Source organism: Salvia hispanica, chromosome 4, assembly GCF_029641045.1.
Source record: "Salvia hispanica isolate PSC_SH4W2 chromosome 4, Shi_PSC_v1, whole genome shotgun sequence".
In the NCBI taxonomy this organism is placed as follows: Eukaryota; Viridiplantae; Streptophyta; class Magnoliopsida; order Lamiales; family Lamiaceae; genus Salvia; species Salvia hispanica.
Genome location: NC_142695.1, coordinates 43413766 through 43556185, shown reverse-complemented (window position 1 = coordinate 43556185; position 142420 = coordinate 43413766). Strand labels below are relative to the sequence as shown.

Below are 142420 nucleotides of genomic sequence, written 5' to 3'. Positions count from 1 at the left end.
TCCCTCGGGTCCCCCACGAATATGTGGAGGGATGTGTGGGAGCCCCTCTCAGATGACCCCGGTCCTGGGTTGACCGGGGTGCCTTCGCGGTAGGGCTGCCCCATGAAGTCGTACACGTCAGCATTTCCACGGACCATCTCCGTGTACATGACCGTGAGGTTGTTGGTGACTAACTGCATGGGGTCTTTGCTCCCCGTCCGGCCGAGGTCCACGACCGCCTTGAGGTTGTCAGGGTTGCGCTTGGCGTCGTAGATGGCTGCCTTGGGGTCCAGGAAAATGGGCGGGATAGTCATGCCTTTAGGGTTGTCCCAGTTCCAAAAGGGGAGGGCAAAGGTGGGATCGTCGATGAGCTTCCCGAGGATTCTCTCGTAGAAGTAGAGGTACCTGTTGGCAATTGAAACAAAAATAAATAAATATTCAACGTTAAAGAGAGAAGCAGTATGTACGTACCATCTGTGGAAGGGGAAGAAGAGCCATGAGTTGTGGACTTGGATGTCAAGGTCGCCCTGGCCGGGTTGGTTGTAGGCGCCGTTGCAGTAAGCGCAGTGGATGAAGGCCTGCTGCATGAAGCTGCGGGGGTCGTCTTCGGGGAGTTCCTTCATGCGCTGGATGGCGAGGTTGTACTTGAAGACGTCGGTGGGGTTGAGGCGGTGGGCGGATTGGCGGGTGCGGAGTTTGTAGAAGGTCGGGAGCTTGTAGTCGATGATGTCGCCCGTGACGGGGGGGCAGCAGTTGACGTCGAGGATCTGCTGGTTGTTGAGATTGGTAGCGGCGCCACATTTGTCCAGCTCGGGGGCTTGGACAGGGTTGGCGGAGGCCGAGCCAGGGGAGATCAGGTTGGTGGCACCGTAGAGGCCGCCCAGGCCAAGGAGGACGTTGCGGCGGTCAAGCCTGCCTTTGGAAGAGTCGGAGTCGCTTTGGGAGGAGGCGCGGAGGGGGTGGCGGTGGCTACGCCTTGCATGGGAGATGAAAGGGGAGGGCTTGGAGAGGAGGGGTTGAGGGGAGGGGCGGAGTTTGGAAGAGGGAGGGGCGGTGCAATGAAGGTAGAGGGAAGCCATTGCTTGGGATGGTTTTTCTACGCACAAGATTGTAGCTTATTTATAAGTGGAGAAATGGAGAGTAGAGCATATTGCGTATTAAAGTCGTGGTAGCGGGTAGGTGTATGAATTGATGATTTTGATTTCTCTCCATACACACTGTCTGACACTATGCATATTTTGAAATGTGTTTTTATCTTCAATTTGACCTAGCTAGCTAGCTAGTAATTGGATATACGGATCAATGGTCTCTAACTCGTAACTTACTTGGTATATTTCTGATAAATATATCTAACTGCAGTATAGAAAATTATTATTTAAAAACCCTGAAACAAGATTTAATAAATTTTAATGTTTCTTAATACTACGTAACAGTCGATCAACATAATAAAAAAATGTTGCGTAATGTTAAGAGTATAGAAGTACCGAATTGAAGTAAGACATGTCGCAACACAGCTGGCTGCTAATATTAGTATGTTGATAGACGCAAGTACTGGTGGTTCAGAGAGCTAGGGTATAGAGAAATAATTTTAGGGTTTTATATCCCGGGCCCTGGGGCAATAATCAAAGGCAAGACTCTATTTGCACTCATAGTTTCATATCTAATTATCTGTACAGTTTGACTCTGTTGATAAGATTTGGAATAGAATTTTAAAAACTCAAAACACATAAACATAAAAAATAAAAAAATAAAAAAAAACAGACTCGATACACATTAGTACATAATTAGAACTTGGAGTGGGTTCCTCGTGCGGGTGTAGCAAGCCTGATGGTGTGCTGCCTATGTCATATCATGTAGAACTCAAATTATATTTTAATAAAATTGTAGTATTTTTAATTTAGCTGATGATATAAAAAGTTTGATTACGTTTTCTTTTTTAAACCACAACTTGTATCATACTGAGGCATGTTGATGATGTTGGTTGGTATACATTAAAGTTTCTGATGGTGATAACTGAAAACTCCCACGTTTTATATACAGGAACCCAATAATATTTTAATATAAAAAAACATACGAGAAAAATTGTAGGAATCGGGCCCAAACAACGCAATTTGACATGTACAATAATTTTGTGAAATTAGTAGAGCATTTCTTTTTCAATACGAGATTTTATTTAGTGTTGTTTTGTGAGTTCAAGTCACGCCTCTGGCGCGCCATGTAGGATAAGTAATTGTGTCAGAAATTTATCGGGTCGGATCAGATGAGAAATTTACACAGTCCGATAAAGTTCATGACTTTTCATGCAACATTTAAAATTCACGAAAAAAACCAAACTATTTCAAAAATTAATGACTTTACATGCAATTTGTCCTTAAAAAAAATCATGATTATAGTATAAAATCTGAAATAATTAAAATTTTAACAAGTGAACAATTATCATTTACCACGAGTTCATCACTTTAGCCAAATGGATTTATGATTCGAGATTAGAATCTTATAGGCTACATAATATTCAATTTTCTAATATAACAGAACTTATTTTATACTTACCCACTTAATCCACTTCTTATATTTACAGTGTATACTTGGACTTAGTTGATCCACTTTTAATATATATATATACACACATATAATCAGCAATGGACAATGAGTAATCATAATGAAAGTTCCAGTTAAAATATTTGCTAGTTTCTGTTCGGCGCGCTTAGTGGTCGTTGAATAGTGAAATCAAATATATCACCTAGGATTTTTAATTCATTATTTTCGCATGCTAAAGAAATGTGAAGTGTTTGCGAATAAAGTAAGTGTTTTGACTCCGTGTAATACAAAAAAGTTGCAGAGATTTTAATTGATATTCAAGCAAATATTATAAGATGCAATATAATTGTAGGCACTCAAAGGGGAAGTCGGGGTTTGATATGAATATTTCAAACAATAAAATGAGGAGATTTGGTAGGTGCTTCTTTCATTATCATAATTTATACCGATCTATATAAACTTGGCGAACTACCATATTTGCTGGTGACAAAGAATCGAATCGCTGGATATTAGTAGCAATAAATTATAATTAGGGTTTATTTTATTATAATATGCATATCCAATAAAGGGAGTATATTCATTAAAAATCATATTTGCTCCGTCCAAGTTCAAGAGATTGACTAGTATTCAGCACGTGTTTTGCGAATAAAGTAAATGAAAGTATAACGTAGTGGAAGTCATCTTCACATTATTCCCACTCTTACTTTAATTTTTAACCATTTTAATAATTTATTATTATTTTTCAAAACAATGGCTAAAAAAAAAGTCAATCATATGAGCAGTGAGTATTAGTAATAAATTTACAGATGAAACACAATTAATAATGGGACATAGTATCTAATCCGAAATCTTGTGGAGCATGGATAGCCACACTACGAACATTAAACGTTACTAGCTAAATAAATGCAGATAATGATATGCCGGTATGTTTATATTAATTTTTAATTGTGAACAATTTTGTTTACGGTGTGTTACTGAATAGTGAATACTGACTTGTACATCAATTGTGTCCCCTCATTCATGATTGTCAAGACACAGAAAAATTCTAGTACAATAGTTTAGTCTTACATGTAACGAGGACCGTTGGAACCTCAATTTATTTCACCAACTTAATTTTATTTATGTGAAAGCGCAATATGATAATCCCTCCATATTCAAAAAAATATAAATATTTGAAATGCCACGAGTTTTAATGCACAATTAGTAAAGTAAGTAAAAAGAATTGGTAAAGTAAGAAAAAGGGAAAAAAAATGAGTAAAGTGAGAAAAATGAAAAAAAAAATAGTAAAAGTAGAGTTAATGGATTTTTGGGGTCCATGTCCTGTTAGTATAAGGGAAATTTGTCTCTAAAACTATGAACTTTGCCTAAAATTTGGTATTTCCCATGAACTTTGAAATTGGTATATAATATCACGAACTTTGCATTTTGTTTGGTATTTTCCGAACTCACTCAAATAAGATATTTTCATCAAAATCTTATTTAACATAGGCAACCGTGATATGTTTTATAATATTTGAAACCACTTTTTAACGAAGAACAATTAAAAACTAAACAGATCTACGGCTACTAGACGGAGTAAATTGCAAAAAGAGCGAAAGAGTCTGAAATCCATGCACAACTTGAATCCCCTGTTCAGATCCAACCTCGGATGCTAAATCCACTCCGGATCCAAGCATCCGACACAAACCCGACCAAAAACATACTCATAACTACAAAATCGCCAAACAACCTCCGATCAACAACAACAACACAGATCCACAGCCGAATTCCCCAGATCAAGCACAGAATTGACCAAAACAGAGATTGACATGCAACTGCCGAAATAAAACTTCAAACAAAACAGAATCAACGTAGATCAACACAAGATAAACACCATCATGACAGAAACTGAATGCATAGATAAATCGGTAAGTAGCCACAACCAAATCGACTTCCAAAACGTGAAGTTCGAACGAAATAAAGTGCAAAAAAAACAGAATGTAAGTAGATTGTTTCTTCGCCCTTCGCAAGGACGGTGTTACGACTGACTTTCTCGGAAGATGAACCCCTTAGAACCCTAAACTACCCCAGAACTCCCATTTCCCAAGTGTGTGTTTTAGTGTGTGAGCTAAGAGCGAAAATCGTATATGGCGTGTGATGCATGCTCCTTTATGTATAGGCGTTGAAGTGGGCCCAGCGAGGTATAGATAGTCTTTGTTGCCCTCAGCTATTGACTCCCTTCTTCTAGCCATTCTTTTCCCTACAGTTCTGCTCACTTTCCTTCATTTCCTTCGCTAGTCCGTTTCCTCCGACTTTTCATAGATCTAGTGATTCCGTCACACACCTGGCTTAAAAACTGTTTTAGACCCAATATATTTTTCACTACATAACTGATGCATGAAATTAGCCTTATCAAACTGCTCACACTTAAACCATACTTGTCCTCAAGTATAAAGATAAGAAAAAAGAATAAGGCGAATTTCAAAGCAAGGTTATCCCTCGACCGACTCTTTAGACTCTAACTTAACACTGACTCCTAGACCTAGACATAACTGACGCACAAATATAGACACTTAAAACAAATGAAAACACATAAACACATATGCAAGAGCTAGCTTCAACCTTTAGGCAACCGTCCCCACAAGATTAAAGTCAATCCAACAGGCTGCACTCCTCCAAATAGGCTCTTTCCCTTCCTCTACCTAGCCAATCTGTCAGTTCGTCAAGATAGCCTTTTACTTACCCAATTGTTGGATTCACTCGACCACTCATTCCTCACCAGGGATGTTAGGATCGATTCTCTCTTAAGTCATTGCCATACCACTGAAGCGTCGGGTTATGAGAGTTTCCTCCTCTTTTTCCTGGGTCAGGTTATTATTGTTCCTGCCCTTAGACACCTCTCCTCTGGACTTCGTCCAGCTTATACCTCTTTTTTTTTAATTTCCATTCATTTCCCCCTTTTTTTTTCTCTCTGGAATTTGTCCAGCTTATTCCTCCATTTCCCTCTTCTCTCCTCTGGACTTCGTCCAGCTTATAACTCACTTTCCTGGACTTCGTCCAACTTATACCTTCTTAACCCAATTGTCCTATTTTTCTCCTTCATGACTCTTCTCTTGAAGCATTCAGTGGCGGCCCCTTTACATGTGTTAGCTCAAAGTTATTTAAGGCTTATAACTCACTCTTATAGTGGGGCTTCACAACTAAACTTCTTCTACCGAACTCCGATTGAGACGTTTAAGATATCCACGCGAAGCTCTTTCGAAGACGAAGAGAATGGTATCCATTACATGCGAATCGGACTTCAAAATCTCCAGAAAATCTGTCTCGAACATTGAGCAACTGCACATCCACATATTTTATACATTTTTCTACACATTCTTCACAAAATGGTCAAAATACCAACATAATAGAGAAGTAGCTATAACCATGTCTCAAAGTACACAATATATGATCAAACCCAAGTAAAACTACCCTCTAAAACCATGTAAAATCCAAGTGAATCAACAACTAAGTAAGTTAATGTTGGAACATATATACTAAAAAGCATTTTTTGAGTTTATTTTGAATTTGATAAATTGCTTGTATATTGTAAATGTTTTCTTCATACTGTGTATTTTACTTTAATGGGTTTTGACCGTTTTTAATTATATAATTAAAGCGCCGGGAAGTAAAATCAGTCTAAGTCTTCTACATTGAAGGTTGGGTCGTGGAACAGGTCATCACAGTAGGTGGCCCAACCGGTACCTTGTAGAAGTAAAACTTTTTCACAACCTAGATAGGTTTTGGCTACCTATCGTGAAAGGTTGCAGTGTCCATCCGAAAGTCGTCTTTACCTTGAGAATAACTAGTGACACTGGTGTGGTATAGCATTGAATGGATCTAAAGTATAGACACGTCTTTGTTGCTATCTAATGTAAGACGATGTCTTGAAGATTTAATATTTCCTAATCTTTGTAATAATATAGGACACACGTTATTTAATCATACGCTGCTTTGACTTATCAATAGGTGCGGGTTTTGCGTAACCCAATATTCCTGATATCTTGGGTAGTAGTAATTAATAACTAGTATGGTGTCAGTTTTATTATTACATTGAATCGTGTGCCTGTGTGGTTTGACTATATCCCCAAGAGGTGTTCGAGAGAAGTTCTATTATTCGGAAACCCGGCCGGTTTGGATTTAATCCAAGAATAAATAGAAAAGGAAAAGTATATTTTGATATACATCTCGTACTAGACAAACTCTTGGAAAAAAAAGATATTAATTAATGGATATAGAAAGTCTTAGACACGGGAAATAATATATTAAAGAGGTTAACCCGGATTGCTTGTAATCATGGATTGGATGGGTGGTCAGTATTTCTTCGATAGTGGCACAAGAAATATTCCATTGGCCTCATATTAAATTATGGATTATAATTTAATTAGTAAAGAAGGTCCAATTGGGGAGGCCCAATCCAAGCCCCATAGATCCCTAACCTAGCCCACACAAAACTCTATTTAAAGGGATGAAGGAGGCATGACAAATATACACAACATAAGAGTGAAACCCTAGCCTCCACACATCTAATTTTCGGCCCCCTCTCTCTATAGGGAAGTCAAAAATTGCACCTTGTGTGTTCTCGGCATTCTTGTCTTCTCCTTCGAGATCTCTACATTTCTAAGAGATTCCTCCCACAAGGAATTTAGATCTAGAGTTGGGTCATAGGTTAGAAGATCCTTGGTCTTGCAATCACATTGAAGAATCAAGATCTACACGTGGAGAAGTAGCGAGCCACTTTGATTCTTTGGAGAATCATAATTGTAAGTATTCAACATCATAATTTAATTCTAAATTATGTGACTAATTGCGCAATAATATGTCTCTACATGTTCAAGCATGAAATTGAATCGACCCACATAATCACCTAAATAGATTCTTTTGTGGATTTATTTAATCTTACAATTTCCGCTGCGATTATCCCCAACAATTGGTATCAGAGCCATGCTTTTAGGCTCTGATTATGTGGGTTTAATCTTGTTTTACATGGATCAATGAAGAATATTTTAGATCTATAAGTGAATACTCTAGATCGGCTAAAGAACATTCTAGATCTATGAATTTTATTCAAGATTGATGAAGAATGTCTTGATCTACAATAGAGTACTCCAAGATCTATAGAATATATTCTAGATCTATTTTATATAGTTGTTAAATGGAATATTCTAGATCTATGAGAATATTCTTAAGAATATTGTAGATCTATGATAGTTTATTCTTGATCTATGTTTATTGTGTTCTACTCGTGTAGATCTACATGTTTGAAAAATGTGATGGATGATTGTTTTCATGCTTACAATATTGCGTGATTGTTGAATCTTGTTGTTCTTCGTTTTATTGTAAACCCACGGGGGTTGACCGTGGTAGATTAGGATTTGCTTTTCCCTTGTATATTTCTTTTGTAAACAAATGTAATAGTTAGAATACAAAGAAATGTAATACAATGGAGAAAAACAAGACGAAGAACGAATCCGGCGAGAGAAGAACTAGGCGGCGGCCGAAACCCTAGCGGGCTCGGCCGAACGCAGATATAGGCGGCGATGGAGGCGGCTGGGTTGGCGGCGGCGGCGGCAGAACAGCGGCATGGTGTGGCAAAGTGTGCAAAATTATTTGCCTATGTGATTTACATCTTATGTGAGTTAAATAAATTATTTGCTTGCATGATAATCAAATGAAAACCATTTTATTAAAATAACTAAGCGATTATTACGAACAATCATGTTGTATATGGTCTCCATAAATGGTATTCAAATGTGAACTAAATTAGATAACATTTCGACCTTTCTTTAGAGGAGTTGTGTTATTAGTAATATTTACAGATTTCATAAGATTTGAATAACTAAAATGGTTCTTTTAAATGAAAGGCATATTTCTGAAGAAATATTGTATCCAGTGGGAGCGATATTTTCACGAAATGAGCATTGTTTAAAAGATGTTAACCATGGTCTTAGAATCTCATTGAGTGGCGTGCGACCTTTCTTTAGAGGAGTATTCAAAGCAAGATAAGATTCTTGAGGACTAGAATTATGGTACTAGCTTAGGCAATATTAGGCAGCCATGCCATTCTTATGGTCTCTGGACTATCTGTCGGTATTGTGACTAAGAAAAACTTTTTAAAATCTAAATAATCCATGACATCTTTTGGTGCTTGTTTATTTAGCGTTTTAATAGCATATGTGATTCTTGAATGTTTTATGGTTTTTACATTCCTTTCTCATGTATGGTTGTGTGATGGATACCTTTCATTTTTCTCAGTCAATATCAATTATGTCGCTTAATCCATTATCTGTGATCTTGAAAGAAAACAAACTCGAGGGGCCAAATTATGTAGACTGGAAACGTAATTTGGACATTGTTCTCATCGCTGATGATTATAAGTTTGTGCTTGAAACCGTTTGCCCCGAAAAACCTGCCGATAATGCTTCTGTGGAAGATAAGGCCATGTACAATAAGTGGATAAAGGCAAATGAGATGGAGAAGTGCTATATGTTGGCTTCTATGTCAAATGTACTTCAACATCAGCATCATTCCTATGAATCCGCTTATGAGATCATGGAGAACCTTAGATCTCTTTTTGGGACTCAGAGTCGATCTGCTAGATCTCTAGCGATTAGGAGTCTCATGAATAAGAAGATGAAGGAGGGCACGCCAGTTAGGGACCATGTCCTTGAAATGATGCGTCATCTCAATCAAATTGAGGTCTTGGGAGGATCAATAGATCCAGATTCTCAAGTAGACATAATACTCCAAAGTCTTCCGGCAAGTTTTCAACAGTTCAAAGTCAACTATGAGACCTTAACTTGGCTGAGCTTCTAACTGAGCTTCAAAACGCTGAAGGCATTTATGCCCAAGCTAAGCAATCTATGTTGGTTAACCGCGCCTCTAGTTCCAAAGTCACTAGACCTAGGAAGGATGGCAAGGCGGAGCAGGCAGCCAAGGGACTGAAGGCAAGGAAGAGCAAGAAGAAGGTCAAGCAAGAAAAACTGGAAATTGTTTCAAGTGTGGTGAAAAGGGACATTGGAAGTCTGATTGCCCCAACAAGGGTAAAGGTCCAAATGGTCAAGGTAAACACCAAGATCATGTTCTTGAAACTTACTTAGCAACTGTTTCTACCCATGAATGGGTAGTAGATACGGGAGCAACTGATCATGTATGTTTCGATCCCGCTTTATTGCAGGAATCAAGGAAACTAAGTGAAGGGGAGATCACTGTCCATTTGGGGGATGCTACTAGAGTGGGAGCGATTGCAGTGGGAGCTGTTTATATTCACTTTTCTAGTAGTAGAGTTTTGGTATCAAACAATGTTTTATTGATACCTTCGTTTAGAAGGAACTTAATTTCTGTTTCTAAACTGGTTTTTGACGGATATTCTATTTCTTTCAATGATGCTTGCATTATAAGGAGAGATGATTATTTTATCAGTCAAGGTATCATGGATAATAACTTGTATACTATACGCTCTACGCATCAAGTTGTTGAGTTGAATAACATATCTGTTTCTCGCAAGAGAAAGACTTCACCACATGATGTGAATGATATGTACTTATGGCATCTAAGGCTTGGGCATGCCAATCCGAGAAGGATCCAAAAGTTCGCGAGCCTAGGCTCAATTGAGGGACTAAGCTTAGACCCTTTTCCAACTTGCGAATCCTGCTTGGAAGGCAAGATGACCAAAAGATCCTTTAAGATCAAAGGAAATAGAGCCAAGAAAGTACTAGATCTCATTCACTCGGATGTGTGTGGTCCATTCCAAATTCAAACTAGGGGAGGCTATGTATATTTCATCACCTTTATTGATAATCATTCAAGACTAGCCCAAGTCTATTTGATGCAACGCAAATCGGAATCTTTTAAGAAATTCAAACTATTCAAGGCATTTGCAGAAACGCGTCATAGTAAGACTATAAAAGCCTTACGATCTGATCGAGGAGGCGAGTACCTTAGTGATGAATTTTTGGGCTACTTAGCGGAAGCTGGGATTGAATCCCAACTGACTGCACCTGGCACTCCTCAACAAAATGGAGTTGCGGAAAGGAGAAATCGAACATTTCTTGAAATGGTTCGATCAATGATGTGTTATGCTCAGTTGCCAAAGTTCCTTTGGGGATTTGCTCTAGAAACAGCGTGTTATACCCACAATAACTTACCTACAAAGTCAGCGCCTAAGACACCTCATGAGTTATGGACTGGGCGTAAGCCCAACCTAGAACATCTCAAGATATGGGGTTTTCTGGCGCATGTGCTAGTTAAAGATCCAAGTAAATTGGACTCTCGCACGGAGGTATGTTTGTTTGTGGGATATGCCAAAGGAACGAAAGACTATGAATTCTATAGTCCCCAAGACAACAAGTATTTGTAGGCACAAATGCAAAGTTCTTGGAAAAAGAATATATAAAGAATCAGAAACCCCGAAGTGTAATCACTCTTGATGAGATGAGAGATGATGACGTTCCAATTACACAAGAGAAAATCCCACAAGAAAATATTGCACCACGTATTACAACTTCTACTCCTACGATTATAGAGCCTCGTCGTAGTGGGAGGGTTTCAAAAGAACCAGAAAGGTGGATTGGTCTGGGAGAGTCTTCAGACTTAGTTTCCGGTCATCAGGAACCTGACCCCTGGAACTACAAAGAAGCAATAGATGATTTGGATGGTCTCAACTGGATTGAGGCAATGGATTCCGAATTACAATCAATGGAAGATAAGGACGTTTACGACCTTGAAAACCTGCCCGAAGGCTGCATTGCCATTGGGAAGGTTAAATTGTTTAATGCCAGATTAGTGGCAAAGGGATATACCCAGAGGGAAGGCATCGATTATGATGAAACCTTCTCGCCCGTCGCTATGCTTAAGTCAATTCGGATTCTCCTATCCATCACAGCCTACATGGACTGGGACGTTTGGCAAATGGATGTCAAGACCGCCTTCTTGCATGGCAGTCTTGAGGAAACCATTTACATGAAACAACCCGAGGGCTATGAGGTTAAGGGCAAGGAACACATGGTGTGGAAGCTTAAAAGATCCATTTATGGACTCAAATAAGCATCCAGAGCATGGAACATGTGTTTTGATAAAACTGTTAAATCATTTGGTTTTGATCAGTGCCCAGAAGAGAGTTGCGTATATAAGAAAGTTGAAGGTGCAAATGTGGTGTTCTTGGAACTTTACGTAGATGACATCTTACTAATTGGAAACAATAATAAGATGTTGTCGTCTGTAAGAAACTGGTTGTCTACCCAGTTTGTGATGAAGGACTTGGGAGATGCGGGACACATTCTAGGAATCAAAGTGATCAGAGATCGCAAGAAAAGAATGTTGTGCTTGTCTCAAGAATCCTACATCGATACTGTACTACAACGTTTTAGCATGGAGAATTCCAAGAAGGGTTTCGTTCCTTTCAGACATGGAATTCATCTATCAAAGGAGATGTGTCCTACGACACATACAGAGATAGAGGACATGAAAAAGGTTCCATATGCCTCGGCAGTTGGAAGTCTCATGTATGCTATGTTGTGTACACGACCTGATATATGCTTTACCGTAGGCATGGTGGCAAGATATCAGTCGAACCCTGGCCAAGGACATTGGACTGCAGTAAAGAATATACTCAAGTACCTGAAGAGGACTAAAGAGTATGTTCTAGTTTACAAGGCATCTGATCTATGTCCGATGGGGTACACGGATTCAGATTTTCAATCTGATCGTGATTCGAGGAAGTCTACTTCTGGTTATGTGTTCACCTTGGGAGGTGGAGCCGTTATATGAAAGAGTGCAAAGCAGAAATGCATTGCGGACTCAACCATGGAAGCCGAGTACATAGCTGCTTCTGAAGCTGTAAAGGAGGTTGTATGGCTCAAGAACTTCCTAAAGGAGTTGGGTGTGATTCAGAGTTTGCCCAAGAGTATCACGGTCTATTATGATAACTCTGGAGCTATTGCAAACTCAAAAGAACCACGATCCCATAAGGCAAGAAAACACATTGAGAAGAAGTATCATATCATTCGGGAGATTGTACAGAGAGGTGACATACAAGTAGTCAAGATTGCAACAGAAAACAACCTAGCTGATCCTTTCACGAAAGCCCTATCGGGTGGGACGTTCAATCGTCATATGGAAGGCATAGGTGTTAGATGCATTAAAGACTCAGACCTGCTTTCTCTATAAGTGGGAGAAATTGAAGAAAATTGACAGTAGTATACTCGAAAGCATGTTTTGAGTATAAGTGGGAGATTGTTGGAACATATATACTAAAAAGCATTTTTCTAGTTTATTTTGAATTTGATAAATTGCTTGTATATTGTAAACACTCTTCATTTAATGAGAATAATAAATATTTTCTTCATACTATGTATTTTACTTTAATGGGTATTGACCGTATTTAATTATATAATTAAAGCGCCGGGAAGTAAAATCAGTCTAAGTCTTCTACATTGAAGGTTGGGTCGTGGAACAGGTCATCACAGTAGGTGGCCCAACCGGTACCTTGTAGAAGTAAAACTTTTTCACAACCTAGATAGGCTTTGGCTACCTATCGTGAAAGGTTGCATGGTCCATCCGAAAGTCGTCTTTACCTTGAGAATGACTAGTGACACTGGTGTGGTATAGCATTGAATGGATCTAAAGTATAGACACGTCTTTGTTGCTATCTACTGTAAGACGATGTCTTGGAGATTTAATATCTCCTAATCTTTGTAATAATATAGGACACACGTTATTTAATCATACGCTGCTTTGACTTATCAATAGGTGCGAGTTTTGCGTAACCCAATATTCCTGATATCTTGGGTAGTAGTAATTAATAACTAGTACGGTGTCAGTTTTATTATTACATTGAATCGTGTGCCTGTGTGGTTTGACTATATCCCCAAGAGGTGTTCGAGAGAAGTTCTATTATTCGGAAACCCGGCCGGTTTGGATTTAATCCAAGAATAGATAGAAAAGGAAAAGTATATTTTGATATACATCTCGTACTAGACAAACTCTTGGAAATAAAAAAGATATTAATTAATTTAAAGTCTATAGCAGACTACAAATTAATTAATGGATATAGAAAGTCTTAGACACGGGAAATAATATATTAAAGACGTTAACCCGGATTGCTTGTAATCACGGATTGGATGGGCGGTCAGTATTTCTTCGATAGTGGCACAAGAAATATTCCATTGGCCTCATATTAAATTATGGGTTATAATTTAATTAGTAAAGAAGGTCCAATTGGGGAGGCCCAATCCAAGCCCCATAGATCCCTAACCTAGCCCACACAAAACTCTATATAAAGGGATGAAGGAGGCATGACAAATATACACAACATAAGAGTGAAACCCTAGCCTCCACACATCTAATTTTCGGCCCCCTCTCTCTATAGGGAAGTCAAAAATTGCACCTTGTGTGTTCTCGGCATTCTTGTCTTCTCCTTCGAGATCCCTACATTTCTAAGAGATTCCTCCCACAAGGAATTTAGATCTAGAGTTGGTTCATAGGCTAGAAGATCCTTGGTCTTGCAATCACATTGAAGAATCAAGATCTACACGTGGAGAAGTAGCGAGCCACTTCGATTCTTTGGAGAATCATAATTGTAAGTATTCAACATCATAATTTAATTCTAAATATGTGACTAATTGCGCAATAATATGTCTCTACATGTTCAAGCATGAAATTGAATCGACCCACATAATCACCTAAATAGATTCTTTTGTGGATTTATTTAATCTTGCAATTTCCGTTGCGATTATCCCCAACAGTTAAGGCATCCTCTATCGTTCTTACTTCATTCAGATTGACTTGGCTTATTAAAGGAAAAAGGCTTCTAAGTTGAAATACCTCTTGTTTTCAATTACTTTCACCAAGGAGATCATGCCGTATTGTATTCACTGGCTCATGCGACACAAACAAAAACTAGACCTAAAGACTCTTGTCATGCTGACAATTACATGCATTGACTCATCTCCCCCTCCCATTTCACTCAAGCTTGTTCCCAAGCCATCGTCGTGAAGGGGGGAAACAGGGAGATCAATGCAACACACAACAAACAGTTTATGAAAATAAAAACTTCTCACACTTAAACCGAACAACGGGCTAAGTGGGAGAAGACATAACAAAACAGAAAAGATAAACTTCTCACACTTAGACCAAGCATTGGGCTAAGTGGGAGAAGACAAACACAGATAGCAAATATCAAACAGACAACAAAAACAAAGAAAAATAACTGAAAACAGAAATTAAAAGTTACTTGGTCATGGGGGTGATTCACTTCTGGGGCTGGTTCTCTTGAGAGCCAGATTGGGGTGGGATTCCGGGTCAGGTCATCTTCACTTTCTTTTTCGCCGGCTGCTCCGGCTCCTCTTCTTCCTGTTCTGGTTGGTCAGATACTGGCTTCCTAATCATGACGGGCTTTGATTTCGTTGGGATTGACACTTGCTTGGGTACGGATGGGATGACCATTTGCTTTAGCGGGTGCGGTGGTCGCTGGACGGAGGGACTGCTCTGGACTGGTTGCTTGACCTCGCTGCTGGACCCAGGAGTTACCTTCGACTGGGTCAAGGGGAGTGTCTTCTGCAACCATTTCATCATCTTCATTACAAGGTCCACAGCCTCCGTCATCCGCTCGTTTTGCCTCTTCTCGGCTCCCGTTCAATTCTTTTCTTATCCCCCCAAGCTCCTTCACTATTTCCTTCCTCATTACCTGCATTTCCTTTCTCACATCCTGGACATCCTTTCTCAGCTCCTCGACCTCTTCACTTGGCACGGCCTCCGCAGCCTCCTCAGTCTCCGCCTTCACCTTGTCTCCTACCATGTAGAAGAATGTTTGTTTTCCGTGAGCTTGAAGTAACCCCTTGTTGAAAAAGTATTCAACACTGAAAACCTCCGGGGGCTCACACATCACGACCAAGGGTGTGGCTTTGGCTATCTTCATGTCAACGTTCCACTGGAGGTAGGCGCCTAGGAGATGGCAGGTATACATATGTCGAGCAGGGTTGCTAGTCATTTGATGACATTCTTGAGCCAGCCAATAACCCAGATGTACCTTAACGCCCTTTTCCATGCACCAAGTGAAATAAAGGTCGGTAGTCGTCAGAGCTGAATTTGCAGTTCCCATTAGGTTGTAGCTGATAAACGTCTGAGCAAAACGGAGGATTTTGTCCTTGATGTGAGAAGCCTTGGAATAGCTTGAATCGAATGCCCCTGCCTTTGAGTGAGTGATTAGTTCCCATGCTGCTTGTACTCTGAATCCCGGCGTATTCTTCGGCACACTGATCATCCTCTCGTTCCATATTCCTTCATCATCCTCAGCCTTGGTGAACAACCCCATCCTCAAGGACCATTCCCGGATGCTCATCTCGTGTTCCTCATTAAAAAGCCTGAAAGTTATGGAGTCCACCGTCAAGGTCAGAGGTGTTCTTCAATCGAAATGTGGAGAAAAACTCCCGTGCTAGGTCCACCGGCACCTTCTCCTGGCTGTGCTTGAGCAGCCACTCAAATCCTATTGAATAGATACATGCGCAGAAGTCTTCATCGCATGCAATCAACCGAAGCTCTTTGGGGCTGTACTGTTTCTCAGACTCAGCCATTTTCCCTGCACTGCATCGCTCCTTGTACACTGTGGCCCGTTTCTGACCGTCGAACTGCCTCATCGACTCTAGCAGTTCCTTAGTCAGCCATATCTCCGGACGTCCCGGGACAAATTCCTCTTCAGATTCTCCAAGTGCAGAGTTGTACTCATGAGCAGGCTTGTCTTGTTCCTCGGTAGAGGGAGCTTCGGTCTCTGGAAAAAGGGTCTCCTCAACCTCCTTGACGGAGGGAGCTTTCCTTGACCGTGTTGATCCGGTCGCAGCTGCTCTCCCTTTTCTCGCCCTCTCCTTGAACATGCGACGTTCCTCTGCCTCATCAGCATTTGTCCCTCAGGCAGGGAACTCCTCTTTCTCAGCATCAACCTCGTCGAGCAGACTCCTCCTAGCTAGTCTCCTTTCTGTCCTCTTGTCCACTTGGGGCTCACTCTCCTCCTGGTCATCCACTAGGTCCACAATCGGATTTAGCCCTTCCTCCGCGTGCTCCGGTACTCCAGTAATGTGTAGATCTGTCTCTTCCACAAGTTTTTCCGGGGTTTCCCCCACATCATCCACCATCGGGGTCGCCCCCTCAATATACACAGGGGTTTCCCCCCTAACATCACTGGGGGTCACCCCCTCTTCCATGAGTTCAGGGGTCGCACCCCTGAAATCCGTTGGGGTTTCATCCCCAGTCTCCATAAGGGATTTCCCCCTCAACCACCAACTCTCAACAGGGGTTTCCCCCTCAGCATCTTTCTCACCCTCAGAGTTAGGGTTTCCATTACCTTGTCATTCGGTCTCCACCTCCGCTTCACCATTCTTCTGTCCACCATCTACCGGCAGTTCATGTGTTGCCTCTTCTTTATCCGCCTCCCGTGAAGCGATTTCTGCTCGTTGCGATCCAGAGTCTGGCGCCCTAGTTGAGTCTTGAGGCCTTTCTTGGGGAACTGCTGGTTGTGCCGCTGAATCCTCTGGAGTCGTCAGTGATGGTATGGCCACCGCGGGTGTCATTAGGCTGGCGGAGAACAGAGCGTAGACTTCCTTCGCTTTCTCGACGCTACCTAATTTTTGCGTCAATTCTGCCAACAGAACTGCGTCATACACCGTTTGCTGCGAACTTCTGGTGGCTTGGGTTGGATCCATTACTGCAGATCTGAAATAAAAGAGACACTTGGTCGAATTTGGTTAGGGTTTGTGTTTCTAGAGAGAGAACAAAAGTAGAGAGAAGGAAGAGGAATATGCAGTTTTCGTCGATTGGGATTATTGGAGAGAGAAGCGATGGTTTCCCTTTTCTGATGAAAAGATGGTGCGGCTGCAGGCGTGATGTAAGCAACCGTACACCTCCCATAAAAAACGGCCAAATTTTGAAATTCAAATTATCTCCATCCCTCCTTGACCTCTTCCTCCAGGCTCTCCTTCCCTAGCTGGCTTCCCTGACCATGACCCTATACCTAAAAAAATTGAAGGCGCCAGACTCCTAGGTCAGGGTTAGAAAATAAAGAATCGGTTGTCCCTTGGAGTCTGGTACTTCGAAAATGTTTTTGGGAGATTTAAATTGTATATACTTTTTTTTTTCCTTTGTTTGAAAAGCAGTTAAACTATTTACACATTCCCTTTGAGTATCCCGGAGATTCCCTGGTTCAGTGCATATTTTCAAAAATGTCAACCAATTTACCTAACCCAGGAATTCATCGAGAATACCTCCTCGTCTGTCTAGGTGATAGTAGAGAGTGCGCGTAGTGGCACTTCCTCCACTACACACAGCCCTGGATCTCTACTGCTCCGTTTGCGCGGAGGCCGACGATGGAATATGGACCGATCCACTTTGACTTCAACTTCCCTGGCATCAGCTTGAGTCGGGATTGGAAAAGGAGCACCTTCTGTCCCACATGGAGTTCCTTGACCCGAAGATTTTTGTCATGCCATAACTTCGTCCTTTCCTTATACCACATGGCAGACTCATACGACTCCAGCCTCAGTTCCTCCAGTTCTTGTAACTGTAATTTCCTTTCTTCTTCACAAGCCGAAGGCTTCATGTTCAACTCTTTCACTGCCCAGTACGCCTTGTGCTCGATACCCACGGGTAAGTGGCACATCTTGCCAAACACAAGCCTGTAAGGCGAAATTCCAATAGGCGTCTTAAAAGCAGTTCTGTAGGCCCATAATGCATCACCGAGCCTCTTGCTCCAGTCCTTCCTTGACGGATTAACCGTCTTTTCCAATATTACTTTGATTTCGCGGTTAGAAATTTCCGCTTGGCCATTAGACTAAGGGTGGTACGGGGTAGATACTCTATGGTGAACACCATATTTCTTCATTAGAGCCTCGATGGTGCGATTACAGAAATGTGTTCCTTGATCTGAGACGATGGCTTTCGGAACTCCATATCTGTTGAAGATATTGGCCTTCAGAAATTTCGCCACTTCTTTCGATTCGCATGTTGTGGTGGCCTTAGCCTCTATCCATTTAGACACATAGTCTACCGAGACCAATATATAAGTGTTCCCACAGGATGATGGAAATGGTCCCATGAAGTCCATCCCCCATACGTCGAAAATTTCGCACACAATCACCGGGACCTGAGGCATCTCGTCCCTCCTTCAAATTCCCCCTGTCTGTTGGCATCTCTCGCAACACTGACAAAATTCAAAGGCATCTTTATTGATTGTCGGCCAGTAAAAACCGATGTCCAATACTTTCCTTGTTGTCTTCCTCGGTCCAAAGTGACCTCCACATGCCAAAGTGTGGCAATGAATTAGCACATCTCTTTGTTCCCATTCGGGAATGAAGCGTCTAATCACTTGATCTGAACACATTTTCCACAGGTAGGGATCGTCCCAAAAGTAATATTTGGCTTCACTTTTGATCTTCATCTTCTGGGCCCGAGAAATTTTGTCTGAACTCGGCACCTCTCCCGTGACCAAGTAATAAGCTAAGTCAGCAAACCACGGCTCTGTGTTCAGCGTTCGCTTCCCTTTGTCGGAATCTCCTAGACCGGTTAATGTCAGAACTGCCTCCCAACTGATCTGTCTAGGAAAATCCCCTAAATAATACAAATGCTCTTCAGGGAAAGCATCTGGTATGGCCTCTTCTGTTTCCTCTTGATGAATTCTGCTCAAGTGATCAGCTACTCGATTCTCTGTTCATCTTTTGTCTCTCACTTCCCAATCAAACTCCTGCAAAAGTAATACCCAACGGATCAACCTCGGCTTAGACTCTTTCTTAGACAGTAAGTACTTTATTGCTGCGTGATCTGTGAAGACTATAACCCTCGACCCAAGAAGATAAGGTCGAAATTTTTCGAACGAGTAAACGACAGCCAACATTTCCTTCTCCGTGGTATCATAGTTCTTCTGAGCTTGATTTAGAGTCTTGGATGCATAGAAGATCACATAATTCTTTCCGTCAATCTTCTGCCTTAGGACGGCTCCCACAGCGAAATCACTCGCGTCACACATTATCTCAAAAGGGTGATTCCAATCTGGCGCTCTGATAATTGGTGCTGACACGAGTCTGTCCTTGAGCAACTGAAATGCCTTCTTGCACCCTTCGTCAAAGACGAATTCCACATCATTGTGCAACAAATGAGTGAGCGGTTGCGCGATTTTCGCGAAATCCTTGATAAACCTCCTATAAAAACCCGCATGACCCAGGAAGCCTCTAACTTCCTTTTGGTTCGTGGGGTAAGGTAACCTTGATATCACATCTACCTTTGCTTTGTCTACTTGTATTCCTCTTTCGGAAACCATGTGACCCAGAACAATACCTTCCGTCACCATGAAGTGGCACTTTTCGAAATTCAGAACTAAGTGCTTCTCTTGGCATCTCTTCAACACTAGATCAAGGCTTGCCAAACAGGTGTCGAACGAATTCCCATATACTGTAAAATCAACCATGAAGATCTCAATGCATACTTCCAGTAGATCCGAAAAAATGCTCATCATACACCGCTGGAACGTTCCTGATGCATTACACAATCCAAACGACATTCTTCGATATGCATATGTACCAAAGGGGCATGTGAACGTGGTTTTCCCTTGGTCCTCCGGGTTAACGTATATCTGGAAATAGCCACTATATCCATCAAGGAAACAAAAATACTGTTTGCCAGCCAATCTTTCTAACATCTGATCAATGAAAGGTAGGGGGAAGTGATCCTTCTTTGTGGCCTCATTCAGCTTCCTGTAGTCGATGCACATCCTCCACCCCGTCACCAGCCTAGTGGGTACCAATTCGTTCTTATCATTCTTGACAACCTGTATTCCAAACTTTTTGGGCACCATATGGACAGGACTGACCCACTCGCTGTCCGGAATGGAGTAGATGATCCCTAGAGAGAGCAATTTCAACACCTCTTTCAGAACTTCCTCCCGCATGTTCGGATTCATTTTTCGTTGTGCATCTCGGTGAGCCTTTGCACCTTCTTCTAGACGGATGTGGTGCATACAGAGATCAGGGCTGATTCCTACTAAATCCGAGAGGGTCCACCCTATTGCTTTCTTGTTTCGCCTAATTACTTCCAACAATTCCTTCTCCTGCTCCTCGGTCAAGTTACTGTTGACTATTACTGGGAATGTCTCATTCACTTCCAAGTAAGCATATTTGAGGCCTGGTGGAAGTGTCTTCAGTTCCTTTTTTGTTTCATTCGTCTCCTGAGGTAAGGGATTTTTTTCTGCAATATCTGGTAATGCCTCCTTCCCAGACCCAGGAGAATTCTCCAGACTAGCCACGTGAGCTGATCCCCTAGATCTAGCTGACTCGGGATTCCTGCAAAACTCCATGATGGCCTCTGTGAGATCCTCATCTGTCAACTCCGTTGTGTTCATTGCTGCACACCAACCTACAACTTCTCTGTCGATTAAATGGCTCAACTCCGAGTTGTCAATTTGTTCCTGTATCAATTCCGTCTCAAGATATTCTTGGACCAGGGGGTTAATAACATCAATAGCATACAGATTCTCAACATCTAATGGCCTTTTCATTCCCTCATCTATGCTAAATGTATATTTCTCCCCATTATAATCTAAACAAATTATTCCATCGAAGACATCGATAATGGTCTTAGCAGTACGCAAGAATGGTCTCCCTAAAAGTACGCCACTAGATCCAGCAGACTCATATCATTCATCTTGATCACATAGAAATCAGCAGGATACAGAAAATCATGTACCTTAACTATGACATTTTCCAACACACCTTCAGGACAAATGCAAGTTCTATCTGCTAACTGGATTACCACCTTGGTGGCGAGCATCCTAACCCCTGTTAGCTTCTTGTAGATCGAAAGCGGTAAAACATTTATAGACTCCCCTAAATCACACATAGCATGCTCGACTTTGATGTCCCCTAGAGAAATGGGTAATGTGAACATACCTGGGTCTGTGCATTTCGAGGGCATCCTTCTCTTTTGTATCACAGCAGACACATTCTCCCCGATCACAATCTTTCCGTCGGGTTTAGTTTTCCCAGCTATGAATTCCTTGATAAACTTGCTGAAGGCAGGCATCTTCAGGGCTTGCAGGAATGGCAGGTTGATCTCCAGCTTGCTAAAAATCTCCATGAGATCCTCTGTATCATCCTTCTTTTTCTTTGCTTCCCCTCGGTATGGAAATGGTTTTGCTCGCTTCACTACATTTGTGGAACTCCCAGCTTGGGTTTCTTCAGCTTCCCTACTTCCTTCCTTATTTACTAACTCAGGTTCTGGATCTAGGAAAAATGGGTCACTTGGTCGAGGCAGAGATCCCCCTAAATCTCCCTTCTGGAGGTCATCCTGAACAGGGGCTTCTCTGGGTCCAGGGCTATCCCCTTGAAACACTTGACCTTCCTTTCCTTTACTTGCCTGTGTGGGTACCTCCTCGTCGATCTCGAGCGTCGGTCCTTCATAGCCTCGCCCGCAAGGTGATTTGACTAATATTTGCTCAGTCTGGTGGCTTGACCGTGGCAGGAAGTTTCCCTTCATTTCCCCACATCTCATTCAAAGAAACTGCGATCTAGGACAGTTGCTTCGCCATCATATCCATGGTGGCTTTATGTTCCGACTGAGCGTCTTGCAATTTGTGCACCACGTCGTTGTTGGAATGCAAGTTATTCTGCATGAACTGTTGTGAATTCACTAGGTCGTGGACCATGTCATCCAGACTCCTTTGTGGCCTGGAGTTGAATTGATTAAAATTTGATCCTTGACCTTGGTTCTGCCCTTGGTTCTGCCGATAGTTCCCTTGATTTCCTTGGTGGTTATTGTACTGGTTGCTAGACCCTTGATTCCCTTGGTGATTTGGTTGGGAATTCTGATAGTTCCCTTGGTTATTCCTCTGGTGAGGTGGCACATAAGAGCTCCCTGGATTGTTCTGATTTCTATTTCCCCAATTAGTATGGTCCTGATTCCTGTACCCTAGTTGCAATTGCCCCTCTTGACCTTTTCCTGACCAGTTGGACTGCGTCTCTGGAGGGTGTGCATAATTCGTGAGCTGCAGTGGGGTGCCTGACCTTGATCATTGTCAGTCCATCTAAAATTGGGGTGAGTCCTCCATGGGGCATCCCTTTGTCTTCTTTGGTTCCAACTTCCATCCGGATTCCAGCTCCCCATCGAATTTGCTTGGGCTTGGCATTCCCCTTCACAGGGCTGACTGTAATAAGGCTGAAGTTGCCTTTCCTCTGGACCAGGGGGTTTCTCATTTCCCGCTGGAGCATGAGGGTTGTACTTCTCAATTGCATTCAGTAATGCTTTCTCCAATTTATCTATCATGTCTTCCACCTTCTTGTCATCTTGTTCCGTTACTGCATTGGCTGACCCCCTTCTCAATATGCTCCTCGGGTTATCATAGGCCTTCTTTGCCTCGATCAATCTTTCCAAAGTTTCTCTGGCTTCACTTGCCTTATTTTTGGTTAAATTTCCCTGCTTGAGGAATTCATCAAGTCCTTTGACTCAGGGTTTGCACCTTCGTAAAACAGATAGTAAGTCTCCGCTTCAATCATCTTGTGATTCGGATAAGCATCCAACAGTCCTTTAAACCGGAACCAATAAGAGCTCAGAGACTCATCATATTCTTGCTTGCACTCCTGAATCTCCTTCTTCAAGGCATTCGTCTTGTTGGATGGGAAAAAATAATCCAAAAACTCCAGCTTGAAATCCTCCCATGTATTAATCGAGTCTGGTGGGAACCTCAGCAGCCAAGTATTAGCCTCCCCCTTGAGGGCAAACGGAACTGCACGTAAACGATAGTCCTCCTCAGTCGCCTTGTTGGGACGCTTTTGAATGCTACACAGCTTACTAAACTCGTTCAAGAATTCGTAAGGACATTCGTTCCTTCGTCCAGAGAATGTGGGCAAAACTCCGAGCACATTTATTTTGATATCAATAGACCTTCGGCGCGGTTTCGAGACTATAGCATGGGCGGGTTCACCGTCGAGATGTGCGGTGAGTGACCCTATCTCCGGATTGGGATCTACTAAATGAGCCATATTTGGGTCTTCCTCCTCCTCAGTCTCGGAATGCTCTGTTTCTGTTGACGACTTCGGGTCTTCTTCTCCTGACGAATTCCACTCCTTCTCACTTTCTGATTCGTACGGAAATGGGTCCACCGTCCTTAAACCTGACCCGATGGTGATAGTGGACGTAGACTCTTTGACTTGCCACTTGTATCGGCCGCTCCCTGACCCAGATGAACTAGCTCAACTTCCAAAATGGAAGCCCGTGTTCATAAACTGTCAACAAAAACAAAATAACATAAATTAAACTATTTCCACCAAATCCTCAAACGCAATAACAATAATCGCCATCAATCCCCGGCAACGGCGCCATTTGAAGCTCCTACAAACTTTTTTGTTTAGACTGTGTGCACAGTAAGGAATAACAAGACTCCTAGGTCCAGTGAATCCACTAGATCACAAGGTCTAGAAACTCACGGATCATTGGAAGATCTCGGTCGTCGGACACACAGAATACCACTTCAAAAAACCACGTATACTAAAATTTAGCACAGGGAAGTAGGGATCGATCCCACAGGACGGATGCGAAATGAACATGCTCAAGGATTCGGAAACTATTTTTGGGTTGGCTGCTGCCACGCATTTTTGGGTTGAGGAAACTAGACTAAACTTGGAATTGAAATCTGCTACGATAACAACTAGATCTAGGCAGAACGGAAATCATGCATGTAAACTGGAAACCGAGACAATCACTAGATCTAAGAAACTATTCTAAATTACCTAGACTTGGGAAATAAACTGACGGTGGGGACCATGGCTGAAAAAGCAGAGTACGGACGAAAAAGCTGGAAAACAACTAACTAAAGTACTAACTAACAGCGACATCATCTTCTTCAAATCAAATTGCATAAAAACTCAGTAGAAACAGAGATGAAATGTGACCGGAAAACAAAGCAGACTAGATTTAAGCAATTTAACGAAGAACAATTAAAAACTAAACAGATCTACGGCTACTAGACGGAGTAAATTGCAAAAAGAGCGAAAGAGTCTGAAATCCATGCACAACTTGAATCCCCTGTTCAGATCCAACCTCGGATGCTAAATCCACTCCGGATCCAAGCATCCGACACAAACCCGGCCAAAAACATACTCATAACTACAGAATCGCCAAACAGCCTCCGATCAACAACAACAACACAGATCCACAGCCGAATTCCCCAGATCAAGCACAGAATTGACCAAAACAGAGATTGACATGCAACTGCCGAAATAAAACTTCAAACAAAACAGAATCAACGTAGATCAACACAAGATGAACACCATCATGACAGAAACTGAATGCATAGATAAATCGGTAAGTAGCCACAACCAAATCGACTTCCAAAACGTGAAGTTCGAACGAAATAAATTGCAAAAAAAACAGAATGTAAGTAGATTGTTTCTTCGCCCTTCGCAAGGACGGTGTTACGACTGACTTTCTCGGAAGATGAACCCCTTAGAACCCTAAACTACCCCAGAACTCCCATTTCCCAAGTGTGTGTTTTAGTGTGTGAGCTAAGATCGAAAATCGTATATGGCGTGTGATGCATGCTCCTTTATTTATAGGCGTTGAAGTGGGCCCAGCGAGGTATAGATAGTCTTTGTTGCCCTCAGTTATTGACTCGCTTCTTCTAGCCATTCTTTTCTCTTCAGTTCTGCTCACTTTCCTTCATTTCCTTCGCTAGTCCGTTTCCTCCGACTTTTCCTAGATCTAGCGATTCTGTCACACACCTGGCTTAAAAACTGTGTTAGACCCAGTAAAATATAGTGTTTTTCACCACATAACCGATGCATGAAATTAGCCTTATCAGTAAGCTATATGTTGATGATGTGTAAGCTATATGTTGATATTGGGTAAGCTATATGTTGATATTGGGTTAGATATGTGTTGATGATGTCTGAGCTAAATGTATGTTGTATGTTGATATTTGTGAATTCAACAGCCTGTTAGAATGGTTGTAGTACTTGTCATGAGTTTGTTTATAAATTAATCATGGTTTATGTTCACCAAAATTACAGCTACAGGGAAAAGATCTAGACCAGAGGAAGATGGAGATAACTTTGAAAACAATGAGAACTTAATGTCTTTTGTTGAAAAAGTTAAAAAGGCAAAAGCAGCAAAATAGAAACATGAGGATAAAAAGGAAGTTGATGGCGATTCTTGAGAAGAAACGGAAAAGGTAGAACGTGGAGAGAAGTCAGAAAAACAGAAGAAAAATGTGGGAAAACAGAAGATGAAGAAAGAAACTATAAAGGCAGGGAAAGAAAAAGACGAGGAGGATATAGAAACATTGAACATAAAGAAGACAACCATAGATTTTGTGACTTGGAAATTCCAAATAGTTATGTTGAGAATTTATACACCATTTATTGAAAATTCCAAATAGTTATGTTGAGAATTTATACTCCATTTATTGAGAATTCAAAAGAGTTATGTTGAGAATTTATACACCATTTATTGAGAATTCCAAATAGTTATGTTGAAAATTCATACACTATTTGTTGAGAATTCCAAATAGTTATGTTGAGAATTTATACACCATTTGTTGAGAATTCCAAATAGTTCTGTTGAGAATTTATACATTTATTGAAAAATATATAAATTTGTATTGATGCCCATTTGTTTACATATAATTGAAAATGTAAGCAACACTGAATGTTTTGGACAAACTTAATAGTATATGGAAAATAAAATGAGATAACATTCATAAACATAAGAGGAGATTATTATTCTTCCATACCAGCATGGAAACAAGAATGCTATGGAATATCCAAAACAAGGAATTATGTATGCCAATAAACATAAACAATAGTGATATGAAAAACTAATTTATTTCTGTTTTTTAATCTTCTCTTTGCCGCAGTTCCTTGAATCATGATTAACCATTTTATGGCATTTTCCACATCGTCTAGGAGGTTTAGCTGCTACCTTCTTCGCCGCCTCTATCTTAGAAGGCAACCTGGATCCAGATCCTTTACACTTCACCACATTTTGTGGATGAACATGTATAACATCAGGCCTCACAACACCATATAGTTCCTCAAATCTCTTCTTTTTCTACAAAACTGACAACACAGAAGAACCATCACCAAAATGTTGATTTCCAACATCCTCAATTGCAGCTACTAAAAACATAAACATGTATCATAACATGAACATCAGAATCAAACAATTAAATTACTAACGAATATATGAAACAGCTGAGCAAATAAAAATGTAAACTTCAAATACAAAAATTGAGAAGATTCTTAACGAATGATTCAAAATTAAAACATAACAACATAATTATTAACCAATACCTACCATTATTAAACAAATACAAGAAAAATAGCTTCGCAAAGAAGACAATCGTGATATGCTGATGAGATCGGCATAAATCGACAAGCAAAATAGCTTCAAAAGGAAGAAAATTGAGATAGGCAGATGAGATCGGAGGAAATTGAATTGCACGAATCTATTCCTCAATTATAACCGCGTGATGCGGAATATATGAATTCTGAAAGAAAAATCTTCAAAGATTTGAAGATTGAATTTGATATGCAGAAAAGAGGAGAAGAGAGAATTTAGGAAAGCAAATCTGCGCGTAATTTAGAGTATTGGATGCAAAAAAATTTAGATGGACTAATATACTCTTTTCATATTATTTAAACTAATAAAAGGAAAAAAAAATAAATAAAATCTAGGTTAAATAAGGCCCTTAGATTATAAGAATGGACGGACATGATCAGATCTTAATTTGGGATTAGAAATTAGTTAGCAAATGAGCATATCCCTATATGGACAATCTCTAATTATGGTCTTAGTTCTAATTGAAATGATTTTAGTCGTTTCCTATATTCCATTTATATTTCCCTTCTCTCCTCCCAATATTAATTCTATAATTCCAATTAATCTTTCCATAATTTTAGTTGTTGCATATAATACTACTAAATACATATTGTATAGAGATTAATTGTTCCATAACTATAGTAACTATTGTTATGAATTAGTAGTTAAAAAATTTTATGCGTGTATATAGTTGATAGTGTATTTTATTAATTCCTGATTTTGTGGGATTTTGGACCATGACTAATTATGGTCTTAGTTCTAAGTAATTTTGAATTGATTTTAGCCGTTCCATATATTCCATTTATATTTCCCTTCTCTCCTCCCAATATTAATTTTATAATTCCATTTAATCTTTCCATAATTTTAGCCCTTCCCTATAATACTATTAAATACATATTGTTTCCCAATAATATTGCGCCTGCTTTTCTATTTTCCTTCTAAGAATTCAACGGCCTTTTCTGCACTTCTCATATTCTCCTATAAATATAGGTTAATAACTCTCTACATGTTTGTCTCCTCCTTCCTACTTTCTCTTGCTTTCAAGTTTTTATAAATTTGTATTTCTGAATATGAAATTATTAAGACATCATTTGTTTTTCCATTTAAATACAATGTCATCTCTTTTATTAAAAAATTATGTACTTCTAGCCCGGCCCGGCCCATTCCGGCCCACTTGCTAAATGGGCTCGGGCTGGACTGGGCCCATCTATGTAAACCAAAACCCAGGCCCGGACCGGCCCGTTCCAGACGTGGGCCTGGCCCGGGCTGGGCCTGAATGTCACCGGGCCCGGCCCGGCCGGACCCACTTGACATCTCTACGTTTGCCATTGTGGCATATCGACGGACGTCGCCAGCTGACGTTGATAAGTCGTATTCTAAGCCTTGGTTACTGGTCAGTATGTCGTGAAATGCATGTATTATCTGCAAAACAGTTGTTCAAGTGTGCAGGATTAAGGGATCCAAGTCAGTAGGAGACGATTCAGGTGACGCAAGTGAAAAGGGCGCTAGAAGGGTGCAATACTGACCAGGATGCATGTCAGAGAAAAGGCTCGAGATGGAGAAGAATGATAGCTGGGATGATCATTAACAAGGGCAGAAAAGTCAAAACGTGAAGGAAGTCTACCCTAAAAGCAAGGGCAAGCCTCCCTATAAAAAAAGCCACTTGGAGAGAGAGAAGGAGAGTTCTTTAGAGTTCGGTTAGGAGTTCTAAGTTCTCGGTTCTCAAACACACTTAGTAGAATTCTCTCTAGAAGATCAGTCCTTCAGCATTGTCCAATCTCTCGTTCCTCACCACAGCTATGGTCACTTGACGTCCAAGAGTCTGCCGGAGAATTCATCAATCCACCGTTCCAGCCAGTTTGCCGAAGTAGTATAGCAGTATCATCGCCCGGAGTGGCAAAACAATCGTTATTTTGCTTTCTAGTTTAATCTTTACCTGTTTTCGTCGTTGGATTTGTCGCAAACATTTATCTTTGTTGCCTTTTGAAGTACCTTGTGAAGATCCAAACGTTTAAGCTATGAAGTTTCTATTTCGTATGTCGCTTTGGTTCGAGTTTGCTTCATTCTGCCTAGGAAAGTTAGATCTAGTCGTTGCTTTTAATTTCTAAGTGTTTTTCTTATCTGGAGTTGTGGATCTGAAGTTGTAAGTCATGTTTCCATTCTCATTTTCATGCATGAGTTTTCTGTTCTGCGCTGTGATCACCTCCTTGCATGTCAGTCAGTAGAAGTAAAACTACAGTTTCACCGTTCATTGTAAGTTTGAGCATTTTAATCAATGGATCTTGAGTTTGAAGTTATGAATCTGAGTTTAGCTATGGTGTTTGTGTTCATATGATTTCTGTTAATACTTGGTGAAGAAGAAAACATCAAAATCAACTTTAGTTTGGACCACTTTACTTTTAAGTTACTTTTGCTTTTGTTCCCTACTTTTCAGTTGTACTGTCCAGATCTGTCAGAGAGCCAACCAGCCACCAGATTGATACGCTCGGATTTTGTACGGTTTTAAGGCCATTATTTGGCCCGTTTTTAAGGTAAAAGTTGCATTACATATCCATTATTTGCATATTTTATCTATTTTGGTATTTTTAACATGTTTTGTGAGATATGTGCATATTTGAGCCAAAAAATGGAGTAAAAACGCTAAGTAGGGAATCTGGAGCTTCTCCGGCGACCGCCGGCGCTTAGTGGAGACAAAGACACGCCCGGCGACCTCCGGGAAGTGCGTGGCGACCGCCACAAGGAGTCAGAAGCTACTGGACTGCGCGCGGCGACCGCTGGCCAAGGTGCGGCGACCCGCCACAGAAACGCGGCGCGCGACAGCTGTCTTCAAACTCAATTTTCCGGCGATCCTGAAGTCCGATCGGAGCGTTCTACACACCATCCTCTTCGTCTTGAAAAGAGCTTCAAGATGGTTCAAGAATTAACTCAATCGGAGTTCTGTGAAGAGAGTTGTGGCCGTTCTACCAAAGTCGCGCAAAGCTGCCAGCTGCAGTCTATGCGGGAATTTGAAGAAGGAAAGAAGATCTTACCTTGTGAAGCCAAATATTTTCCTTCTACTATGGGGAACGAAAATTACATATTTCCTAATGCTTGGAGGACACTTATTACCAAATTTAAATCCTTCTAAAGCCTATATATACCCCATAACCTCATTCATAAAATTGAACCCTTCCTTAGCCCCCAAAAGGGGAGCTTTCATAGCTCCTCCTCCAACCCTAATCTTTCATCATCTTTTTGCCAATTACTTCCATAGCATAAATTTGAGAGTACTTCATTGTGCAAGGGGTTGGAGAAAGAAGCAAGAACATCAAGAACGACAAGGATTCAACCTACGGGTTTTATTTGCTTTAGTTTTATGTTCCAGTTGTTTTCACTCCATTCTATGTTTTTAGCTTATTCAATTATGTCTAACTAAATTCATAGGATTCTTTGGATGTGTTAGTAGCAACTTTGGTTATACAATTCCGTTTTCTATTTAATATCCGTTTTGTTTTTACTTTGTTTCTTCCCTAAGTTAATCATGATGCTTCATAATTGAGTGACACAATTATGTATGATTCAATACAACTTGCTTCATAACTGTGACAGAGTTCTAGCGAGTTAGATCCACTTAGTAGACACTACAGTTAGCTTCCCTTAAAACGGCACTGTTAATTGAGAGTGAGGACTTTTCAAGGGTCTTAGGAGCTTTTAGGAGTTACGTGTTAGGATTGACAACCCTAATCTTGTAATCAACAATTGTATCGCATGAGCATAAGCTAGGTGACTCGTTCTATCAAAGTAATAACTGTGCTAGGGTATTGTAGTTTGGAATTTGTATAACCATAACTGTGAACGCACATCCATGAAATTCTCTTATCTCTCATATTTTATCTTTGTGATTTAATTGCATTTAGTTGTTTGATTGCTTTTAATTGTTTTTACTTTCAAAAACCCAAAACTTCTCTTGTTTCTCTAGATAGTATTTGACGCTTAGTACATAATAGCCAGTTGCAACTATATTCCCCGTGTTCGATATCTGGTACTGACCTTTAGCTATACTAGATCTACTCTGTATACTTGCAGGTTTATTTAGTGCTAATAAAAAGTGCATCAAGTTTTTGGCGCCGTTGCCGGGGAATATTTTTGCTTTAAGCTGATATTGTAGAAAGGTTGATTATACTAATTTAGAGTGTAATATTATTTAATTTTATTTTTCTTTTGATTTTTTTTGATGTACTTGAGGAGAGCAAGGAGCGCAACAATGGATGCGTTTCAATATTGGTGACAGCCGACATGGGCATACACCACCAATGATGATTCCGAGCAAAGGTGCCGTGGACTTGAATTCATAGTACAAGAACTTGAAAGACATAGAGAGGAGAGTTTACAACAAGGAATTAGAATGGAAAACACGATGAAGTCCATGGAAAAGAAATGCAAAGAGATCAATGAAGGACTTGGAAACATTAGCAAGAGGATCACTGAAGCGATACTTCCATATTTTGAAGAAAAACCAATCATTGAAGAAGAAAAGGAGGAAAAGCCCCGCACCAATTGGGAGGAACGGTTAGAAATTTGCATCATTGAGGTACAAGAAAATAGGAAGGAGACCAATCAGAGGTTGATGAATTTGGAAAGAAACACCGACCTTTTAGAGCAAGGATTCGCAAGTCTTGTCGCACAAGTGGGGGAATTGGAATACAATGTGGGGAATCTTGCCACTGCAATAGGGAGTAAAGAAAAAGAGAAGGAACAAACTGACCCCTCACCCGCCGTTGATCATCCTCAGCGGCCGGCTGCACATCTTCACAGCGGTCCACCAGGAACGTCACAGCCATCCGGGGCCGATTCGGACATAGATGCAGAGCAGCCGGCGGCGGCCGCTGCACCACTTTGCGGCGGTCCGCCGCCTGAAAGTCAGTCCCCAGAGTCGCAGGTTCCTAACGATGACACCATGACCATGCCTTCCCATGAGATTGAAGAAGACGAGACAAATAAAACTGTGGTTAATTCTTTCAAACCCTCTCTTTCTATAATGTTAATTCCTTTTATTGCTGTCAAAGCTGATTTTGGTGAAGATTCACAATTAAGTCATGCATGGAGGAAAAGTTGGAGCAAAACCGAAAAATCCAAGTTCAAGCTAAGAAGTTGTCCGAAATATCTGAGGTACGATTTGTGTGGGTTCAATTTTTTGTGTCCATTGTCACATTCTGTGTTTGCACAATCTTCTGCTGCAGCACTTGATAAGCTCCGTAGAGCATGGGTGAGGTATAAAGTCCAATGTTTATAGCTTTCTTGTTTTTAGTAGTTTCTAGTTTTATTTTTATTTTCACTTTGTTTTAAAATTTTCGTTTTAATTATTATTTTTCGTTTTTTAAAACAAAAAAAAAACTTTTTCTCTGTGTTTATTTTCATTTTTCTCAAAAAAAAAAATAAAAATAAAAATAAAAAATAAAAAAATAAAAAAATCTGGAGCAGGGTTGGCGGTCGCCGCGTTAGTTGTGGCGGCCCGCCGAAAGAAGAACAGTAAGGACAGGCCATCCACGGTGGTCCGCTGAACTGCAGTCAGCGACCGCCGCAGCGTGTTAGACGCGAGATTCTCACATCAGGTATGTTCCTTCTTTCATTCTTTCATTCTTTTTCTTTCTAACCCTAGCATCACTTCCTCCCCTCTCTTTAAATTCTATTTCTCCACATTATTCACACAACCACACTCCAAATTCGCATTACTCAATTAAATTCTTTGGAGTCTACCGAATTGTTCTTGTGCTCAATTGTCAACCAACGCAAGGTACGTTCTTCTTATAATTTCTGAGCTTTGATCTTGAATACTTTCATTGGATGACTTTGTTGTTGGTATATATTTTGGTAGTTTACCATGGAGTTTGATGGGGGATGATATACTTTTTATATTTTGTTGGTGAATTTGTGAGTTGGATTTATTGGAATTGATCATTGTTGGGTGTGCTGGAATTAACTTCTTGTTGTGATGAAATTTGAATACCCCGTTGATTTGATTGTTGATACGCACAGTTCATGTTCATAGCATTGTGAGGCTATTTTATCTTGCATGACTTGTGTATATACTTGAGCTTATATTGTTTTGCATGTCTTGGTCTATTGTTGAAAATTCTTGCAAATTAGTGGGGGATGGAGATCTTGATGGGGGATGATTTTTGAATCAATGTGGATTACTTTGTCTTGCATGTGATTATCTTACACCTTGATTTGGTTCAAGTTTGGGGGATTGCCAAATACTATGTGTTGTATCCTACTATAATTTTCTTCATTCTATGCTCACACTGCGAATTTGTAGGTACAAAGGCATCCCAAAGGAATTCCCACGATGGGGGATAACATGAGCTTCAAAGAACGTCAAGCTAAAGACGAAAAATAAGCGCTTGTTGGGAGGCAACCCAACCATTTATTTCCAGTTTTTTAGTATCTTTTGGTTTTTGTTTGTTTTGTTTTCTGCTTTGAAAAAAAAAAAAATTCGCAGGTTCTGACCCTTACGTGGCGACCGCTGCAAGCGCTGCGGCGGTCCGCCACCTGAACGCTGGAAAGCTTCTTTGACGTGCGGCGACCGCCGAACAGCTGCGGCGGACCGCCACCTGGGCACAATTTTCCAGCGCGATTTTTCGAAACTCTTCGAAATTTCGCCCCGCTCAACCTCTACGCGAAATTTTTCAGGGTACGTTTTTTTTTTCAGTAGTATACTCACGTCCCTACCGACTCTACAAACTTATTTTACACTTTGTTGTAAATAAGTTTGGGGGGATGAAGTGGTGGACCGTGAGTTTAGGTTTTTGTTTTATGGTTTTATTTTTGCTTTAAGTTTTTTTTATTTTGTTTTTCAAAACCCCGTAGGAGAATCTTGTGTTCTAAAAATGTTTTCTTGAATCCATGTCATGAACATAACATGAAGAACTTAGAAACACGCATGCTTAGGGACACATTAGACCGAGTTGCCAATGATATTATATTCCATCTATGTTTAAGTGTGGCTTAACGTTTTGATATGATGGTTGGGTGAAAAGGTGCATAATTAGTGAATTGCTTGTTCGCCTTGAATCGTGCTTCTACCTTGTGAGATTTGAGCCTTAAATTCTTTCTTGTGTGATTTATCTGTATGCATGTATATGTTTCTAGAACTTGCTCCTAGTCTGCCTAAGTTTACATAGTGTTTAAGTTGATTTAGGAGGATGTTAGGCCGTCTTTTCTTAGCTACTTTTATATCCAAAATTTTCGACCCTCTCAAATTTTGAGCCTTTAAGCCTTTTCTTTGGAAGCCAAAATAAATGGGGGAACAATTCCTTGGGTTAGTATAGTTTTTGTTATCTTCTTTTGTAAAGGAATTGGAGAGATAAGGAGGAAAGTATAAAAAGTAGTGTGCTCAATATTAAGAAAGTACAAGTTGCGAAATTGAGAAAAATTCTAAATATGTGCTTGATCTTAGAAAAAAAGAGAAAGAATGTGTAAGAAAGAAAAAATAAAGAGAAAGACAAAGAAAAAAAAAAGAAAAAAGAAAAATATGTGTGAAAGGTTGTGAAAAAAAAAAAACGAAGGATTGAAAGTAAGTTGAAGGAGAAAAATAAAGTGTTAGAAGTGCCTTAAGTTTTAGAAAAGTGGAGTCATCTTAACTCTACTTGGGATATTGTTATATTTGAGTCACTTTTTAGCCAAATATTCCTCACCTACCAAAGAGCCTACGTTACAACCGAAAAGAAAGACCTTTCGGACTTTTGATGCTTAATCACATTGAGTAGAGGAGGGATTAGACTTTGAGCAAGCCTATGGTAAACTTTGCATGATGCATGATGTGAGTGATTTACACTTTACCTTTATACACTTTGAGAGTGAGAGAAAGAACACTTCCCACCTTTGGAAGTTTGCCACATGTGAGTGCTTGAATTCAAGGTGTTCCACGAGTTAGTAATGAAAGTGCACTATTAAGCCTTGCTTGATTTGATTGTGTTAATACATGCTTAATCTATTCTTTCATCTTTTGAGGCAATTATGACGTCTAGTCCTTGTGCATTCCGTGCGTCTATTCTTGTGTCTTTAGTGTTTTGTTCGAGGACAAACAAAAATGTAAGTTTGGGGGAGTTGATACGCTCGGATTTTGTACGATTTTAAGGCCATTATTTGGCCCGTTTTTAAGGTCAAAGTTGCATTACATATCCATTATTTGCATATTTTATCTATTTTGGTATTTTTAACATGTTTTGTGAGATATGTGCATATTTGAGCCAAAAAAGGGAGTAAAAACGCTAAGTAGGGAATCTGGAGCTTCTCCGGCGACCGCCGTAACACTTCCGGTGACCGCCGGCGCTTAGTGGAGACAAAGACACGCCCGGCGACCTCCGGGAAGTGCGTGGCGACCGCCACAAGGAGTCAGAAGCTACTGGACTGCGCGCGGCGACCGCTGGCCAAGGTGCGGCGACCCGCCACAGAAACGCGGCGCGCGACAGCTGTCTTCAAACTCAATTTTCCGGCGATCCTGAAGTCCGATCGGAGCGTTCTACACACCATCCTCTTCGTCTTGAAAAGAGCTTCAAGATGGTTCAAGAATTAACTCAATCGGAGTTCTGTGAAGAGAGTTGTGGCCGTTCTACCAAAGTCGCGCAAAGCTGCCAGCTGCAGTCTATGCGGGAATTTGAAGAAGGAAAGAAGATCTTACCTTGTGAAGCCAAATATTTTCCTTCTACTATGGGGAACGAAAATTACATATTTCCTAATGCTTGGAGGACACTTATTACCAAATTTAAATCCTTCTAAAGCCTATATATACCCCATAACCTCATTCATAAAATTGAACCCTTCCTTAGCCCCCAAAAGGGGAGCTTTCATAGCTCCTCCTCCAACCCTAATCTTTCATCATCTTTTTGCCAATTACTTCCATAGCATAAATTTGAGAGTACTTCATTGTGCAAGGGGTTGGAGAAAGAAGCAAGAACATCAAGAACGACAAGGATTCAACCTACGGGTTTTATTTGCTTTAGTTTTATGTTCCAGTTGTTTTCACTCCATTCTATGTTTTTAGCTTATTCAATTATGTCTAACTAAATTCATAGGATTCTTTGGATGTGTTAGTAGCAACTTTGGTTATACAATTCCGTTTTCTATTTAATATCCGTTTTGTTTTTACTTTGTTTCTTCCCTAAGTTAATCATGATGCTTCATAATTGAGTGACACAATTATGTATGATTCAATACAACTTGCTTCATAACTGTGACAGAGTTCTAGCGAGTTAGATCCACTTAGTAGACACTACAGTTAGCTTCCCTTAAAACGGCACTGTTAATTGAGAGTGAGGACTTTTCAAGGGTCTTAGGAGCTTTTAGGAGTTACGTGTTAGGATTGACAACCCTAATCTTGTAATCAACAATTGTATCGCATGAGCATAAGCTAGGTGACTCGTTCTATCAAAGTAATAACTGTGCTAGGGTATTGTAGTTTGGAATTTGTATAACCATAACTGTGAACGCACATCCATGGAATTCTCTTATCTCTCATATTTTATCTTTGTGATTTAATTGCATTTAGTTGTTTGATTGCTTTTAATTGTTTTTACTTTCAAAAACCCAAAACTTCTCTTGTTTCTCTAGATAGTATTTGACGCTTAGTACATAATAGCCAGTTGCAACTATATTCCCCGTGTTCGATATCCGGTACTGACCTTTAGCTATACTAGATCTACTCTATATACTTGCAGGTTTATTTATTGCTAATAAAAAGTGCATCACAGATATACCGTTATTGTCTAAATTTCTTCTTTTAGTAATTGTCTACTTTTCATATACCTCTAAGACACCTTGTCCCCTATTTTCACGAACACCACCACATGCCTGTTATTTTCACGCCTACTAGTCAGTAGAGTACCACCTTTATTTCTTGCCTAGGTAAATTCTCAACCCAAGCGTGGTAGCTAACCAAAAACACCCAGGAAAGTCACCGCAGTTATCTGAACGTGTCCATCCTTGTGGGATTCGACCCTTACCTCCATTATACTAATCAGTAGAAGTGGGTTGAGGAAATTTGTTTGAAACCAGGTCCCGGTTGTCGTACCAACGACTCAGCTAGGTCGGGAATCACTTCCTGATTAGTTGAATACACTCCCAATTACATACGTTGACCGAGAAAAAAAACCTAAGGCCTTTCAGACGTCCTGATGCATTTTTTAATTTTTTTTTAAAAAAGATTATATATACTGCTCGTTGCAAACTCTATATGTACGGCTCGTTGCAAACTCTAAGTGTACGATTTTTTAGAAAAACTCTAACGCATGTATTATCGTTGAAAATGGAGACCCTCGTTTGGCTAGCGGCAAACTATATAGATTCAACGCATATGTATGCTTTTTTTAAAAAAATAAAATCGTTGCATTTTTCCCGTATTCGTGTCTAAATTTTAATTCTGTAAATTGTTTAATTCCATAAATTGTTTAATTTGGTGAATTTGTGAATTTTTATTATTGTGGAAGTCCGTCGGGATGTCCTTGGGGATGTCCGCCATTGTGCAGTGGGATGTCCTTATGACATGGCAGTGCTGTGGAAGGTCCTTATGACGTGGCAGGGGGTGTTTTTGGGAAGTCCGTCAGGAAGGGAGACGGGACATCCGTCCCATTAGAGATGCTCTTAAACAAATGAAACTAAATTCGAAATAATAAATAACAATATAGCATGAAACTCTTACTAATTGCACAGTTTGAATGCATATTTTATTTTAGAGAACATCACCAAATGTAACAACAAATTTAAATTGCAAATTCGACACGATTTCAATCCAATTATTGATTTGTGGTGTCCAATTTTTCGAACAATAAAAGTTTTTTGACTGACCATTTTTCCCATACAATCATATACATTACTCCCTCCGTCTGTGAATAGAAGTTCCGTTTTTCTATTTTTGCCCATCTGCAAGTAGGAGTCTCGATTCACTGTTATCATAAATGGTAATAGGGTCCCACCTCCCATGAACTTATTAAAGAGTCATTTTGATTCGGCACGAGTTTTAAGAAATTGTTTGACTTTGTAAAGAAAAAGTAAAGGAAGAAAGTGAGTGAAATGTAAGACTCATTTAAAGTATTACTCCCTTCGTCCCCGATTAAGAGTCACATTTTTCCATTTCGGTACGTCCCCAATTAAAAATCACACTTCATTTTTACGATAAATGGTAAGTAGGTCTCACATTCCACTAACTCACTTCACTCACATTTTATTATAAAATCAATATTAAAAAGTGGGTCCCACATTCCACTAATTTTTTCAACCAACTTTTCATTACATTTCTTAAAATCCGTGCCCAGTCAAAGTGTGACTCTTAATCGAGGACGGATAGAGTAGTTTTATATTGGATTGTGAGTGTAAAAGTTGGTGGGATGTGGGCTCCACAAACTAAAAGTGGAATAAAATAAATACTTCTATAAATCGTTCGTAGACAAACTAAAATGGCAAAAGAGTTCTTTAAAATGTGGACGGATGGAGTAATATATGCAAGTGAAATCCCTATTCCAATAACTTTTTTGCACAAACTTTTCTTAAAATTTGTGCCGCCAAAAATTGGACTACTGATAGCGAACGGAGTGAGTATATCGTAATAAAATATATTGAAATACTATAAAAAAAAATTGGGCTAACTCACCAGTCACCACAACCTCTGCTACTTGACAATTCATGCCTCACTCTCACTGTCTTTCCTGGACCCACCAATAATAATAAATACTTTAATGTCATTGTTAACACTGACAAGTTAAATAGGGATATGGATCTTCTGCTATGTTAAATAGCACAGTAGGAGATGCTGTTAGACACATCAATTAAAATAATCAAATAAAAAATTATAAAATAAATTGAATATTTATATATTATTTTAATATTTTATTAGACACTCAGGTGCTGTTGTGCTATTTAGCACAGTAAAGGATCTCAACCCGTTAAACAGGTCTCGAGAGTTGAGAGAGATGATGAACAATCAACAATGGATTGGGTGACGACAAAAAAATCAAAGTTTAGTTCAATCTTACAGAAGTTCATTTTAATCAAAGTTTACTCCGGAGTAGCTTTTACATTTATTTTAAATGTTTTGAATAGTTTGTTAATGTTGGAGCTCAATCTTACAGAAGTCGACTTAAGTGGACTTTGTAAGTTATACTAACTCAATAAGTATTCCTTTCTTCCACGATTAAGTATCTAAGTTGACTCGACACAAATTTTAAAACACGTAATGGAAATTTGGTAGGAAAAATTAGTGGGTGTTGGATTTATTATATAGTACTCCATCCGTTCCATAGTAATGGAGACATTTTATTTTGCACACTCATTTTGAAAAATTAATTATAAATAGTTAAAGTGAAAAAAAAGTAAAATAAGAGAGAATATTGTAGATAAGACTCTTCTCTACATTATTCTCTCTATTACTTTATTCTCTCTCCACTTTAATTATTTAATAGTATCATTTTTTCAAAACGAGTGCAGAAAATGAAATACCACTATTACTGTGGAACAGAGGGAGTAGTAAAAACTAAATGAGACACTTAATTTTGGACGGGCGAAAAAAAAAAGTTGAGACACTTAATTGTGGACGGAGGAAGTAACATCTTACAAAATGAAGATCGACCTTCAACTCATGAAGTAGATAAGAATAAAGAGAAATTAATCATCGACTTAGACCCGCTCTTATACCATATTAGAAATGAGACATTTACTCTCTTAAAAGAACTCATAATTATCCAATCTTATATAGATGAGATAAGATCGTCACCAAGTTGATGTGAGACAAAATGAAGAGATTTTAATTAACACTTCATGAATGATACCTCCGACCACAAAAATAGATAAAATTGTAAATGACATGGTTTTAATGCGCAATTGGTAAAATAAAAGATAGAGTTGGAAATGTGGTGGAAGCAGTGTTAGTGGACTGTGTGATCCATATTTGTGCAGGGTTAGCATTTGTTTAAAAGTTTTCATATTTAGAATTGGTCTAATTTTGGGTCATCGTCTAATTTTGGTAGATGGCCCAAAATGGTAAAATTAGTACAATTAGTTTAAACTATTTTGAGATTCCTCATCTAATTAGTGTTTCAAATATGAAGATATACTCTATTCGGCACGAAATTTTATGTAGTGTTATTTTGTGAGTTAACGAATAGAGAATAAATTAAGAGAGAGAGAGAGAAAGTAAAGATGGTAGTATTTTTATTTTAGGAAACGTTACATTTTACTGAGACAAATATAATCCAAAATAAAATACTACTACTTAAATTAATGGGGTAATAAATTGTCCAAGTAAAGAATTAAAGAAATCAATTAATTATGCGCTTTACATCGTTGAAATATTTGGTACTCTTTGTCTAGACTAGTAGTACGAAGTACTACAAAACTTTAGACAACCATTTACCAGCCCATCTCTTACTAAGTACATTCCAATCATATAAAGTCACAATTTTTTTTTAATAAACATAAAGACACATTGAATCATGCCATGAGGCCTAGTGACGGAAGTTGGGGCATCACCAGATTTTTTGAATAAGTAGTGTTTAATCCGGAATTGTCCCACCTTTGATTATACAGTGATTACGCCTTTCTATGTTGACTCTGTTTGTGTGTCGTAGTATTGATTTAATTGACATACATAATTCAACTAACTTGGATAAAGATCGTTCGCAGTTTTATTCTTGTTACCGATACCAGAAACATAAACAAAGAGCATATTTAAATAAGGGATATTGGCATCTAATATCACGAAATTTTCAAAAAATTTGGTTTTTCTCACAAACTTTAAAATTGACAAATAATATCACGAACTTTATCCCGGGTTCGTTTTTTTCCACGAATAAAAAAATTCCCACAAATAATATTATGATAAGGATTTTTTTTTCGTAATTTCTCGACAACAATTTTGAAAGGTTTAAGTTTTTCAATCTTTGAAGATAGTTTTTCTTGGAGCACACCCTCCAAAATTGTTCTTCAATCTATTAAAATAATATGACTTTTTTCATTCGTGGGAAAAAAACAAACCCGGGGTAAAGTTCGTGATATTATTTGTCAATTTTAAAGTTCGTGATCCAACTTTTTTAAAGTTTCGTGATATTAGATGTCAATATCCCTTTAAATAATTAGAATGAAGATGAAACTATTTTTTTAATCAATAACAAATCAAAATCCACTGCTTTATTGTTATTTTATTTTGTGGTTTTAATTCAACTATAGGGGCAAGTGTACTTTTGCTACGTTGGTACTGCATAAGTAATGTAGTAATAGGCATTGAAACTTTGTACTGCAAAATCAGTACATCCCAACAACAATCAAATGATCCCAATCTTTTTATAAATATATTATAGTCTTCACAATAGACCTCCAACATCTTCGGCGACGGCGGCGGAACACCACCGAGAAAGCGGAGACCGACGGCGGAGCTACCACCGTTGTTGGTATCAAAATCAGCTAGCGCTAAGGAAAGTGTGCCGACCTTGATACCACCAATGGTGGCGGCGCCGCCGCCATTAGTCACCTCCGAATTTGCATCATAACGCTGAGTAAGGCTAATTACTTTAATTTTGGCGATTTAATTTCATTCTCATATTAGATTTTCTGTTTTCCGAAATTTTGGATTAAGTTTTGGACGGAGATTGCAAAGTGTTTACTATAGTACTAATTGATTATGGGTGGTCTTTATTCTTTATTAGTATTTCAATTTCAATTACTTGTTATGCGCTTTATGATAAGCCAGAAGAGGAGATTAACTAGTGGGCTCTTAGCTTCTTTTGCTTGTTCTCTTTGGAAAACAATCAGAAGTCCTATTTGTATGGAAATAGTTATTGTTTCTGTCTATCAAGCTATTTGGCCATACAATTTCCAATCCTTCTAAATTTAATTAGTACTATTCTCCATGTTATTCTCCTGATATATTTATGTGATTCTTATCCATTGTGAGATGCAATTTGAAGTTGTGGTTATGGTAGAAGAATATTTTTAAATTATATGATCAATACTGGAGTAGTTAGTATCTATGAAGTGGTGGGCCATGCAGTTCTAATTTTGACATTCAATTGTGACACATTTTTAGTAAACAAAGTTGAAGTTAATTGGAGTTGAAAATAAGCATATTTTTAGAGTATCTCTTTGTAGTTGAAAATTGAAAAAAGAAGCATATTGAAAGTAAAAACGCAAACATCGAACATTGGCAGCAGAAAGCTTTTGAAGAACAGACAATGGCTTATGCTTCAATTTCATGAGTCGAAATATCATTATTGTCAATACTGACTTTCTTAATGAATATTATCAGTTCCTTGATAAAAAGGAATCCATTCGATTATTTTTTATGTTTGTGTTTCTCTTTGTCGGTAAAGAATATAATTTTAGTAGTGAACTCATGTCAATCTAATAAAGCTACTCCTATCTCTTTTGTCGTCATATATTTTAATGAAGCAGGATACAGAAAAAGTTGTAGTGGGAAAAGGACTATTACTTGAGCTAACTCAAATCATTAAATAAAGTTGCGGATGGAGTTGACGTTTTTGGTTACAACTTGTATTGGAGGCCCTATTTATTTTGTATCTTTTGATGAATTATTGAACAAAAGTTTAAAGGAGACGATAGTAAAAATAAGTTTTAAAGACAACTTTAAAGGGCCTAGTTGATGATGTAGATGCTCTCACCTCGTACTACTATTCCAACAAATTTAATCTTATTTTATTAATTTTATAATTATCAATCATTTACTTATTCATTAAAATTAAATAACATTTACAAAAAAAAATTTACTTAATTTTTTTTATTTAAATTACAAATCCTAAATTTCAAAATTAAAATTCTTATGAATTAAAAATTAGAAACAAATTCTGTATCAAAATTGTTTGATGAGATTGATTTGGAACCGGTCATGGACTTGTTCTTCACGTATAGAAGCTGATTTACATTCTCGATGAACATATGACCTTGATCGGGAAATAATAGCAACAACTCTGCATAAAGAAGCCATCTTTTGTATCCTCCTTCACACGCGTGGTACGAACAACATAAAAAATGCAAATGAGTGGCGAATTAGTGACGGCGGTCCATCCCTCAATAACTAGGACAGATAGGTGACAGAAAAACGTCAGTCACTATTAGTGATACATTAGTCCATCCCTAATACTAACTTACAATGGCAGCCGGCCAGCCACCCTATGTTTTCCTCATTGGGGGTTACTAACTTTAGTGACGGAAAATCCGTCAAATTTTTAGTGATATGCTTTTTAATTACGGCTCTATTCGACACTAATCTGTTACTAACCTTGTTCAGTGACGGAATTATCCGACACTAAATAGAGAGTTTTTTAAGTGCCGGCTATATTATTATAATAATAGTAGCATCACCAATTATGATATTATCTGTCGTATAGGTCCATTGAATTTTTTACAGAGGGAGATTTTTGTGGGAGTAATTGTGATGGTGATACCGTGATATGTTCTACTCCTAGTACTATTATATATAGATAGAAAATAAGGTACTCCCCCTCCTCTCCCCCATTAGTGAATCAGATTTTTTAGCACGAGATTTAAGAAAATAATGTTTAAACAGTTAATTGGAGAGACAGCAAAGTAAAAGAAAAGAATGTGTTACTAGTATTTCTTGTCAAAAAGATAATGGCTCAATTTAGACTGCCGAGAAGCCTCAAAAAGGAATACAAATCGCTTATATTATAACGGATGGAGTGTTAAAACAATAAAAAAAAATTAACTTACGATACGGCCTGGAGCTTTGCAACACGGGTAGCTCCGGGTGCCAGACCCGTCCCTAAGACAGGCCTTCCAAACATTTCTCCCCCCACCCCCCCCCCCCAATCCTCACCCCGAACCTCCCACTCCAACGGGTGAGTCTGGCACCCCATGTGACCCAATTGCATTTTCCCTAATTAGTACTCATATCTTTGGATATATAAAATGATAATGATTTTGGTAAATTAAAACCCTAGTCCCCTTCTCTACCTACAACCAACCGTCTCTTCTTCCTGTCACTCCCTATGTTAGCTTCTAGTGAACTTTAAAACTTTAATTGCTTCCAACTGCGGCAGCATTTGGCATATTTAAATTATAAGCATTAATTGGACATATTAAACTACCAAGTCGGTTTGCATGAGGTATGACGCATATCGTTTTTGGTTTTGGGTAGCGCAGCGCACAATTCAGAACTATGGTTTAGTTTAGTTTTTGTTTTCTTATGTGAGTTCTTCTTTTAATTTCTTGCTACATGTGATCACCATATATCGGTTTGAGGAGTTGTATTGTGTGCTATGTGAATTTCGTCGAATTAATTGTGTGCTGCAAGATCGATACCTACACGGGTCTTATAATGGTCGGTGATGCTTTTGTTTTTTGGTTAATTTTTTTTGTTATTTCTTTAGTTTCTTTATTATACTTTTAGAGCACTTTTGATGCTATTTTGATTTTGCAACTATTTGCATTGTCACGATTGTGATGGACTCTGCTCGCCTACTCCGCTTTGAGCATTTATGTATATTTTAATTCATTTGAAAAAGACATGTTGTTTATGCTCTTACAATTTATTATCGGTAAGGTTTTTGTTTAGTATAGTATCACTTCAAAATTCTCTTTATAGTATATGATCATTCACAAAGACAACACTCATGATCTAATTGTCGTAGGTAAGATATAAGGTGTTCATTTTGTGTAGATCTTTTTATTACCCATATTAAGTAGGAGTACAATTGTTCTCTATGGCCACCCATTTTAAATCTTCTAGAAAAATTGAAATAGAAATAAATTTGGCAATAGTACCATCTCGATGCAAGCGGCCCTTATTATGGTGGGGCCATATAGTAGTTCTACAAGTAAATGCGAGTGGGTTCATATTCTTTAATTTTCTCTCCATATTTTATGAAGAATAGCCGAACTTGACATATTTTAATTTTCTGAGCTATTAGTAAGAGAAATTAATTATTTATTCTTTCAATTTATGCATGGACGTCGAATAAAATAGTGCTTCAATATATACATATCTAGTATTTTACATTTTAATGTTATAATTAAGATGTTAATTAGTAGTAATAGTTTTCTCAAAGATTCGCCTAACACGTTGAGTTGTGTAGATTTGTATAGTTTGAAGTACAGCTTTTAATTCGTTAACATGGAGTAGTATAAAAAGTACACTAGGTTAGCATTATAATATTGGACCTATACAGTAATATGTAAGAATTAATACTACTATTAGGTAAGAAATGTACTGCATTAACTAAACATACAACTAGTACTGCAAAAAAGTACAATACTTGATCACAACACCCCTCCTAACCTTTATACTCCATAATATATGTATACATATTAGTATGATCTTTCACAAAGGATCAACACATCGTCGACGACGGCGGAGCTACCACCATTGCTGGTATTAAAATCAGTGACAGCGGAGACAGATGTCAAGGAGGCTGTCCCGATCTTAATACCACCAATGGTGGCGGAGCCGCCGCCATTGAATTGCCTCCGAATTTACAATGCTGATATTCTTTTCTTTATTTGGGCCGGAGCTTAAGTTTTATATTTATGGAGTACCACTTTTTGCGAAGAACATTTTGTTTGTTTGATTTCATTTTCCGTGATGCAGGGGCTTTTTTTTTAAAGATATGTTGGTTGGGAATCAAGTGACCAGTTATAATGTATTGAAGTAGCTAAATTTGGAGGTATATATAGGCTTTGAATCTCAGTTTCATAATGGTTTTGTTTTTCTTTCAAACAAGTAGCTTGGTGTCTTCTGAAGAAATTGCCCCATATAGTCTTTGTATTCTTGTAATGCATGAAATACGAAATATTTGGAAGAGCTAGGAGAAATGAATTTTACTTTGAGCAAGGAGTTTTTAGTTAGAAAGAAATTGTTTCTTTTACTGCTTCAAAATTGGATGTAATTGTCTGATAGTACTTTTGAAGAGGATGCTGAAAATATGACCAAACAACACATGTTGCTGCAGAGATGGGAATCTCCATTACATGTTGCTGCAGAGATGGGAATCTCCTATAACTGACACTTTTTCAATGACCAGTGATATAAATATTTTCCACAACGGTCAAGTTGACCTGCGTGTGATATTTAATTATAGATGAAGAGGGATGATTGTCTTTGCACTGAAGTTAGAGCGGCCGGATCGACAACTTTGATATATGGAAGGAAGCGCAATTCATTATGATTTGAATATGGTCTTTTTGCATAACATATCCAATCTATATGTGCAAAGTTTGATTAGAGAACTATATGGTGATGTTGACCTTGATCCTTAATTAGGGAGGTGGTAAATGATGATATTTTGGTAGTTGTGAGCATGGTGGTTCACATCATCGATTTTAATTTCATTCATAAAGTTTGTAATCGTGTTGCTCACTTGTTATTTAGGTGTCAAAACCGTAGTTGTTTTGACTCTTGTATTAGAAGGAATATCTTGATAAATAAATCTTATTTTTTCTCAAAAAAAAAATTTGTTTTGTGTTTTCATAATTTTTTTAAGGTCATCTGTAAATTAATTGAGTTGATGCCACTTAGTATAGTGGCAAATTAAAACTGATACACATTAAAGTCTGTTTTAGTGAGAGATCTTTGGTTTGATTTCCACCAAAACGGTGGTAATTTTTTATTTTTCGTCTTTTGACTACTATTACTTTGATTATTTTGCCTAGTTTAATTAGTCGGATAAAAGTTTAGTTTTGGTAAATTGTTTTGATTTTCGACAAAAATGTTTCAGGAAATAACATGATTTATAAAATTGATTGTGAATGCTTTTTGTAATTATATTAGGTGCAGTTTGGTAGGGGGTGACAAATACACAAAACTTGATACAAAATTCTTTTTGTCATTTTTGGTCGTATAACCCCAAAATAAATAAACAAAACATGGTCTTTTTCATCATCATCGTCGCCGGATACTCCATGAACATTGGAAAATGATAGTACTATTTCTGTTGGATTTAAGGTAACAACAAAATGGTTGAAAAGAATGAAGAAATATATAGTAGTAGTAGTATAATCATGATACATGTGATTACAATAAAAAAAATCATCCATCCTCTCCAGTAACCTACTAGAGAAGAAATGGGTCAAAAAATATTAACAAAGATAGAGATAGAGATAGAGATAGCTCTGCCTCTGCACAATACTAAATTCTTGTCAGTTCAACTCATTCATCATTCTCTCGAAATCCCTAAACGACATTCCACGCGTCAAAACCGGCGCAGAATTGTACGAAGCTGAAACTCCGCCTGCTGGCTGAGGCGGCTGGGCGGCGGGGGGGATAGTAGAGTCCTTCCCCGTGAGGCTCTGAACGACAGATTTGAAGCTTCTGGCATCAGTCTCCACGAATTGTGTGTTGATTATTACTACCTTCACAGCACTGGCGTTGCCGCTGCCCATTCCCTCTTTTGCAAAAAGATTGTTTGTGTTTGTGCGAGAGAGTTTTTGTTTGTGGTAGTTGTAAATGGTTGTCCATGAAGTAGTCCTATTTATATGCATGGGTTGGGCTTCGTGTGTGGTTTGAATGAGTTGACTCTTCTAATGCAGTCTTAGAAGACCGTTGTTTTTTCGCAAAGTCAATGGAACTATCATTTGGGAGAATAAACACCACCTCCCGCGAAATTTACACTTTTGTCTACTTGTTCTAATGTCATATGTTATCATTTTTGTCCTATTTTTATTTTTTGCCCTTTTTAGTATATTCATATGTTCGAATGTCACAAGTTGTCAATTTTTTGTTATTTTTATTAATTTGTTAAGTATTTCGTTGGTCTTTTTACCTTCATCAATCTGTGAAAATTTATCACTTGTTTTTATTTTCGTTCATCCCGGCCTAAACATTTGTCGTCTTTCACTTTTGATTTTTTTTTTTTAATAATAAATCATACGTTTCACTAACTTTTTCAACAAATATTTCTTAAAACTGATGTCAAATCAAATAATGACAAATTTTTTGGGGACATATGTTTAAATGTGACAAGTTATCATTTTTAAGCTATTTTTTATATTTGTTTTGTTTTAGGTATTTTTCCTAAATTTAGTACTTCCTTCGTCCCACTTTAAGAGTCCCGGTTGAGTTCGGTACAAGTTTTAAGAAATGTAAATGAAAGTTAGTGAAAAAAGATAGTGGAATGTGAGTTCTAATTTTTTATATTAATTTTATAATAAAATGTGATGGAAAAAGGTTAGTGGAATGTGGGGCCTAATACCATTTATGGAATATTTCAATCGGGACTCCTAAAATGGGACACCCAAAAAATGGTAAACCGGGACTCCTAAAGTGGGACGGAGAGAGTATATATACTTCTTCATTCAACTATGGTTAAGGCATTTTTTTCTAAGACAAAGATTTAAGAAAAAATGTTCATTTATGTTAAGACCATGTTTATCAATGACCGAACGTACCATCTAACCAATCACATTTTTCAATATTTAATTATTTTTTCTATGCTCTCAATATTTATTCAACTTCTATGCTCTCGATAACCGTACATATTTTTGGTCATTTATCTTTGAATGTTGTATTTTTAATATTATTATTACTGTAGTGGAGTATAACATTTTAGTATTGCAAAATTTATAAAAAAACATAGAAATGCAAATTTAATAATATAAATAAACAACCAAAAATATAAATTGCAACAATTGAAATATGAAATTGAAGACACAAAATTGGAGCTCAAAACAAATGTTAAAAATTAGACATTTAGTTGCTATTGCCTAATTTCACCCATATATGTCATTCTCATTATCCATGGTCCTGAATATCAACAGAAGATGACTCATGCCTTAAACGTGTGGTTATGAATTTAAACTAAATTTATTGTGATTTAATTTATTTTATAGTAGGAATTTCTGTCAATCTCAATTTTAATGTCTAAGATCACGTGTGAATTGAAGAATTTCTGTTCAAAAAATAATATTTGAAAATTTTAAGTTACTAGTACTTTATTAATTTTTGTTTTCATAAATATTATGTTAAAATAAAAGTATTTTCTTGATAAATCTAATAAAATCCTAACTGTACATGTTCAGATATATAAATCATCATTGATGAGCCCAATCTTGTGGAATTTTAGTATAATAATTGAGCATATTAGTTTACGTTACATAAACATATCAGTTTTATGTCGTAACTTTTCTTTTTAATTATATACTTTATTTTGTAGATAACATCAAATTATAGCAGCATCCACATCCGTGCTCTTAGATAAGAGCACGGAAGTGGGCCCGGACCCACTTTTACTCTTTGTCCTTAGCTAAGAGCACAGCACCCACATCCATGCTCTTAGCTAAGGACAAGCTCAAGGGTTCCACCATTCTATTATTCAATTTAAATAAAAACATTTCCACAATATTAAAATGCATTAAAAATACCCGAAATACTATTACAAATTACAAAATAATTAAAAAATTACATAATTAAAATCCATAAAATTAAAAAGACCCACTACTCGTTGCCGAATTTCGTCCAAATGTGATTGATTAGATCTTTTTGTAGCTCAGTGTGGGCTCTTGTATTGCGCATTGTGTGTCTTCTTTCGATCCTCTCGTTCACCGTCGTACGCACACCTCGCCGTGGGGGAGACCTCGCGGTTGAGTTTCCGACTTCATCCTTGTCGTAAAAGTTAGCCGCCCTCGGTCCTTCGTTAGCTATAATCATGTTGTGCAAGAAAATACACGTGTACATGATGCCGGCGATATTCTTAACGTACCAAAGCCAAGAAGGGGACTTCACAATGTTGAATCGGCCTTGAAGGACCCCAAAAGCTCTTTCAACGTCTTTCCGAGCAGACTCTTGACGCTGTGCAAAAAGAATCTGTCTCGGCTCTTGTGGATTGCTGAACGACTTCACGAAAGTCGACCACCTTGGGTAGATACCATCGGCGAGATAGTAACCCATGTGGTATGCATTTCCGTTGACGGTGAAGTCGATCCCCGGTGCTACACCATTCAAAAAATCATCGAAGAGTGGTGAAGAATATAGCACGTTCAAGTCGTTGTTGGATCCGGCAACACCGAAATATGCATGCCAAATCCATAGGCAGTAGTCGACGACCACTTCAAGGATAAGCGTTGGGCCGCCGCCTTTGTGGCCGCTTAAGAGCATCTCCAATGCTACATAGGCCAGCAATAGGCTAGCCATTCTCTCTCCCTGCCACGTCAGCAGCACTAAAAATCTACCTGCCACATCAGATTTAGGCCAGCCATAGGATAGCTATAGGCCAGCCGCAATAAAAATAATTCAAAATATACTACATTTACGGAATTAAAATTACGATTAAATTACGGAATTAAATTTACGACACATATACGGGAAAATTAATCCATTCCATTCAAAAAAAAGTACAAAGATTTAAAAAAAAAGTACATGATTTTTTTTTTTAAAAAAAGGGCTTCCACACACGAGCCCCGCCGCTCTCTACTCCTCATCGTCGTCGCCGCCGCCGCTACCGCTGCCGCCACCCGTGGTATCTGAGCCCACGCCGGAACCCCCTAGCCGTGCCCTCGCGACATCCAAATCAACCCGCATGCTCTCGAGCATCGAGTGAAGAAACATCTTCTCCGTGGGGTCAGTGGCGGTCCTCCAATCTTGGAAGACCTTATACATCTGAGCCCGTGGTTGGTTACGCGAATGGAGAGTGTACTCGAGTGGGGCGGGTGGGAGGGCGGAGGACTGGACCTCGCGGGGCGATATGGGGGATCCGCCCCTCGCAGCCGGTTGCGCCCGCTTCTGTCCAACCGGGTGGGGGCGACCAGCAAATGAAGGAGGGGATGGAAACTCCTCAGCATCTGGGGGGAGGTCGTGGGATCCGCCGCTGCTGCCGCTGTAGTCGTCGGTATAGTTCAGTCTCTGCTTCTTCGACCGCCCAGCGTCGCACCCCGCACGGAACTTCTCGGAGTCCTTCAGCAACAAAAAGCACTCCCAAAAGTGGAACTCCTTGTACGTCCCCGCCAAGGGGAACTGACTCCCGGCTATCCTCCGGGCGTCCTCCTCATTCTACCCACTAGTGAGCTGACGGAGGGCGTTGGCGTACAACGCCGAAAAACGGCCGACCCCTTCCGGACCTCCTCCCCGCTGAAGTCCTTCCCGTGCGGGCAATGCCTCCTGTAGGCAGCTCTAATCTTCGCCCACATGTTGACGACCCGCTGGTTGTTCGCAACCAGCGGATCGTCGCACACCTCCAACCACCCCCTGGCCACCCCAGCGTACTCATCCTCCGTCCACTTCCTCCGGCCGGGGGTGTCGTCAACAACGGGCTGCGACGACTCGCCGACCGCCTTGGCCTTCCCCCTCGTCTTCTTCTTCTTCGCCGCGGCCCGCCCCGCTGGAACGAGAGTGTAACGCCCCACTTTTTCAAACCCTAATTTTCGGGTTATAAAATTTTTGCATTAAATGCCTTAAATGCTATGATATGTGGATTATTTGATGAGTAATTAATTGCATAGTGTCTTTGTGACCTAATTGCGTATGAGAATTGAGATTTAGTTGAATAGTCAACTTGTTGAAATGTTGACGTGGCTATTGAATAGTCAAAGATGGGAAAATATGACGTGGCCGTTGAAAGGTCAATGCATTGAGAAAAAGAAGAGGAAGTAAAGAAATGATTGATTGAGTGTGAATATTTGATGCGGAGAAATATAATTGTGGGTGAATTATTTTCCTAAGGGATGAATGAGAATTAAATAGGAGCATTATTAAATCATGTGGAATTATTCGATCCCTCCTATTTTTATTTGGAGAAGAAATCCTATTTTTCTTGGATTTAATTATTTGGTTGGAAGAATTTTCCAAATTTAAATCCAAAGTCCGATTATTCATTATTTGTTGGTGGAATTTTCGGCCATCATGATTATTGGAGAAGAAATAATATTATTCTTGGATTTAATTATTTGTTTGGGATAATTATCCAAATTAAATCCAAAGTCCAAATACTCTATAATTCCTACATGGAATTTTCGAACCACCACTATGATTTATTCCCATGAGATTTTCGAAAATCTCATATTTTGGAGAAGAGGGAATTATTTATTTATTTGATCTCTTATTTATTCTATTCCATGAATAAATATAAATATGCTAAAATATCCTAGCATATCTTGACAAATCTAAGAAGATATTGCATATCCTAATTAAATTAGGATTTGAAATTCAAATCCCTTGGAAGATTTGATTATTACACGCCACTTTTGGCTATACTTGGGAGATTTGATTATTATTTTCTTGCTCCGTGATATATTATTCTACTCCGTGAAATATTTGAATTAATTATAGGCTATTAAAATAGCCTACAAAATTCGAAAATCCTCTTACTTCTCAACTAATTAACGCCACTTCCCCAATATCTCTCCCAAATCTTTTATTTATTTAATTATTGGGATATTATTATTGGCACTCTATAAATATGAGAAAGAGATCAAACCCTAGCACACCAAGAACCGGCGCCCACTCCCTCATTATTTTCGAAAATTCTCTCCCACTTTCTCCATATTTTCTTCAAGTTTTCTTCAAGATTTCTTCATCAATTGAGAAGAATTCAAGTGAAATTCAAGAGATTATTGAAGAATCAAGACTAATTCCTTGTTTCTACCGTTCGTTCTTTTGGAAAAGGTACTTTAATTATTGATCTCATCTTCTTCTACCGATCAATCGGTGTTCTTGTTTCCACATGCATATAGATTAAGTGAAGGGGAAATTAATCGGTGAATTTCGGGATATATGTGTGCAAGTGTGTGTGTGCGAGACCGTGTGTGTGTGTGTGCACGCCTCGGTCGGTGTGCACATGTGTTGTGATCGTGTGCGTGTGTTGTGTGTGTGGAACACTCTTGCGTGACACGATTTAATGGTGAATTTGGAGTTGTTATTTGAATAAAAATGATATGCTAATCATACTTTGATTTTGTTTGATGATTTGAAAGTAATCGATGGGAAAAAAGGGAAATATGGGAAACATGCATATTTTGAAATCAATGATTGAAACTGATTTGTGATACGCCTAATTTAAAGGTGATACTTCGCGCTCTCAGCGTGATAAACGAGGAGAAGAGAATACTCTCGAGATAAGCCGAAGAGGTGGGCTTTCTTTTAAAATAAGGACATTGTCCTAAACTGATATTGATGAGAATGAGATATGTGTTATCATGCCTTGATTTGTTTTGTCGTGCCTATCCCTCGTGGCTATGCCACTATTGATTTAATCGAATTCGGATCCTTGTAGAGCCGCAAACTCTACTTGGGTTAGTGTACACCAATGTTAGACCGAGAGTCAGCGTACGGGTTGGCCGGTCTAGTGACCTGGATTGCGGCCGCATTCCTTGTCATGTAGAATGAGGATATGGTAAACGTCGATGTGAAAAATGGTTGCGCGACCGTGATATTTGATAAAGAAATATTTTGGTGCCTCGGGTCTTTCTAAAGTTAAAACCCCGATGGACACCTGAAAATGGCATGATAATTACTAATGTTGATAAAACTGTTTTCGGCATGAGTCCACTGAGTATGTTTATAGTACTCATCCCTGCATGTGTTTTCCCTATGTGCAGGTTGAGCGGTGGCGAGCGGGCGGCGGTGTTGAGTAGGAAATAATAAGATGATCTGTTGGTACTTAAAGTGTCGTTGTGTCTTCATACATAGCCTCACTTCTCTCTTGATCGCTTCCGCTATTTTATGAAAAATTGTTATCTTTTGGTTGGGATGAATACTTTTAAATTCGTGGGAATATATTGGATATGAAACAGTTGGAATTATTTTGGAAACTCTGATGAGCATTTATTGCGATAACCTTTTGTTGGATTTCTTTGCTAAGGCATTATTCTTCTCCTATTTAATTGTTCATTAAATGCTTTGGTCAAATCCCTTTTTTAAATGGAACCCTAGCCTATGATCTTTGATGCATTTAAGTCTGTCTAGTTAACGCTCGCCGCATTTATTATACCCTAGATGGGCGGGTCGTTACAGTTGGTATCAGAGCGATCGTTCTTTCCGCTCTGGACCCAAGAGTCTTGTTCATTTAAAAATCTGAAATTTGTGTAAATTGATTAATTGAAAATCGCCGAAGGCTCAACACCGCAACTCGTCTCCGCTCAACCACGATGAATGAGGTAACAAGTATCTCTTGAATATTAATTCGAATTATGAAATATTGGAAGTTGAAGCGAATGGGAACTGTTGTGATATTTGAAAATTCGTGATGGAGTATAAAATGATGATTATGCATGCATACGAAATTGCAAAATGTGATTATGCACAACAAATGATAAATGTTGTTATGCAAGTGATTATATGTGGAGACTGTTATGAGTTGAACGAATAAAACTCTATGAAAATTCTATATGAATTGTGATTTTCTTGATATGTGATGAACGACATCTATGAGAATGGACTTGAGCATGCTGCTATACATAGTTGTAAGTCGTGCCGTGAATGAATCTTGTGATAGTATCGAACTTGGAGGCATCAAACGCCGAATACGAGGCGAGCGACTCATGAGAACGAATTGCGAAGCGTTGAAACGCGAAAATATATATATATGCACACCTTTTGGCACGGAAAGGAAATTCCGTTATTTCTTGATATGATATTATCTTCACACCTCCGTCGTTCGACGCATACACATATATATATATATATCCATCGTACTCTCAGCATCAGTTGAAATCTTATACACTATTGATATTTTCTTCGATCCTTGTTCTGATGCTGAGATTTCTTTTGTAGATGCCTAATCATTATTATGCACCAATGCGCGATCGTTACGCAAAAAACAAGGTTTTCCCTGTCGAAACCTACCAAGAGTTTGAGTGGGATGGAAAGTCCTTTCTCCTAACCTACGTCACTGAATTCTACGATCGCTGGATGGATGCATACGCGTATGGAGGAGTTACCCATCACGCGGGGATCTCGAGATTGATCCACACTCTGCCGAGTCCTTGGAGCGAATGGACTGCCCAAGCTGCATTGCCATACACATGGTTCAGTCCGCCAGAGTACAAGCCTCGAGGCGATATAATCGGCCTAATAGGAGTGCTACTCCCAGCCATGGCAGTTGCGAGGGATGGACCGCCGCTTAGTCCCCCAGCGCACAAGTATCCGCCGGGACAGGCTCGCCGATGGAGGTATCGTCGCGACAAGGAGCCGCATGTTGATCGTGTCCCTAATAGGCCAAGACTTAAGGCTAACGCGGCTAACCCTTTGATTATCCATGGAAACGTGGAGGACATGCGCGCGATCACTCCGCCGCCCCCGGATGTCGGTGAGTATGGTGAGAATGAGGGACCGGACGAGGAAGGACCCGCTTTAGAAATGGATGAGGATGATGATCCCGAGGAGGATATGAACGACATCGATTAGGATTGATAGTCGTGGAACATTTGTTTTGGCTTCCCCCATGTTTTGGATTGATTTGTTGGTTTTCTACCTTATGATTTTTTTTGCTACTCTTTCGTTTTTCTGCATCGATACTAAGACCTCTATGAGGCAACGTTTTTTTATGCCATGGGGAGATATTTATTTTGATTCAATGAATTGCCTTTTATACATGATACAAATTATCTACCACTATGTTATCATGCCATCACATCATGCCCCATATCGTACCACTATCTTTTTGGAATACCTTATGGCGCCCTGTACTCGCCACTTAAATTGTACGATTGCTTCTTAAGTGCAATTGCCTTGATGATATGAAAACATTGATCTATTGATAACCTTGACGCAGCCAATTTTTGGTAACAATGCTGATTGACACTACTCTTTGCAATCCGTCTACGTGACGAACTTTTGATACCTTGTGCTTGGCCATATATTCTAAAACAATTGACCCATGAACCTTGTTATACCACGTGACTATTGTTAGAATCATGGGAATATTTTTGTTGATAAATCAGAATGCCACCAAGACGCCATCGAGAACAAACTCCTCAACCGGAGGAAGAGGACAGCGTGTCACAACAAATTCCGCATCCTCCACCTCCTCCGCCTCCGCCGCCTCCGGTCGATCGAGAAATCGTGAAACTATTTTTTGGAGCAAAAGCCACCTGTGTTTGATGGATTGGGAGAACCGGCCAAGGCTGAATCTTGGATCCGGGCAATAGAGCGCATCTTCGCGATTTTGAGATGTAACGATAGAGAACGTATGAGTTGTGTGACCCATCAGCTGACTGAGGCAGCCGACTTTTGGTGGGATACAAGAACAAAGACTATGCCACGGGACCAAGTAGAGGCGATGACGTGGGAAGGTTTCAAGACGGAAATATACAACAAGTATGTGCCGAAGAGCTATCGAAAAGCAAAGGCATCGGAGTTTCACAATCTGACACAAGGACGCATGACGGTAACCGAGTACGATCGAGCGCTCAACAGCATGACACGGTACGCCCCCGATCAAGTCGATACCGACGAGAAGTTATCCGACAAGTTCCGTGAGGGACTGAAACCCGAGATAAGAATGTCGTTGGCCAGCCGAGGGAGACTCCCCTACACTGAAGCGTTAGCACTTGCGCTAGATATTGAGGCAGCAATGCCTAAGGAGAAAGCTAAGGAGAACACTACTTCGTCTTTGCCCCCACCGCACTACTCGAGGGAGAAACGGAAGTGGGATGAGCCTAGGGCTTCGCATGATGGAAAACGGCACCAGTCGGGCCAACATCGGTCCCAGTACGAAGGAGGGCAGCGCACGTCTAGCCAGAGAGGAGATTACCGACCGAGGGCACCACAATGCAATGTGTGCTCTAAGTACCATTTCGGAGAATGCCGATATCAGAACGTGATCAAGTGCTACACTTGTGGAGGAAACGGTCACTTCTCTAGGGAGTGTCCAAACAACAAGGTGAGATCGGGATCGAGACAAAACGATCAGGGATCTCGTCAACCGGCAAGGGCACCGCAGAGTGAATCGGGAGGAAATCGCGACTCATCGTCGCGGCAACAACAACCTCACCGCCCCAGACTTCCTCCCCAAGCTAGAGCGTTCGCGCTGGAACAGAAAAAGCCGAAGAAGGAACAAGAGGATCGTGAGAAAGGAAATTTGGCAGGTATGGGCGAAATTTTCGATACCCCTGTTGTTGTGTTGTTTGACACGGGCGCGTCGCACTCGTTTATATCTGAATTATGTGTGCGCACTTTGAGCTTGCCTTCTAGCGAATCTGAACGTAGAATGATGGTGTCCTCACTAGTAGGAGGAATGATAGAAATATCTAGAACGTGCTCGAACATAGAAATTGTTATGGGAGAATTTAAGATAGTTGCTCATGACTTGCGAGTCATAAAAATGGAGGATATCGATATAATCTTGGGAATGGACTGGCTGACAACGAATTTTGCGATGATTCGTTGTAAGGAGAGGCAAATATCTCTACAAGCTCCGGGAAGCGAACCCACCATATACCACGGAATCTCGATGAATCGGCGAACCGCCATCATATCCGCGCTTCAAGCGACCGCAATGATGAGAAAAGGGCGAACTGCCTATCTTGTCTACCTCCATGGAGAGGAGAAGAACGAGAAGAAGATGGAAGATGTTGCTGTCGTGCAAGAATTTCCCGACGTTTTTCCAGAAGTGTTACCTGGACCACCGCCAGATCGACAATTGAAGTTCACGATTGATCTTGAACCGGGAGCCGCACCCGTATCAAAGGCACCATATCGAATGGCGCCAAAAGAGTTGGAGGAACTAAAGATACAACTCCAAGAACTCATGGACCTAGGTTTCATTAGGCCTAGCGTCTCACCATGGGGCGCACCAGTGCTTTTCGTGAAAAAGAAGGACGGATCGATGAGAATGTGCATCGACTATAGGGAGTTAAACAAGTTGACTCTAAAGAACAAGTATCCACTGCCGAGGATAGATGACTTGTTTGACCAACTGCGAGGAGCAGGAGTCTTTTCAAAAATGGACTTAAGGTCCGGATATCACCAACTACGAGTTCGAAGGGAGGATATACCCAAGACTGCGTTTCGCACAAGATATGGCCACTACGAGTTTGTGGTGATGCCGTTTGGACTAACGAATGCCCCAGCGGTGTTCATGGATTTGATGAATCGAATATTCCATCCGTACTTGGATAAATTCGTGTTAGTCTTTATAGATGACGTGCTAGTCTACTCAAAGAACGAGAAGGAGCATGAGGAGCACCTACGAATCACGTTGGAGACGTTGAGGACCGAGAAGTTGCACGCCAAATTCAGCAAGTGTGAATTCTGGCTAAAGGAAGTGAACTTTCTAGGACACATTGTGTCGGCAGAAGGAATCCGAGTGGATCCCGCCAAGGTTGAGGCGGTACAGCGATGGAAGTCGCCTTCAACACCAAACGAAATTCGGAGTTTCCTAGGATTGGCAGGATACTACCGAAGATTCATTGAAGGGTTCTCCAAGATAGCGAGACCAATGACGCAACAACTCAAGAAGGGAGTCAAAGTGAATTGGACCCCAGAGTGTGAAGCAAGCTTTCAACTCTTGAAGGAGAAGTTGACAACCGCGCCAGTGTTAGCTGTGCCCGAGTCTGGAGTGAACTACGTAGTCTTCACCGATGCTTCGAAGGTTGGACTAGGATGTGTGTTGATGCAAAACAACAAAGTGATCGCTTACGCGTCACGACAATTAAGACCACACGAGTTGAATTACCCAACGCACGATTTGGAGTTAGCAGCAGTGGTACATGCCCTAAAGATTTGGAGGCATCATCTCTACGGAGTTAGATGTGAAATCTTTACGGACCACAAGAGCTTAAAGTATTTCTTCGAGCAGAGAGACTTGAATATGCGACAACGAAGATGGCTCGACCTAGTGAAGGACTACGACTGTGGCATTAACTACCACCCCGGCAAAGCAAATGTAGTGGCAGATGCTTTGAGCCGTAGAGATCATTCGCAAATGGCTACTTTCCTAACGGAAGAGGAGAGCTTGATACGAGAATTTAGCAAAATGCGATTAGAAGTGATAAGAGCACCCGAAACAGTGGAAGAGCGAATTGCCACTATGGTGGTTAAACCAGATCTGAAAACGAGAATCGTTGCAGCGCAACGGATGGACGTGGAACTAGAGGAAATCCGAGTTGAAGTGAGAACCGGCGAATCCAGAAAATTTAGTGAGGAGTCCGACAACGCCCTCACCTTTGAAGGAAGGTTGTGCGTGCCAAACAACGAAGAACTTAAAAACGAGATCATGAGCGAAGCTCATGAAACTCCATACACTCCCCACCCTGGAAGCACGAAGATGTACCAAGACTTGAAAAAGTCCTTTTGGTGGAATGGCATGAAGAGAGATATTGCGGCATTTGTAGAACGTTGCTTAGCTTGCCAACAGGTGAAGGCATTATATCAACGACCGCATGGAAAATTACAACCATTGGAGATACCCGAGTGGAAATGGGAGCACATCGCCATGGATTTTGTGACGGCCTTGCCAAAGACCCTAAGTGGGAACACCGCAATTTGGGTGATTATAGATCGCCTTACGAAGAGTGCGCATTTCATACCGATTCCGGTAACTCATGGATCGAGCAAGCTGGCTCGGATCTACATAAGGGAGATCGTGCGATTGCACGGAGTTCCAGTGACAATTACGTCCGATCGTGACCCGAAGTTCACATCGAAATTTTGGATTAGTCTACAGCGCGAGCTTGGGACAAGATTGAATTTTAGCACGGCGTTTCACCCGCAGTCCGATGGACAATCCGAGAGGACGATACAAACTCTCGAGGATATGCTACGAGCCGTAGTACTCGACCGCGGTGGAAGTTGGGAGACCGCACTACCATTGATCGAATTTGCTTACAATAACAGCTTCCAAGCAACAATCAACATGGCGCCATATGAAGCCTTATACGGAAGAAAATGTAGGTCGCCGCTCTACTGGGATGAAGTTGGAGAGCGACGGGTGCTAGGACCCGATGCGGTCGAAGAAATGGTCGAAGTTGTTCGACAAATTCGTGTGAGAATAAAGGAAGCCCAAGACAGACAAAAGTCATACGCTGACGTCCGACGAACTGACTTACAATTTCAAGCCGGTGATAAAGTTTTTCTTAAAGTGTCCCCGTTGAAAGGGATAACACGTTTTGGTGTGAAAAGAAAATTGAAACCACGTTTTATCGGGCCTTACGAAATTCTAGAAGGAATAGGACCCGTAGCCTATCGATTGGCGCTACCGCCAAGTCTTGAAAACGTGCACAACGTCTTTCACGTATCGCAGTTGCGAAAATATGTGTTCGATCCGAAGCATGTGGTTCACTAGGAAGAAGTCGCGTTGAATTCCGACTTGAGCTATGAAGAGAGACCCCAAATGATCTTGGACCGAAAGGTTCAGAATTTGAGAAATAAATCCATTGCTAGCGTGAAAGTATTGTGGAGGAACCACGAATATGAGGAAGCCACGTGGGAGCTTGAGGACAAGATGAAGGAACTGTACCCGGAACTTTTTCCATGAGGTACCAAATTTCGGGACGAAATTTCTTTTAAGGGTGGTGGAATGTAACGCCCCACTTTTTCAAACCCTAATTTTCGGGTTATAAAATTTTTGCATTAAATGCCTTAAATGTTATGATATGTGGATTATTTGATGAGTAATTAATTGCATAGTGTCTTTGTGACCTAATTGCGTATGAGAATTGAGATTTAGTTGAATGGTCAACTTGTTGAAATGTTGACGTGGCTATTGAATAGTCAAAGATGGGAAAATATGACGTGGCCGTTGAAAGGTCAATGCATTGAGAAAAAGAAGAGGAAGTAAAGAAATGATTGATTGGGTGTGAATATTTGATGCGGAGAAATATAATTGTGGGTGAATTATTTTCCTAAGGGATGAGTGAGAATTAAATAGGAGCATTATTAAATCATGTGGAATTATTCGATCCCTCCTATTTTTATTTGGAGAAGAAATCCTAATTTTCTTGGATTTAATTATTTGGTTGGAAGAATTTTCCAAATTTAAATCCAAAGTCCGATTATTCATTATTTGTTGGTGGAATTTTCGGCCATCATGATTATTGGAGAAGAAATAATATTATTCTTGGATTTAATTATTTGTTTGGGATAATTATCCAAATTAAATCCAAAGTCCAAATACTCTATAATTCCTACATGGAATTTTCGAACCACCACTATGATTTATTCCCATGAGATTTTCGAAAATCTCATATTTTGGAGAAGAGGGAATTATTTATTTATTTGATCTCTTATTTATTCTATTCCATGAATAAATATAAATATGCTAAAATATCCTAGCATATCTTGCCAAATCTAAAAAGATATTGCATATCCTAATTAAATTAGGATTTGAAATTCAAATCCCTTGGAAGATTTGATTTTTACACGCCACTTTTGGCTATACTTGGGAGATTTGATTATTATTTTCTTGCTCCGTGATATATTATTCTACTCCGTGAAATATTTGAATTAATTATAGGCTATTAAAATAGCCTACAAAATTCGAAAATCCTCTTACTTCTCAACTAATTAACGCCACTTCCCCAATATCTCTCCCAAATCTTTTATTTATTTAATTATTGGGATATTATTATTGGCACTCTATAAATATGAGAAAGTGATCAAACCCTAGCACACCAAGAACCGGCGCCCACTCCCTCATTATTTTCGAAAATTCTCTCCCACTTTCTCCATATTTTCTTCAAGTTTTCTTCAAGATTTCTTCATCAATTGAGAAGAATTCAAGTGAAATTCAAGAGATTATTGAAGAATCAAGACTAATTCCTTGTTTCTACCGTTCGTTCTTTTGGAAAAGGTACTTTAATTATTGATCTCATCTTCTTCTACCGATCAATCGGTGTTCTTGTTTCCACATGCATATAGATTAAGTGAAGGGGAAATTAATCGGTGAATTTCGGGATATATGTGTGCAAGTGTGTGTGTGCGAGACCGTGTGTGTGTGTGTGCACGCCTCGGTCGGTGTGCACATGTGTTGTGATCGTGTGCGTGTGTTGTGTGTGTGGAACACTCTTGCGTGACACGATTTAATGGTGAATTTGGAGTTGTTATTTGAATAAAAATGATATGCTAATCATATTTTGATTTTGTTTGATGATTTGAAAGTAATCGATGGGAAAAAAGGGAAATATGGGAAACATGCATATTTTGAAATCAATGATTGAAACTGATTTGTGATACGCCTAATTTAAAGGTGATACTTCGCGCTCTCAGCGTGATAAACGAGGAGAAGAGAATACTCTCGAGATAAGCCGAAGAGGTGGGCTTTCTTTTAAAATAAGGACATTGTCCTAAACTGATATTGATGAAAATGAGATATGTGTTATCATGCCTTGATTTGTTTTGTCGTGCCTATCCCTCGTGGCTATGCCACTATTGATTTAATCGAATTCGGATCCTTGTAGAGCCGCAAACTCTACTTGGGTTAGTGTACACCAATGTTAGACCGAGAGTCAGCGTACGGGTTGGCCGGTCTAGTGACCTGGATTGCGGCCGCATTCCTTGTCATGTAGAATGAGGATATGGTAAACGTCGATGAGAAAAATGGTTGCGCGACCGTGATATTTGATAAAGAAATATTTTGGTGCCTAGGGTCTTTCTAAAGTTAAAACCCTGATGGACACCTGAAAATGGCATGATAATTACTAATGTTGATAAAACTGTTTTCGGCATGAGTCCACTGAGTATGTTTATAGTACTCAGCCCTGCATGTGTTTTCCCTATGTGCAGGTTGAGTGGTGGCGAGCGGGCGGCGGTGTTGAGTAGGAAATAATAAGATGATCTGTTGGTACTTAAAGTGTCGTTGTGTCTTCATACATAGCCTCACTTCTCTCTTGATCGCTTCCGCTATTTTATGAAAAATTGTTATCTTTTGGTTGGGACGAATACTTTTAAATTCGTGGGAATATTTTGGATATGAAACAGTTGGAATTATTTTGGAAACTCTGATGAGCATTTATTGCGATAATCTTTTGTTGGATTTCTTTGCTAAGGCATTATTCTTCTCCTATTTAATTGTTCATTAAATGCTTTGGTCAAATCCCTTTTTTAAATGGAACCCTAGTCTATGATCTTTGATGCATTTAAGTCTGCCTAGTTAACGCTCGCCGCATTTATTATACCCTAGATGGGCGGGTCGCTACAGGGAGTGTCCAGATCGCCGAGATCGATCCCCATGTCATGCAATGACAAAAGGTCATCGCCAGTGAACTGCGTCTCCGCTGGGGTCGACGTGTGAGACGAAGACGTCAAAAAATCCAGAGAGGGACGATAGACCGTGTCCCCCCCCCCCCCCGGTGACCCCTGCATCCCCCCGTGTTGCATCCCTCTCTGCCACATCATCCCCAGCATCTGCTGCTGCATCTGGGGCTGCATCTGGGGCATACCTCCCCACCCGCCGCTCCCCTGGCTCCCCTGCCCCCCGCCCGGCATCCCCCACAGCATACCCCCCGGCATACCCCCCTGTTTCCCCCCTGCATCCCCCCCCCCCCCCCCGGCGCACCGGCCATCATCCCCATCAACTGCCCCCAAGGGACGTTAAACCCTGGGCCCATCTGCCCGCCCATCTGGCCCCATTCAGATCCCACAGGTACCGTGGGAGTTTGAGATCCACTCGCCGCTGGACTGGACTCGTTGTTGTGATCCATCGCTCGATGATGCTCTTGTACAGAAAGTTAGAGAGAGAGAAAACTCGTTAAAACAAGTGGTGCAAATGAAAATGAAACAAAAATCGCGTTTATATAGGTTTTTAAAAAAAAAAAAACAAAATTCGGGCGCTGGCCGATCGGGCCGCCACAATGGCGGCCAGCGCATCGGCCAGCCCACGCCGATCGGCTCGCCGATTTCCGGCTGGCCGCCTCCAATGGTTCGGCTAGCCGATCGGCCAGCGCCGCGAATCGGCTAGCCGGTCGCTAGCCGACCATTGGAGATGCTCTAAGTATTGCCCCCTCCAAGCAGTCGGGCAATTCTTCCACTTCTAATGCATGCAGTCAATGCTGTCTAGCATACCGAGAAAACCGTGGACTGTTTCGTGAAGATGAAGCAACCGTTGACAATCGTCGGTGGTGGGTGCCCGAAGGAATTCCTCGCCGAAAGCAGAACGAACGCCGTCGCAAAAACTCTTGAGGCATAGGATTCCAGTTGACTCTCCGACATGCAAATACTCGTCGAAGAGGTCAGCCGTTTGCCCAGTAGCAAGTTGTCGGATGTCACAAGTACACTTTTGCAACGCCAAGAAACTTTGCCGACCGATTGCGTCTGCACCTGATTGAAAGTATTCAACATGGGTGGACAATGTGTTGACAATACACATAAACAACCATTTTGACATGCGAAAACGGCGCCGAAAGTAATCTTCTGGATACCGTGGCTGGTCGGAAAAATAGTCGGCAACGAGCCTTTCGTGGGCTCCTTCCCGATCACGAGGGATGTAGCGACGTTTTGATCTAGTTGGTTGAGGAGGAGGGGCGGGGGTATTGGCGGCGACATAGGCTTCATAGGCGGCACGATATTGTTCATAATATTCTTGTTCTTCACGCTCCGCTTCCGCAATGAGATCGGTGAAATCCATTTTAGAATTTTTTAGAAAGGGTTTGAGTGAGAGAGGAAGATGTAGATGATTTAGTATGAAAAAGTATGAATGAGAGATAATTTGATGTGAAAAGTGGATGATGAATGTGTGTATTTATAGATGATTTTGGCATTTTAAAAAAAAATCACAAAAATCCAAAAAAAACATCCATAAACGGCTCTATTTTTTGGGAATCCAATTTTTTTTTTTTGTATTAATTACGATTTTTTTTTAAAAAAAAAAGAAAAATCGATATTTAGCCGTTGGCCAATCAAATCGTGCCACGTAGGGCTGCTCAGCGGCACGGACGTGCTCTTAGCTAAGAGCAGCGCTGTGCCGCTGGCACGAACGGATAGCTCGCCGCGACGGACGAGCTCGTCCTTGCTGCTGGCACGGACGAACGGACGCCAAAATTCCTACCGCTGCGGATGCTCTTAACTCAGTTTTAGTAAGTTGTACATATATATACATCATTCACCTTCAGAGTAAAGATATTTTAGGACAACGAAGACAATATTATGGCACAAATATAAGGATCCCTCTAGTAGTAAAGGTCTTACATCCCAAGAGCAAGAAAAATGAGTATTTTATGGGCAAAAATCAAAGTTATATGGGTATCATAGATATTTTATGCCTGCGGAACATAAATATTTTGTAAGCAAAATCTACACTTATGTTACTTCACTTATCATCTTTTTCCCATAAACAAAAAACCTGTAAATTGTAAACCACCCCTTGAGCAAGGCAAGGGCAGCATCGATTTTTCCATTTATTTTGAAGCAGCATTGCAGTAGTTCAAGATAGCATTCATGTTTAAATATCATATAACGTAGCCGAGTTCGCACTCATCGAAAAAAACTCAGAATTTAAATCCAGGAGCAGGAAAAGAAAAAAAATGTCACTGTTGCCAGGAAATTGGAAAGCTGAAACACAGCAAGTTTCACGACCTCTTCTATTTCGAAGCAGGCTCTCTTCCAAGAGAACAAACAGCAACCTTCACCTTTCAGGGATAGACGATTCCAGTTTATATCGTTACTGCACTCCAGCTTGGGGCATCCGCGGCCTCACCGGTGTCTTTGAAGGGCTCACCCTACACAACAGTTTCTCAAACTTGTTAAGACTGAAGAAGTTAAAGAGTTGAGACTGAATGAGTGGGGCAGGCTCAGGGAAACGAGGTACCTGATACGCTGGGATCCCAGCATCTCACCACAGCAGTCAAGAGCCAGGATTGCACTCTCAGCCTGAAATTTAATTTAAGCCAACAAATTTGAGACCGATTTCATGGTATTAAAGGCTTATACGCGATACTAAATAGACAGGCAACACAGAAACATGATGTGTTTTGTCGATACTTTCTAAGAAAACAAGTTTATGCACAGGTTCCCTGACACACGCGTAGTCGTTCGTAGAGTTAGTGTCCTCCCACCTTTTGAGTTTAAAACATAATCCAACATTCCAACTTAAAAGATTTCTAACAATGTAGCTCTACAAAGTAAAGTACAAGCAGTCATCAATTGAAGATAATTCATGCAGAAAAGCTTCAAGTTCTGTTACTGCTAGATGTCAGTATTATCAGTTGTTCATCTTCATGAGAGTGTCCTTGGTAACATTATTTTCATTCACCCTACAATTTGAAATGCTGATCTGTTATATAGATGGATAACACTCACATTTCTAAATGCCTCTACTCATTTTTCTTTAAAAAAAATAATTCCTTAATTAGTTAAGTTATTCAGGCCCCTAATAAAAGGTCCAACCTTGCTTTTGTTTCTGAACCCTAGTTCATTATGTTATTTATGTAAGAGTAGATAGAATGATTTGGGATCATTAACTTTTTCTATCTTAGTAGAGTAGGTGGATATTCTACTTGGGCAGGAATTCCTGATCCGCATTTCGTGCAGGTTCACTTGCAAGTTGTTTTTCTTCTCTTTTAGTCCCCTTCCTTACGTTATAAAGCTTCGTTTGAATTCTCTTCATCTAAAAATACCCTTAACTTTATCCTCCTCGTTGAATGGTTAAAAGGTGGTTTTGGATCTATTGATAGCCTGGTCCTATCCACATTTCCCACATGCACTTATCATATACTATGAAAATGAAATACTCCATATTCTAATAAGAAAGCATAAACTAGACAACAAAATGAGAACACAGAGAAAATAAAAGTAGTAGCATACCATGAAGAATTCAACAAAAGCAATTCGTGTAGAGTGCATGTGATCCCCCAAGAGCCTCAGACGGGAAACCTGAAAGTTAAGAGAATTGTCTGGTCATACCAATTCCAAGCACAACCAGGGAAAGTGAATAGTCATACTATACTTCAAGGTATACCTCCCCACATCTTGTTTCAAAGAAATTCTTGACATCAAGTTGTGTAACCTACATTACGACAAAATTATTCAGCGTATATTAAATATTTAATTTATAAATAATGAATCTTCAGAATACAGCACCAATTAGTAAAATAACAAAAACACAACATAACAGCGGGAAAGGAGAAAGTTTGCATGCCTTCTTATCAATATTTGTACAGTAAACTGTCCTCGCACACATTTCACGCTCATCCTCCGACTGCAAAGTGATTAAGAATTGATATGATTAGTTTAGTTACTAGAAAATAGATGTCAGAAACAAAATATATGTGAAAGCAACTGGATGGGAGGAAAGGAATTCAAGAAAAAATCTTTAATAGAATACAAATAGTGATGATTAACTCATACCCTTGGAAGGAATGTCGGATTGACGGGGAGAATAGCAGTTTTAGAAGGCAAGACCTTGATAGGAGAGAAACCTAAGAGTGTTCCGGAAAGGATAAGAGCAGCTCTAGCAGAATCTGTTGATTTTAGGACATGAGAAACGATAATGTTTCAGAGATCAGAGATTCATGGTAAGGAACTCCAATGAAAGAGGGGGGAAAGAAAGAGATGACTCACAATCATCTGCAAATTCTACAAAAGCAAAGCGAAGACGGGAGTGTGGATCCCCACATACCCGGCAATCGAGAACCTGCAAAAGAAATACAGAGGTTTACAGTGTTGAAGTTGCATGCCGTAAAAAATGGAGTTGCATTTCATGATGGTTGAAGTTGCATTAAGTAAAAGATAAGAGAAAATTTGCTTAAACAACGCAATTAGTAACATTTATAGTTACCAAGGCTTCTAAAGTGGAGCCACGGGCACAAAGACTCCAGGTATGCATTGCAGACAAAGAGGCAAAATAAGAAAGAAAGAAAGAAAGAAACATGACATATAGGTTTTCCGAGTCAAACCAAGATATCAGCACGTCAAATGTTTAAAGCAGAAAAAGACAAATTAAATAGTGCTAGAAACTTGCCAAATGAACTAGTAAAGACAATATTTTCAAACTAAAATACGCTTCATAGTGAATGCAACTAAAAAGCTGAAGACGAGCTAAATATAATTTTTAAGACCCTACTTGGTGGTTTACGAAATGGCTTAGAAAGAAGTAGTTAAAAACAATAGCAGAACTGGAAGACCCAAAAACCATGTATGGAAGGCTTCCATACAAAAGGATGTGCAAGCAAACCTACAGAGAAATGTCGATCCAGATGTCCTTTTTGCTGCAAGGGAGCATGTAAAAACAGTATACAAAAATATGGCTACAAACTAGTGATAAACAAAAGGAAAGTATAAAAATAGGCCAAGTATGTTTAATTCATGTGGGAATTCATGGGCACAAATCACAATATAGCCAAGAATTTCCCTACAAAGAAAAGTAACTAGCGCTTCAAGGTTAAAAATTGAACATTCAGAGGTAGACTCATATTATATTCCAGAAAGAAGTGATTTTAAAGATAAGGTGGCATGATTTTTTTTTATTAAGCATGCAGAAAATATTCACATGACAAAGTCAGTCAGAAGAATAACTTACTTGTCCATAGCTGCAGAATAGAGCAGCAAGCCGCTCCTCAGTAATCTTGATTTAACAAGCAAAGGAACAATCAAGTTAGAATTATGAGTGAATATCAAGTTTCTAGCCCTAAGACAAGAAGAAGTTCATCAACTTCACTTACATTATGATCAATGTCAGAGACATAGACAGTTCGCCTAATGCTGTCTTCCCTTTGAGCTCTAGCAGCTCTGCCACTCATTCTCTTCCTGCTTGAGTTGTAGTTATTTCTTCTCTGAGGAGAAAAATTCAAAATATTTGCAGTTAGATATGGTCCAAGCCAGAACTAGCCAACCCAACCAAAGGAATGTACAGTTGAAAATTTCAGTTAGCAAATTATAATAGTGACTGAGTAGGTGAAGGCAAAGAAACCTGAAGTCACTGACACCAATTATTATGGAGTAGTACATAAGAAAAATGGTAATTACATTATTATTACTAGTTGTTTAGCATACCAATAGCAAATCCATGAATGTATATTATCTTCATCATCAATGTGTAGAAAAACAGGATTACTTGTGCAGATAACAAACTCATTCTGACAAACAAGATCCTGATGTTACTAATACCTTAATACAAAAGAATGTCAAAATGCAAGGTCAGAATCTAAACATTAGTACACATGTCAAAATCAATTCTTTTTACAGCAGAACTATGAAAAATGATTTATGAGAAAAAATCATGTGCCAAATCACAGGTTTAGTCCAGTAATCACTAATTAATGCTTATTTCATGAAACCATGTACAAATTAACAATTCCTATTCTGAAGAAAATATACATATGGTTGTGATTTTAAGATTTAAGCCAGTCCATAAAACAGTGTTGCAGCAAAATCAACAAAAACACATAAAGAGTGCATATACAAAAATACAGTTTTGCAGCAAGATTTAGACAGCTATGAGGCAACATTGGCCATAATTTTTAGATTTAACCCAGTCCATAAAAGCACAAATATGGTATTAAGATCACCAGAGAAGTATTCGGAGGGTCAGGATAGCTAAAAGGCTTTTCATGCTGATACTCTGAAACAATAAGATCATCAGGGAAACCGCCAAATATAATCATTTGCAAGTGCATAAAATTATTTTCCTCAGCATCATCAGTAAAAAAATATATTTTTAACAGCTAAAGCAAAAATCTCGTTTTCAGAAACAGATCATTCATAAAGAACAAAACCTCAGTCAAGAATCACGATAATGAAAAAAGTTACCACGTTGTCAAATAAGTTAATTACAACACAATTCATTCAAACTCATAAACCACACCAGCAAAATGCTTTTCCATGTTTAAAACCTCACAATTCAATTCAGAAATGCGAACAAGCCGAATCAAAACAGTATGGATCAGTACAACACCAAGCATCACATAGATTAAATAATTAAAAAACATCTATTTACAACATTCAAATGATGAGAGAGAGTGTATATACCCTTCGATTATTAGGGCCATCATCCCCCAAATTCTTATCTGAAAGCACAAAGTTGTAATCACCCATTTGGCCATCATAATAATTAGAAGGAAAAAACTCCTTGGCCATGGGATTCAACTTGAGTTTCTTCAACATATCAACAATTTCCTTCATTTGAAGCTCCGACTTTGAATCCACATTCAATTTCGAATCAGAAATTTTAACACCGTTACTTATATCTGACTCCTCAGAATTAACAGAACCGAAATTCTCAGTTTCATTTTCATTATCATTCTCAATTTTCTCAACGATTTTTTCACTAGGAGGGCCATGATTTTTGGGTGATGAAGGCTCAACAACAGCAATTTGGGAATCAACAACCACTCCCTCACCGGATACCTCTGCACCAGCAGCCATGGAATCAAAACCCAGAAACACAGAAACCCCAAATTACAAGAAAAATCAAGAAACAAAAACACTATCCACACAAAAATTCAGACTCTAGATGCCAATAAAAATCCAATCTTTACTAGGCGTCTTATCTCAACGATAAAAAACCCAATCCTTATATCTCCGAAAATAAATAAAAAATACAGAGATCAGTGTAAGAAAAGGGCCTCCTCTCTCTATCACGGATTACGGCGATCTCCTCATAATAATCTAGATGGATTCCCTCAATGTGTGTGTGCGCACCTAATAAATAGAGGACCTATAATCAAAAACCCATTTGGTGAAAAAGGTCAGAAATGGTATAAATTGGCAATGGAGAGAGAGAGAAAAATAAATTCAAGGGCTTTCTGTAACAAATTCTTGAACACAAGTGGCAGTGGATTTTGTACGTGGTTTAGGGAAGAAACTAAGAGGTGGCCAGGCTTTTGGCTCCTCACTCACACACACATTGTGTTCATTCTTATACACGAACACAGGAATTAAGGAGTTGAGTAAAATAAAATTTAATTTAATAAAATGAATTAAAGTTAAGGGCGTTATAAATTGGTGGGGTTACCTAAATGCGAAGGATGATTTAAGGCTGGCTTGTTATGGTTTGTTATTTTCTATGACAGGATATATTCATAAATTATAACTGCCTCTTTTTGTTGGGATTGTAATTCTTTTTTTCCTTATATATCACACGATATTTATCCTTAATTTATTCAGTTTTATTCGTGTAATTCATTCTTAGGTGGTTGGGCTGTATTTCCTATGATTTGTTATAACCTACATTATGATGTTATTTTAAGTAACAATTACTCAATTATTCGGTCCGAATTATAGAGCATGCTAATATAAAATGTGCTACTCGTTGTACATTGTTGAAGGACGCATTTAAACCGTATGTTTCATGATTTGTTACAACCTAGAGTATATTACGACATTAGTACTCATACATGGATTTAACGAAGTATTGATGCTTCAAATATCCATCGCACATGCCTTTAGAATTTCGACTATTGACATACATCATGCGCTCACAAAGTGTGCCACTCATCGCACATTGTTGCAGGAGCATTTAAACAGTATGTGTCACACTATGTTGAGTAAAAATATTATCGTGCACATGATGCACCTCAGTGAAACTCATCTATAAAAATCCTTATATAATGTATATCTAGTATTTTAACTTCTAAGTGAAACATCTTATACATATATGCTTGTACATATATGTGAGGTGAGCATTCAGTTAGAAATTTTTGCATGAATCTAATAAGATAAAAAAAATGTATTTTTCTAAAAATTTAAAACAATTGAAAACAAATCATCCAAAAAATTGAAATCAAAATTAGCAAAGTTGACATTGAAGTTTGAAATGGAAAACTAAGGGTTTGTTTGGTAGAATATTCATATTGCGGCTAGTTATGATAATGACAACGATTAATATCGTGATTTGTATTAGTTATATTTCTAAGTGGTACAAAATAAATATCATGCTAAATTTTATGTAGACTAAAATTACTTCAATAATATGTATGCACAAATTAAGAGTAGGAAAGATGAAGGTCAATTTAGTAATTTTGTTCTATTCTTGGTTTAACCTTTAAAACTGTTAGTTAATCCATCAATATTATAGATATAATCTAGGTTGAAATATAGACTTCAAGACGGACTTTCTCGGGCCATAAAAATGACATAGGTTATTTACTATGTTAATATGAGTGTCGTACGCACTATTAAAGCTAGATGAGTTTGTAACTCGTTCTAACATAGCTTTCAAACGTCCTCTGAATTTACATAAAATATCCAAAAAGAATATAATAAAAATTTTAATATCTGAATATCTGGAAATCATTTTTTTTAACTTACATTATATCTCAAGTATATCACCTTAAAAATATGTACACTTGGTGATTTATGATGTCAGCTTCCTCCCCGCCAAAATAATTTATCGAGCACCTCTTGAACATATGGAAAGACCATGTTCATCAGTTCACATTAGGTTTGCTTAATCGTGTTGTAGCAACAATTAGAGGCACACTAAAAAAAAGTAAAAACATTAGTTAAGAATAAAATGAAAGCACTTGAAAAGCATTTCAAAGCGAGTGACTAATGCTTCAAGATGAAATATGTCAGAAAGAAAATTAGAAAACATGATTATCATTTTTATCAAGAAAAAATGTCAATATAATACTCAATCAAATACCATTACTCTCTAATCAACACATGAGATATCTGATTTCTTCATTGAATTATCAATAAGATATCTGCTATGTTCCTATTCTATTTCGGTTTCTCTAAATTTAGAGCAAAATGTTCGTGTTGGTAACTTTTTCATAGTCAAAGCATTGTCATTATGGAGTAGTACTTTGGATGTATTGTCACGTTATGTGATCGGTTGAATACGTCAAACAGTAATAATACATCCGGACCATATACTTTTTATTCGTCATTATAGGCATGGATTTAGAATTTAATTTTACTACCATTAACTAAAAAAGGAAATTACACTTTAATATGCATATTATTTTCATCATTTTCGTATAGCATAACAATTTGAAGAAAAAAATACTTAAATACAAAAATTATCATTTTAAACAATTACATTTTGCGGTCCAATTTGAAGTAAATAATACAGTATATATACGTAAATACAAAAATTATCATTTTCATGGTATCAAAACAAAGTTTTAGTACTTATCTCAAACATCTAATGTAACTCTGACACATGTTAAATACAGAATTTTCGTCCCAGAAAAATTATCATTTTGTTTTCTTTACTATTTAGCCAATATTTTTCTTGAATCGAATTATAACCGTTGCAGTGTCAAAAGATTAGATACTAGTAGTATAACTTTTCAAAAAATATACTCCTATTAATAATTTTTTAAAATGTTAAGTGTAGTTATCGTCACAATATTAAACAAGTATTCATATCAGCGAATCAAAATATATGTGTTGCTTTTCTGTATTGAGTGGCAAAAGTGCCGATGCTGATACTCACAAAGATTCGTTTTGATTGGCTCCAGTTTTTATAAATTTTAATTAATATTCACAACTATAGCTCTCCTACTACATAACTTCAATTTATAATATATGCACGCTTTCGTATTGTACTAGCTCCTTGAATTTTCTCAAGTTATGCTTTAAAAATTTTATTGATGATTTTGCCTTCCAAGCCAATATTCAGTTCAATTGTAGAATTAGAAAAATATACAGTTTATAAAAATAATTCATTTTTATCCATATTAATTTCTAGTTGATCTCTTTCATAAATATGTAGTATCAAATTTGTGTATTTTATATGGGAAGGTGAAAGTGGGGTTGTTGGTGAGATGATTGGTGCATGACCATGAATGCTCTGGTGGACGTATGATAGCAACATTGCATCCAGCAATTGATTAAGGTTTAAACTTATGCTTTGGATTTAGTAGTTTTTTAATTTGAATCTGAATTTGATTATCAATGTTTTTACTCAGCTATATATTTTTTTAGCTTTTATAGTATTTTTTAATGTAGAAGATAGAATGTTTCACAAGTCTATTGTTATGATTTCATAATATTTCATAAAATTAGTTTTTATCTTTTACTGTATATTCATTGTTAATTAGCGGTAATTAGCGCAAATATTTTGTTGGTTATGGTTGTATGAAATGAAGACGAGTTCTCCTTTACTTAAATTTTGACAAAAAATTTTAGAGATATTTTTAATAGATAGCTGAGTTGAATTTTAGACTAATAAATTATGGCGTAATTTAGGCTTGAGCTAGAAATTAAAAAGTGAATTGAATAGACTTGACTTAGATATGGGCTCTGAATCGGCTGCAATTATTGAAGAACGAAATGTGCAGTCGCTGGTTGCCATTTTCAAATATTTTCTTAAATTAATGTTTTTAAATTTAAACAATATTTTTGGCAAGATAAATTGACACGTGTGCCTAAATAGGATCTATACCTGAGAAAGCTACGCAGCACAATTTAATGTTTTTTTGCGAAATAGAAAGTAGAGCATAGATCACCAAGTTTGGTAGTACTATAAAGTTAGTTATAGACAAGTTCACAATTTTAAAAAATAATGATATATCACAAATTTGTCATTTTTCACAATTAAGTCCATAATATCATATTTGATCAAAATTATGTTAAATACGTTAAATAGAAAACACTACGCGGCAATTTAAACGACGTCATCCAATACACTTAGTCAATTATATCTTTAATTTTCATACATATATGCGTCAGACACATAATTTGTTGGAATTTTTCACCGTAGAACAGTTAACAAAAATGTTAGTAAATTATAATATAATTGACCATTATAAAAGAAAATGAGATAACTCAGAATTTGACGGGTGATTTTTGGAAATTCGCCCAATAAATTAATTTCATATTTATGTATTTTACATTAATTATTTATGAAGATGCCAATCTATCCTCTGCATCATCCTTAAATTAAATTGCAACATTTATACGGATCAGATACTTAGAGCATCTTCAATGGCTTTAAGCCAGTCATAAGTCAGCTATAGCCTAGCCAAAAACTCTTCCTGCCACGTCATCAGGACAAGAAACTCATCCTGCCATATCATCAGGACAAGCAATAGTCTAGCCATAGGCCAGCAAAATTATAAAAAATAAATAAATTACAATCACTCAAAATATGGAATTAAATTTACGACACAGATACGAGAAAATGCAATAATTTTATATAAATTAAAAAAAAGGTACATCCTAAAAAAAATTACTCCATAATTAAAAAAAATACATTAAAATGCAATAAATAAAAAAATGCATAAAAAATACATTAAAAAAATGAAATCAGCTAGCCGTAATTGAGCCTGCTATGGCGGCTAGCGCATCGGCTAGCGCCCGCGAATCGGCTAGCCTAAATTGCCGCAATGGAGGCTAGCGGATCAGTTAACGTCGCGATCGGCTAGCCTATCCGCTAGCATCCATTGGAGAGGCTCTTATTAAACTTTATATATTGAGAGTTTTTGTTAATAAAACGTTTGACTTGTGTAAGAAAAGCGTAGAATTGACCAAATTCAGGTGAAGTTATTTTATTTGTGGATTATTGGCTTTAGTCTCCACAAAAAGATTTACCTCAGTGGTACGGTTACGAATTTTAATTTGAGAAATGGCAAAATTGTAAAGTGAATATAAAATTAAGATTAAAAAAATTGTAATATAATGATTAATATATTGTGCGATATGCCACCAATTTAGTGGATATTACAAATCTGGGCTTTGAGTGAAATTTCTTAGGAATTAAACAAAAGATGAGCATAAAATAAGATCTTTTTGACTACTCTTAGGCATCTTTAATACACTTATGGTTAATGTTTGACTAGTGAAATATATCAGTGTGTTATTTAATGAGGCATGCTCAAGATGATGTGAACATAAAAAATGAGGAAGGGAGAAATAATTACTCCTACTGCACAAATTTTCTTGTGAGAGGATTTAGGCCAATCTCGTATTTGACTTGATTCAAATATATGACCTATTTTATATAATAGCAACAATTGTAATGAATAGAAATGACCTATTTTATAATAACAACAATTGTAATGAATAGAAATGACTGTTATTCCGGAGGTACCACAAATAAAAATAACGATTACATTGTCACGCAGTTGTTTATTTATTATTTGTATATGTAATGCCTAATTGTCTATATAAGAAAAAAGTTTAGTACAGCCATGTAAATTACAAGCTCATTTGTATATGACATTAGTTATTTTATCGAACTGGTGTAATAACATATCATAATTAATGCTAAATACCCTATCATTTAAAAAAAGTTATATAATCGCAATTATAGTTGTGATCAATTGCTAACTTTCTTAAATTGTTAAGTCTGTTAACTCATCAACGCAATGTATTAAAAATGTCAACACATAATTTTATTGGCATTTCAATATAACGTATTGACATATTTAATACATTGCGTTGATGAGTTGGTGGAGTTAGCAACTTAAAACATCAGCAATACAACGCACCACGTCGCAATTAATGCTAAATACTATCTGAATGTGAGATTATTTAATGTAACTCCTTAGTCCACACATCAATTAATACATGCCCTAACCTTTAATACAACACTATTCTACTTCTCGCTTATTTAAACATCAATTTAATTTTGTCAATAAGCTTTACCACAATTATCAAATAGGCACATTGAATAATTTTATGCCATTTGATTACAATAAAATGAATTAAATATCTTAATCACAAGAAAATCGATCAATGTCCAAACAAAAATTTTAACATATTATGTTATTATTATTCTTGTCATCATCATCCTTATTCATCTTTTTTCCACCTAGACAACATCACGACTTATCTTGTACGCATAAAATTTTGTTTTATTAGAACTATACATGATCATCATTCTATACGTATGCAAGATTATGGTTGATATAATACTACACCCAATTTCATCAGTGGAGGATCTTGGGGTCATGAGGGTATAGCCTAGGGGTGTCGAAACGGGTACCCGCGGGTACCCGCACCCGACGAGTCGGGTACCCGCACCCGATTTCGGCCAAAATGTTAATCCCGATACCCGTCCCGCAGTGAATCGGGTATTACTCGATACCCGAGTCGGGTATCCCGCACCCGACACTGCGGGTACCCGACCCGAAACATGTTTTTTTTTTCAAACCTTTTTTAATTATTTGCAAATTGTTTGCACACTTCTACTCCTGTATATGATTTCACATGAACTGTTATATGGATTATGATATTTTTGGATGTTTTTTTTTTAAGTAGTACTGCCTCCGTCTCCCATTAGCAGTCACAGTTTGACCGGACACGAGTTTTAAGAAATGTAAAGAAAAGTTGGTTGAAAAAGTTAGTAAAATGTGAGATCCACTTTTTTATATTGGTTTTATAATAAAATGTGAGTGAAGTGAGTTAGTGGAATGTGGGACCTACTACTATTTATGGTAAAAATAAAGTATGACTCTTAATTGGGGACGGACCGAAATGGAAAAGTGTGACTCTTAATCGGGAACGGAGAGAGTACTTGCTAACTTGAAACTTTATTTTTATTAATTTAATTTTATTGAGAATTGAGACGAAGCCATGTGATTTGTCTTCATCTATTTCTAAATTTTGAACCTTTCATATTATTACAGTTTCACATCAAAATTCTAGAATGAATAAGAACTTAGAAGATTAAATAATCATACGATCAGCTGCAAGCCGCTGGTGGAGGAGACTGGAGTTGAATCGTAGAGGGGGAGAAGAGAATAAGACGGAAAAAGATAAAAATACTTAACCTTAATCACAAGTTAAAAATTTAAAAATACGCTTAATAAAAAATTACATTATGACTTTTGAGTCATCCCAATCAGTAAGTATTAAAATTAAAAATAAAAAATTAGAAAATATTAATATACATATCGGGTATTTCGGGACTATCGGGATTACCCGGTCGGGTATCGGGATACCCGATACCCGCAAAAGCCAAAATAAATATACCCGACCCCGACCCGTTTCCCGATTCCATCGGGTAACGGGTACCCGATACCCGGCGGGTATCGGGTCGGATTCGGGATTACCCGTTACCCGCTACCCGTTTTGACACCCCTAGCATAGCCCTCTCCCGACTATCCATAGAGCCTAAATATCCCCTATAGTTGGAAGGAGTCGAAAATAACATAATTGTCCCCTATGGTTCATTCCTCAATAAGAACATATATTTTCTTTCCTTCGTTTCTTTATTTTATCAATTGATAGTATTACATTATATTATCAAAAGAACCTCATAAAATATTTTATGAAATTTAAACATTTACTAATTTACATACTATTGTTAAAAATATAAAAATTATTTTATTATTATTATTATTATTGTTATTATTATTGTTATTATTAGTATTACACATTTTCTCACCAAATATGATCTCATTCACACCTTATCCCAGTAAATAAAAATAACACTCCACTAAAATTCAAATTCAAATATATAGCAAAAAAATTTCAAATATTAAAAAATGGAAAAACAATTAAGTTGTATAGATTATCAAAAACTTGATTAGAAATAAGACTATTTTTGTTGGAGTAGTATGTAGTAATCTTTCAATCTTTCTTTAATCGAATGTAACCAAAATAAAATTTGAACTTTAATCTTATCTACCTGTTCGGATATTGTCTTATCTATATTATGGTTTATACAGTAATGTATATTTTTCATTTGTATACGGCCTCGTGTTTATTGAACTTTATTGTTTTATTTTATTTTATTATCATTATAATGGACATATATTATTTACTGGCCTTTTTATATAGCATCAGGACACGATAAAATATAAAATATTCAATTTATCATTTATTTTGTTTGAGAACACTATTGTTCCATTATTAATTCGCAAAACTACTTTTACCCAAAATAACGCACGAAAATTTGCTAGAATGATGAAATCACAGGGTTTTCATTTGTACATGGTTATAAAATTATACTCCCTTCATTTTCTGAAATAGGATATTCTTTTCTTTTTAATTTATTTTTTAAAAATACAAACTTTCCATTTTAAAAAATCTATTTCTTTTTAATGAGATGTGACCTATTTTTTACTAATTTTATTTTATCCCTCTATTACTATTTTACTAGTTTTATATTAAAATTAGCGCCATTTTAAAAGTTCATATTTATAAGAAATGGAGGAGAGAATATTTTTTTTGAAGTTACTAAGCAGGCGCCTATTACATTTCCAAGAAAACTCTGTAACTGAATAAAATAATACAAGCTCATGCTTGCTAAATTTAGGACCTACAAAACATTCCAGAACATAACTTTATGTTGAGTGACCTAATCCGTAAATTGAAAAATAAACAAAATTGTAGTAAGATTTTTTGGAATCAGAAATGAAAGTTGAAGTTGTTAATTGAATCTCCCTATAGCCAAAACTTGAAAGTAACTTAACAATATATGATACTCTGACTAAAGATGGGCCTTTTATTAGCTAAAAGTTGGTTCAACTAATACTTGGTACTGTGTTAGTTAGAAATTAGCAATTAATAAGCCCATTACTCTGGCTATCTGAGCTATAGAATGTGGAGGAGTACAATTTTTGTTATTGTTTATAATCAGTGCAGCAATTAATGGGCCTCTAATGTCGATGATGTTTTTATACATAGTTTGTTAAAAGATTTGTTTAATCATCGTTATCTTTTTGAAAGTTGCTACTCTTTAATTTTGAAAATTTTGTAAACTCAAAATTTTTTGAATGTTGGTGAAGACCCATTGAGTATCTCCGAATTTTACTAAACTGTTTTTTTATTCTAACCTCTTTCACTAGTCATTTCTTCGTAATTAAATTGTTCAACAAATAATTTTATATTGCAATTTTCTAAGTTGATCCTCTCTTATAAGATTCCCAACCATATACACAAACATTGAGATAGTTAAAAACGTCATTCACAACTCTAATACTGCAATAAAAATTGAATAACAGCAAAATATGATTAGTTATTATAAATATCTCATAACTTCGATTCAAATTTCAGTCTCATATTTGACATGCAATGTGACAAGCAATGGGCATTTATGAAGAATATAAGTGTTCCATCATCATTCAAAAGCTTGTCAAATGAGTAGAATGAAGAAGTTGAGAGCATATTTCACAATATGAAACATGATATATAGGTTTGGACATCTATGTTTTGATGTGGGCATCTTATAACCTGGGGGCCGGGAGTCCCCGAGGGGCGTCCCACTCAGTCACAATGTGGTTGCGCGTGATCTCACTGAGTGTGCGGCACCCACTCAACGCCATGGTCAGCTCAAACTCATCGCGCAACATCTGGAGCACCTTCTTCACGCCGGCCTCCCCGTCAGCGGCCAATGAGAACACCACCGGTCGCCCAATCTGGAAATTATATATCGGTTACTGGACTCTTTCTTGATGCTACGAAAACTAGTTGGTGTTAGTTATATTGAACTTACAAAGATGCCAGAAGCTCCGAGTGCCAACGCCTTGAACACATCTGTTCCACGACGGACACCTCCATCCAAGAACACCGGAACCCGGCCTTGTGCACCTTTCACAACCTAAAAAACGACTGCTTGTTAGAGACTGGACAAACCGAGAGAGCAATGAGATTGGCTCTTGAATGCAAAGGTAAATAGGGCAATAGGTGGTGGAATCTGAACAAGTGATCAACGAGTACCTCCTCCAAAGCCATGATGGTAGAGGGCACGTAGTCCAGCTGACGAGCACCATGGTTGGAGACGATGATACCTGCAGCTCCACTCTGAACAGCAATCCTTGCTGCACATATACACATATATGTTTCTTGCTAAATTAGCATAAATTTCACACATACCCACAATGCTGTAACTCAAATGCTCTCTTCTCTTACCATCCTCTGCAGTGAGCACACCCTTCACCAAGATGGGCATTGAAGTGATTGATTGCAGCCACTTAACATCCTTCAGTAGTCACCATGTACATCATTAATCAATTTCACACCTCATAAATCCAAATACCAAATTGATCAATCTATGATGAACAGAAAGATTACCTTCCAGCTCAAGGTACGATCAATTTGACCAGCAACGTAGGATGCAAGTCCAGAGTCATTGGCCTGCACAGTGAAGATAGTGTGAGAGAGAACAGCACGAACAAAAAGGATGTGGACTAGCTAGATATGTTGGTCTACTTACTTCATCCATCTTCCCGAGGTCCAACCCCTCGAAATTTTTCAGTGTCAAACCAGGTGGCAAAACAAATCTAGAAACAACAACAGATGAGTAGAGGTTTATAGGTTAGGTAGCATGTGTGTAAAAGTGATGATGGGAACCTGTTCTTGATGTCAGCTTCACGGCGTCCCAATCTTGGGGTGTCGACAGTGAGTGCAATGGCCTTGAAACCAGCCCTCTCAGCTCTCCTCACAAGCTGAGCCACAACGTTCCTGTCCTTGTAGACCTAAAACATAGAGAGGGGCAAGGGCAACTAAACTATCTATTCATCTCTGATTATAAATAATTCAAGTTCAGACTCACATAAAGCTGGAAGAATCGAATGCCAGGCCCTGTGGAAGCTACTTCCTCAACGCTGGAAGTGGCCCATGACGATAGGGTCTGAAATAAAGTGTCGTTGGATTAGAAATCTAGACTATTGGAAAACTTGATAAACAGAGTTTTGCATTGAATTAAAGAAAGAAACCAAACCATGATAGTTCCAGCTGAAGATGCAGCTCTAGCTGTTGCATACTCTCCTGCAGACGAGGCAGTACACGTTTATAGACGGACAAACTCTCAATGTAATAAGTCGATAAAACGGAAAGGCTTAGTTACCCTCAGGGTGAGCCATCTTCTGCATAGCAGTCGGGGCAATCATGATTGGCATAGAGATCTTGAAGCCCAACACAGTAGTAGTCATGTCGATTTTGCTAACATCAATCAGAATCCGGGGCCTAAACCTGCATACGGTTTGAATTTGTCATCAGAACACCATTAATAATCTTTCTCTTGCTAACCTAACATCCATTCACTTACAGAATCCTCGAAAATGCATTTCTGTTCTCAGCAAGAGTCCATTGGTCCTCTGCACCCGAAGCATAGTAATCGTACACCATTTTAGGCAGTTTCTCCTTGGCAATAGCCTGGTACTCGGTTACATTTGTGATCTCACCCATCTCTGCACTTGTTTTTTCACAACTTCCCTCCCTTTGATCTTCATTCACATAATACCAAACCAAAAGTACATGATTAAAAAACACAAATATTCTAATCAGCCGCAGCATAAGAATTGAGATACACTAACTAGATTGATTAATCAGCCAAAGCAATAGTCATATGATATCTTCACTAAACTAACTAAAATTTCAAAAATCAAAACATGGGTGACAAAAAGAAACCTCTTTTCTATCAGTCAACAAGAAGTGGAGAGAGGGGGGGAGGGGGAGAGCGAGAAGCAGACCTGAGGCTCAAGAAAAATGAGCAGAGTGCATGCAAAGAAGGAGAAGTGGAGGGAGTACTAGTACTAGTATAGAAGATAAACTCCAAAGGCAGTGAGCCAAGAAAAATATTGACAAATAATTGCTAAAAACAAGAAAAATTGGGTAGGAAGACGACAAAGGTGATGAATGGAATACAGGATTAGCTTTTGGAGGTTAGAATTCAAAACCACATCCGATCAGTGGGCAAATGGGCTGATCTCTACCACACCCTTCTTGTGTGTTTCACAGTGTTTTCTTCATTATCCGTGAGCAAATTATTCAAAAAATTTCTATTTTTATGTGTAGATATTTATGTAATAGTATTACGTAATTCCACTATTTTCTTGATAAGTGTTGTCTTAATCTTCGTTCCCCCCCAACTTTGTCATTTAACTATTAAGAATAGTAGGGTTTTTGAAGAAAAGGGTGGTGGGGATATGGGATAGAAGACGAGTCTCTGTCCTCTGTTATCTACATGAACAAATTCAACATAATTTTCTTGTCAATCTTCATTTAATTTCATTATATGTGTATGTAATGTTTTGTATTGAGCAACGAGAATTAGGCCTATATTTTGAAGTTTGATTAAATATATTGTGACAAAGATAAAAAGATAAAAAAGATGAAGATAAGTTAAAAAAAACTCCTAGGCCATGACATTACACGTGAACAGCTCCTCTTTTTCACCAAATTAGGAATCCAAGTTGGAGTCAGCAGACTAAAATCTGCAAATGGTTGTTAGGCTGTTAGCCTGCTATATTCCTCAATTCCCTAGGCATACTAAAACTGGTTTTTGTTCATGCCTGCCATTTTATTCATATTATTGCAAGACCAAATCTTTGCGGAGTTGAGCCACTGTGTTCGCGTATGCGGCCGTTCGCGTTCACAGCACCATTGCGATGCAGGAATGAAAAGGGTGGCACTGCAGCATTTCTGGCCACGGGTGAAAGTTAAGCGACCTGGGAGCTTCGCTGCTGGAATGCAGCCTTATTGCACCCGGGCATCCGCAATTCAAATTTAATTTTAATCTACTTTTTCTGATTGCTCCACATTTATAAGTTTTTTTTAATTTTTTGTATAATTCTACCAATATATACTGTATACCCTCTCACTTCTACAGGAGAACGATCGGTATCATTATCATAGCATCTAAAATTATTACTACTACAATAATTTGATCAAATAAAGAATTTATCAACACAGGTCTTAACAGCAATCAAGCCAGCAGCAATGTCTTGTAGAGTAGAGTTGAATAACAATGATAATACAAAATCTGGATAGGAACATAAGAAAACAAAATTGTCAAAGGAAAAACGTCACCAAGTTGTTCTTAACGACAAGTCAGCCTAGATGCACATAAATTTCAGTAAGAGAAGATAATTTTACCAACACCATATTGTAAGGTGGTCAAGACTAAACTCAGGATGAATGAGAGGGGTATTTCCACAATACATCCGGCCATGTGCTCACACCATCAGTTACCTCTTTCATCAGAGATGCCACCTTATCGACATCTACACGAATTTGCTGCTTGCTATCTCTTTCACGCACCGTCACCGAGGTTGTAGAATCAACTGTGATGGCAAAAGGAACTCCAAGTTCATCAGTCCTTGCGTATCTTTTTCCAATAGAGGTACCTGCACAGTAAGACTTACATTAAAAGCTAGAAACTACATGCCAGATCAAGCTCCCAATAGTTCCAAAATAACTACTCCCTCCAATTCACCATAGTTGAGGCTTTCTTTTGGGCACGGAGATTAAGGAATGAAGAGAGAATAAATTAAAAGAAATTAAATGTGTATATTTGTGCCATAAAGATAAATGACTCTGCTACATTGGGACAACTAAAAAGGAATACGACTCAACTGCAATGGGACAAGTGAAGTGTATATTTTTCAGATCATTGAGCATGCTTGAACAAGATTTGGTTCAAACTGATACAACCAATATATCAATGGTGAAAGCCAAGTTAGGCCAACTTGTTCTCATTTAAATATAGCTCACATAACAAAGCAAGTTGAACTTCCAGGAGAAAGGCAAATAGAGGCCAAAAGCCTGATTACATCATGAGATTATATCACAAAGTGAGCTAAATGGTGGGAGCTAATTCATTCTACACCTATATGTTTACAAAGGTATTTGCCTGAACAGATGGAAGAAAAGGGATATAATATAAGACAAAAAACGTCATACACAGGGATTAGTGTATCCATACTTTTACTATTTTACAGATAAACATATAAACAGATTTACGGCAATTGGTAAATGTCATATACCATGGTGCTTACCTGTAATATCAATCTTGTAAGAAATCCCAACGGCAGTCAATGACCTGGCAATGCTTCTGGCAACTTCCTCATATTGTTGGTTTTGGACAAGGGGAAAAACTGTACATTTGATTGGAGCTACCAATGGAGGGAAGCGGAAGACATTCAGCTGTTCATCCCCATCTTTACTAGACCTCGTATAAAAAGAATGTTCATAGAGACAGTATATGATTCTCCCAATGCCAAAAGATGGTTCAATCACAGACGGTGTAAAAGTCCTCTGGTGTTCTTTTTTAATTTCTTTGGAGATAGACACCATGTTTTTCTTTATAGTCACAACTTTGTCGAGAGTACAAACACGAAACTCAGCCTCTAATTTTTCTTCCAAAGTTGCTTTTAACTCCATAGCTTCCTTTTCTTCCATAGCCTAATCAGAAGTAGCAAATGAGCGATTTTTTACGAAACTGTTAAAACCTCATAAACAATGGACTTCTACCAGTAACTTCATAGGGGAATGTAAAACATGATAACTAAAAGGATGAACCAGTATTTACCAGTAATGCTTCAACCACCATCTTTTGGTTTCCCTTGAAAGCAAGACCTAGGTCCTTCTTAACTGGAGTTATGACAAGTTTCTGAAGATAAACCAAAAGAAATTAGAGAGCATAATGAAAAAACACTAAAAAGACATAATCGACAGAGTCAAGGAAATAGATCAGCAAGGTCGCAATCCTGCTATGCCAGGAGGGTAACACCCAAGTGATAAAAATTTGAAAAGAAGTGTACTAATGAATCTCTACTCAGACTACTTAACATCTTGAAAGAGCATTTACATAAATATTATGCCATCAATATACTAGAATCCTGATTTCAGTCATTTGGGGTATGCTCAGAGTGATGTAATAAACTAGGCAAGGAGCATAAGAGAAGACAGAGTAGAGACCTCCACTTCTCTAGGTTCAGCATACTTCTCATGTGCCACTAGTTCTACACCGCTTTTATCCTGCAAAAACAAAGGTGGAGCACTTATATATAACACGTCAAAGATTTAAATTTAAAATATCCAATGTAGACAACCAAATTGACGAACTCATACAGTGTGAGCATGTAAATCATATGCTGATCTATCAGCAATACCAACACACTCGATCCATCCATAAGAGCATTCAATTTCAGCATCCCAACAATCAGCAGCATAATGTGCCATCTCATTTGCCAGATGTTGGCGGAAACGCAGGCGTTTATTATCAATTCCAAGTAAGGTGAGAAACAAGTATACTCTCCCTATAAAATATCCGAGTGTTTGATTATTGACAATACCCTGAGCATAGAGGATGAGAAGTTCATATCAGAAAAGGGAAAATTATCCAATATGGTAGAGATTAAAAAATAAAATGGGAGGCATGGACCTGAGAAACTGCTTCACCAATTATGATTCTCCTTGCTTGCCGTCCAGATACCTGGTCTTCTCTTGGGAACATCAAAAATTCCAAATTTGAAACTTCAGAAAATTTAGGGTGGGACTTATCATCAGGATCCACAAAGTGCTCAATCTCAGCCAGCGTAAATTCACGAACCCTTAAGAGACCTTGACGTGGAGAAATCTGCAGACCAAAGAAGTAATGTCAAGCATTAATCCCATGCTGTGACACAGATACAACAGATATCATGTGCAGACTATGAACCACAAGAAGCTTGCGGACATGAAGAGAATATGGTGTAACATGTAAAGCGCAAATAGGCATTTAAAATTTGTATGCTCGAATAGAATTAAAAATTCCCCATACAAACTATACTCAAAAGCTTATTATCATCGGTTCTGCCCTTCCTGCTGGGAACTTCTTAAAATATCTAAACTCCAGTTCGAGTACAATTGTATAAGGAGATCCATTGTTAGAACACTTCAAAAACTTGTACACACATGCTGCCACACAGACCCACCCAGCTAGACAAATATGTACTACTAGACAACTACACAACAATAACTTAAGTATAAAGTGTCAGATTAAAATGTGACATTATATTAACAGCCATCTCTGAGACGTGTTTCCAGTGGATGCACTACTCTCCAACTATCAATATATACAAGCAACTTACAATCATGTTTATCATTATGTGAAACTACACAGCACGTAAAGCAAATAATTATTTTTTAAAATGTACAAACCTCATTCCGAAAAGCTTGACCAATTTGTGCAGCTGCAAAAGGAAGCTTGTTGCCATTGTAGTAATACAAGTCCTTAAAGTTCACAAAAATACCTTGAGCTGTTTCAGGACGCATGTATCTGCATCAACTGTGAGCATTAAAACACCAAAGTATAAGGGAAACAGCCAGGAGATCTTGTTTCCACTGCCTAGAGGTCTTTTGTAATTAAAAAAGTAAATATACTGTATTCTCACCCAGTGCTTGCCCCAGATGGCCCAATTGATGTCTGAAACATTAGGTTAAAAGGATAGGGGTCAGAGAGATGGTTTTTTGTATCTGGAGCAGTGATGCCATATTCTTTAATCTTTGCACCAAGTTCTTCAGAAGAGAGATCATCCAGCATGGCAAGTACATGCCTCAGTTCAGCTACCTTCTCTTCGGTCAGCCTAGGATCTCTCTCAAGCTTCTCTTTGCAATAATCCTTAAGCAAATGATCTGCTCGGTAACAAGCTCCAGTCTTTTCATCCTTGACCATAAGGTCAGTGAACTTGTCAACATGGCCAGACACCTTCAGCACAGCCTCCGGGGTAACACACGGGCAATCAACTTCCAGCATGTTCTCTTCTAGAACAAAGTGCTGAAACATTGATAAGCAAAATCAAGGGCTGGACAAGGAAACTTGGTGTAATAACAAATTGACTGGAAAGTGAAAGTACACAGCAATATACAGTATATAGTACAGGTAATAAAAAATTAAAAAATAGCAACTCGATAAAAAATCTGTACAGTATAGAATAAATTTCTAGCGATAGCAATTCAATACAGCATGCACACCCGAATAATTTGGAACATATACACACAAACTGAACTGTAACATCTTGAGAAGCGTGTGCTTCTCAAATCGCAATGCAACATTAAGTTATCAAGGAGTAATATGACTGTACAGTGTACACTCTACCTACAACTGATAGTGAAGAAGTACCAAAGAATTTTATGGGAGTACTAAACTCAGTAGCAGCAAAATCTAAGCGTCGTCGAGCATAAACCATCATATTAACCCATAACCAAAATCAATTGCCATAACCATAATCCCACGGGACCAAAACCAGAAGCACCAGCAATCCAGCATACCATCCAACAATAAAATTAAAAAATGTTACAAACAATTGAAGCAAGTACCTAGAAATTAGACTAAAAATCAGGAAGAAAAGATAATGCATTTTCCAAAATCCAATAATAACCCTAGCAATAAGAGAAGTGAAGTGAAATCCGCCGACCTGACGCCAGAAAGCGAGGACATTGGCCTTGACGGCGCAACCAGGGGGGCCGTAATCGTAAAGACCTGCTACGCCGCGGTAGATCTTGAAGGAAGGGATGAAGAACAGCCGCCGTTCGAGCGCGTTGAGAACGAGGTGGCGGAAAGCCTCTCGCCTCTGAGCTTCTTGCGCGGCGTCCATTGTATTTGTGATACTCAAAGTAGAAGTCTTTGGATTCAATTTCAAACCAAAAGCCCTCAAATATAGTCTTTCACTGGATTATCGCTAATTTCGTTATAGCCCCTAAAGTTTTATAAATATCTATTCAGTATCATATTCCTCTATTCGCCAATAAATATAGGAGTACTTAATCTACTATAATCGTAAAACTAATGTGAAGTGATAATAAATCATCACATAAATGATTTCTGATCGAGTTTAGGAGTATTACAATTGTGATACTCCATTCGTTTTAAGAGTAAGATTTAGTTGATTTAGTTGTAGTACGAGTTTTAAGAAATAGTTGGAATGTGTAAAAATTGAAGTGAGTTAGTGGAAAGTGACATCTTTTAATTTTTTTTGTATGTTTAGAATTGTGTTTTATTTTTTTATGTAAATAGTTGTATTTAGATGTAAATTTGATAAATAATGGGAATAAATTTTATGTTCAAATTCTATAAATGTGAGTATTTCCCAATTTTACCGTTAAATAAATGAAAACATAAGCTCCTTTATCGAGATCACGCATCCTTCATTTCCCCGCCAAATAGAATGCCACAATGAATCGCCGCAGAGCCACTAGCTCCACCGGCGCTCCGTCGCCGTCGCTCAAAGATGCGCAATCGAAGCTCTTGCGTGTCGTCTGGCACCACGAGCAGCTCAAAGTCTCATTCGAACAGCTCCGATCTCAGATTCGAGCTGGTTTGCTTGAGGTCCAGTTAAACCCTCGATTAATTATGTGAGCTCTTCCACACTTTGTTTGCTCATTATTCTGAAAGTCATTTTATGGTTTGGGAAGGCGGATGATGTGTTCGTGTCGCTGGCTCTTCAGCTAATGAAGCTGGTAGGACTGAAGACGACTGAGATGGCTGAAGAGAGGAGATTTAGCACGATCGTGTCCTCTTTTGACAGTTCACAACCGCAGGTAATTAGCGTAAAATATAAATCTATCTACCGATTCACATTTCGTTTTTGTGCGCGAACACGATATCTTGTCATCATAATTTGCTCGAATGATAAACACATCATGATGCAGACTGTGCAGGTTTAGACACGGAGAAAGGTTCAGATCCATGTGTGTGAATTTAAAGTGCTTCTTTTTGTTGGTTTTACTCAATTTGTGGTCCTTAATTTAGTATTTGTGCATGTTAAAGTTTTGAAGTTATTTGAGTAAATTGGACTGAGAGCCGTTTATGCTTTTCTCATGGACGAACATAAAACATTATTTTCCATAGCGAGGGGATTCATGATTAGATGCAAGATTACCATTCAAGTAAATGGAATATCTATAGTTGTGTATGGAAAAACTACAAAAGACTTAGATCCTTGCTTGAACATTTTAGGCAACGTTTTTTAGATGTGTAAGTGTTAAAAATTGGAAGAAGATCATATATATGGAAGTTGTCATGCTAAATGAGAGCCTGATTATCTATAGAATTTACATGGAATCTAGCTGAAATAGCTTGCACATAAGAAAAAGTTAGCCATTGCTGTATATATGGATCCTTATAAAATACTAAGTAACATTCTTTGGATTTTTATAATGGTGAATGCGACTATCTGAGTAAGGCAGAAGAGGAGAGTTGAGAAGATTATTTGGTTGAATTAAGTGTCTGCAAGATCTGCCTGTTGAGCAATTTGTGTTGATTGTTCTGAGACTAACTATATACAGTATTTTACTTTGGTTCTACTGATATAATGTTTTGCAGGTCAACTGATACCAAGTTACAGAAGTTTTTTTGTAGTACTATCACTTAATGAAAACTGAAAATTTCTGGAACTTAAACTAGATAAATCTCAACATGAAGTGTTGGGCTGCAATAGGGTGATATTTCCACTTTAACCTATGTACTTAATGTTTCAAAGTTCAGACCCCTGCAGGCTGCAGTAAGCTCCTGGGCCCCAATATCATGTAGCACGGGAAAATACTGTGTAGTGACTAGTGAAGCATTAATATAAGGCTCTGCTGAGGTGCAACATAATGGGTTCCAGTTATTGCATATCTTACCTCATAGCTTGAAGTTTTGAATGTGTTTATGTATCAACTAACCACTTCAGTAATTATCTCTGTTTCTCATTGTTGTATTCCATTTTCAGCACTTGTAGTTGTTTTTGTTTAAGTGCAGCCAGAAGACTATACCATGAAAGCTGGAAATGAGCTGATGGAGAGACAGAAGCTACAGATAATTCATATCATTGGCATTCTTCAAAATATCGAAAATCAGGTCAATTCAAGCAGAAAAAGCATCGTTAAGGACCTTGCCGAGTGTCAATCGTTCATAAGCAAGCTCTTCCGCAAAGCTTCTTCAGTTGTTTCTTCGGCACATCAGTCTGGCAGCAGCAATGACCTAGCTCAAGTGACGCAAAAGGTTCTCAAATATACATTTAATCAAGTAGGAGTCGCCATTGGATCAGTGGAGGTTGGAGTAGAAGACATGATTACTGGACTGGCTGACAAAATGTGCAATCCAATGTGTCAGTATGTCCGTGGTCTTAAGGCTGAAATGAAGACTGGAGCATGCACATATTTACTGGAGACTGTTAAGGAGATGCATGAAGTAATGCAGGTCAGGAGACTTGAGTTGGAGGAAGCAAAAAGTCAGACTAGATACGCAGAACAAAGCAGGATTGAGGCATTGAGCATGTTAACGCAATCAGAAGAAACAGGCAAGAAGCTGATGATGTCCTTGAGATTGCTATCAGATGATAGGACTGGACTGGAACAAGAGGTAAATGTTTTTCTTTGATTTGTTTTTTCTGATCAATTCAATTGGAAAAATAGTTGCAGCTAAAGAGAAAATCTATCCAAGTCCAAATGAGTATGATGAATTCAGAACATAGCAAAATCTACCACATTGTTTTTTCTACTTAAAAATGCATCAACTGCTGACATTGTGGTGGTTGTATTTTCATTTTGTCGTGGTTGTTGTCTGCTGCTGCTGCTAACATAGTTTCTTTTCCCTCTGAATGACCCGAAGGCGGTAAAAGTGAGAGAAGATCAGGCTAAAGACGACTGCTTAATGTGGGAATTACTGAGGCAGAAAAGCCAGTCCCCATCAGACAGTCCTCTGGGACCAAATGTGCTTCAAGGGATAGGAACAAGCAGCAGTAGACTTCCTTCGAAAAGGGTGAACTCCATGCTCATTCCGAGTTACAGGGCTCCTAAACGTCCTCAGATAAAGAGGACGATTCATCCATTAACACCAAGATGATCTTAAGTTCATCCCCTTCAGCAACAACTCAAAATGTTCCAGCTTACAAACTCGTAACTCACTCATCAACACGAACCGATTCTTGCAGATAAGTAGGCATTTGGCAAGCTTTTGCACAACCCACCAAATCAGAGTGTTGTGAGGTTCTTATATTGCACTTGTTCTTAACTTCTTATCGTTGCCGGTGGTCTGGGATATTGTCTGAATATGTGTTTTTGTTGGCTGTTCAGTCTGAATAATTGTTTAAATGTTTAGATCTGAAACAGAGGTAATCATCAGTATTATTTCTCTTGGACCCCTTAGTAAGCAGTACATCATTTTATGAGGATGAGCATATTTTATCCCCAAAACCCCAAAATACACTATGGCTGATACTGGTATATCGTAGTAGTAGAAACTCGTAATCCTTATCTTGGGGATAAGCACCTTATACAAAATTTGGTTTGTCATTGTTACAAATTACTCCCTCCCTCCCAGATAATTCGACTCAATATTCCATTTCGGACCGTTCCCACATAATTTGTCTCACTTCACTTTTACCATTTTTGGTAGTGGACCCCATATTCCACTAACCCATCCTACTCACATTTTCTTAAAACTAATATTTTAATAGTAGGATCCACACCCCATCAACTTTTTCAACTCACTTTCATTAGATTTCTTAAAATCCGTGTCAAGTCAAAGTGTCCCAAATTATCTGGGACGGAGGGAGTAAGTTTTATCTAGGGCCCATTTGCTATATAATATGATAGGCATGATATGTTTGGAATTCCTTCTCAAATTTTTTAATTCTTCCTCAATTTACATATTCATAACGGATGATGAGATGATCGACCAATTAATTTTAAAATATTATATACTCTCACTATCTACTCGTTTTCATGAAAAGAGGTACAATTTCATCTACAAATCCATATTAATGAGGGTATATAAAACGAGAAAAATACCCTTTTCAGGAAAGTACCCGTTTACCATTAATTGTCCAATTTGAGATCAAAGTGAGTTTCAAAAAAATATGAACAAATGTGCGTCAAAATGTTAGTGAAATATTAAAATCATTTTATATGCTAACTGTAAAATTAATTGAAATTAATGAATGAAATTTGAGATGTATGAATCAAATATAATAATAATAAAATGAAATATATAATGATATACATTTTGAAATGGCAAAATGAAATATTTGAAGACGAAGTAATTTTTTCAAGAAGCAAATAGGGTAATAATTTAATTGATAGAATCCTGAGGTGAATTTACTTATTACAAGTGAAATGTGAATCATTTCCAAAGTAGTAAATATTACAAGTATTTGATATGGAAATGATAAGTGCAAGCTGAAATTATTAATTTGGTATGTCATTTCACTCTTTATTTATTTATCTCCTTCAAATCAGTTAAAATTAAGGTATAGGAGAGCAAAATTACAAACAGAATTTAAATGGTCTAAAATAGTCTAAAATAGTCTTCAAGATAAAAAAAATAGTAAAAAATTCGGAAACAATATAAAGGCACCTCAAAAAATTAAATCATTTCCAAGTTGAGCCTATTTATATGTAAAACAGATTTCTGGGTTTCTTCCGCAGCTCTCAGACGAAAAGAAGGTTACCTTCGAGAATCCTAATCACGAACATCTTCCTCTTCTTGTGCTTTCATTTCTCTTACAATTTTTAAGGTGCGGTTTCCGTATATTGGATTAATTGCAGCTCTTTTTTCCCTTTTTCTCTTAATGTTGGTATTGCTTCTTATTCTAATATATTCCCCCTTAATTTTTTCATAAGAAATCGCAAAAAGAATTGATTGTTTGTTATTCGATCAATTGAGTTTCATTGGTATGCGTATGTTTCCTTTTGTTTCGTCATAGGAAATGGTGGTTTTTGCTTCTTCTTTTCTTGTTCGGTACTGTTATGTTTTCTTGTGCAAATTTTATTCTTTTGGGTGTCTAGTTATACTGCTCCCCTTTCGCCTTGACGATTATGTTGAACGGCGTTATCTGATTATAGATATGATCTCTGTCAAGAAGATGGATTCTTGGAGAGCTCCGAAGATATATGGTGTTTGAAGGGATTAGATTATGCAAATTTGAATTGAGAAAAAAGGAATGTGGATGTATTTAAGGGTGCACCTCATTAATGTACTTACCACTGATTTAGGTTTTTAATTTAGTGGTGGATTATGTTCTTTGGTGGAAAATTTAGGTTTGAATTGGATCTTACTTGGGTTTAAATTTAAATTGTTGAATCTAATTGATTCACGTTTTGATGTAGGTTATCTGGAGTTGATAAATTGATCGGTGATCGTGTATTCCCTGTAGCCATGGTATGTACCTTCTGGTCCTAATCTGGTTTTTATCTCAAGCAAGGCTAGGAAGAATACCAGAAAGAAGATTAAAATAGCCCATCTGGCTATGATACATAAATGAGAAAAAATGGGAATCTTAAATTTTCTGCATGCATAGGTTCTGTACAATGTCTTAGAATGATCTTTTCTTGCTTAAATAAATGGAAAAGGATCTTGAAGTGCCCCTCTTAAACTTGCCAGGATCAGGGAGTGGTCTAATTGATTAATTGTATTCTCATTCTAACTGTGAAGTTAAGTTTTCACCACTTCAATTTCACATGTAGTTGCTTAAATATATTGTTGGAAAATTCTATCTGATGCTCGTCTCCCCTTTCTGGTTTACGGTTATTGTGTGTTATGTGATTAGTTTCTAGTTCCTAGAGCCTTAAATTCTATAAACCATCCAGAAGCTTGAATCACAACATTATATCCCATTGGACACTGTAATATATCGTAGTTGGCTCACATACTCAAACTTGTTAATATATTCCGTCATCTGCTATGATATTGAAAAGTATTTGTATTCTTAATTTATATTGCAAATTAATGCTCGGTTTGGGACTGCAGGCTGCTAGGATTCTTGCTAACTTGATTGTGATGGGCTCTGGAATAATGATTCGAGCATTTGCTCAAGCGTATCGCCAGGCACTTGCAAGTAAGTTTTTTTTGGTTACTACATTTTCAACTTTTGGGAGGATTACACAAACTATTTTACAAAAGTACCTGATCATGATTAATTCCTACTGTTAGTACCGAATTTGACTAATATTTTAGTAGAAAGATGTAAAACATGGTATATAGATGTCAACAATTTTAAAGATGTTGAAATGTGTGCCAATAGTGTTGATGATTACAGAAAAGTATTTTAGTGCTTGTGCATGGAGTTGCAATTTTCTTGTGAGTCCAACAAAATGAATTAAAGTTCATGCATTTTACGCATTGACAATTAGAAAGTAAATGGATTTCTCTCAATCATCTCTGACACTATCATCCCATATGTATTGCAGATGCCTCAAAGACTGGTGCTGCGCAAGAAGCAGTACAAACTATGAAAAGAGGTAGTAAAATGATGACTGAATCGGAGGCTAGGCAGATACTTGGTGTCACTGAGGATACACCATGGGAAGAGATTGTGAAGGTTTCTCCTTTCTCGAATTCCATTTTTTCTAATCCCTTGTCTATTTAGATAAAAAGTTGAGTTTTCATAGTATATGGTATGACATTAAAAATCTCTCTTAATTTTCTCAGAGGTATGACAAGTTGTTTGAGAGGAATACTCAGAGTGGCAGTTTCTATCTCCAATCGAAGGTTGTTAGAGCGAAAGAATGTCTGGAAAGTATTGAGAAACCAAAGCAGGAGCAGCAGCAGAACCCGAGTTAAAGCATTGCTTCCTAGTTCGTGAGAAATTGCTCTTCCTGAGTCATTAACTATAGCTAGTTGTCTCGTTTTTTTCTCTTGTTGCCATTTAACGTCTGGAATATGGGGATGTGGTTCAAAAAAAATCTCAAATATTAGTTGAGCACCCTATCAACTGTTTTGCAAGCGTTCAGGCTTGAATTTTTTTTACTACTATTGTTTTTGGATATATTTACAGTGAATAAGTCAGGCAAATTACAATGTGAAAATAGCGTCCACATTCTTATCTCTTCTCTTAAAAGGATGCCTTTCTCCTTTAGAGAAGTCCAACGCTTGGATATTAGCCGGTAATATTCACTTGAATATGAACAATAAAATAGTAAGTATCATATAGTACTACCAAATTACCAAACAAAAAATGCAGCTTAGAAAAGATCATTTTGAATCAAGTGTTTTATTTCAGCCTAACTCCATGCCAACGTACATTTGATTTTGTGTTGGTGTACTGCCACCGGCAACGCCTGCTCACGTTCCATTGGTAATGGCAAACCTAACTAAGCCTTTGAAAAATGGGGGCAATGCCTTGAAATTTAAACAAGTGCAAAAATTGTTTTGAGGGTTCATCGCATTCCAGCCCTTTTGTCAACGCATTCTGTTTCTGGCTCCTCATCCTCTTTGTCGGCTTTTGCATTCTTTGAAAGTGCAAGTGCTTGTTCTTGCGCTTGTGCATCTGCTTCAGCTTTCTTGAGTAGAGCCTGTCTTTGCATGGTTGCCACCATCTCTCTCATTGTCTTTTCCTCTCCTTCAAGCTGAGCCTTCATAATCATCTCTGCTTCTTTGTCAAGCGGCTTGAAGTAATCCTCTATAGCTGCTTCCTGCAAAATTTTCACCTTATATATAACCAACTTGACTAGATAACCAAATATAGGCCACAAGAGATACCCGACTATCCACCATGCCTCTAAATGAACAGTCAAAATATTACAGTTGAATAGAGGAAAAAGACGGAGCTCCACATTATTTCTGTTTTTCAAGTGTGAACTAAAGGTGCAAAAACACTTTTCTACAGTATACAGTAGTGAAAGAATGCAAGATGTTAGTTTATCCAAAAAAAAAGACACCACACTGAAATTCGCCCATTACACAGACCAGGAAGCTGTCTAGACAGCACATATAGGAAAACAGAGAATTAAGAGTCTAGCTACCTATTAACCAATTAGCTACAGAAATGAAAAGAGTATTTAATCTCTTCCGTGACAGGATGAAGATGAAAATCTATCAAGATTCTAATGTTTTGTTATGGTGCCTAGTAGGAAGGTGGGTGGGTTGATGATCAATTAATTGGATTTTCTTTTGGTAGTATAGAATCTATAGATGACAACTCAAGATGCATTGTACATGAAATGGTACTCTGCTAATTCTGAATAAACCTCTTAGTCTTCTATAAGAGTCACAGACAGCTTCATGGAAGCATCTGCCAACCATGAATCCCGTTGACAGTAACAAGAGCCAGTAATTGAGAAAAAGGAGAAAACATGAATGGACAAAGAACGAATTCTAAATATTTATTCTGGCCTGCAGGTGTATCACTCACAATCAGAGAACGATATAGGATAAGGGTTTAAGCTGTAAAAACCATGCTATGCCTGAAATTGAATGCAGCCCTCTCTAGCAACAATAAAGCAAAGCAGCACAATACAGACAAAAATTTGTCTTTTCCCTTTTTTCCAGCATAAGTTACCTATTACAGATTTCAATCTTATCGTGATATGACGATTATGCAAAATGAAATATAACTATGCTAATACTCCATAAAATTAGTCTCACAAATAGTAATTTTAGTACGATTCCCTGAATCCCAAATTCAAGTCCTGTTTGGATCAATATAAAATCAACATCCATGGATGAGTAATATTGGTCTAGAGGCTAGAGGAAAATGTTATCCTAAAATTTTTCTATCAACATTATTGCTAGCCTTTAGCTGTAAGATTCATGCAACAAAATTGAAGAGTTGAGGCAACTTACCGTGTTCTCTAACTTCTTATTCAAAGCCTGCATTTCCTGAACCATCTTCCGCACCTCTGACAAAATAATTTGTTCAGGAACCTTATTAAGAGCAGCTTTCCTTACTTCTGCCTGTCAAATAACATGAATAACAAACTAAAAAAGGAGACAAACTGAAGGAATACATTAATTGGTAGATACATATAAAATACATAGGCACGTAAAGTTATCAAGTTAATAACACATGAAATCTAGCTGTTCCTACCTTTTCATTTGTATCTAGATGTGCATATACATTACTCAAGAGCAAGGAATCCATGATAAATGTCACCCAACTATATGAGAACCACCCTTGCAGTAAACAATTCGTTAACAGGAGTATATCACAAGCAAAGCCATTGGCAAGACAAATCATATAGTATGAATAATTTCTGATCCCAACTCAACTGGTTGTGGCATTATGCTTTCATCCACATGCTTAGACAACCAAATCAAACTTAAAAAGGTCTGATTTTTTGCTACAGTTGTATCATCCAAATACTTAGACAACCAAATCAAAGAGTAGCTCCTACAACCAGCTCAAACAAAGCAATTTACGACCAATTACATGAGTTGATACCCTACTCTTCAGTCACTCAGATATAGAAATTCTTCATTTTCATATAACCAAGCACCCACTTTGCTTTGCTCAGAGTTCAATTTCTTTCCGAATCAAAATAGCACAAAATGATACAGTAGTATCAAACTTACAATAGCCGCATTTAACTCACCCCAAATGAGAAGGATCTTACTAGAACGCCTTCACCAACTCAATTCTCGCATTTTTATTTGAATTCCAATAATGACAAGGTGAAATACTACTACAAGCCCATTTGATTTCATCAAATAATGTAGAAATTTAGCAACAGCTGACTGTAAGAAGATCAATTCAAATGAGAGCAAATCGAAACCTGCTGGAGACGTTTCTGAAGGTGCAATCTGTAAGATCTGATTCTGCGCTCTTCGTACCCGGAAAGAACCCTAGCGTAGAACATTGTTTTCTTGAAGAATTCCCTTAATTTATCCATTTATTCCAAATAAACTTGGTTTATTTCTTAGTTTTTGACGTATCAAATATCAGAATTACACAGCTTGAAATGAGATTTTGGGCAGTGGAGATGGCGATTTCGAACTAACAAGTTTTTCAGCTCAAGGGTTTTGTCGTTGGTGTACCCTGAATCATTTTTCTTTTCTGTTCTCTCTCAATTTTGTACTCCTATGAAATGATTTGAAGGAGGAATCATGTGCGACGGCATGAGATTTCAGTCAGAATATATATAAAATCATTTAATTAATAAATACTCCATGGTTTACTGTTAATATTTTATAGTAATATAAATTTTGACGCAAAATTCATTCCACAAGGAGTAAAAACTTGTTGAGGTAATGTCAATAGAAAATGGAGTTCATACACAAACATATCAAAATAAAAAGTAATTGACATTACAATAATGGATAAAATACTCCATTTGATTGCGAAATGAGTATTGAAAAAGGATACATGTCAAAGAATCATGAGAAGCAGGCGACATATTTTTTCTTAATGACAAACACTAGATTTAACTATAATTAATATTAGTAACTAATCAGAAATTTATCATATAGTCATATTTGTGGTAGATGTATTGAATATAACAACATTTTCCATTTGTAGTATCAATTTTATTTTTATCATATAGAGTATGGAGAGTACTACTCAACTTTTTTATCTTGAGACTGCAAATGCAGTCTTACTAAACTGGATTACAAAATTAGAGTAAAGATACTATACTTCTACTTTGAATAGGTTCATCAATTACGGCATAGCATCTAAAGTATTGAGGGACTTTATACTACACATAGAATTACAAAATCAATCCAAGAAATTAAGAAAATGTAGACCAAACATCAAATTGTAGTCAGAATTTGCATACACAGACAAAAAGAATTCTCAAGCGTGTACAGTCCTCTCTTACAAGCAATCATCAATCCCGGCATCTAGCGATGCAATAAGTGTGATTTCTACTCCAATCGTAGGCAAAACCACGATGATGGTTAAAAAGAAATGGTGTCCTTCACGAAAGCGAGTTGAATATTTCAGATTTCAAGAAACTAGATACAAATGGATGCAAAAAGTTTAGATTGTATCAAAATCCATGTCCACGTGAGAACCGTTCTAAGAAAAAAAAATTGAAACTTCATGCTACATAATGAACAAGAATGGTTTCTATTTCCAGATTTATGAACCCTGACAAAGTTGGGTATGTTTCCGTGGTGAGATAAAAAAACCTAACCAGGAACTTGGTGCAGGTCATTCTGGAAGCAAACTATGCACAATATAACCAGGGAGTAACTTTGTATTTACAGTTGTAGATTGGATTATGCAGTTGGGCCAATACCTCGACCTCGCACATAAGTCAAAAACTGTGTTGGTAATTCAGCGAGAAGTGATCGAACAACAGAGTCTTCTCCACCTGCATTTCAATAATACCCCAACCAGTTCAAGATAATTGAAGATGCATGCTCATACAAGAAAATTGTATTCTGGAACACTATGAATTTGTTCCTTACTTTGTACATCACGGAAAGGAACAAACTGGACAATGTCACGTGATGCAACCCGTCCAGATGAACTTTCGAGCCTCTCCCCTTTGTCTGCATCCAATATCTGATGAACGGCAGATTATTGATTGAGAAGTGTGGGAAATAGATGGTAGATATTTGCTAACATTGGTTAAGGCAACCAAGTGCAAACCATATAAAAAGAAAGGCATATACCTCCATTTCTTTGAAGTCAGCTCCCCCAACCCCGACAATAAGTATTGACAATGGCAAATCAGAAGCCATAACAAAGGCATCCTTTGTTTCCTGGAGGTCAGTTATAACCCCGTCCTAAAAAATTTAGTATAGCAAATGAATTAGTTAATATGTGAGGATATAATCAGATTTAATTATTAAATCAGGAAGAAAATAACATGCACGATTCTAAAAATGCAAACTTCACTCAGGTTCTCCATGCTATATATAGCATATGATCAGGTTTACTAGAAGTCAGACTATAAAGCAGACAACAAAATCATAAGTTTGAAACTTTTTGACGTACTGTTATAATCAACAAAACAAAATACTTTCTCTCATTTCTCGCAACCGATCCACTTGCTATCTGTGCAGCCTGCGTAACTACATGTCCAAATAATGTTGGTCCTGCTAATGAGACATTAAAAAGAGCACCTGTATATGCCATCATAATTCCATGGATTCCTTCAACCTGGAAGGAAATAGAAATGATTTTCAATGAAAATGAGTTGAGAACTTGACAGTATGTTAACAAATCCCAGGTTCACCTCACAATAGGTACTGCTGCCATTTAAGTTAAAGCAATGGGATACGGGACCATCAATTGGCCGGGCTCCAAACCCCCAAGCAGGAAATTTTTTATCATAATCGTAGAACTGCACAACTCCCCCAACTTCTAAAATTGCCTAAACAAAGAGAGAGCATATCAGTTGTATTCCTCAAAACCAGGAACTGAAATCGTACAATGGAATACATCTCACTCTCTGATATGCGTTTGGCCGCCCTGACGGATCAATATAGTGCAATGAATCAGGTAGGCGCGGATTACCATTTGAAGCTGATAAAAGATATTGAGAATTAGTAACAAACCTCTTCAAATTCTAGGATAAAAGAAATTCTAGCACTGCACGTATGGACTTCCATACAATTCACGCAAACTTAGGGCAGCTAAGTGTGCAGACAAGAAAAGGAGAACTCTTCACACGTTAACACTGAGTCGCCTACTTGTTCACTTATGACACCAGAGTCTCTTCTATTATACTTCTTGTCACATGCTCTAAGAAATCTTTCAGCAGCAGGAACCACATGACCTAAAACTTAGTAAGGAGGCCATTTTGTGTTTACTGTATAAAGATCCTAGGACACAACAAAAAGTTGCATGCACACAGCACCAAGGGAAACTACACAAACATAAGAGTAGCATATTTGATATTCTAATGAATTGACCTCAGTCAAAGAAAATATACTCATTCCAAGAAAATAAACTCATTCCAAATGATTCAAATCAGTTCAGAAAAGTCAACGATATATATAGACTCGACCAAACAGAAGACTTTCACTCCAAAGAAAAGCATATTAAGCAGACTAAAAAAAGGTATACCAGTGAAATCAACAGCAACCATAAAATTCAGCTCATAGCCTCCAGCCAAGTAATCGAGGAATGTGTGCTGGATGGTCTCTGAATACTTATCCACAATCAACTGACTCTTTAACACCTACAGGAAAGAAATATTCAACATTCAGATAGGTATACATATGCTAAAAAACTCATCTCAAACAGTCTGTTTCTTACCTTGCGTTGGTGATTTTGCCCAACTGACATTGGGATAAACAAATTTTCTACAGAGCCAGCAGAGTGCAGCCTTTCCAACTCTGCCAGTGACTTCTGAACTTTTCTGAAAAATTATGGATGGGAATCAGCGTAAGCAAGAAAACAGTTACAGAGATGGTCAAATAAAGACAAATGCTTATACCCCAATAAATCATGCTTTCCATTGCTGTTGAAATTAAAACACTCAATAAGTAGTGGGCTGTCCTGCAATAGTTAAACCTCGTGAGGGAAAAATCTCCATGTACTTACTGAAAAAGAATAGAGAACAGCTATACGGAGAACTAAAGATATTACAATCCAATATGACTAATTCATGTTAAGTTTTATAACAATGAAAGACACAAAGCTTAACATCTGAAAGCAAATCTAGAATCTAAACCAGTCATTTCTGCAAGTCAATATGCTATATATTTAGTACAAGGAAAAGCTTCAGACCACTCAAAGTGACATAGAGAAGTTTCTAGAACCATCGTTTGTACCTTGCTTCCTACTTGCTGAATACTCAGGAAAATTGGGTTCCATTTTGGTTCATGATCATTTTTCCGGACTTCAGTTTTACAAATTGGAACTAATATTCCATGCTCTGTAGCTTTTGATATTACAAGAAACGGATCCTGGAAAAAGAAAAATGACAAAGATTTGACTGAGCTTTTCTGACTTTATACAGATCTGATTTTGAGATGAATTGGTGAACTCTCTCTCTTACACTTTTTGAGAACAAATCCTTGGATTCCAAGTCTGAACATCGCAATACCAACTCTACTGTAGTTTTTGACGTGACACTTTCTTCAGCATAAACTGTAAGCTGGCCACATTTCCGAGTAGAAACTTTTTCACGTGCTAGATCTATGGTTACGGTTCTGTACAGTTTCGTGGCGATCTACAAAAATGAAATGAGGGAAAGTAAGGTAAAAAATAGTGACCCAAAAAAAACTCTGAAAAATGTTATATATCCATTGCAAAAAGTTACAAGATCAGACAACTAATACATACTAAGATGTTACAGAAACAGAATCAAGCATTGCCCATTTTCCAGCCTCAAAGTTAAAGGACTGCACGAGATGCGCAAGTACCACTCAGGCTTCAGTCATGGGGAAGATATTATCAATCCACCAGAAATAAAGTTTAAATAAATCTCTCCTAGAGCAATCAAAAAAAAGATGGGAAGAGGAGTTTTTAAGGTTCAAGTGTAAGTGTAACTGTAACAAAGTTGTAGTACTAATATTTTATTTTGTCTACACATGTACATAGATTAAATTAAGAAAACAGAGATGAAGAATAAGCTTACCTTAGATAGCGTGCAAATAGCCTCACCAAGAAGCTGCTGCTCCTCCAGCTTAAGTGTCTAAAGCAAGAAAAGAAAAGAAAAAACTCTAATAAAATCAATCAGGTATAACTTGTTCATGTGAAATAGGCAATGAATATAACATAATGAGGGACGTAAATGTATGATGTGATATTAATAAGAGTAGTACTTAATAAAATAGTGTTGATCATTCAGTGAAGTTACTACTCTTTGTAATGAAGGTATTCAACCTACCTTCACATCCATGCCATGAAATTGAGTGTCGACATCATAGACACGGAACCTGCAGCAGAGGAAGCTCTTGAGATACATAAGACCAAATTATTTATTTTTGGGGTACAAAAATTGCATGCACAATAAAACTCACACCAAATTCTGCACCATTTCGAATTGGTAGGTAACAGAAAATTTCTTAATCCATTTGGGGCTCAATGAATTCAAAACTACTTCTGTCCGACCAAGCTCTCGTAGCGAACCATCATTTCCTTTGATATACAGAACCGCCATAGGATCACTCTAAATTATATGACGGCAGTCAGTGGAGGGTGTCAGGGTGAATCCATTAAATTTATCCAAACAGCAAACCCACCACCAACTATAAGTAACCAAATTTTAAAAATAACAGGTGCAGTGAAAAAGAGGTACAACATTATCCAACGAAACTGGACACAAACAAAAAAAGAAGTCAGGAAAAGGTTTGTGAACTTTTTTGGAACAAGAAGTGATAGAATTTCCCACATACATGTCCACAAACTATAAATCAATTTTGCAGATATGCATTTTTGCGTGAATGTAATAGAAACATAAACATGTAATATATCATTGCAGTAACCAATCTCACTAGAAGGTCTGACATTGACTGAAAATGTTCATCAACATGTTTAATAGGACAAATGAGTTACTAGAGTCACAAAACTAGGCAAGTCCAAATCGACACATTTAAGCTTATATAGGTATACAAACAAGCATAGACTGCAGAAACGATCAGAAAAAGAAAACAATATGATTTTCTAAATCAAGAAATTTATAGAGCTAATAGTTCTTTTTTCTGATAAAAGTAAAAACAAACCTTGGAGAGCACATCCCGATCACGTAAGTCTGTTGCAGAAAGAGAGAGCTGAAAAATATTTGAGCTTGATCACAAGATTGATGGATCATCAATGAAACATATTAAGGCAATACAAGTCTGTTACAACATATGGAGCATCATCAGCGAAAAACAGGAAATAAACAAAATCTCTGATATGAAAAGGAAAGAAAACATGAAGCTGGTCCAGATCCTAGATTAACTAAGGAGAGGCAGTAAATTGTCTCTAGTTAATTTGTTATAGTCCAACTTTGCACCAATAGCTTGAGATTAGGTGGTTAACCACACACTATCCTACTCTAGCACATGGCTATGAGCGACCTTGAGGACTGTGTTCTTAAGAAAGTAACATCCAGAGTAGTGGGTCAATAGTACTCAGAGCTCACGATGCTTATTCATGCCGATTTTGATTCAAAGGCTTAGGAAATGAGGATCGGATCCACATATAAATACTACCCTGTCTTCCAAATATTTCAACGTATGTATTTGTCAGCTGTGAACCTAATAAAACATACCAGTAGATCACGTACTGTTCCCACGGAAACTCAACCCCAAACGAACACCTCCATTAAGGACCAGCCTCACCAAGTTCCTGCACAAGTACCTTGTAGTTTGTAGCATCACTTATGTCAGGCACTTCTGCAGAAACATGGCCTATGATACTTGAGCATTACCCACTCTCCAGTGCCTCCAAGGCCAATAGGGATCAAGGTATGCATTTGTTACCAACAGCACCTAAAATCCACCCCATCCTGGAACATAACTCAGCGCCAAATCCATATAGTAATACTCTCATTTTGGCTACTACGAGAACCTAATCACATTCAATTACTCAATCTCACCAACAATGTTTCCAAATCCGCGAATTCCAAACTAAAAGACTGCGTACAAAAACAATTCAGCAAACATTTCCAGTTGCAGCTATCCAATTTCAATTACCTATGCGCCATCAAAGGATTCAAAACCCAAACAACCACGCACATACACAAAAAGACAAAAATGGCATTGAATAGGCATATCCAGTGATGCAAACAATTGGCACGGACCTCGATCTCAGAGGAGAGACCATTGTAGCCGCGAGACTTGAAGAAGGCATCAACTGCTTCGTTGGAAGCGTTAGCTGCTAAGCTAGAATTGGTGCCTCCTACCGCCGACTGCCCGCCGGCGACGTCGGAGCAGCAATTTCCCATCGCTGGCGTCGCCTAATTACTGGGAGAGACGGGGAAACATATTTTGGTGAGCAGTTGGAATATAAAAATATAGGCGCAGATGAGATGAGCAACCAAAGAGAGAGAAGATAGTCAGTGGAAGTAGCTGTGAAGGGGACCCACCTGTCTTTGTGTTTCTGCGCGTGGAGTCGTGGACTGATGAGAAGAAACGAAAGAAAACAAACTAGATAAACATATGTTCTTTTACTTTACCAGAAATCGCTTGGTTAGTCTAAAGGCATCAACTTTTCTCATCTTTTCAAATTTCACCCTGTTGGGTTAGCTCATGTCAACAAACTCAATTTACCAGAAAACACTTGCTGAAATCTCAATTCCCTTGAAAAGTTGTGGAAATTACTTGAATAATCATTCTTTCGTTACCACCAACTAAGAACAATCTACCATAACCTTCTTTTCGTTTCAGTGTGTAGCTATGTATTTCTCTAGGTTACATTTATTTGCAAAATTTTGGGGGTTTCCTACCCTGTCGACGAATCAATGTTGTCTATATTTATTATGGATTTTTGGTTGCCATGAATTCCCATTAAACCGTTGCACAACCATGGTTGTCGTGCTTGAACACCATCTGGTACGATACATCATTGAAGAAGCGTAAGTAGCATCCTTCATATATATGGCGCAAAAGAGAAAAGAGATGGAGACGATAACCAAGTGAATTACAATTTGATAAGGACCCGTTCGGTTTGCCCGATATGCGCATAAATGCATTTATTTCAAGCCTTAAATGTCCATTCGGTGTATCTGATAAGTTGATGCCGGCCCGAGTATATTCACAGGCCCACACTGTTCCTTTCTTAAATGTTCAAATTCAAATATTGGCTAGGCGGTGGTATTTGTTGCGGCCTCGAAAACAACACCCTGAAATGAGCTGCTAATTTCCAGAATTATCCATCTCACTTTCACTCTCTCTCCCTCTCTCCACCACATTTTCCTCAATTCCAACTGCAAGATCGCCCGAAAATTAAAATCGCCCAACCCTAGCTACCATTGTCAGCCATGCTCCGGTTTCTCTAACCACTCTTCTAAAGGGGACAACCCGTGCAAGAGATAGAGCACGGCGTCGGAGGAGCCACCCAACCAGATCTGTATTCGAAGACCGAACAACAACTCCCAGCTTCGGGTGAAGGATTTTAGGTGTGGTTTGTATTTTGTAGTGAGCCAAAGTTACGATTTTTGGTCGATGTTTATGCAGCGCAGCAAATTCGGTCATGTTTAATGGGTCGGTCCTTTGTGTCGCAGTGAAAGAGAATCAGCTGCTTAAACTACTCAACTTTGACGACATCTGTGCCTCGTAAAGCCAACGCAATTCACCAATATTAACCAGGGTAATTAGCTCAAACTCAAACATTTACTATGTTTTTCCCATAATTCGTGCGTATTGTGGAAATCTTGTTTCAATTACCCCCGAGTACTAAGCTTAACCTCTCTCACCTAATATGTGTTGTTTTGAATTCTTGTGGATATGGTGTCCGATGCTTGTTTATCGATTTGGTTTTTTAATTTGTTCATGCTATGTTGTACACTACCAATGGGTGTCAATTTTGGATTATCCATCAACATTTTGAGGTTTTATCTTGTTTATGTAACAACTGCTTAACGGTTCAACAACATATGAGCTACTTGGTTTTTTTCTATGAAAATGTGTACACCTGATTTAGTATAACCTACGTATGCACTTACTTTGTGGAGCATACACTCTATTTTTGTGGATTGGTTAAAGACATCAGGAGAATGAGAACACCATCGGTCAATTATAACCGCATACACATGATGCTTGAAGTCATCATGCATACATATCGGCTTGAGACTACACTACTCGTACATCGTTTCCTAAAGGCCCACACTAAACGAAAGAGACGTAGGATTGTTGAACAAGCTAAGCAATACAACGTCTTGAATAAGGTTCCCGAGCAGCTACAACGGTTGGACAGACTTATAAATGTCACGGACATAGATTGCATTGATAACCTTCGCATGGATCGCAACACTTTTGGGAAGCTGTGCCGCATACTTAAGGACCGTGGGGCTTTACACATAGGTAAGTGTCTAGGAATTGAAGAACAAGTTGCGATGTTTCTTTGGGTTCTGGCGCACCACAAAAAAAATCGGATTGTTCGCTTTAATTTCGTTAGGTCTGGATCAACGGTATCTTATTACGTGAACAAAGTTTTAGGTGCTGTTCTCAGTCTTCACGATGTATTATTTGAAAAGCCTACCCCAGTCCCGGACGATTGCATTGACCATAGATGGAAATGGTTCAAGGTTTGTAGTTTTTTTTGCCTTTGTTTGGTAGCTGACTGTATACCTCAGTTGGCTGTGTGTGATTTGTTTTTTTCAATTGCAGGGTTGTTTGGTGCCTTGGATGGTACTCATGTCAATGTGTTGGTTAGTAACAGCGATAAACCCTGATATCGCACACGAAAAGGGTCTATTGCGACAAATACTTTAGTTGTATGTGATAGAAATATGCAGTTCGTCTACATACTGCCTGGTTGGGAAGGGTCTGCAGGGGATTCAAGATTGCTGAGGGATGCCTTATCTAGGATGAATGGGTTCAGAGTCCCTCAGGGTAGGAAGAGCCTCAAAATTTTATTTTTTGGACCAATTGCGCCACTTCCTACCACACTGAATGTTCTAACTGGGCTTGCTACTCATGTGCGCAGGTTGTTACTATCTTTGCGACAGCGCATACGCTAATTGCAACGGCTTCTTGACGCCGTACAAAGGGGTGCGGTACCACCTCAAAGAATGGGGTGTTGGCGAGGCAGCTCCACAGGACCATAAAGAACCGTTTAACATGCGTCATAGCAAGGCTCGAAACATTATTGAGCGAGCCTTCGCTATCCTGAAAATGCGCTGGGGGGTTTTGCGCAGTGCGTCCTTTTACCCAATTCAAACACAAATCAGATTGATCATGGCTTGTTTCCTTCTTCATAATTTCATACGCCGTGAGATGACGGTGGATCCAGTAGAAGCCACTGTCGATGCTGATAGTCCACCAGTCGTTCAAGGAGAAAATTATGTCGCTCACAACTACGTTGACTGTGTCGAAACATCACCCGAATGGACTGCTCTACGTGACGCCATAGCCATGGAGATGTGGAATACTAGATAGAATCATCCTGGATTAAATATGTTCGTTTTGTTATGAAATACTTCGAACTACGTTCTACTTATTAAAATAGCTTTTGTTGTGTTCATGTTTACATCATTTTTTACCATGTTCTAATTTGTTTTAGCTATTAACTGCAATAATGGATGTGTTGGCTTATTCTCAGCAAATGTCGCAACGGCTTGCCAAGGCTGATTGCATTCCCGAATGTGGGTGTGGCTGGGGAAAGATGGCAATGCGTTGTAAAGGGAAAAACGCAATCAACGCAGGCCGTTATTATATGAAATGCCCCGCTAATCTCAACCATTTGGGATCCTTTCAATGGTGTGATGAGTACATCCGAGGGATTAGCGGAAGCTCTTATATTGATGAACGTGTCAACAATCCACGTTTGGGTCAGGAACGTGCACCAACGATTCGCCATGAATTGGAGCATCCATCAGGAGGTCGCCACTATTGCGCCGGAAAAGCTGCTTATGATATGAAGACCCAACTGATAATTGTTTGTGTCTGTATTTTGATGGTTCTTGTAGGAATCTTAATTGGCAAGCTTATGTGAACTAATACTTCATTATGTAACATATGTCATGGTGGTTCGTTAAGTATGTAAATAGTAGGTAATTATGCTCAACGACTTACAAATTGCAACATATTTTGCTAGGTGAACCTTTGGATAACCTTCGCACTATGTTAAATTTTTTTGCTGTTTATGTATCATTTCGTATATAGTTTGGCCCTAAAATGATGAGGTACATTTTTTAATCGGTAGTGAATCAAAAAGGAGTACAATGCAGTTAAGTTGAGTTCATTGACTGTTTTTTTTGGCTCGATGGATGAGTAATGAGGGGTAGATAACTGTCAGTCATCCCTATCATGCTAAAAAGACTATGAGGTGGAGTTATTGTTTTTTTTTTGGCTCGATGCATAAGTAATGGGGGTAGATAGATGTCATTTATCTCAATCAATGTTGAACAATCTATTTAATAGACCTTACTCACTTCGATTAAACTACAACAACTTACATGCTTCAATAACTCACCTAATACCATGATCATCCCTCCCCAAAAATCATACCTATACTACGGTAACTGGTCGCCGGAAGTGGATGAGGCTGTGTTGAACACGATCATCAATCTAAAAAGAGCTACGCGATGGACGCTCCCTGACTTCCCCAACTGGTTCTTGTTGACGGCACAACAAGAAGTGCGAGACAAGATCGACATCCAGTTCACTGAGGCAGAGATCAAGCAGCGCCTTGATTTCATGAAGCTTAGACATGAAACTTTCAATGCGACTCTCGGTGAAGGAGCGTCGTGGGACGTTGGTGCAGCATATGTGCGGGCGAATGACGACCTCTGGGTAACCATTCTGCAGGTATGGTCTGTAGCATTTTTTTGTTGTGTGGATCAACAAACTGACCAGTTACATTTCTTCATAAAATCCCATTCGCAGGGGCCTATTACCATCGCGATGACCCGCATTTCTTGAAGCTAGCATGCTTGTATGGGTCAGATGATGTGAAGAAGGAAAAGGAGGTAACAGTTGTGCTGCAATCCGACCGGACTGAGAAGTTATATGATGACGAGCCAAGTTGCTACGAGGTTAATGAGAACGACACAGAGGTGAACTCGCCAGCTGTATTCCCACCACCAACGGTTCGGCGGAAGCTTTTTCAGGATGAATTCCAAACACCTACTGATCGGGAGTCTACAAATGACGCTGGCATATATTTCATTGACCTCGACGCGGATGGGAAACTGCACACTAGGATCATGGGGAAGGGAAGGGAGTTGCCGATCAGGCCTGGGCGAAACAAAGACCCAGGTGGCCCATCAAATTTGTCATCCAACGCGAGCTCGTGTGCATCCAATTCACCAAAGCAGCAGTGGTCGTACATCTACAAAAAACCAAAAGTGTAGAAAGTGTTGTATGGATCGGTTCATGGGTGCCTAATTACCAGCTATGCTAACATATATTAGATTATGACCAACTTTTTTGAAGGCCCTACCTTTTGTGAACCGTAGATCACTGATGGATCGTGTAGAATTGTAAGCTTAGTATGATTATGGTATGATGTTGGTGTGTACTTTTGTTGATATGGCCAATTTCCAGAGGAAAAGAATGCTATCTTTTGGCCATACTGACATGTATGCTTATTTCTCATCAATTATGATGAACCTATGAACTACTATTGTTGAATCATCCTCTGTATGCATTAGTTTTTGTATGCAATGAACACAACGGTGGAACTTAATATGGATTCCATTAGTAGATCAAAAGTAGACACAGCTACAACACATATGTGTGTCTATTGCACAAAAAAAGGAGTTCGTTGATGGCTACACATATATGTGAATGTAGCCTCAAAATTACATCCAAAATGCAAGCTACGTTCATACGCCATCAACATCCTACAGTTTTGCAACAAATATAATAGCATATGCATCATAAATAGCCGCCTATAGTAAGCACATAACGGCTGGCAAAAATCAAATATCGAACTCCAGTCAAGCCCCATTTTCATTGTCCTCGATAAGCATAAGCAGGTACCCAAGACGAGTGTCTGCTGGCATGCCCGTAAATACCTCCATCCGTTGTGGTTTGTCGCCTAGGATATTACACAACCGATACTTCTGGGCGAGTGTGAGAACACAACTTTCCTTGCCTCCCCAAGGTCAAACTCATACCCAATCCTTGCCGAAATCACTTCCAAATGGGAGTTAGTGTCATGGTGAAGATTAGCTAGGAATTCCATAAGTGCAGAGTCAGGACCATCGACCTTACGCTTATTACGCGAACCTGACTTTGTCGTGGAAGTGTGCTTGCCGCTGCTCATAGTGCTGGTGTCCCGAGTTCCCACTGGCTGTGAAGAGGGGAATGTTTGTTCTGCTTCAAGGTCATCCACCTCTGACCCTGCGGCAGCAGGGGGACGCATATGAGCAGCTGCATCATTGACCTGCTCAGCACCACCTCCACAAGCTCGATCTTTGCCGAAGATTAACTTCCATGATTCCCACAGCGGCCAAGACTTGTGGCGCATTTGTTTGGCGTCCTTGTCGGCCTTGTGTAGTGGATAGTGGATTAGTTTTATAGGGCAGCATTGATATATACCAAATCTGAAATCGCAAATATACAAGTACTTACCATAACAATTGCTTCCCATTGGTCGTCGTCACATTTGATCCTGTATTCATTGTCAGAATTGAACCCAACGCCGCTCCTAGCAAGTATTTTTCCTAGGCTAGTGTATGACTTCTTCCAAGCAGTTAGCTTCGATGTTACATGAGGCTGTCCTTTGATGTCTGTTTTTGGAAACTCTTTGCGGATGGCGTCCTCGATCTTCCCCAAATAACCAGTCCGGAAACCATTGTCGGACTTCCACCCTCTCGCCACGAGGTCGATCAAACAAGCAGCCAATATTTCTTTCTCTCTCACCGTCCACATACGACGGGATCGATCCCCTTTGCGAAATTTCTGCCGCGGACTACGGGGCTTAGCTGTGACTATAGTAACAAACCGATTACTACATTGTTGTGCGTTAGATGCCACATTATAGAAACAGAGTGATGCAAAATACTAATCGAATTTGACCTTGCGAGGGTTGTCCCACTTCGAGCATTCCAGTTCCACTTCGAATCTGACCTTGCGAGAGATTTCCCACCGTGTAACTGTATGGACACAAAAACAACAAAACAACCCCAATAAGCAACTCAGGAATTGGGTAACATACTCATAGCATGAACAATATCTCTACAACCACAGTTAAAACTATCATACTGCTACAATATTGTATGTGCACGCATGTATGGAGTGGTGGATGTCTTACCTCATTTTTAAGATCCTTCTGTAATGAGATGTGAGTCGAATTTGGGGTGGAAGTGATTCTAACAAGGCTCTCCTCTATTTGAAGCAATTCCAAAATTTTGAAAGGAGCCGAAATAGCCGCTCTTTTTTACAATTACGCGGGGATTCAATTGTTTAAATTTTGAAAGGGCAAAGTAGTCATTTATATTCATTGTTGACTATGTTTATTCACAAAAAGAAAAAATGTTGAGCTAAATCTGGGCCGAACTCATGAAACTCGAACGACGCAATTAAAAATGAAAGAGGTGGGCCATACTGAATTTAATATGCTCATGTATTTAATCTGCCCAACTCAAATCGGACAAGCCGAATGAATCCTAAGTGTATTTTCCATTTGAACAACATTTAAACATTTAAGAATTACTATACAAATATTAAAGGATTAAGTACACCTAAAAGCATATGTTGTATTCTGGTGTAAATATAAAAGTGTTTTTAATAAAAGTTTTTCTATTTTTTTTTACTTATATTGACTCCAACTTTGTGTTACGTACAGTGTTAGGCAATAAGAGCATCAACAATGATAAACAGGCTAGTCATAGGCTAGCCTGTTTCTCCTCCTGCCATATTATCCAATATTAAAATTCCTCCTGCCAAATTATCAAAATTCAGGACAAGCAACTGGACAAGCCACATCATCAGCATTCTTAAAAAAACAACTAAATTTACGGAATTAAACACAAAATACGGAATTAAATTTATGACACATATACGGGAAAAATTCGTTAATTTTATTTAAATAAAAAAAAAGTACATTAACTAAAAATAAAAAAAATTACATAATAAAGTTCAATTCCGGGCTTCCACACACGAGCCACCGCCCCACTGAAGAGACTAGTTATGTTGTTCAGAAGCTAATGATGGTTAGTGAAAGCGTGTTCTTAAAAATAATGAAGAAAACTCTCGATTCAGGAAATCCGCTGGACACTGGGTCCAGGAACTCAGAGAACCTCGAGCTACCTGTCGTCGGGCACACAATCACTTCCTTAACTCCCTCTTCAAAAACCCTCAACCCGCTTAGCTAGAAAAACTAGAACGTGGAAGTAGGGATCGAATCCACAGAGATGAATGCGCAAGTAAACATGTTCAAAGACTCGGGAACTATTTTTTGTTGGCTGTTGCCACGCATTTTTAGGGTTGAGTTTTAATTCCTAGACTTGGTAATTGAAATTTGCTACGCTAACAACTAGATCTAGGCAGAAACAGGAAACATGCATATAAACTGGAAAAAGCGAGACAATCACTAGATCTAAGAAAACTATTCCCTAAATTACCTAGACCTGGGAAAACAACTAAAGGTGGGGACCATTTTCTGAAAAAGGTAGAGTACGGTTAAAAGGCTGCAAAATAACCAACTAAAGGACTAACTAACAGCGACATCATCTTCTTCAACATTTATCAGGAAACAACCAGTTAAGAAGCAGAGCAAAAAACGTAAATCGGAACGAAGCAGACGGAATTAAAAGCAGTAAAACGAAGAACAGTTAAAACTAAGGCAGATCTACGGCTACTAGACGAGGTAAACGAGAATGCAGAATTTAAACATCCAAATGAAACTCAATCAAACAGATCCAGCCACGGGACGCTTTATCCACTCCGGATCCAAGCCATCCACAACGACCAAACATCATTTTCACTTCAGATTTTCACTGATCTACGTAGATTTCACCGATCAACAACAGATTTCTCACAAACCAGCTTCAAACTCAGATCAACCAACAAAGATCAGCAAATCAAACCCAAAACAACACAATAAGATAATCGAAACAAAAGCAAACATATCCATTGCAAAATACGAAATATCCAACGATAGAAACAACACAAAAGCCGAGCCTCGAACAGCGAAGACTCGGTGAGTACCAGAAGTAGACAGAAAATAAGAGATAATTGTTTCTTCGCCTCTGTAGAGACGGTGTTGCACCCAAACTTCCTCTGAAACGAGAACCCCCAGAAACTTTCCCCCAAATGAGTGTGTAGAAAAAATAGAGAACTAAGCAAGGAGCTGGAAAAGGTGATGATCAAGTCTCTCTCATGTAGATTGCGTGCTCCTTTTTATAGCGGATAGAGCTTCTAGACTGTTCTTGTGATTCCTATTTTGCCCTCCAATCGATGCTCCTCAGTCTAGTGGCTCTTCATCCTTCTGCTTAATTTTCCTTGCCAGCTTCTTTCACCAGGTGATCTCTATCTTCTTCCTAGGGCTGGCATTTTTTCTACACACCTGGCTCAAAAAGGTTTGTTAGACCCAGGAAATCACAGAATTTATCTTGTAACCAATGCATGAAATTAGCCTTATCAAACTGCTCACACTTAAACCATACTTGTCCTCAAGTATAAAGACAAGAAAAAGAGAAATAAGGCGAATTTCGATGCATGGTTGTTCCCTGACCAAAGTAAACTCCTAGACCTAGACACTAACACGAAAGAAAAAGAAACAAAGACACTAACACTTAAAAAAAATAAAACACATAGGCATGAATTAGTTCAGATTTTTGGGCAGTTGTCCCCACAAGTTTAAGGTCAATCCAATAGTCTACACTCTCCAAATCCTCCCCTTCCCTTCTTCCACCTAGTCGGTTTGTCAGCTCGTCCAGATAGCCATTAGCTTGCTAATTATTGGATTCGCTCGATCACTCATCCTCACCATGGATGTTAGGATCTATCGCTCATAGTTAGTTCCTGCTACTGATGCTTCGGGTTATGAGAATTTCTCCTTCTATCATCCTTCCTAATGATTTTCCCTGGACTTCGTCCAGCTTATACCTCCTGGTTTGGAATTTTTTTCTTTTTTTCTTCTTCCTAAATACCTCCTTTCTAAATTCTTTTCCCTAAGCATCAGGTAGCAGCCCCTTTTATTATGTCAGCACTCAATGTTTAACGCTTATAACTCACATAAATAGTGGGGCTTCATAATTAGGTCGACTAAGGCACCTTCTATCGTTCTTGCTTCCTCCAAACCGATTTTAGCTTATTAAGGAAAGAGGCCTCAAAGTTGTAGTGCATCCTATCTTCAATTACTCACCCTAAGGGAATCTTTCCTTATTATCTTTGTTAATTCATGCTTAAACACATAACCTAAGAAGAAAACTAGAAACTCTTAGACCTAAGAACTCCATCACATGTTGAGCACATACTGCACTAACTCTCCCACCCCCTCCCACTTCACTCCAGCTTGTTCCCAAGCTATCCTAGTGAAGAGGGGAAATGAGGGAGTTGGTGCACACAATCAAAATAAAACACATAAAACTTCTCACACTTAGACCGAACAGCGGGCTAAGTGGGAGAGAAAAAACACAGACATAAAATAGAAAATAAACATGCTGAATATATACTCAAACTTCTCACACTTAGACCAAGAATTGGGCTAAGTGGGAGATGAACACCTAATCACAAGAAAGCATGCTTACAAAACATATAAACTTCTCACACTTAGACCAAAGATTGGGCTAAGTGGGAGAACACACTAGAAACAGTTAAACATGCTCAACACACATAACATGGACAAACAAAAAAAACAGAAACTAAAATGAAATGACTGTAATGTAAAGTTTACTTGGTCAATGGGGGGGAAATTCAATTCTGAGTCCGGCTCCCTTGGGAGCCAGACTTTGGTGGAACGTTGGGGCGGTTCACTTTCACTTTCTTCTTTGCCGGAGATGCCGGCGCTTCTTTGATACGCTCGGATTTTGCACTGTTTTAAGGCCATTATTTGGTCCGTTTTTTATGTCAAAGTCACTCTACACGTCCATTATTTGCATATTTTGTCTATTTTGGTATTTTGACGTGATTTGCATATCTGGGTCCTTCTCCTCCTCGGTCTCGGAATGCTCTGGTTCGGTTGATGTCCCTGGGTTCTCCTCTGTCGATGAATTCCACTCCTTTTCACTCTCTGACTCGAACGGGAATGGATCTTCCGTTCTCAATCCCGATCTAGTGGTGATGGTAGATGTAGATTCCTTGATTCGCCACTCGTACTAGCCACTCCCTGATCCAGATGAGCTTGCCCAACTTCCAGATTGGAAGCCTGCTTTCATAAACTGTCAGGGAGAAAGAAAATAACAGAAATTAAAATATTTACACCAAATCCTTAAATGGAATAACAACAAACGCCATCCATCCCCGGCAACGGCGCCACTTGAAATGTTTTATTTTGTGCTATGGCTGTTCAAATAAGAAAATAGCAGGTTCCCTAGATCCAGCAAGTCCACCAGATCACTCGGTCTAGGAACTCGTGGGTCGCGAGGAATCCTGGTCGTCGGACACACAGAGCACTTTTTCTTTCAAAAACCCTCAACCACTTTACTAAACCTAGTATAGGGAAGTAGGGATCGATCCCACAGAGAAGGATGCGTAATACTCATGTTCAAAGATTTGGGAGTGTTTTTGGTGTTGGCTGCTGCCACGCATTTTCTTGGGTTGAGGAAAATCAAAATTAACTTGACTTGGGAACCTTTAAAAATTCTTAAACTAACAGCTAGACCTAGGGAATAAATCTACGGTGGGGACCATGTCTAAAAAAAAGCAAGGTACGACTGAAAAGTTGGCAGAATAACTAACTCTCGTACTAACTGACAGTGACATCGTCTTCTACAACCAAATTTGCGTAAAACTTCTTAAGAAAAAAACAGCATGAGCAAAACAAAAACAGAGCTACTGACTTGAAATCAAATTTATGCATAATAAACGAAGAACTTAGCAGATCTGCATACCCTAGACGAAGTGAAATAGAAACCAAGAAGAAATAAAACAAATCTATCGAACTACTGTCTTTCCACACGCCAAATCCAACCTCAGACGCTAAATCCACTCCGGATCCAAGCGTCCGACATGAACTCCAAACAGAAGAAACTCTCCATCACGTCAGATTTTAAAAGTAAGAACTCCGCATACTCGAACAACCACAGATCTGTCACCAAATTCCACATCAAACACCTCAACATCAAAATAAACAGAGATCGACATAGCAATTGAAGGAATAAACTAACAACAGAGAGATCTATGCAAAATGACTTGAAATTAAACAGCTAAACGCAAATCCACGAACGATAAAACAATTAAACATCATCAACATCAAGGTCGACTCCCAAAAGTGAAGTTCGACGGTGAAAACTAGCAAAAAACAACTGAAATTAAAGGTAATTGTATCTTCGCCCTCACTAGGACGGTGTTGCCAAGCATGAAATCTTCTAGAAAGTACCCTCCCGATCACGATTACCCCAGATCCATTCCCAAGTGTGTGTGTAAAGTGTGTGAGCTAAGAAGAGTGAAAAACTATCTATCCCCCTTTTTGCGTTGCATGCTCTTCTCAATATATAGGCGTTTGGGTGAGCCCAGCGAAGTATAGGTAATGACTTTGTTGCCCTCAGCTGTAGACTCCTCTGTCACGTCAATTTTCCTTGTAAATCCTGCTCATTTTGTTCCTTTCTCTCGCTAGACCATCTCCTTCATTACTTCCTTGATCTAGCGATTTTCTTCACACACCTGGCTTAGGAAACGTGTTAGACCCAGCAAATTATAACATTTTTCGCACATTACCGATGCATGAAATTAGCCTTATCAAACTGCTCACACTTAAACCATACTTGTCCTCAAGTATAAAGACAAGAAAAGAAAAGGAATAAGGCAAATTTCAAGCGAGGTTATCTCTTGACCGACTCCTAGACCTAGACACAAGAAAAACTAAGAAAATATAAGAAAATCATATAAACACGCAGAACACATATACATGAGCTAGTTTCAATTTTAGGCATCTTTCCCCACAAGATTAAGGTCATTCCAATAGTTTGCACTCCTCCAAATAGGTTCTTTCCCTTCCTTTACCTAGCCAATCTGTCAGCTTGTCAAGATAGCTTTCTACTTACCCAATTGTTGGTTTCACTCGATCACTCATTCCTCACCAGGGATGTTAGGATCGATTCTCTCTTAAGTTAATGCTACACCACTGAAGCGTTGGGTTATGGGAGTTTCTCCTTCCTGGATCAGGCTATTATCATTCATGTTTTTAGACCATTTCCCCTCCTGGACTTCGTCCAGCTTATTCCTCCTCTTTTTTTCCTTTTTTTCTCTTTTTTTTTTTTTTTTTTTTTTTTCTCTGGACTTTGTCCAGCTTATTCCTCCATTTTTCCTTTCTTCTGGACTTCGTCCAGCTTATAACGCCTTTCCCTGGACTTCGTCCAGCTTATACCTTCATAACCCAATTCCCAATTTTTTTTCTCCTTCATAGCTCTTCTTCCCTAAGCATTCAGCGGTGGCCCTTAAACATGTGTTAGCTCAAAGTTATCTGAGGTTTATAACTCACTATATAGTAGGGCTTCACAACTAAGTAAGTAGAGGCATTCTCCGTCGTTCTCGCTTCATTCAAATTAACTAGGCTTATTTAAGGAAAAAGCTTCTAAGTTGAAATGCCTCCTATCTTCAATTACTTTCACTAAGGGAATCATGCCGTATTATATCCACTGGCTCATGTGACAACACTTAAGACTAACAGACTCTTAATATGCAACACGGGTAATGCATTGACTCCTCTCCCCCTCCCACTTCACTCAAGCTTGTCCCTAAGCCATCGTCGTGAAGGGGGGAACAGAGAGATCAATGCAAAACAAAATAATAAAACTTCTCACACTTAGACCAAGCAATGGGCTAAGTGGGAGAAGAAACACAGAAAACATAGGAAAACAAACATAACAACAGAAAACACAAACTTCTCACACTTAGACCACGCAGTGGGCTAAGTGGGAGAAGATATAACAAATGTTAAACACATATATAACAGGTAAAAAAAATAATAAAAAAAAACGAAAAGAACGACAAATAAAAGTTACTTGGTCAGGAGATGATTGATCACTTCTGGGGCTGGCTCCCTCGAGAGCCAGACTGGGGTGGAATTCCGGGTCGGGTCACTTTCACTTTCTTCTTAGCTGGCTGCTCCAGCTCTCCTTCCTCCTGTGTCGTTTGTTCAGGTACTGGCTTTCTCACGATAGACTTTGATTTTGGTGGGGCTGGAACTTGCACGGGAATGGTCGGGGAGATCAACTGGAGCGACTGTTGTGGTCGCTTGACGGAGGGACTGCTCTGAGTGGGCTGCCTGACTTCACTGCTGGATCCAGGAGTTGTCCTCGACTGGGTCAAGGGGAGCGTCTGCTGCATCCACTTCAACATTTTCATTGAATGCTCCACCGCTTCCGTCATCCTATCATTCTGTTTGGCACACTTCACCGCCAAATCAGCAATATTTCCCCTCAGGGTCTGTACTTCCTCCCGATTTCCCATCAATTCCTTCCTTATCCCACCGAGCTCCTTTATCATATCTTTCCTCATCATCTGCATCTCCTTTTTCACGTCCTGGACTTCCTTGCGCAGCTCCTCAACCTCTTCACTCAGCATGGCTTCTTCGGCTTCCTCCGGCTCTGCCTTCACCTTTTCTCCCAATGAATAGAAGAGAGTTTTGGTGTCTTGAGTCTGCAGCAACCCCTTGTTGAAGAAATAATCAACACTAAACACCTCTGGGGGGTCGCACATGACTACTAGCGGAGCGGCCTTGGCAATTCTCATTTCTATATTTCTCTGGAGGTAAGCGCCGATGAGGTGGCAGGTGTACATATGACGCCCCGGGTTGCTCGTCATCTGGTGGCACGCCTGCGCCATCCAATATCCGAGGTGCACCTTAACACCCTTCGCCATGCACCATGTGAAGTAGAGATCGGTAGTAGTGAGAGCTGAATTCGCACTGCCCATCAAATTGTAGCTGACAAATGTTTGAGCAAAACGGAGGATCCGGTCTTCGATGTGGGAAGCTTAGGAGTAGCTGGATTTAAACGCCCCTGATTTAGAGTGCGTGACCAGTTCCCATGCTGTCTGTACTTTGAAACCAGGCGTGTTCTTTGGCATCCCCACCATCCTGTCGTTCCATGCCCCCTCTTCATCTTCTTCCTTGGTAAACAACCTCATCCGTAGGGACCACTCCCTAATGCTCAACTCGTGCTCCTGATTGAAAAGCCTGAATGTGATAGAATCCGCGTCCAGGTCAGTGGTATTCTTCAAACGAAAAGTGGAGAAAAACTCCCTTGCTAGATCCACTAGTACCCTCTCTTGGCTGTGCTGCAACAGCCACTCAAATCCTATTGCTCGGATATAGGCGCGAAATTCTTTATCACATGCAATCATCTTGAGCTCCCTCTTGCTGTACTGTTTTCCTAACTTGGCCATCTTCCCTGCGCTACACCTCTCCTTGTAAACCGCGATCCCCTTCTGGTCGTCAAACTACCTCATCTCCTCCAACAAGCTTTTAGTCAGCCAAATTACCGGGCGTCCGGGAATCGGCTCTTCTTCAGCCTCCTCAGAGTTATAGCTGGGCTCAGGGATGGGCTCGTCGTGCTCCTTGACAGAGGTTTCCTCGGGTACAGGGGAAAGGGTCTCCTCGACCTCCTGGACGGAGGGAGCTTTCCTTGACCGGGTGGATGTAGTCGCCAGCGCCTTTCCTTTTCTTGCCTTTTCCTTGGCCAAGCGCGCCTCCGCCTCTGTTGCGTCAGGCACGTAGTCATCGACCTCATCAAGGAGGCTTCTCCTAGTGCGCCTCCTTTCTGCCCTCTCATCAACCTTGGGCTCACTTTCTTCCTGGTCATCAACCAGGTCCACGATCAGTTTCAGCCCTTCCTCGGGCTCCGGAACTTCCGTTGAATGTAGATCTGACTCCGCCAAAAGCTTTTCTGGGGTTTCCCCCTCTTCAACCAACATTGGAGTTGCCCCCTCGATATAAATGGGGTTCTCCCCCCTGACATCTCCTGGGGTTGCCCTCTCCTCCACGAACTCAGGGGTTGCACCCCCGAAATCAACTGGGGTCCCATCCCCCGTCTCCAGAATAGGGGTTTCCCCCTCAGCGATTCTCTCCAAAGTAGGGGTTTCCCCCTCAGTAGTCTTCTCAAACACAGGGGTTTCCCCCTCAGCAGTCTTCTCAAACACAGGGGTTTCCCCCTCGCGAACTTCAACAGAAATAGGGGTTTCCCCCTCACACATATCCCTACCCTCAAGATTAGGGCTCTCAGTTTCTTTCCCTTCTGTTTCCACCAAGGTCTCGTCATGTGTCGGTTCACCATCCTCCGACTGTTTGTGTAATGCCTCCTCTTCCTCCGCCTCTTGCGAAACGGTTTCTGCATGCGGTGGTGTAGCGACTCGCGATCCTTCTCCAGAGAGATTCGCCGATTTCGCAACCGAATCAGCCGGAATTGTCAGTGACGGTGCAGTCGGCGCAAACGGCATTAGACTAGCGGCGAATAGGGCATACACCTCCTTTTCTTTCTCTATACTTCCCACCTTCTGCGTCAACTCGGCCAATAAGGTTGGGTCATACTCAGTGCCCTTGGTAGAATCCATCGGTGTAGATCTGAAAAAAAATGAAAAGAACTGGGCGATTTTTGGTTAGGGTTTCGTCCGTCTTTAGAGAGAGAGAGTGAATGAAGAGAGAAGGAAGAGCAAACACAAATTTTTGTCTAATTAGGAATGACTGGAGAAAGAAGGACGATGGTTGCTTTTTCTGGTGAAAAGATGGTGAGGTTGCAGGCGTGATGTAAGCAACCGTACGTCTCCCATAATTATCGGCCAGAATTTGAAATTCGAAATATCTTTTCCCTCCTTGACTCCTTCCTTCAGATTCTCCTCCTGGCTAATTCCCTCGACCATGCCCTACAAAATAAAGAAAATGAAGGTTCCAGACCCCTAGGTCGAGGTTAGGCCATAAAATATGGGTTCCCCTTGGAGTCTGGTGCTTCAAAATCATTAACTTACTCCTTGACCCAGGAATTCATCGGAAATTACCCCCGTCCTTTTAGGCAATAATAGGGTGTGTGTGTAGTGGAATCTCATCCACAACACACAACTCGGAATTATCCCTATAGACTTTCACTCTACGACCGTTTACAAGGAAAGGAACAGAGTTTGGAGTACTTCCCTGGATCTCTACTGCTCCATTTGCTCGGATGCCAACGATGGTGTATGGTCCGATCCATTTAGACTTCAGTTTCCCTGGCATGAGCTTAAGCCGAGACTGAAAAAGGAGCACCTTCTGTCCCACATGAAGTTCCTTGACCCGGAGGTTTTTATCATGCCATAACTTCGTTCTTTCTTTGTACCACATGGCAGACTCAAACGACTCCAGCCGAAGTTCCTCCAACTCCTGCAATTGCAACTTCCTCTCTTCTTCGCAAGCTATCGGCTTCATGTTCATTTCTTTCACTACCCAGTACGCCTTGTGTTCAATACCTACAGGTAAGTGACACATCTTACCAAACACAAGTCTGTAAGGTGACATTCCAATAGGTGTTTTAAAAGCAGTTCTGTAGGCCCACAATGCGTCCTCGAGTCTTTTGCTCCAGTCCTTCCTTGACGGATTAACTGTTTTCTCCAATATCGCCTTGATCTCGCGATTAGAAATCTCTGCCTGGCCATTAGACTGAGGATGGTAAGGAGTTGACACTCGATGTTGTACATCATATTTCTTCATCAAAGCCTCGATGGTGCGATTACAGAAATGTGTTCCTTGGTCTGAGATGATTGCTCTAGGAACTCCGTATCTATTGAAAATATTATCCTTGAGAAATTTCGCCACCTCCTTCGATTCGCAAGTTGTGTTGGTCTTAGCTTCTATCCACTTAGATACATAATCCACTGCAACCAATATGTAAGTATTCCCACAGGATGACGGAAACGGTCCCATAAAGTCCATTCCCCACACATCAAAAATTTCGCACACAATCACTGGGATCAGAGGCATCTCATCTCTCCTTGAAATTCCCCCTGTCTGCTGGCATCTCTCACAACACTGGCAGAACTCGAAAGCATCCTTATTCAATGTTGTCCAATAAAATCCGCTGTCTAGAACCTTTCTCGTTGTTTTCCTTGGCCCAAAGTGGCCTCCACATGCTAACGCGTGGCAATGATTTAACACATCTCTTTGTTCCCATTCGGGAATGCAGCGCCTAATCACTTGATCTGAGCACATTTTCCACAGGTAAGGATCATCCCAAAAATAAAATTTGGATTCGCTTCTAATCTTCATCCTCTGAGCCCGGGAAACTTCTTCTGAAATCGGCATCTCTCCCGTGACCAAGTAGTTGGCTAGATCAGCAAACCACGGTTCTGCATTCAGCGTGCGCTTCCCTTTATCCGATTCCCCTAGACCGGTCAAGGCCAAAACTGCTTCCCAGTCAGGTGGTCTAGGAAATTTCTCCAAAAGGTACAAATGTTCCTCGGGGAAGGCATCGAGTATGGCCTCTTCTGTTTCTCCTTGGAAGATTCTGCTCAAATGATCTGCTACCCTATTCTCCGTTCCTCTTTTATCTCGTACCTTCCAATCAAACTCCTGTAAAAGTAACACCCAACGGATTAACCTTGGCTTCGACTCCTTCTTAGCCAGTAAGTACTTTATTGCTGCGTGATCTGTGAAGACTATAACCCTTGACCCAAGAAGGTAGGGTCGGAATTTTTCAAAGGAATACACGATGGCTAACATTTCCTTTTCCGTGGTGTCATAATTCTTCTGAGCTTGATTTAGTGTTTTGGAAGCATAGAAAATCACATAGCTTTTTCCATCAATTTTTTGTCCTAAGACGGCTCCCACAGCGAAATCGCTTGCATCACACATTATCTCGAAAGGATGGTTCCAGTCTGGTGCCCTGATTATCGGTGCTAATACTAACCTGTCCTTAAGCAGCTGGAACGCCCTCTCGCATCCTTCGTCAAAGACGAATTCAACATCATTTTGTAGCAACCGAGTGAGTGGTTGAGCGATTTTGGCAAAATCCTTTATGAACCTCCTATAGAACCCTGCATGGCCTATGAAACCTCTCACCTCTTTTTGATTCGTAGGGTATGGTAATTTTGATATCACATCCACCTTTGCCTTGTCTACCTGGATACCCCTCTCAGAAACCACGTGACCCAGGACAATGCCTTCAGTCACCATGAAGTGTGATACGCTCGGATTTTGCACTGTTTTAAGGCCATTATTTGGTCCGTTTTTACTATCAAAATCACTCTACATGTCCATTATTTGCATATTTTATACATTTTGGTATTTTGACGTGTTTTGTGAGAAATGTGCATATTTGAGCCGAAAAGGGGAGTAAAAACGCATAGTCTGGAAATCTGGAGTCAGACGGCGACCGTCGACCGCCGCGAAGTTGTACGGCGACCGCCGGCGCCCGGCGGTCCGCCTCGGAAATTTACGCTAGGAGAAGAGTCTCGCCCGGCGACCGCCGGAGGACATGTGGCGGTCCGCCACCGAAGGGTCAGAGTCTCTGGACTCCAACGCGGCGACCGCCGGCCAAGGTGTGGCGGCCCGCCGGAGAAAGGCGGCGAATCCGACCAGCCCTAGATTTGCTCCAAGACTTACCAAATTTTGAAGATCTTTTCCTTCTATGATGAGGAATAATTTTCCCCTATAAATAGGACCTCAAGCTTCATCAAAAGAAGAGAACACATTCATAGAGAAAGAGAGTTACTACTTGCAATATTCATAGAGATCAAAAGCTAGAGTACTTCAATTGTGCAAGGAGTTGGAGAAGGATTTCAAGAGCATCAAGAACGACAAGGATTCTACCTACGGGTTTTATTTGCTTTAGTTTTATGTTCAAATTGTTTTCCCTTCAATCTATGTTTTTAGTTTATTCAATTATGTGTAACTAAACTCATAGGATTCTAGGGATGTGTTAGTAGCAACTTTGGTTATACAATTCCGTTTTCTATTTAATATCCATTTTGTTTTTACTTTGTTTCTTCCCTAAGTTAATCATGATGCTTCGTAATTGAGTGACACAATTATGTATGATTTAATATAACTTGCTTCATAACTGTGACAGAGTTCTAGCGAGTTAGATCCACTTAGTAGACACTACAGTTAGCTTCCTTTAAAACGGCACTGTTAATTGAGAGTGAGGACTTTTCAAGGGTCTTAGGAGCTTTTTGGAGTTACGTATTAGGATTGACAACCCTAATGTTAGTAATCAACGTTTGTATCGCATGAGCATAAGCTAGGTGACTCGTCCTTTCAAAGTATTAACTGTGCTAGGGTATTGTAGTTTGGAATTTGTATAACCATAAAAGTGAAAGCACATCCCTGGAATTCCCTTATCTCTATACTTTTCTCTCCGTGATTTGCTTGCATTTAGTTGTTTACTGCTTTTAATATTTTCTATTTTCAAAAATTTTCAAAAAAAAAAATTCTTGTTTCTCCAGATAGTAAGTGAGTTCTAGTAGGAGATAGACACTTTGTGTACGTCTTCCCCGTGTTCGATATCCGGTACTAACCTTTTGCTATACTATACCTACTCTGTATACTTGCAGGTATTTATAGTGCAAATAAAAAGTGCATCAAGTTTTTGGCGCCGTTGCCGGGGAAGACAATTCACTTTGGAGTGATATCGTCAAACGGATAATTTTACTACTTTGGATTTTTATTGCTTTCTGTTTTAATTTTTTTTTAGTTCAATTTGTTTTTGTTTTCGAGTCTTGCAGGTTTTGTATGCGAACGCGTTCTGGGAAGTACATCTTAGAGCCGCTTGATTTAGAACTTGAAAGAACTCGTAGAATAATAAGAAGTGAAAAAGGATAAGGAACAATGGGTGACCGAACAGATATTGAGAAGCTGCAGGAGATGGTGAAGTTGCTGATGGATGAGAGAGATGCGGAAAGAGCAGCCCGAGAAGCCATGGAAAAGAAGAACAGAGAAACATTACCTGTGATGAACATGTTCAATCATGGGAATATGATCACTTTTCCTGATGGTCCTCGTATTGATGCTAACAATTTTGAGTTACGCATGCCCCTTATCCAAAGGGTCGAGCAAACTCCTTTTGCAGGTAGGGCGACTGAAGATGCTAACCGCCATCTCTCCAAATTCGTGGAAATCGCAAACACTTTTAAATTAAATGGTGTCGACGACGATGCCATACGGGTAAGACTTTTTCCATTCTCATTGATTGATTTTGCTAAGGAGTGATTTGAGTGTATGCCACCAGAAAAGGTCTCCACATGGAAGGACAGCGTAGCTACCTTCCTCGACAAATACTACCCGCCAGGCACTATTTTGAAGCTCAAGAGTGAGATCTTTCAGTTTATACAAGGCCATGACGAGCCCCTCTATGAGGCATTTGCTCGTTTCAAAGCTCTTCTTCGAAAGTGCCCAAACCATGGTTTTTCCATAGACCATCAGGTAGGAATCCTCTATAATGAATTTAATGAAAAAATATGTGCTATGCTTGATTCAGGGGCAAATGGAGGATTTCTAAGAAAGACGGGAGAGGATGCCATGGCGGTGATCGAGGAGTTCGCCACCAACAGTCGGGGGTGGTCGAAGGAAAGGCATGCCACGAGAAGAGTAGCAGCCATAGAAGAGGCCGAAGAAAGTTCTTTTGCTAAGGAGCTAGCAGAACTTAGAGTCAGGATTGATCAAATGGACGTCTCAAGGAAGGAAGATCCAATTCCGGCAACTTCCATAGTGGCGGTCACGGCACCCGAAACTGCCGTGTCAACTGTGGAAGAAATCAACTACGTGCAAGGAGGCGGTCCCAGAAATTACAATAACAATTATCGCCCTAATCAGGGGGGCGGTAATTTCAATAATTATAATGGGAACCGTCCGCACCCAAATCTTTCTTATTCTAACAATAATTACTTGCAACCCCCTGCAGGATTTAATGTTAGCACAGGAGGAGTGGTTGAGCTGATGAAGAAGGAAGACAAGTATGATCAAGGAATCACGAAGATTTTGGAAGTAATTACGCAAGATAGAAAGATTAATGACACCAAGATCGGAGTGGTCGAAGCAAGGATAAACAACCTCGAGCAAGGAATGAACACGATCTCGACAGCTATAACCAACATTACCACTCAAATGGAGCAAATTCAGAAGAAGTTAGATGAGGATAGAGCAAAGGCAGCAGGAGTAGTGGATGATATTGACAAGAAGTGGGTGGCGAAGCAGAAATCTGGGGACTGCCCAGTCGCCGGCGGACCGCTGCACACCCCGCAGCGGCCCGCCACTGAGACGGGAGAGTCAACCACGCAGAAGGGGCTTGTTCGGAACAATGGAATTGTGCTCCCTTTCCAACCAAGGAGGAAGTTTAAACTCGAGGAGCAATTCAAACATTTTTTGAATATGTTTTGCAAAGTTCATACTAATATTCCCTTGGTCGAATCATTGCAGGAAATTCCAAAATATGCAAAACTTTTGAGGGAAGCGGTGATGAGAAAGAGGAAGCCGACCAAAGCTGACCTTAAGCTACCGCATCATTGTAGCGAAATCATCCAAAAAGAGAGGGCAGTAAAGCAAAGGGATCCGGGCCAGTTCATTATAAGATGCCGGATTGGAGAAGGGAAAGTTGACAAAGCACTGTGCGACTTAGGATCGTCCATCAATCTCATACCACTGAAGTACTACGAAAATCTCAACATCGGGCCACTCAAATCTTCAGACGTAACACTCAGGTTGGCCGATAACTCGTCCATCAAGACTGTAGGTATGATTGAGGATGTCCTAGTTAAAGTTGATGATTTTATTTTTCCCGCCGACTTTATTGTGCTTGACATGAAAGTAGACAAGAACGTCCCTCTAATCTTAGGGAGAGATTTTCTTGCCACTTGCAAAGCTTTGATTGATGTAGGCCGTGGCGAGATCACAATCAGTGATAATCATAGTCAATCCACCTATAAGATTGAGAGCGAGATGCTAAAATTTGAGGAGGCAAAGCGGGCAAAAATGGAACAACAGTGCAGAGCAGTCATGGCTACCGACTTGACCAAGTCCAAAGATCCCTTTGAAGCGGAGGATCCTTCTACCTCCACTATCTACATTGTCAAAGAGGTAAGACATTCTTCTAAAAAGGGTGATGCTAATTCTTCTACATCTGCTCCACAGAAGAAGAAACAGAAGGGAAAGAAAACACCCAAAGAGGACCCCGAGATATACGTCATCAAAACCAAAGAGGGGAAGTACAAGTGGTGGAAGAAGCTAGGGACCAAGTTGCTCCCTATGCCAATTTTCAACACTCGAGTTTTTGATCCGCCCAACTAGTGGGCCACTTCAAGTCGAGCTAACGACTTTAAACAAAAGCGCTTATTGGGAGGCAACCCAATTTTCTTTTACTTATTTTTTTTTTCTCATTTATTTATTTATTTATTTATGTTCTGTTTAAAAATAATAATAATAATAATAATAATATACGGGTGGCGGTCGCCGCACTTAAAGCACGGCGGTCGCCACACGTGTGTTAACATGTGCAGGAAGGATCGGGCCTAGGGCAGGCTTAGGGCGGGCCAGAGTAACCGCTGCACGGGCTGCGGCGGCCCGCCAGGATTGCTGTTTATGAAGGCCCGTGTGGCAGCCCGCCACGAGAGACGCGGCGGTCGCCACACGCAGTCCAGAGACGGAATTGCTCCATAAAAGGTATGTTTTCCATTCCTTTTTCCCATTCCTTCTCAAATTCTTTCCTTGCACACAACCCCCACCCATATAAATCACCAAATTCACACACCCACACTATCATTCTCTCAATTCTCTCCAAGTTTAGAGCTCTTCTTCTACAAATTCTCTCCACAAAAAGGTATGAATCCTAACTCAATTTCTGAGTTTTGCTTTACTTCTTCCATGGATTGTGCTTTATTTTGGGTGAATTGTTCGGTAGAATCTCTTAATTCATGATGGGGGATGATTATGTGTATGAATTTTTGAATTCTATGGTTTAAATTTTGCTTGGTTGGTGATTATTGAGTTGTGAATGATGATTCTCTCTTGGTTTTTAAAGTTTAAAAGTTGCATTCATGTTCATAGCTTTGTGAGGCTATTATTACTTTCATGAATTGCAATATTTGTGATGTTGTAGAGATTGTTGGTTTTTATGGATATTTGGTTGATACGTCTCTGCATGGGGGATGAATTCACGTTGGGGGATGATTTGTTGTGTCCTAATTTTGTTGATTTTGCTTAACATGTTATTATGCTAAAAATTAGGATGTTATTTTACCCAAGCTTGCATATAAGTTCTTATCTCTTGATTTTTACTTGGTTGAATGCAAGTTTGGGGAACTTTTGATCTCCTACTTGTTGGTGCTCTTTTAAGAGTGTAATTTCTTTTGTAGGATAATGGGATCAAAAGGGAAACCGGAGAATGCGAAGAACTATGGCATTCCTTGCCACGGAAGAGCAAAAGGCTATGTGGAAGAAAGTGTCGGCCCGAGAAACGGCACCTTCTAGATATCCCCACGATTACCCTCTCCAAACTTTGGGGATCATGGAGGATTTTTGGAAGTTGTGCGACGTGGGTGATGGGAATGGCCTCGTCTACATGTTCCAAAGGAAGTGGCCATCGTTTCGAAAGTATACTCTCGAGTTCCTCAGCTCGCTAAAGGTCACTAAGGATCGCCGCCAAAATATTCCACTTAGCATCGATTTCCGCCTTGGGAACCGTTGGCACTCGCTCACCATGGAAGAGCTTAGTGGGATCTTCCATTGCTTCGACCCCAACCCCGAAGAGGACAATGAATATGAATTTTCCGAGGTTTGGGGGGCGATGACGAATGAGCAAGAGCATGCAGCGGGCTATGCCAAGTCTTCATCGATTCGCAACCCCGTCTTGAGGTACCTCCATCGTGCTATGACTCAGCTTATGTTTGCTCGTATCGATGGGGGAAGTGTCTCCCAAACGGAGCTCAACGTGATGTGGTGCCTACTCAACAAGAAGGGAATCGATTATGGGACCCTTTTTACTCACTATGTGGATAGGATCACGAAGAAAGACGGGGGCGTCATTTGTTGTGGGGGATTGATTATGGCAATTGGCGAACATTTGGAGGTCTCTTTTGCCGGTATGACGGAGGATGGTGGAGAAAGGTTTATCACCTATGAGGTGCTATTTTCGGTGGGGCTTTTGAAGACCGATTATTGGGGTCAAGGGTATTTTATGCAAGTAGCGGGGGATCACTTTCCCGTTCCACTCCCGCAATTGACCAAGGTCGATGTTTGGGCGAACAAAGCCAATTGGAAGCTCGACATACCCGCCCACCGGAGAGCTATCGAGGCTAACCCCGTCAATGGGGAATTTAGAAAGAGGAACATTCCCTCTCGCATTCCTCAATTTGAGCCCGATGAGGATTCCGCGTTTGATGCCGTTGATAACTATGAAGAGGGCGCGGAGCATTCACAAGCTCAAGGGAGTGAAGCACCGCCACCACCGCCACCCCAACCACGACGAGAAGAGGAAGAAGAAGAAGAGGAAGTGGAAGGACATCGCCGCCGGACAAGAACGAACCGCCGCCGCGGGAGGCCAAATCCGGGAGAGGAGTTTCAAGCCAACACCTCCGCCCAATTAGGAGAAATTTTCTCCTATATGCAAAACATGTCCAACACTTGGGACAATCGATGGGCGGAGCAACAAGCGGAGAATGCCTACAACCGCCAAGGGTGGACGGCTCAAGGCGATTGGCGCACGGCGGAGCAAGAATTTTGGGAGCAACAACGTTTGGAAGACGTTCATCGGCGTCAACAATATGAAGAGCTCCGAAGGATGGCCGCCGAAGCTAGAGAGGAACGAGAGACAATGAGGAGTGATATCACGTACCTCGTTGGAGCTTTCGAGGATCTTAGCGCCCGTTTCCCTCCACCTCCTCAAGATTGAAGAAGTCAAGCTCGATGACTTTAAATGAGCGTTTGTACCATGTTTTTGGATATTTTTGAGACAATTTATTTCCTTGTTTTAACAATTTTTGCTTTAATTTTAAGTATTTTTGGTTTTGGTTTAATTTTGTGCTTTGCAAAAATTTTCGCAGGATCTGACCTCTCAGTGGCGACCGCCGCAAGCGCTGCGGCGGTCCGCCACCTGAACGCTGGAAAGCATCTTTGACGTACGGCGACCGCCGAACAGCTGCGGCGGACTGCCACCTGGGCACAATTTTCCAGCGCGATTTTTCGAAATTCTTCGAATTTTCGCCCCGCTCAACCTCTACGCGAAATTTTTCAGGGTACGTTTTTTTTTCAGTAGTATACTCACGTCCCTACCGACTCTACAAACTTATTTTACACTTTGTTGTAAATAAGTTTGGGGGGATGAAGTGGTGGACCGTGAGTTTAGGGTTTTCTTTTTGTTTGTTTTTGCTTTAATTTTTCAAAATCCCGTAGGAGATTTTTGTGTTCTAAAAATGTTTTCTTGAATCCATGTCATGAACATAACATGAAGAACTTAGAAACACGCATGCTTAGGGACACATTAGACCGAGTTGCCAATGATATTATATTCCATTTATGTTTAAGTGTGGTTTAACGTTTTGATATGATGGTTTGGTGAAAAGGTGCATAATTAGTGAATTGCTTGTTCGCCTTGAATCGTGCTTATACCTTGTGAGATTTGAGCCTTAAATTCTTTCTTGTGTGATTTATCTGTATGCATGTATATGTTTCTAGAACTTGCTCCTAGTCTGCCTAAGTTTACATAGTGTTTAAGTTGATTTAGGAGGATGTTAGGCCGTCTTTTCTTAGCTACTTTTATATCCAAAATTTTCGACCCTCTCAAATTTTTCCTTTGGAGCCAATTTTGAGCCTTTAAGCCTTTTCTTTGGAAGCCAAAATAAATGGGGACAATTCCTTGGGTTGGTATAGTTTTTGTTATCTTCTTTTGTAAAGGAATTGGAGAGATAAGGAGAAAAGTTAGAGAAAAGTAGTGTGCTTAAATGTTGAAAAGTACAAGTTGTGAAATAGTAAAAAAATTCAAAATATGTGCTTGATTCTAGAAAGGATGCTTATAAAAAAAGAGAAAGAAAGGTTGTGAAAAAAAAAAAATTCGAAGGATTGAAAGTAAGTTGAAGGAGAAAAATAAAGTGTTGGAAGTGCCTTAAGTTTTAGAAAAGTGGAGTCATCTTAACTCTACTTGGGATATTTTTGTATTTGAGTCACTTTTTAGCCAAATATTCCTCACCTACCAAAGAGCCTACGTTACAACCGAAAAGAAAGACCTTTCGGACTTTTGATGCTTAATCACATTGAGTAGATGAGGGATTAGACTTTGAGCAAGCCTATGGTAAACTTTGCATGATGCATGATTTGAGTGATATACACTTTACCTTTATACACTTTGAGAGTGAGAGAAAGAACACTTCCCATCTTTGGAAGTTTGCCACATGTGAGTGCTTGAATTCAAGGTGTTCCACGAGTTAGTAATGAAAGTGCACTATTAAGCCTTGCTTGATTTGATTGTGTTAATTCATGCTTAATCTATTCTTTCATCTTTTGAGGCAATTATGACGTCTAGTCCTTGTGTATTCCGTGCGTCTATTCTTGTGTCTTTAGTGTTTTGTTCGAGGACAAACAAAAATGTAAGTTTGGGGGAGTTGATACGCTCGGATTTTGCACTGTTTTAAGGCCATTATTTGGTCCGTTTTTACTATCAAAATCACTCTACATGTCCATTATTTGCATATTTTATACATTTTGGTATTTTGACGTGTTTTGTGAGAAATGTGCATATTTGAGCCGAAAAGGGGAGTAAAAACGCATAGTCTGGAAATCTGGAGTCAGACGGCGACCAGCGACCGCCGGCGCCCGGCGGTCAGAGCCATGTGGCGGTCCGCCTCAGAAATTTACGCTAGGAGAAGAGTCTCGCCCGGCGACCGCCGGAGGACATGTGGCGATCCGCCACCGAAGGGTCAGAGTCTCTGGACTCCAACGCGGCGACCGCCGGCCAAGGTGCGGCGGCCCGCCGGAGAAAGGCGGCGAATCCGACCAGCCCTAGATTTGCTCCAAGACTTACCAAATTTTGAAGATCTTTTCCTTCTATGATGAGGAATAATTTTCCCCTATAAATAGGACCTCAAGCTTCATCAAAAGAAGAGAACACATTCATAGAGAAAGAGAGTTACTACTTGCAATATTCATAGAGATCAAAAGCTAGAGTACTTCAATTGTGCAAGGAGTTGGAGAAGGATTTCAATAGCATCAAGAACGACAAGGATTCTACCTACGGGTTTTATTTGCTTTAGTTTTATGTTCAAATTGTTTTCCCTTCAATCTATGTTTTTAGTTTATTCAATTATGTGTAACTAAACTCATAGGATTCTAGGGATGTGTTAGTAGCAACTTTGGTTATACAATTCCGTTTTCTATTTAATATCCGTTTTGTTTTTACTTTGTTTCTTCCCTAAGTTAATCATGATGCTTCGTAATTGAGTGACACAATTATGTATGATTTAATATAACTTGCTTCATAACTGTGACAGAGTTCTAGCGAGTTAGATCCACTTAGTAGACACTACAGTTAGCTTCCTTTAAAACGGCACTGTTAATTGAGAGTGAGGACATACTCAGTGCCCTTGGTAGAATCCATCGGTGTAGATCTGAAAAAAAATGAAAAGAACTGGGCGATTTTTGGTTAGGGTTTCGTCCGTCTTTAGAGAGAGAGAGTGAATGAAGAGAGAAGGAAGAGCAAACACAAATTTTTGTCTAATTAGGAATGACTGGAGAAAGAAGGACGATGGTTGCTTTTTCTGGTGAAAAGATGGTGAGGTTGCAGGCGTGATGTAAGCAACCGTACGTCTCCCATAATTATCGGCCAGAATTTGAAATTCGAAATATCTTTTCCCTCCTTGACTCCTTCCTTCAGATTCTCCTCCTGGCTAATTCCCTCGACCATGCCCTACAAAATAAAGAAAATGAAGGTTCCAGACCCCTAGGTCGAGGTTAGGCCATAAAATATGGGTTCCCCTTGGAGTCTGGTGCTTCAAAATCATTAACTTACTCCTTGACCCAGGAATTCATCGGAAATTACCCCCGTCCTTTTAGGCAATAATAGGGTGTGTGTGTAGTGGAATCTCATCCACAACACACAACTCGGAATTATCCCTATAGACTTTCACTCTACGACCGTTTACAAGGAAAGGAACAGAGTTTGGAGTACTTCCCTGGATCTCTACTGCTCCATTTGCTCGGATGCCAACGATGGTGTATGGTCCGATCCATTTAGACTTCAGTTTCCCTGGCATGAGCTTAAGCCGAGACTGAAAAAGGAGCACCTTCTGTCCCACATGAAGTTCCTTGACCCGGAGGTTTTTATCATGCCATAACTTCGTTCTTTCTTTGTACCACATGGCAGACTCAAACGACTCCAGCCGAAGTTCCTCCAACTCCTGCAATTGCAACTTCCTCTCTTCTTCGCAAGCTATCGGCTTCATGTTCATTTCTTTCACTACCCAGTACGCCTTGTGTTCAATACCTACAGGTAAGTGACACATCTTACCAAACACAAGTCTGTAAGGTGACATTCCAATAGGTGTTTTAAAAGCAGTTCTGTAGGCCCACAATGCGTCCTCGAGTCTTTTGCTCCAGTCCTTCCTTGACGGATTAACTGTTTTCTCCAATATCGCCTTGATCTCGCGATTAGAAATCTCTGCCTGGCCATTAGACTGAGGATGGTAAGGAGTTGACACTCGATGTTGTACATCATATTTCTTCATCAAAGCCTCGATGGTGCGATTACAGAAATGTGTTCCTTGGTCTGAGATGATTGCTCTAGGAACTCCGTATCTATTGAAAATATTATCCTTGAGAAATTTCGCCACCTCCTTCGATTCGCAAGTTGTGTTGGCCTTAGCTTCTATCCACTTAGATACATAATCCACTGCAACCAATATGTAAGTATTCCCACAGGATGACGGAAACGGTCCCATAAAGTCCATTCCCCACACATCAAAAATTTCGCACACAATCACTGGGATCAGAGGCATCTCATCTCTCCTTGAAATTCCCCCTGTCTGCTGGCATCTCTCACAACACTGGCAGAACTCGAAAGCATCCTTATTCAATGTTGTCCAATAAAATCCGCTGTCTAGAACCTTTCTCGTTGTTTTCCTTGGCCCAAAGTGGCCTCCACATGCTAACGCGTGGCAATGATTTAACACATCTCTTTGTTCCCATTCGGGAATGCAGCGCCTAATCACTTGATCTGAGCACATTTTCCACAGGTAAGGATCATCCCAAAAATAAAATTTGGATTCGCTTCTAATCTTCATCCTCTGAGCCCGGGAAACTTCTTCTGAAATCGGCATCTCTCCCGTGACCAAGTAGTTGGCTAGATCAGCAAACCACGGTTCTGCATTCAGCGTGCGCTTCCCTTTATCCGATTCCCCTAGACCGGTCAAGGCCAAAACTGCTTCCCAGTCAGGTGGTCTAGGAAATTTCTCCAAAAGGTACAAATGTTCCTCGGGGAAGGCATCGAGTATGGCCTCTTCTGTTTCTCCTTGGAAGATTCTGCTCAAATGATCTGCTACCCTATTCTCCGTTCCTCTTTTATCTCGTACCTTCCAATCAAACTCCTGTAAAAGTAACACCCAACGGATTAACCTTGGCTTCGACTCCTTCTTAGCCAGTAAGTACTTTATTGCTGCGTGATCTGTGAAGACTATAACCCTTGACCCAAGAAGGTAGGGTCGGAATTTTTCAAAGGAATACACGATGGCTAACATTTCCTTTTCCGTGGTGTCATAATTCTTCTGAGCTTGATTTAGTGTTTTGGAAGCATAGAAAATCACATAGCTTTTTCCATCAATTTTTTGTCCTAAGACGGCTCCCACAGCGAAATCGCTTGCATCACACATTATCTCGAAAGGATGGTTCCAGTCTGGTGCCCTGATTATCGGTGCTAATACTAACCTGTCCTTAAGCAGCTGGAACGCCCTCTCGCATCCTTCGTCAAAGACGAATTCAACATCATTTTGTAGCAACCGAGTGAGTGGTTGAGCGATTTTGGCAAAATCCTTTATGAACCTCCTATAGAACCCTGCATGGCCTATGAAACCTCTCACCTCTTTTTGATTCGTAGGGTATGGTAATTTTGATATCACATCCACCTTTGCCTTGTCTACCTGGATACCCCTCTCAGAAACCACGTGACCCAGGACAATGCCTTCAGTCACCATGAAGTGTGATACGCTCGGATTTTGCACTGTTTTAAGGCCATTATTTGGTCCGTTTTTACTATCAAAATCACTCTACATGTCCATTATTTGCATATTTTATACATTTTGGTATTTTGACGTGTTTTGTGAGAAATGTGCATATTTGAGCCGAAAAGGGGAGTAAAAACGCATAGTCTGGAAATCTGGAGTCAGACGGCGACCATCGACCGCCGCGAAGTTGTACGGCGACCGCCGGCGCCCGGCGGTCCGCCTCGGAAATTTACGCTAGGAGAAGAGTCTCGCCCGGCGACCGCCGGAGGACATGTGGCGGTCCGCCACCGAAGGGTCAGAGTCTCTGGACTCCAACGCGGCGACCGCCGGCCAAGGTGTGGCGGCCCGCCGGAGAAAGGCGGCGAATCCGACCAGCCCTAGATTTGCTCCAAGACTTACCAAATTTTGAAGATCTTTTCCTTCTATGATGAGGAATAATTTTCCCCTATAAATAGGACCTCAAGCTTCATCAAAAGAAGAGAACACATTCATAGAGAAAGAGAGTTACTACTTGCAATATTCATAGAGATCAAAAGCTAGAGTACTTCAATTGTGCAAGGAGTTGGAGAAGGATTTCAAGAGCATCAAGAACGACAAGGATTCTACCTACGGGTTTTATTTGCTTTAGTTTTATGTTCAAATTGTTTTCCCTTCAATCTATGTTTTTAGTTTATTCAATTATGTGTAACTAAACTCATAGGATTCTAGGGATGTGTTAGTAGCAACTTTGGTTATACAATTCCGTTTTCTATTTAATATCCATTTTGTTTTTACTTTGTTTCTTCCCTAAGTTAATCATGATGCTTCGTAATTGAGTGACACAATTATGTATGATTTAATATAACTTGCTTCATAACTGTGACAGAGTTCTAGCGAGTTAGATCCACTTAGTAGACACTACAGTTAGCTTCCTTTAAAACGGCACTGTTAATTGAGAGTGAGGACTTTTCAAGGGTCTTAGGAGCTTTTTGGAGTTACGTATTAGGATTGACAACCCTAATGTTAGTAATCAACGTTTGTATAGCATGGGCATAAGCTAGGTGACTCGTCCTTTCAAAGTATTAACTGTGCTAGGGTATTGTAGTTTGGAATTTGTATAACCATAAAAGTGAAAGCACATCCCTGGAATTCCCTTATCTCTATACTTTTCTCTCCGTGATTTGCTTGCATTTAGTTGTTTACTGCTTTTAATATTTTCTGTTTTCAAAAATTTTCAAAAAAAAAAATTCTTGTTTCTCCAGATAGTAAGTGAGTTCTAGTAGGAGATAGACACTTTGTGTACGTCTTCCCCATGTTCGATATTCGGTACTAACCTTTTGCTATACTATACCTACTCTGTATACTTGCAGGTATTTATAGTGCAAATAAAAAGTGCATCAAAGTGGCACTTCTCGAAGTTCAACACTAAATGCTTTTCCTGACATCTCTGCAACACTATATCAAGGCTGGCTAAACAAGTATCAAATGAGTTCCCATAAATGGTGAAATCGTCCATGAATATCTCAATGCATACTTCCAACAGATCTGAAAAAATGCTCATCTTACATCGCTGAAAAGTCCCCGGTGCATTACACAATCCAAATGGCATTCTTCGGTATGCATATGTACCAAAAGGGCACGTGAATGTGGTCTTCTCTTGATCCTCTGGATTAACGTAGATTTGGAAATAGCCGCTGTATCCGTCAAGGAAACAAAAATACTGTTTGCCTACCAATCTCTCCAGCATCTGATCAATGAAAGGTAAAGGAAAATGATCCTTCTTTGTGGCTTCGTTCAACTTCCTGTAGTCGATGCACATCCTCCATCCTGTCACTAATCTGGTGGGTACCAATTCATTCTTCTCATTTTTGACAACTTGTATCCTAGACTTCTTTGGCACCATATGGACAGGGCTGACCCACTCACTGTCAGGAATGGAGTAAATGATTCCTAGAGCAAGCAACTTCAATACCTCCTTTAAGACTTCCTCTCGCATGTTTGGGTTCAGCTTCCGTTGTGCATCTCGATGAGCCTTTGCACTTTCTTCTAAACGGATGTGGTGCATGCAAAGATCCGGACTTATTCCCACCAAATCTGAGAGAGTCCATCCTATTGCCTTCTTGTTCCTTTTGATGACCTCCACCAACTCCTTCTCTTGTTCCCTGGAAATGTCTCGTCCTCCTCCAAGTAAGCGTACTTAAGGCCTGGTGGAAGTGTTTTCAGCTCTTTTTTCGTTCCATTCGTCTCCTGGGGCAAGGGATTTTTTTTTGAAATTTCCGGTAAAGTCTCTTTCCCCGACCCAGGAGATTTTTCCAAGCTGGCCACATAAGCTGATCCCTTGGACCTAGCTGATTCCGGACTTCTGCAGAATTCCATAATGGCCTCTGTGAGCTCTTCATCTGTCCATTCTTTTGTGTTCACTGCTGCACACCATCCCACAACTTCCTTGTCAATCGAATGGCTCAACTCCGAGTTGTCGATTTGTTCTTGTATCAATTCTGTCTCAAGATATTCTTGGACTAAAGGGTTAATAACATCAATAGCGTAGAGATTCTCAACATCTAAAGGTCTTTTCATCCCCTCATCTATGCTAAAGGTATATTTTTCCCCATTATAGTCCAAGCAAATTGTTCCATCAAACACATCGATAATGGCCTTAGCCGTACGCAAAAATGGTCTCCCCAAAAGTACCCCACTAGACTCAGCAGACTCATTATCATTCATCTTGATCACGTAAAAATCAGCAGGATATAGAAATTCATGCACTTTGACTATAATATTTTCCAACACTCCTTCAGGGCAAATGCAAGTTCTATCTGCTAGCTGGATCACTACCTTGGTAGCAACCATTCTTACCCCAGTCAACTTCTTATAGATCGAAAGTGGTAAAACATTTATTGACGCCCCTAGATCACACATGGCATGCTCAACCTTGATATCCCCTAAAGAGATGGGTAATGTGAACATACCTGGGTCGGTGCATTTCGAGGGCATCCTTCTTTTCTGTATCACGGCAGACACAGTTTCTCCAATCACAATCTTCCCATCTAGCTTGGTTTTCCCTGCAATAAACTCCTTGATGAACTTACTGAAGGTGGGCATTTTCAAGGCTTGCAAGAATGGCAAGTTGATTTCCAACTTGCTGAAAATCTCCATGAGATCCTCTGTATCATCCTTTTTCTTCTTCGCCTCCCCTCGATATGGAAATGATTTTGCTCGCTTTACTGCATTTGTGGAAGTCACAGCCTGGGTTTCATCAACTGCTTTGTTTCCTTTCCTACTTACTTCCTCAGGTTCGGGGTCTAGGAAGAACGGGTCCCTTGATCGAGGTAGAGATCCCCCTAAATCTTCCTTCTGGAGGTCTCTCTGAATAATGATCTCCCTCGGTTCAGCGCCTTCCTCTTGCTGTTTCTGACACTGTTTCCCTTCTTTAGCTTGCATAGACACTTCCTCATCAGTTTCCAACGTCGGCCCTTCGTAACCCCGCCCAGATCTCAAGGTGATTTGACTAATGTTTGCTCGGTCTGGCGGTTTGAAGGTAGCAGGAAGTTTGCCTTCATTCCCTCGCATCTCATTCAAGGAAACTGCGATCTGGGAAAGTTGTTTTGCCATCATGTCCATGGCAGCTTTTTGTTCCGACTGAGCATCTTGCAACTTGTGCACCATGTCATTGTTGGAATGTAGGTTACCTTGCATGAACTGCTGTGAGTTTACCAGATCATGGACCATGTCATCCAAACTCCGTTGTGGTATGAAGTTGGGTTGACCAAAATTTTGTCCTTGACCTTGGTTCTGTCGAAAATTTCCTTGATGATTATTGTATTAGTTATTCGACCCTTGATTTCCTTGGTGGTTCTGTTGGGAATTCTGAAAGTTTCCTTGATTGTTTCTCTGATGAGGTGGCACATAGGAGCTTACTGGGTTGTTTTGATTTTTATTCCCCCAATTAGCTTGGTCCTGATTCCTGTACCCCAGCTGTAGTTGTCCTTCTTGACCTTTCCCTGACCAGTTGGACTGCCTCTCCGGAGGGTGTGCAAAATTCGTGAGCTGCAAAGGAGGTGGCTGGCTTTGATCATGGTCAGTCCATCTATAGTTTGGGTGAGTCCTCCATGGAGCGTCCCTCTGTCTTCCTTGATTCCAACTTCCATCGGGATTCCAACTTCCCATCGAATTTGCTTGAGCTTGGCACTCCCCTTCGCAGGGCTGACTGTAGTATGGTTGCAGCTGCCTTTCCTCTTGACCAGGGGATTTCTCAATTTCCACTAGAGCATGCGGATTGTATTTCTCGATTGCATTTAGCAAGGCCTTTTCCAGTTTATCGATCCTATCTTCCACCTTCTTGTCTTCTTGATCCATCACTGCATTAACTGATCCTCTCCTCAATATGCTTCGCGGGTTATCATAGGCCTTCTTTGCCTCGATCAGCCTCCCCAAGGTTTCCCGAGCTTCACTTGCCTTATTTTTGGTAAAATTTCCCCCGCTCGAGGAGTTCATCAAGTCCTTTGATTCAGGTTTGCACCCTCATAGAACAGATAATAAGTTTCTGCCTCGATCATCCGATGATTAGGACAAGCATCCAACAACCCCTTGAAGCGGGACCAATAAGAACTTAGAGACTCATCGTATTCTTGTTTGCACTCCTGAATCTCCTTCTTCAAGGCATTCGTCTTGTTAGATGGAAAAAAGTAATCCAGAAATTCCAGTTTAATATCTTTCCACATGTTGATCGAGTCCGGTGGAAGCCTCAGCAGCCAAGTGTTCGCCTCCCCTTTGAAAGCAAACGGAATTGCTCGAAGACGGTAGTCCTCTTCTGTTGCCTCGTTGGGTCGCTTCTGAATGCTGCATAGTTTACTGAACTCGTTCAAAAATTCATAGGGGCATTCGTTCCTACGCCCAGAGAAAGTAGGTAGAACTCCAAGTACATTCGTCTTGATGTCGATCGACCTCCGTCGTGGGTTCGAGACTATAGCATGAGCGCGTTCACTATCAAGATGTGCGGTGAGCGACCCTATTTCCGGATCGGGGTCTAGTAGATGAGCCATATCTGGGTCCTTCTCCTCCTCGGTCTCGGAATGCTCTGGTTCGGTTGATGTCCCTGGGTTCTCCTATGTCGATGAATTCCACTCCTTTTCACTCTCTGACTCGAACGGGAATGGATCTTCCGTTCTCAATCCCGATCTAGTGGTGATGGTAGATGTAGATTCCTTGATTCGCCACTCGTACTAGCCACTCCCTGATCCAGATGAGCTTGCCCAACTTCCAGATTGGAAGCCTGCTTTCATAAACTGTCAGGGAGAAAGAAAATAACAGAAATTAAAATATTTACACCAAATCCTTAAATGGAATAACAACAAACGCCATCCATCCCCGGCAACGGCGCCACTTGAAATGTTTTATTTTGTGCTATGGCTGTTCAAATAAGAAAATAGCAGGTTCCCTAGATCCAGCAAGTCCACCAGATCACTCGGTCTAGGAACTCGTGGGTCGCGAGGAATCCTGGTCGTCGGACACACAGAGCACTTTTTCTTTCAAAAACCCTCAACCACTTTACTAAACCTAGTATAGGGAAGTAGGGATCGATCCCACAGAGAAGGATGCGTAATACTCATGTTCAAAGATTTGGGAGTGTTTTTGGTGTTGGCTGCTGCCACGCATTTTCTTGGGTTGAGGAAAATCAAAATTAACTTGACTTGGGAACCTTTAAAAATTCTTAAACTAACAGCTAGACCTAGGGAATAAATCTACGGTGGGGACCATGTCTAAAAAAAAGCAAGGTACGACTGAAAAGTTGGCAGAATAACTAACTCTCATACTAACTGACAGTGACATCGTCTTCTACAACCAAATTTGCGTAAAACTTCTTAAGAAAAAAACAGCATGAGCAAAACAAAAACAGAGCTACTGACTTGAAATCAAATTTATGCATAATAAACGAAGAACTTAGCAGATCTGCATACCCTAGACGAAGTGAAATAGAAACCAAGAAGAAATAAAACAAATCTATCGAACTACTGTCTTTCCACACGCCAAATCCAACCTCAGACGCTAAATCCACTCCGGATCCAAGCGTCCGACATGAACTCCAAACAGAAGAAACTCTCCATCACGTCAGATTTTAAAAGTAAGAACTCCGCATACTCGAACAACCACAGATCTGTCACCAAATTCCACATCAAACACCTCAACATCAAAATAAACAGAGATCGACATAGCAATTGAAGGAATAAACTAACAACAGAGAGATCTATGCAAAATGACTTGAAATTAAACAGCTAAACGCAAATCCACGAACGATAAAACAATTAAACATCATCAACATCAAGGTTGACTCCCAAAAGTGAAGTTCGACGGTGAAAACTAGCAAAAAACAACTGAAATTAAAGGTAATTGTATCTTCGCCCTCATTGGGACGGTGTTGCCAAGCACGAAATCTTCTAGAAAGTACCCTCCCGATCACGATTACCCCAGATCCATTCCCAAGTGTGTGTGTAAAGTGTGTGAGCTAAGAAGAGTGAAAAACTATCTATCCCCCTTTTTGCGTTGCATGCTCTTCTCTATATATAGGCGTTTGGGTGGGCCCA

The 142420-nt window shown here is 39.4% G+C and overlaps 10 protein-coding genes, 2 long non-coding RNA genes, 1 other non-coding gene and 1 pseudogene across 30 annotated transcripts in view; 6 read left to right on the top strand and 8 right to left on the bottom strand.

Moving 5' to 3' along the window:
• LOC125191982 (polyphenol oxidase I, chloroplastic-like) overlaps positions 1–1073 on the bottom strand; it is a 2016-nt gene extending 943 nt beyond the window's left edge. Inside the window, exons 1-2 of the mRNA XM_048089435.2 lie at positions 451–1073; positions 1–384 (exon numbers count right to left, since the gene is read on the bottom strand). The exon at positions 1–384 is cut by the window's left edge and continues 943 nt beyond it. Of these exons, the coding sequence (XP_047945392.1) occupies positions 1–384; positions 451–1058 (992 nt within the window). The 5' untranslated portion in view covers positions 1059–1073. The remainder of the gene's footprint in view (positions 385–450) is intronic.
• Positions 1074–41095: 40022 nt separating this feature from the next.
• On the top strand, positions 41096–43110 carry LOC148929231 (uncharacterized). The gene is made up of 2 exons (XR_016129104.1): positions 41096–41402; positions 42298–43110. It is a non-coding gene; the product is annotated as an uncharacterized LOC148929231 (long non-coding RNA).
• A 21974-nt stretch (positions 43111–65084) lies between these two features.
• LOC125195860 (polyadenylate-binding protein-interacting protein 8-like) lies at positions 65085–70598 on the bottom strand. The gene is made up of 10 exons (XM_048094120.2): positions 69704–70598; positions 68398–68508; positions 68256–68300; positions 67298–67370; positions 67085–67197; positions 66876–66935; positions 66696–66743; positions 66542–66610; positions 65547–65608; positions 65085–65457 (listed from the first exon to the last, which is right to left on the bottom strand). Exons 1-10 carry the CDS (start codon positions 70097–70099, stop codon positions 65400–65402), a joined length of 1035 nt encoding a protein of 344 aa, XP_047950077.1. The 5' UTR covers positions 70100–70598; the 3' UTR covers positions 65085–65399.
• An 8974-nt stretch (positions 70599–79572) lies between these two features.
• LOC125195700 (glycolate oxidase 1-like) lies at positions 79573–82204 on the bottom strand. 2 transcript variants are annotated; one of them, XM_048093871.2, is made up of 12 exons: positions 82048–82204; positions 81624–81801; positions 81423–81547; positions 81297–81343; positions 81129–81206; positions 80927–81051; positions 80790–80856; positions 80648–80710; positions 80486–80555; positions 80294–80394; positions 80070–80174; positions 79573–79992 (listed from the first exon to the last, which is right to left on the bottom strand). In XM_048093871.2, exons 2-12 carry the CDS (start codon positions 81761–81763, stop codon positions 79801–79803), a joined length of 1113 nt encoding a protein of 370 aa, XP_047949828.1. In that variant the 5' UTR covers positions 81764–81801; positions 82048–82204; the 3' UTR covers positions 79573–79800. The 2 variants fall into 2 exon arrangements, with proteins under 2 accessions (XP_047949828.1, XP_047949829.1); XM_048093872.2 differs by having other exon boundaries at positions 81986–82123.
• A 1068-nt stretch (positions 82205–83272) lies between these two features.
• Positions 83273–87974, bottom strand: LOC125196199 (glycine--tRNA ligase, mitochondrial 1-like). Its single transcript, XM_048094616.2, has 9 exons — positions 87757–87974; positions 86734–87116; positions 86501–86618; positions 85743–85937; positions 85430–85654; positions 85277–85336; positions 84888–84968; positions 84355–84760; positions 83273–83703 (listed from the first exon to the last, which is right to left on the bottom strand). Exons 1-9 carry the CDS (start codon positions 87934–87936, stop codon positions 83486–83488), a joined length of 1866 nt encoding a protein of 621 aa, XP_047950573.2. The 5' UTR covers positions 87937–87974; the 3' UTR covers positions 83273–83485.
• A 491-nt stretch (positions 87975–88465) lies between these two features.
• On the top strand, positions 88466–91468 carry LOC125196843 (uncharacterized). Its single transcript, XM_048095502.2, has 4 exons — positions 88466–88667; positions 88754–88879; positions 90081–90683; positions 90933–91468. Exons 1-4 carry the CDS (start codon positions 88515–88517, stop codon positions 91164–91166), a joined length of 1116 nt encoding a protein of 371 aa, XP_047951459.2. The 5' UTR covers positions 88466–88514; the 3' UTR covers positions 91167–91468.
• Positions 91469–92700: 1232 nt separating this feature from the next.
• Positions 92701–95088, top strand: LOC125192128 (mitochondrial import inner membrane translocase subunit PAM16 like 1-like). 4 transcript variants are annotated; one of them, XM_048089597.2, is made up of 5 exons: positions 92701–92767; positions 93431–93482; positions 94071–94158; positions 94511–94641; positions 94752–95088. In XM_048089597.2, exons 2-5 carry the CDS (start codon positions 93480–93482, stop codon positions 94881–94883), a joined length of 354 nt encoding a protein of 117 aa, XP_047945554.1. In that variant the 5' UTR covers positions 92701–92767; positions 93431–93479; the 3' UTR covers positions 94884–95088. The 4 variants fall into 4 exon arrangements, with proteins under 4 accessions (XP_047945554.1, XP_047945553.1, XP_088925938.1 ...); XM_048089596.2 differs by having other exon boundaries at positions 92714–92838; XM_089069812.1 differs by lacking the exon at positions 92701–92767 and adding an exon at positions 93027–93282.
• A 175-nt stretch (positions 95089–95263) lies between these two features.
• LOC148929230 (uncharacterized) lies at positions 95264–98160 on the bottom strand. 2 transcript variants are annotated; one of them, XM_089069810.1, is made up of 3 exons: positions 97814–98160; positions 96885–96995; positions 95264–95734 (listed from the first exon to the last, which is right to left on the bottom strand). In XM_089069810.1, exons 1-3 carry the CDS (start codon positions 97928–97930, stop codon positions 95480–95482), a joined length of 483 nt encoding a protein of 160 aa, XP_088925936.1. In that variant the 5' UTR covers positions 97931–98160; the 3' UTR covers positions 95264–95479. The 2 variants fall into 2 exon arrangements, with proteins under 2 accessions (XP_088925936.1, XP_088925935.1); XM_089069809.1 differs by lacking the exon at positions 97814–98160 and adding an exon at positions 97129–97807.
• Positions 98161–98767: 607 nt separating this feature from the next.
• On the bottom strand, positions 98768–105311 carry LOC125192126 (protein BONZAI 1-like). 13 transcript variants are annotated; one of them, XM_089069800.1, is made up of 19 exons: positions 104729–104855; positions 104357–104496; positions 104198–104274; positions 103665–103781; positions 102963–103111; positions 102830–102878; positions 102578–102634; positions 101996–102169; positions 101769–101903; positions 101432–101493; positions 101251–101353; positions 101059–101173; positions 100439–100515; positions 100226–100363; positions 99985–100149; positions 99660–99773; positions 99453–99549; positions 99281–99355; positions 98768–98954 (listed from the first exon to the last, which is right to left on the bottom strand). In XM_089069800.1, the coding sequence occupies exons 5-19, from the start codon at positions 103100–103102 to the stop codon at positions 98854–98856; spliced, it is 1602 nt and encodes a 533-aa protein (XP_088925926.1). In that variant the 5' UTR covers positions 103103–103111; positions 103665–103781; positions 104198–104274; positions 104357–104496; positions 104729–104855; the 3' UTR covers positions 98768–98853. The 13 variants fall into 13 exon arrangements, with proteins under 13 accessions (XP_088925926.1, XP_047945552.2, XP_088925925.1 ...); XM_048089595.2 differs by lacking the exons at positions 104198–104274; positions 104357–104496 and adding an exon at positions 105014–105311 and having other exon boundaries at positions 103665–103712; positions 104729–104891; XM_089069799.1 differs by having other exon boundaries at positions 104198–104496.
• A 457-nt stretch (positions 105312–105768) lies between these two features.
• Positions 105769–108617, top strand: LOC148929229 (uncharacterized). Its single transcript, XR_016129084.1, has 3 exons — positions 105769–106045; positions 106151–106236; positions 108190–108617. It is a non-coding gene; the product is annotated as an uncharacterized LOC148929229 (long non-coding RNA).
• LOC125197053 (uncharacterized) lies at positions 106281–108118 on the top strand. The gene is made up of 4 exons (XM_048095750.2): positions 106281–106949; positions 107079–107173; positions 107256–107480; positions 107575–108118. Exons 3-4 carry the CDS (start codon positions 107378–107380, stop codon positions 108024–108026), a joined length of 555 nt encoding a protein of 184 aa, XP_047951707.2. The 5' UTR covers positions 106281–106949; positions 107079–107173; positions 107256–107377; the 3' UTR covers positions 108027–108118.
• Positions 108618–109070: 453 nt separating the features above from the next.
• On the top strand, positions 109071–109942 carry LOC148929228 (uncharacterized). The gene is made up of 2 exons (XM_089056759.1): positions 109071–109397; positions 109460–109942. Exons 1-2 carry the CDS (start codon positions 109071–109073, stop codon positions 109940–109942), a joined length of 810 nt encoding a protein of 269 aa, XP_088912885.1.
• A 588-nt stretch (positions 109943–110530) lies between these two features.
• LOC148929227 (uncharacterized) lies at positions 110531–111078 on the bottom strand (annotated as a pseudogene).
• A 14886-nt stretch (positions 111079–125964) lies between these two features.
• Positions 125965–126071, bottom strand: LOC125198895 (small nucleolar RNA R71). The gene has a single exon (XR_007172481.1). It is a non-coding gene; the product is annotated as a small nucleolar RNA R71 (small nucleolar RNA).
• Positions 126072–142420: the final 16349 nt, after the last annotated feature.

Excerpts from the sequence above, each read along its gene's own strand:
- LOC125192128 (XM_089069811.1), top strand. Across the intron at positions 93,483-94,070 it reads GTGTATTCCCTGTAGCCATG|GCTGCTAGGATTCTTGCTAA; the intron begins GTATGTACCTTC and ends TTGGGACTGCAG. Across the intron at positions 94,642-94,751 it reads CATGGGAAGAGATTGTGAAG|AGGTATGACAAGTTGTTTGA; the intron begins GTTTCTCCTTTC and ends TAATTTTCTCAG.
- LOC125195860 (XM_048094120.2), bottom strand. The coding sequence starts at position 70,099 with ATGGCTGCTGGTGCAGAGGTATCCGGTGAGGGAGTGGTTGTTGATTCC. Across the intron at positions 66,936-67,084 it reads ATCCGACATTCCTTCCAAGG|TCGGAGGATGAGCGTGAAAT; the intron begins GTATGAGTTAAT and ends ATCACTTTGCAG. Across the intron at positions 66,611-66,695 it reads TTGAAACAAGATGTGGGGAG|GTTTCCCGTCTGAGGCTCTT; the intron begins GTATACCTTGAA and ends CTTAACTTTCAG.
- LOC125195700 (XM_048093871.2), bottom strand. The coding sequence starts at position 81,763 with ATGGGTGAGATCACAAATGTAACCGAGTACCAGGCTATTGCCAAGGAG. Across the intron at positions 80,556-80,647 it reads ATCGTACCTTGAGCTGGAAG|GATGTTAAGTGGCTGCAATC; the intron begins GTAATCTTTCTG and ends TGACTACTGAAG. Across the intron at positions 79,993-80,069 it reads TCGGAGCTTCTGGCATCTTT|ATTGGGCGACCGGTGGTGTT; the intron begins GTAAGTTCAATA and ends TATAATTTCCAG.
- LOC148929230 (XM_089069809.1), bottom strand. The coding sequence starts at position 97,278 with ATGATTTGTCTTGCCAATGGCTTTGCTTGTGATATACTCCTGTTAACG. Across the intron at positions 96,996-97,128 it reads ATCTAGATACAAATGAAAAG|GCAGAAGTAAGGAAAGCTGC; the intron begins GTAGGAACAGCT and ends GTTATTTGACAG. Across the intron at positions 95,735-96,884 it reads ATAAGAAGTTAGAGAACACG|GAAGCAGCTATAGAGGATTA; the intron begins GTAAGTTGCCTC and ends AAAATTTTGCAG.
- LOC125192126 (XM_048089595.2), bottom strand. The coding sequence starts at position 104,872 with ATGGGAAATTGCTGCTCCGACGTCGCCGGCGGGCAGTCGGCGGTAGGA. Across the intron at positions 101,494-101,768 it reads TTCAGCAAGTAGGAAGCAAG|GACAGCCCACTACTTATTGA; the intron begins GTACAAACGATG and ends TAACTATTGCAG. Across the intron at positions 101,174-101,250 it reads GGCAAAATCACCAACGCAAG|GTGTTAAAGAGTCAGTTGAT; the intron begins GTAAGAAACAGA and ends TCTTTCCTGTAG.
- LOC125196843 (XM_048095502.2), top strand. The coding sequence starts at position 88,515 with ATGAATCGCCGCAGAGCCACTAGCTCCACCGGCGCTCCGTCGCCGTCG. Across the intron at positions 88,880-90,080 it reads TTGACAGTTCACAACCGCAG|CCAGAAGACTATACCATGAA; the intron begins GTAATTAGCGTA and ends GTTTAAGTGCAG. Across the intron at positions 90,684-90,932 it reads GGACTGGACTGGAACAAGAG|GCGGTAAAAGTGAGAGAAGA; the intron begins GTAAATGTTTTT and ends AATGACCCGAAG.
- LOC125196199 (XM_048094616.2), bottom strand. The coding sequence starts at position 87,936 with ATGGACGCCGCGCAAGAAGCTCAGAGGCGAGAGGCTTTCCGCCACCTC. Across the intron at positions 86,619-86,733 it reads CCATCTGGGGCAAGCACTGG|ATACATGCGTCCTGAAACAG; the intron begins GTGAGAATACAG and ends CAGTTGATGCAG. Across the intron at positions 84,969-85,276 it reads CTGAACCTAGAGAAGTGGAG|AAACTTGTCATAACTCCAGT; the intron begins GTCTCTACTCTG and ends GTTTATCTTCAG.
- LOC125197053 (XM_048095750.2), top strand. The coding sequence starts at position 107,378 with ATGCAGTTCGTCTACATACTGCCTGGTTGGGAAGGGTCTGCAGGGGAT. Across the intron at positions 107,481-107,574 it reads TGGGTTCAGAGTCCCTCAGG|GTTGTTACTATCTTTGCGAC; the intron begins GTAGGAAGAGCC and ends TCATGTGCGCAG.
- LOC148929228 (XM_089056759.1), top strand. The coding sequence starts at position 109,071 with ATGATCATCCCTCCCCAAAAATCATACCTATACTACGGTAACTGGTCG. Across the intron at positions 109,398-109,459 it reads TCTGGGTAACCATTCTGCAG|AAAATCCCATTCGCAGGGGC; the intron begins GTATGGTCTGTA and ends ACATTTCTTCAT.